General features: G+C 42.2%; 3 protein-coding genes and 2 pseudogenes across 4 annotated transcripts; 2 read left to right on the forward strand and 3 right to left on the reverse strand.

Annotated features, from left to right (window-relative positions):
* Nucleotides 1–651: 651 nt before the first annotated feature.
* On the forward strand, nt 652–93,668 carry LOC125353389 (agouti signaling protein). Of its 2 annotated transcripts, none has more exons than XM_048349029.1 (4): nt 652–868; nt 89,512–89,675; nt 90,984–91,048; nt 93,453–93,668. In XM_048349029.1, exons 1-4 carry the CDS (start codon nt 774–776, stop codon nt 93,627–93,629), a joined length of 501 nt encoding a protein of 166 aa, XP_048204986.1. In that variant the 5' UTR covers nt 652–773; the 3' UTR covers nt 93,630–93,668. The 2 variants fall into 2 exon arrangements, with proteins under 2 accessions (XP_048204986.1, XP_048204987.1); XM_048349030.1 differs by lacking the exon at nt 652–868 and adding an exon at nt 70,066–70,194.
* LOC125352413 (protein cornichon homolog 4-like) lies at nt 24,791–25,655 on the reverse strand. The gene is made up of 2 exons (XM_048347503.1): nt 25,641–25,655; nt 24,791–25,334 (listed from the first exon to the last, which is right to left on the reverse strand). Exons 1-2 carry the CDS (start codon nt 25,653–25,655, stop codon nt 24,888–24,890), a joined length of 462 nt encoding a protein of 153 aa, XP_048203460.1. The 3' UTR covers nt 24,791–24,887.
* Nucleotides 25,765–31,854, forward strand: LOC125352414 (annotated as a pseudogene).
* Nucleotides 80,490–80,609, reverse strand: LOC125354021 (annotated as a pseudogene).
* Nucleotides 93,669–101,305: 7,637 nt separating the features above from the next.
* On the reverse strand, nt 101,306–115,618 carry Ahcy (adenosylhomocysteinase). The gene is made up of 10 exons (XM_048349031.1): nt 115,490–115,618; nt 109,225–109,415; nt 108,024–108,099; nt 106,314–106,463; nt 105,517–105,629; nt 104,721–104,928; nt 104,546–104,633; nt 104,336–104,453; nt 103,124–103,318; nt 101,306–102,150 (listed from the first exon to the last, which is right to left on the reverse strand). Exons 1-10 carry the CDS (start codon nt 115,515–115,517, stop codon nt 102,019–102,021), a joined length of 1,299 nt encoding a protein of 432 aa, XP_048204988.1. The 5' UTR covers nt 115,518–115,618; the 3' UTR covers nt 101,306–102,018.
* Between the last annotated feature and the right edge of the window lie 28,561 nt (nt 115,619–144,179).

Raw genomic sequence — 144,179 nt, forward strand, 5'->3', positions numbered from 1 at the left:
GAAGGTATGTAATAAATTCCATCCAGATGTTGGGATTGCTTTTCCTTTTTCTTCATTTTTTATCCCCCTAATCATATTCAAAGAGTGGACAAGTTGTTTTCACCTTACCAAGCAAAATAGGAAGAACATGGATTCCTTTTTTCCTGGACCAAAAGATTGGGAGACTAACAGTGTCTGGGTAATACAGGTTGACATCTGGTTTCTCAGGCAGCACTTTGTACGAATGGCAGAATTACAAGGTAGGTTAATGGTATTGCAAATAAACTTAACAAAAAAACAATTAGAGCTTTATATGCAAATATTTTCTACTTTGTAGATTCTGAACTTTCTAATCTGCTTTGAAATCTTTCTAGGAAATGATTTCTGTGCAAATGTGGTCCAGCGACTAGCCAAATGTGTACATTTCTTTATTAGAATTCGTGGGATATTCTCTGTCACACATCTGAGCAGCCTGAGTGTATGGCCGGCTTCATTGTGCTATGTGGGTAACAACCCAGAGGGTCATTAGATAACTCTCAAAAATTTTCAGCATCCCAGCTCTCTTGGGGTTAACTCTTGTGTGGGGCTAGGATGAGGAAAACCAGATCTTCCTGAGCTGCAGCCCCACTTGACATTCCCTTCATCCCACACCTGAGCTCCTGCTCCCTGGAATAGAAACCTGAGGAAAGAGCTGTGATAGCACAGAGCGGTTCTTCTTGCCAGTGGCTGCTTTGGAGTCTGAGCTGTGGGCATGGAGCTAGAGAGCAGTGCTGAGAGACGGGGACCTGGAATAAATGATACCCGGCGAATGGGAAACTCAGAGCAAAGGGATCTTATTTCTTTCCCTTCACAAGGTGGGATTTGCAGGCTTTCCTTTTCATCTGCATTGGTGAGTTTCAAAATGTTTAGTCCTTAGACTATGAGCAAAACCAGAATCTTGCCTATTTACTACGCTACGTTAACTAAACAAGGGAAAAAAAATAACCTTTGAGGTGTTTTACTGCATCCCTTCTAATTATTTGTAACTCTCTTCCAAAAATTGTTTTTGGTTTTTAATCTTTATTTAAATCTACAATGGAAAATATGCTTCAAAGAAAAAAAAAAAAACAGAACAAACCAGAGCCACCCAATACAGTTGTGTGCCTTTCGTTATGACCCAGCCCACGGAACAAATGGAAGACTGCAGATCATCAGAGATCCTTGATTTCATTTGGAGTATCACTGATCTCAAAACTTGATTTCAGAACCATTCTTTTAATCCGGAATATCTATCTGACCTCAGAAAGCAGCTACTGACGAATCCTGGGATAGGAACCTGTAGAGTAAGAGGTGAGCCCTACTAAGAGAAGAAGAAGCTTACTTTAGCGGATGTTTCAGTTAATGCCATCCCTGTGTTGTCGTAATATATTCTGAGTTCCGTTTTTTCCTTCTTCTTTTCTTTCTCTTCTTCCTTCTTCTCTATTCCTCCTTGTCCCTTCTCAGCATCTTACTTTATTCTTGTTTGTTTCCTTATAATAAAACGTTTCCTTAGCTGAGGTACTTAGGTGATTTTAGCCTAATACATTGTGCTTATTTATTGGAGATTCAGAATCTCAGTTTGTTATTCCAGTACAAAACTTTACTAGTGTTTAAGCATTTAAGTTATTGGAAAATCAATAGGCCACTACTCAGACCTTGTAGGCAGGTAGCTGAGATGGGCATAGGTCTGTACTCCACCACTGTGGTAGACTCAGAAACACATTGAGAAAAACGTAGGACGAAGATCCCGCTTGAGGAAGCAGCCATGTTGCACTGAGCTGACAATACAATCAGAAGAACAAACCTAGGCAATAGTGGAGCAAGGCATATAATGGTATGCCATTAGAAATTTCCAATTCTGTGGCGTCCCGGAAAGGAAGAAGGTGTTTGTTTGTTTGTTTGTTTGTTTTTGGCTCAAAGAGCTCTGTGAAATGAAGGAAGAGAGTTAAACTCACACCGAAGATACAAGCAGGTCTGCTTATCTTCTTAAGCTGAAAGAACCCCGTTAAAGATGGGCGCATCTACACTGATGGCTTCACTTTGAGCAGGAATGCCCCATGCAAAGGCAATTACCTGGAATGGGAGCCAATTATAGCCTTTTGATTTGCTTACTCCAATATCCTGTCAGGCAGATGAAGAAAGGAGACCTACCTTTACCACAAAAGAAGTAAATTGCAGGTGGAAGTATTTGGTTTCAGCCTCTGTCAAGTTGAGGCTTTGAAACACAGAACTTTGTGTGTCCAGGAAACTAACTACCAGATTCTATTGCTTTAGAGCGCTTGCAAATTCAAAGGAAATATGAAACCAAATTGAGACAATTCATTTTAATAGGCTGCTATCCTGTCAAGTGCAGTCTAGAAGAATCTAAAATTTTTAAGTAGCATAGACTTTCTGAATATGAGCAAGCATTCAAGCATCAGATCTTTCCAACTGTTACAGTGGGCTCAGGGAAGCAAAAGAATCATCTGTTCAGAGTTGGGAAGAGGTAAAAACCCAGAGCCAGTACTCTCATCAAAAAGGGAATAGAGGAAAGTAGGAAGAAAAAAAAAGGAGTATAGTTTTTAGTGTAGAAAATAGAAAATAAGAACAAAAAGATCAAGTGTCTGGCAGCAAGGTTGTGGGCAGGACAGCATCTTTGAATGAGGTAAGAAGGAATACAACTTGGAGAGAAATGTACCCAGAAAAATAGTTTGGGAGCTGAGAGTAAACTGATTTCAGTTGAGTTGGGAAGATTCATTTCATTTTAGGAAGGAAATCAGAACTGTAAGGCTTGAGTCTGTATCCAATTTAAATACCTGTGTTGCTAGTTCTAAGGATAAAGTTGTTCCTTGAGCCCGAAGGGTCTGCGTTTTGTTCATAGGTCAGCTATCTTGAGGAAAAAGAAGAGGGGATCTGAATGGGGGAGGTTTCATGAATCCCTGGGCTGGCCTCCTTTCCAAAGGTAGGATCCAGCCATAAATTGCCTTCTAGACAGCCGCCAGTTCAGTCTCCATCTGTTCCCCAAAAGTGTACTTAAAATTTTGCTCTTTGGCCAGGCTCGGGTGGCTCACGCCTGTAATCCTAGCTACCCAGGACACAGTTTCAAAGCAGCCGGAGCAGCAAAGTACCCGAGACTCTTATTCCAATTAAATCACAGAAAAGGCTGGAAGTGGTGCTGTGCTCAAGTGATAAGAGTTCTAGCTTTGAGCAAAAAGAGGACAGGGACAGCACCCAGGACCAGAGTTCGAGCCTCATGGGTGGCCAAAAAAAAAAAATGCTCTTTGCATTTGGGTGTTTTTAGGAAGAATCAGCTTTGGAGAGCCAAAGTACTAGATTTGAACCATTCTAAGGCATGATTTGAATCTTGTTGAAAAGTTAGGAGAATGTGAGTGTGAAATATTTAGAAATAGTCTTTGCAAACTGTCCTATAACTACCTCTACTACCTGAATGCTTTTAGCTAATTGATCTGTTCCAGCTTACATCATCCTTTATATCAACTGGAAGATGAAGACCAGTCTCTTCCAGTGGCAGGACTTGGGTGACTCTTGTGGACAGAGCCCATATATTTTTACTTTATTTCCTTTTAAAAAAAAATCATCATTTCCTTTTCTCTGAACTCCTTAATGTTGTAAACACACTTGCATTTTCTTTTTTTTTTCTCCTTATTTATTCAGATAGTATTTCACTATGTAGACAAGGCTGGTTTTAAACTTCCAATCTTCCTGATTCCCTCTTTGGAGTGTGGGGTTTACAGGCATATAGCACAACTCCTGGTCTTAAATAAAGTTTTTTGTTTGTTTAGGTTTTGTTTTAAAAGAAAACACAGAGGAAAGTGTTTAGCTTGATGAATCTTCACTCTGCAAATACACCTAGGATCCTAAAGCAGAATTTAGGTCTAGAAACAGGAACTGAGCAGCACCCAGAAGTAGCCCCTTCCCCCTTAAAGCCCCTTTGCTGCCCAAGGACAATCATTAACCCGATTTTTTTTTTTTTTTTTTTTTTTTGTTCAGGACTCAGGGCCCGAACACTGTCCCTGGCTTCTTTTTGCTCTAGCTCTTGAGCCACAGAGCAACTTCTGGCTTTTTCTGTTTATATGGCACTGAGGAATCGAACCCAGGGCTTCATGCATGCAAGGCAAGCACTCTACCACTAGGCCATCTTCCCAGGCTGATCTGATTTTTAAAACAGTAAATTAAGTTTTGCCTGCTTGAAGACTTTCCCTATGCATATATACACAAGTATATGTTTGTGGGACTTTGTTTGCACTTTGTAATGTATTAAGTCATTTTATTTTATGCTTTCTATCTTGTAAAGTTTAATTCATGTCTTACATACTACTGAATATTGGCAGCCCATTTTTTCTTTTGGGTAGGATTTAGATGCATCCATTTAGGACTTTTGGCTTGTTAATCAGATGACTAAGAGAATCAAGAGTTTGATACACATATAAGATATTCCTGCCCATTTATAATACCTGGCTTCTTCAGAGGACTTCTTGGTCCCTTGATGATTGTGTCAGGAGAAAGGTGACATTTTGTAATTTCCCATGAGATTCACATTTTCAGCTTGAGCTCAGTGTTAATATATGCTAGTGTATTTTATTTTTGTATTTTAAATTTCCACAAAATCATCTCTGAATTTCGTTGTAATTATAAAATTTATTCAAATTTTAGCTTATTTGATAAATAATTAATTTATACATTGGTGCTAAGAATTGAAGTCAGATCCTTCAGCATGCTAAGCATGGCAATCCCCAACCCTCAGTATGTGTGTAGATGTGTGTGTGCGGTGTATATATGAGTGTGCATGCATAAGTGCCAGTCCTGAGGCTTGACTCAGGGCCTGGATGCTATCTCTGGACTTTTTTGTTCAAGGCTAGCACTCTACCACTTGAACCACAGTTCTATTTCTAGATCTTTGGTGGTTAATTGGAGATAAAAGTCCCATGAGCTTTTCTACCCAGGCTGGCTTTGAACTACAAACCTCAGACCTCAGACTCCTGAGTAACTAGGATTACAGGTGTAAACCACCATCACCAGGCTCCCTCAGTACTTTTAAAGTATGTTTTTTCCCTTGATAATTTTTCCCCACTGTATGTACCAGGTTCTTCCAAGAAATTCTGGGCTCCTTTGGCAGATAAGTGGCTTGAAGGAATATGTTCCTCAGTTGTTTTCTATATTTACTGAGGAGTTATGTTCACCCTTATGTCTCTTGGATAGTTCATTCATGCAACTGACAAATTTATTTTATGGCAGGTTCTAATCTAGGTAGTGGTAATACAATACTGAAAAAAGGTAACACTGGAAATGGATTTAGATATAAACTAAACAACAAAGATAAAGTTATAACGGATAATGAGAGGACTGAAAAAGAAATCGATAGGATAATATACAGAGTAATGGAAAAGAGTTTGCTTTTAACTGGTGGTCAGAGAAGAGCTCTGTGAGGAAGTGACAGTAGAGATAGTCTTAAAAAAAAGAAAATGAGCCTCATATGCCAAGATCTGGGGAAAGAGTATTCTAAACCACGGAAACAGAACATGCAAGGTGGGAAAAGGTTTGGCTTATTGGCAACAGAAGGAAACCACTGTGGCTAATACACAGTAAACAAGGGGGAAGAGAATGAGATGTATTGGGAAAGGCAGGCCTCCCTTGTAAGCCGTGTAGGCCATGTAAGACCTGATCTTAGCTTTAGGAAGCTAAGAGTTCTAAACCGGGTGTAGCTTTTTTTTTTTTTTTCTTAATGTTACATTTTTTGTGCCTAGTTTTTCCTTTTGTAAAAACTAAAGATTTAAATTTTACATAGCAAAACAGGGAAACATACAGATTCTATGTGTATTGTGTGATGAATGTTGATAATTGTACTGCTAGATAGGTTTCTAAAGTGGTAAAGAATATTTTAAAATTTAAATTTGTGTGTTTGCCATTCCTCGGGCTTAACATTAGGGCCTGGACACTGTCTTTGAGTTTTCTTGCTCAAGGCTAGTGCTCGATCACTGGAGCAACTCACTTCTGGCTATTTGGAGACAAATTGGAGATTAGAATCTCATGGGCTTTTCTGCCCAGGCTGTCTTTGAACTGCAGTCCTCAGACATCAGCCTTCCTGAGTAGCTAGGATTACAGGCCTATGCCTGGCACCTGGCTCTTTTAGCTCCTTTTTTTTTTTTTTCCCGGTTCTGGGGCTTGAACTCAGGGACTGAGCACTGTCCCTGAGCTTCTTCTTTTACTCAAGCCTAGCGCGCTACCACTTGAGCCACAACTCAAATCTCTTTCCAGATTTTTTTTTTTGCAATTTTTCTGGAGATCAGAGTCTCACGAACTATCCTGCCGGGGCTGGCTTAGAATTATTAACCTCAGATTTCAGCCTCCTGAGTAGCTAGGATTACAGATATTAGTCACTATCCAGCTTTTTAGCTCATTTTAACATTGAGTTTGTCTTTCATCTTGAGTGAAAGTTTTTACATCCAAGTTCTTTTACAGATATGCATACTGTGAGTATTTTCTCCTAGGCAAAAGCTTATTTTACTAACAGTGCCCTTTGAAGATCAAAACCAAAAATAAGCAAGCAAACAATACACTTATGTATACTTGGATCATTTTAAATTAATAGAAAAATAAATTTTCAAATCTTGTTGAATTGACCCTTTTTTCATTTGCAATACCTCTATCTCTGTTATTTTTCTTTGCTCTAAAATCTACTTTGATATTAATGTATCTATTCAGGATTTCCTTTTAACTAATATTTTCTTGTCTTTTCCTACCATTTTGCTTTTAGAAAATTTTACTTATAATTCAAATATATTATATTTTTAATTTCTTTGTAGGTTGTATGCACTCAGTTCATTAAAAAAAAATCCATTCTGGCAATCTATGTTTAAATGGGTTTGAATGATCTACATTTAATTTAATAATTTATATGCTAGAATTTAGGTCTATGATTTTGTTTTTCTTCTTTTGTTGCCTTGTTTCCCTTTTCCTGAGTTCTTTGAATTATTTGAAAAATCTTTTAGTCTTCTAGGTGATAAGGTTTTTAAAATGAAATTGTTTTATATGGTTTCTTTTTTAAAAGAATACTAAAAAGATTACAGTATAGATGCATACAACTGCAGTTTCCTATTAATTACTGTTTTGCTGCTTCAGGTGGAGTGTAGAAATGCTAGTACTGTGTTAGTCCCTTCACCTTTCCACTGTATGAGGTAGTTCTCCTGTATTTCACATCTGCATGTATAGAAAGCACTTAGGACAATACTACACTGTTTACTCTTAAGCATCAAACATTGGAAAGACCTCAGAGAAGAGTCTGTTGTGTTTACTTAGGTAGCTTCTGTTTCTGTTCTTCCTCCTGATGTTTTCCAGTTTCTTCCTGAGAGCATTCCCCTTCTATCTGACCTCTTTTTGTTTTTATAAAGTCATTTTTACTGAGCAGATCTAAATTCTTAGTTTCCCTTCATCGGAGAGTACCTCTATTTCGTGCTCACTTATCGTGGGTATTTTCAATGGATATAGAACTCTGAATTAACACTCAGTTAGCATGCTAAAAATGTTGTTTTTCTTGGTTTTTGTATCTGATTTCTGATGAGAAACCATAGCTATTAAATCATGGTTTCCAAAAAGTAATATATCATTTTAACTCAACCTGCTTTCAATATTTTTTCTTTGTCTTCCATTTTTAACAGTCTGATTGTGAAGTGTTATCTCATGGATTTCTTTGGTTTATTTTATTTGAGACTGGCTGAACATTTTGTCTTGATAGAAGACAAGTCTCATGAAAGCTTGTGCTTTGTCACACTTGTGAAGAACTGAGCTGTTATTTCTCCAAACAAGCTTTCTGTTCTGTACTCTTTCTCTTTTCCTTCTGAAACTCTAGTGACACTACAGTTAGACCTTTTATATTGTCCAGAGGTTCCATTTATTTAAAAAATCATTGTCATTCCATTTGAAAAATTTCTTCTTTATTTTAGCTGATACGTAAAATGGAAAAATTCTACATATTAATGGACTACCACATAATGTTTTGATACAAGTATAAATTGTATAATGTTTAAATCTGGCTAAACATATGTATCTCCTCTATCATCTATCACTTCCTTATGGCAAAAACTTCAGATCAGATCATTTCTATTGCTCTGTCTAAAAATTCAACATTTTCCTCTATTATTTTCATTTTATTATTGAACCTAAAAAAGTTTTAAGTTCTGATGACTATACTTCTCATTCCTTGTACTAGCAATTTCTTTTCTGTTTTAAAAACATTCTAAGCAAAGCTTCTCAGTTTCCTTCAGGTTTCCAGAGAATGAACCAATTTTTTACTCTTAGTATAATTGTTTCCATATTATATTTTACTAGTTTCCTTTTGTGTGTGTGTGCGTGCACACCAGTCTTGGGGCTTGAACTCAGAGCCTGGGCGCTGTCCCTGAGCTTTTTTACTCAAGGCTAGTACTCCACCTCTGTGATCTCAGCCTCCTGGGTAGCGAGGATTACAGACATGAGCCACCAGCCTGATTTCCATTTTTACATTTCTTCTTTTCCTTTACTCCAGGTTTAATTAATATATTCTCTCTGTCTTGGTCTCTGTCTCTCTCACTCTCTGGCTCTCTCGTCTCTCTCAGTGAAGGAAAGAGGACCATGGTCAGGTGAGCTGGGGCAAAGGTAGCACAAGACTCTATTAGAAAAACAAAAAGCAAATGGACTGGCGACATTACTGAAGTGGGTAGTGAACTTGCTACCATGCATGGGCCCCTGAGTTCAAGCTTCAGTACTGCATACATACGCAAAATAGTACCAGCTTCCCTGTAAGTAATGCTATAAATGCAGTCCACAAATGTTACTATGTGGTTTTAATTACTATTTCTTTCAAAATATTTTCTAATTTCTTTTGTTATTTCTCCTTTGGATCTGAGGATATATTAGAGACAAGTATGTGTATTAAAAATATTTGGAGAATTTTCCACATAACTTTTCATTGAGGTTCCTAATTTAATTCTGTTGTGGCTATATAATAGGTAACACTATTTTATTTCAGTCCTTTAAAATATATTAAGACCTTTTTATAGTTAAGCATATGTTTTATATTAGTAACATTCCAGATATACTTGAAAAGAATACATACTCTTCAGTTTGGGTAGAGAGTTCAGTAAATGGCAGCTAGGTCCATTTGGTTTACATTGTGTTATTCACAACTTGCTTGCTGATTTTGTGACCACTTGTTCTATCAATTACCAAGAGAAAGGTGCTGAGATCTCCAACTGTGATTACATGTTTCCTGCTTTTTTCCTAACATCTGCCAGCTTTTATTTATGTTTTCTAACTCTATCATTACATGCAAACACATTTAGAAATGTGTATCATTTTGATTAATAGAACTTTGTATTAAGAAATATTCCTCTTTACCACTAGTAATGCTTCTTTATCCTGAAGTATATTTTATCAGGTGTTAGTCAAGGTGCTTCAGCTTTCTTGTAGGTACTGTCAGTATTTACCAGTATGTCTTTTTCACTCTACGTCCTGTTACTTGTGCATCTCTTATAAGCAATATCCAGTTTGGTTTTGAGTTTTCATCCACACTGATCTTGGTGAATACCAATATTAGGATTCTATTGGATAACAAATTACTCTCAGCTTAGTAGCCTCTTAACTCACAATTCTGCATGTTAAAAAGTCTCCTATCTTTCCTAGTGTAGTTGGGTTCCCTCCTAAAAGTCTTTATGGGCTGCTGAAGAAAAAGTCTACTTGTAAGCTTTTTCAGTTGTCAGAATTCAGCGCCTATGATCACAGGACTGGCTTTCTCATTTTCTTGCTTGCTGTTAGCAGATGGTGCCTCACCCCTGAGAGGTTGGATGCATGTATCTTCATGTGACGCCTTTATGATGTGGTAGCAACAAAAATCTTCTTCCCATTCAATCTTTCTTTCTCTGAATCTCTGACTTCTGCCACAAGAGGGAGAAAATTCTCTTCTTTTAAATGATCCATCTATTCTGTTACTTTTCCTATTTTAAGGTCAATCTGCAAAACTGTTAAAAGGAAAAAGTCATTGATCCCATTTTTGAATTCTACTAGTTGAATCACTGCTATAGTTAAACTTTTTTTTTTTTTTTTCCAATCCTGGGGCTTGAACTCACAGCCTGGGGCCTGTCCCTGAGCCTCTTTGTGTTCAAGGTTTAGGGCTCTACCACTTGAGCCACAGCTCCACTTCTGCCTTTTTCTGAGAAGTTTATTGAAGATAAGAGTTTCACAGGCTTTCCTGCCTGGTCTAGCTTTGAACCATGATCCTCAAATCTCAGCCTCCTGAGTAGCTAGGAATACAGGTGTGAAACACCAGCGTCCAGCTTACTTACACTTTTTAAATTTTGAAATCATTTAGAATTCCTCAAAAAGGCAGTAAAAATCATTTCTTTTTTTTCTTGGCCAGTCCTGGGCCTTGGACTCAGGGCCTGAGCACTGTCCCTGGCTTCTTTTTGTTCAAGGCTAGCACTCTGCCACTTGAGCCACAGCGCCACTTCTGGCCATTTTCTGTATATGTGGTGCTGAGGAATCGAACCCAGGGCCTCATGTATATGAGGCAGGCACTCTTGCCACTAGGCCATATCCCCAGCCCAGTAAAAAAAATCACTTCTGGGGCTGGGGATATAGCCTAGTGGCAAGAGTGCCTGCCTCGGATACACGAGGCCCTAGGTTCGATTCCCCAGCACCACATATACAGAAAACGGCCAGAAGCGGCGCTGTGGCTCAAGTGGCAGAGTGCTAGCCTTGAGCGGGAAGAAGCCAGGGACAGTGCTCAGGCCCTGAGTTCAAGGCCCAGGACTGGCCAAAAAATAAAAAAAAAATCACTTCTATATATTATCCACTTCACTTTTTGTTTTCTTTTTAATTTTTGGTGGTACTAAGGCTAGAATGCAGTCACTCTATCACAAGAGCCATGCTCCCAGTCCTGTTTTTTGTTTATTTCATGGTCTCAGTATGTAGTTCAGACTGGCTGCAAACTCAAGGCTTTCTTGCCTCAGTCTCCCCACTGCTAGTATTATAGATGTGTCATCTCCTAATTTTAGCATTCTTCATTTCTTCCATATTTATTTTCTAGAATCCCACCCCAACAATGAGCTATGTACTTAAATAATTTTGTGTCAATATAAGCTCATAGGATCTTGGCTGGAGATGGCTCAGCAGTAGAGAGCTCAAATGTTTTTGTTTTTTGCCAGTCCTGGGCCTTGAACTCAGGGCCTGAGCACTGCCCCTGGCTTCCTTTTGCTCAAGGTTAGCACTCTACCTCTTGAGCCACAGCGTCACTTCTGGCCTTTTTCTATATATGTGGTGCTGGGGACTCAAACCCAGGGCTTCATGTATACAAGACGAGCACTTTACCACTAGGCCATATTCCCAGCACCACTTGAACTGCCTTGTAACAAGTACTTAAACTGCTTTTTAGAAAAGCATTGACTTCTTATTTGAACCAATACATTTTGAAATGTATTGGGGTTTGAACTTAGAGCCTTGTGCTTGCTCATCAGCTGTTCTGCTGAGCTATGGAAATGGAGCTGTGGCTCAAGAGGTAGAGTGCTAGCCTTGAGCAAAAAGAAGCTAGGAACAGTGCTCAGGCCCTGAGTCCACGCCCCAGGACTGACAACAAAAACAAAACAAATAAACAAAGCAGTTCAAATGTCTATTACAATTTAAGTAGTTTCTTTTTATGCTTCTAGAATTTAGAAATGATATTATAATGGTATTTAAATTTTTGGTATCCATTCCAGCCAGAAAATAAAAGTAGATTTTTTTAATGTCTTGTATCTTGTAAAATATATGAACTCACTTAATAGTCCTATGAGTTTTTATATGATAATTGGAATATTATTGCTATTTCAAGTGAATGAATAAACAAGTGAGTATATAAACATTTTTTTCTCACCACATTTCAAAAGAAAAAAAAGAAGAAACAGATATAAATTAATTTTTTCTATGGCTTATAATGCAATAGTTCCATCATTTATTTTGTTGCTCAAATTATTCCATCTTTGGTTCCTAGGAAATCCTTCAGGTTGGTCCATCTGTCCTTTCAAAATACCTCCATCAGATTTTGAGCACTTCCTTAAACTTCATTACAAAATGCTCAGGTTCATCTTGTATTTTGCCTGCCCTAGGATGAGAGACACCTGTGATGGTTTCTTGGCTCCTTTAATAGAGAATGGCAGTTAGAACCAAGATTTAGGAAATAGGAGTACTTGTTACTATTAAGTACTACTAGGTAGGGGCTGGGAGTATGGCCTAGTGGCAAGAGTGCTTGCCTCCTACACATGAAGCTCTCAGTTCAATTCCCCAGCACCACATATATGGAAAACAGCCAGAGGGGGCGCTGTGGCCCAAGTGGCAGAGTGCTGGCCTTGAGCAAGAAGAGGCCAGGGACAGTGCTCAGGCCCTGAGTCCAAGGCCTAGGACTGGCAAAAAAAAAAAGAAAAGAAAAGGAAAAAAAAAGTACTACTAAGTACTCATTACTTCTATGTATGTAAATTATAAATAAATCCTTCATTCCTTAAAGAACTCTTTATATTAGCCCTTTGTATGTGGCATCTTTTGCATATTTTTTACCCTTGCCTTATGATATGTCTCTGGTTTTGCTTTTGTTTTGCCATGAACACTATTTTTTTTCTTTTTGGCATGATACAGGGTTTGAACTCAGGGCTTCACACCAGCTAGGCAAGCACTCGACAGCTTAAGCCACATCCTCAATTCTTTTTGCTTTAGATTTTTGTTTCTATATAGAGTCTTTACTGTTGCCTGAGCTGGCCTTGGACCACAATACTTTTATCTCCTTCTCCTTAGTTGGATTACAAATGTATTTCACCATACTTGGCTCTATTTTTATTTATTTGTTTTTTTAATGAGGTTCTTTTTTTGTTTATTGAAGTTTTAACAAAGATTTATTTTAGTATAACAGGATAAAGTTGGGAGGAATAGAAAAAAAAAACATATCTTGTTCCCCACAGAGAATATGGATTACAACTCAAAATGGAGGTATAGTCTTTGTACTTTCTGAGTTGAGAGAATGAACATGATCATATTGGCTAGAAATTTCTAATCCTTAGACAGTGTTTCTGGATAAAATGTGTAAGACATGTCCCAAACACAAATAACCTTCAGTACCTTCTTTTCCCAGACATGCCTTTCATTCCTTCCATATTTTTACTCCTTCAAGCAGCCTTGCAACTCCTTAATATTTCAAAGGAGAAGATATGTGCAGATTACCTTATGTCTCCCTATCCCTGTAATTCAATATCTAAAAGGAGATGGTAGAAAAAGATAGCTGGGTGGTTTTTTTCCTTTGTATTTTTTTAAACTTTCTGGTTCTAATTTCAGAGTAACACTTTTGCTGTTGTTGTTGGTCGTGGGGCTTGAACTCTGGGCCTGGGTGCTGTCTGTCCCTGAGCTCTTCAGTTCAAGGCTAGCACTCTACCTCTTGAGCCACAGCACCACTTCCAGTTTTCTGGTGGTTAATTGAAGATAAAAGTCTTGAGGACTTTTCTTCCTGGACTGGCTTTGAACCATGATCCTCAGATCTCAGCTTCCTGATTAGCTGCATTATAGGCGTGAGTCACGCGCCCAGCTATATTTATTAACATTAACATTATTTCCCTGTCTCCTCATCTATCTACCCTGCCTCATTTCCTAAATGATTTTGGTGCCTTTTTATTGTTAAATGTTCAGAAGGTCTGAAGTCCATCTCTAGTAGCTGACTCTGACCTGAAGATTGACTGTACCTAGAAAGGCAACAAAAAAATCACATTTGGAGGCGATAAGGGAAATGTACTTGGCAGGAAATTCGGTTGACAGGCTGCTGTGACCAGGACTGGAATACATCAAGTTATTCTGGCATCCATTTTTCAAGGTTAAGTTTTGTCTACTCGGAGGTGATGTCCTGGCATCTCCAAGGAATGCTGCTCAGGCTGCTATGTCAGAGGCCTTACTTCTTGTGAAATTTTAATTCCCAGCTCAAACTCACCTACCTGTCATTGGGTGATAGATGAGGGGTATCCTCAGCTTCCCAGTTCCCACACAAAAATCATAGTCTCTGAGACACACTAATGAAAGCATTTCAAGGAGTCTCACAACAAAGAGAGCTTCACAAGGCAAGGTGTTATTTTAGTATAACAAGATGAAGTAGGGAAGTATTTTCTTAAAAAGTTATGTACAGTGGCTCAGGCTTGTAATTCTAGCTACTTGGGAGGTAAAGAATAGAGAATCACATTTCAAGGTAAAGAATAGAAAAATCACATTTCAAGACCAGCTCAGGCAGAAAAATGTTCATGAGATTCTATTTCAGTGGGTAGGCCTGGTGACATATGACTATTATCCCAACTATGGGGGAAGCACAATGGCTGGATGCAATAGTATCACCTGTCAAACCCAGTGACACAGAGAAAATTATTTCTGCTTTTTCTTATTCAGTAAGATGTAGGCTATCAGTTTCTCATATATAGCTCTTCCTGTGTTGAGGTATACAACTTCTAAATCTATTTTTTGAGGACTTGTTGGGGGGGGGAGAGAAGTTATCATTGCTCTTGGGGGAAGGGGGCTCTAACATTCTTTTTTGTTTTTGTTTTTGTTTTTGTTTTTGTTTTGATTTTGCTAGCCCTGAGCTTTGCTGTCCCCAAGCTTCTTTTCCACAAGTCTAACACTTTACCACTTGAGCCACAGCACCACTTCCGGCTTTTTCTGTGTATGTGGTACTGAGGAATCAAACCCAGGGCTTCATGCATGCTAGGCAGGCACTCTACCACTAAGCTACATTCCCAGCCCTGACGCTCCTTTGTTTTGAGACAGTTTCCTCCATCCCTCTTGTGAACATATTATTAATAAGTCCTGTTCTAGATCCCAAGGTGAATGAATTAGACAAAAATCGGATTGAAAATGGAGACAGAGATACTGTCTAAAAGCAGGATTTTTACTGTTTTTAAGTTAATGTGTGGTTCAAGTAAGAAATCAGTGCTTTTCTCAAAAGCAATTTAAGTACCTGTTACAAAGCAGTTCAAGTGCCTGTTACAATTTAAGTAGTCCTTTTTATGCTTTGAGAATTTATAAATGATATTGTAATTGTACTTAAATCTTGGGTGTCCATTCAGACCAGGAAATAAAAATATAATGATTTTTCAATGTCTCGCATCTTGCAAAATTTATGAACTCACTTAATAGTTCTGTGAGTTTTTAACATGACAGTAGAACATTATTGCTAGTAAACATTTCTTATTTTTAAGTTTAATAAGATAAGCTTCAATAGGTAAAACTCAAATAAACAGAATTCATCAGGATCCTCAAATTTTACAGAGTAGAAAGAGGGTCTGAATCCAAAAAGTTTAAAAAAAATACCTACTCTGGGCTGGGGATATGGCCTAGTGGCAAGAGTGCTTGCCTTGTATACATGAGGCCCTGGGTTCGATTCCTCAGCACCACATATACAGAAAATGGCCAGAAGTGGCGCTGTGGCTCAAGTGGCAGAGTGCTAGCCTTGAGCGGGAAGAAGCCAGGGACAGTGCTCAGGCCCTGAGTCCAAGCCCCAGGACTGGCCAAAAAAACAAAAACAAAAACCTACTCTAAATTATAAGAATTGAAGAAACAGGTCTTACACTTCTGTATCTCTAGTGAATGATAACTGATTAGGAAGATGTATAAATTGGTGCCACAAATCACTAAGAAGTGAAAGTAATTTTTTAAGGAAAAGTATTTGTCATAATTTAAAATGTTACATTCTTCCTAATCTTGCCTGTTTCTTCTGCTATATGCTCATGGCTCAAAGAAAGAATAAGTATAAAACAATACTTTATTGAACCTGAGCATATTTTCAGGTTCTGCTCAGAAAAATTGAAACCTGTAACATGTTTTCTGGGAATGCTAACTTGCAAGTGACCGAAACATAGAGAGGTTTATTAAGGAAAATTATGTCCTATAAAATGCTCAAATTTAAGAAAAAACAGCTGCATTACAGCACTACTTGACACAAACTATTTGATTTTAATTGTATGAAAAATAATTGGCTCCACTGGTTTGAGAAAGATTTGGAAACAAAAGAACTCCAGGGAAAAACAAATAATGACTCAAGAATTGGTGAAGCAAGACAATAAAATGCATTTCACCAAAATTATCCCTTAAAAACTTAAGACATATTCTTTGCAAAATAAACACACACACACACACACACACACACACACACACACACACATTTCAGAAGAGATTGGATCTGTTCAGGGTGGTATAGCCTTAGACTAGGAAAATATTCCAATTAACATTGGCCAAATATGCCTTGGAGCTTTATTGGAGAAGCTATAAATATATCAGTTTTTTCAAAATGAACTCCAACTTACAGTTTTCTTCTTTAAAGGAATTATATACTCCCTGTTCTCATCACTGTATTTGCATTCTGGAGATGTAAACCGTAAATTAATTATAGTTTATTTAGTCTTAGCTGTTAGTTTTTCTATGAAAATCCACCTTCTTCAAGTCTTGGCTTCCATCTTCGAAATCTATGAGGGCTCTGTAGGCCATAGGTCGTTCTCACAACTTCTCAACTGTGCTAGAAGGACAATTTTAGATTAAGCATCTTCCCATAAAATGTCACTTTCATTAAGTCTTCCTTGTTCCCCTTACTTTCAGTGCTGGGGATTAAACCATGGCATTGTACCTGTTAGGAAGAACTATACCACTGAACTATATCCACATTACTTGCCTTTTTTTTTTGGCCAGTCCTGGGCCTTGGACTCAGGGCCTGAGCACTGTCCCTGGCTTCTTCCCGCTCAAGGCTAGCACTCTGCCACTTGAGCCACAGCGCCGCTTCTGGCCGTTTTCTGTATATGTGGTGCTGGGGAATCAAACCTAGGGCCTCGTGTATCCGAGGCAGGCACTCTTGCCACTAGGCTATATCCCCAGCCCCCACATTACTTGCCTTTTTGAAACAGGATTTAGCTTTGTAGCCAAGGCGGACATTGTACTCTCAGTCCACCTACCTTCATGCATGAGTACATGCATCAACCCCTGTGCTTGATGATGTTCCTAAAGGCATAACTCCCTGAGACATCTATAAAGACTGTGGGTCACAAGGTCTCTCTGTAAAAACTTCTCAATTCTGCTTGTAGCAAAGTAGGAACCACTCTATGTAACAAATGGGTATAGCTGCGCTCCAATAATATATTGTTCACACAACAGAAAATGGACCAAATTTGGCCACCTTACTGAGGCAGTTTGCTGACCCCTAGTCTATCTGATCATCCCCAAAGTGTCATGGTGTCCTCTCATCAGGTTATTTCATCATTTTCCTTTTTCTAATTTTCCATTGTTTTCCAGACTTTAGACTACTTACAGACTAAGAGTCCTCCGATTCCCAAATATTGTGCTCATTCCTGCTTTCAAGTCTTGGCCTACACAGATTCCTCATCAGAGTGGCCTCTTCCCTTCAATCTGCCTTTCCAAGTCCTTCATTAGAAAGCATTTATGGATTAACTCCTAAAACATTCCTCTTTCCCTTTTCTCAATCCTTCATGGAAATCCAGAACCCTTAGTGTACTGAATTATTTTGAGTCATTTCAGACCATTTAGTCAATTACAGTATGACAAAACATGAGCTTATGTAAATTTTTGTTTCTGGAAAATCTTTGAATTTCTAGATAATTCTTGCTGGGAAGCAGAAATCCAATCAGAGTTAGATTTTCTGCAAAGCTGAGTAAATTTTTGTTTTAGTAACCTTGGTTTATTCAGGTTATTGTACATAAGTAGTTATAGCTTTACATCCTTTATTAAAGAAGACCTCCATATTTGTCTAAATTTCAGGATTAAAATTTCCAGATATTCTGGACTCACCATGAAGCCTGGTACAAAGTTGGTACAGCAGAGGGGGCTTCATCATCAGTCTCTCAATATCCATTTTTCTTGTTGGAATGGCTGCACCCACTCCCAGGTCATTGCAGGAGGAAGGAATACACACCTATCTTGTTTCTGTCACTGTGCTGTGGTTCCCTGTCGTAACAGCTTAGACCTTGCACTACAAGCTTATCATAGTGACCGATATTTATAGAACTACATGTGGCCATTAACTAAAAAAGAGGTTGGTGTAGACTGGCTTTTGGAATCATTCACCATCTCAAAGAATTTCTTACTATATTTGCATTTTATAAAATAAAGAGAGAACCATAGAATTTATTTCTGTCATAAAAGTATATATGGTTATAGCATTTTAGAAGAGGCAATTCACCTTTGGAGCAGCTCTATAAACAAATTAGATAGCTTACATAAGTGGCCTTAATAAAATACTATTCACTTCACATGGGCACTAGTCAATACATTTTCCCTACCATCTCCCACATAACTGGCCAGCTAACTGGCCATTTCCCACCTAACTGGCCTCCAGTTGTGTGGTAGGCTCAATAGGATTCATTCTACTATTCGCTCTAATTTTGTATAGTACTGAAATTTTTCATAGTACAAATGTATAAAATACTTTGATTTCCAGGCCTCTTTCCTATTCAAAAATCCTAATTTGGGGGCTGGGAATATGGCCTAGTGGCAAGAGTGCTTGCCTCCTACACTTGAAGCTCTAGGTTCAATTCCCCAGCACCACATATATGGAAAACGGCCAGAAGGGGCGCTGTGGCTCAGGTGGCAGAGTGCTACCCTTGAGCGGGAAGAAGCCAGGGACAGTGCTCAGGCCCTGAGTCCAAGACCCAGGACTGGCCCCCCCCCCCCAAAAAAAAAATCCTAATTTGGAAAGTCTGACATGCAATCCAAGAAACAAGTCTTTATTTCCCCAACTCATACTTATTCTTTCATTCTCACCACTAGAGAGGAGTCTTTTTCCAGGTTTACTGCACATCCTTCTGCCAGATCTCTCACTATCACCTCCTTGTCCATCTTGTCTCTTTTCTACCTGACTTCTCGTGGAAATACTTAGATTGAGCTCTTTAGTCTTGTTCTCTATTTTTCTTATCTATTTGTCATTTTCTTTCATATTCCACTCTGGTTATTTGCTTTGGTTTTGTGTCTTATCTGGTTTTACTGCCCAGTTTTTCCTGTTTCCTTTCTCTGCTCATTCCATCTTTTTTTCAACCCTTTGAAATATGTCTCTCACCCTTTCTTACCAGTCTTTTGAAAATGTTTTCCATTTGGTTTCTAAAACTATTACTCCCCCTTATTCTTCTCTTTCCCTGTGGCAGTATTTCTTCTGCTTCTGGAGAGAGATTGTTCACTTGCAGCTTCCTAAGTGCCAAAGGTCTCATAGCTTGTGACCTTGTAGGTGGTTCCTGGCGGTTAGAAGTAACATTACACATAATGTACCTCATAGTGTGTTTGGCACAGAGGTAAAATCATTGAGTAAATCGCTCAGAGTATGATGATTATGATGACAATAGTGATGAGGAGGAGAGGGCGGGGAGGAAGACCATTATTTTCTAACAGCTTCACATAGTCCTTTTGGGTGACCTCACTTAGTCTTAGGGTTTCAGTCAATCCCTACATATAAATTGATGAGCCTTAAATGACACCTCTTTCCAGTTTATGTCTTCACCTATGCACAGGCATTTCCTGATTGCTGTGAGGTAAAATTGTTTATACATACAATACTCTTTATATGTCTTTAATTTGGGGTGAATATATTGAACTCTTTTATCACCTCTCATCTATGTGTGCATCATATCCTATCAAAAGTAGGTAAAGTGGCACTTTATATGCAACAAAAATTGTAGTGTGTCTTCAAGAGGCATATGACTTACAGTCTCTTTTCAGAATCTCTGCTTGACAAGCAGTTTCCTACTAGCAAAGATTGCTTTGTGTCTCTCTTCTGGCATGGTGGCTAGTATATAGTGGGTATTTGGTGATTGTTTCTGAATACATTTTAAAATGGAATTAGTACTAGATTATATGGGCTCCCAGACTCTCTGTTATATACAGAAAAAATACTTTGGTTTTATTTATTTATTTGTTTATTTACTTTCTGCAAACTCAAAGCCTTGAACATGCTAGGCATATGCTCTACTCATTAAGCTACATTCTCAGTTCCTTGGATTTGAGGGTTTCTTAAAAATTAATAGAATTAGCTGGTATCTATGACTCACACTTATTTATTTATTTATTTTGACCAGTCCTGGGCTTGGACTCAGGGCCTGAGCACTGTTCCTGGCTTCTTTTTGCTCAAGGCTAGCACTCTGCCACTTGAGCCACAGCACCACTTTTCTGTATATGTGGTGCTGGGGAATTGAACCCAGGGCCTCGTGTATATGAGGCAAGCACTCTAGCCACTAGGCCATATCCCCAGCCCTATGACTCACACTTGTAAGCCTAGATACTCAGGAAACTGAGACCTAGAGGAAGATTTTTTTTTTTTTTTTGCCAGTCCTGGGGCTTGAACTCAGGGCTTGAGCACTGTCCCTGGCTTCCTTTTGCTCTAGGCTAGCACTCTATTACTTGAGCTACAGCACCACTTCCGGCTTTTTCTGTTTATGTGGTGCTGAGGAATTGAACCCAGAGCTTCATGCATGCTAGGCAAGCACTGTACTGCTAAGCCACATTCCCAGCCCCGAGGAAGATGGTTTGAAGCCAGCCTGAGCAGCAATATTTGTGAGTCTCCATTTCTAGCTAGTCAGCAATAAACTGAGCTGGAATTGTGGCTCAGATGGTAGAGTACCAGCATAAGCAAGCAAGCTAAGCAAGTGTGAGATCCTGAGTTCAAGTTCTGGTATTGGCAAAAAGAAAATAGAATATATTTTTATTATTGCTTATCCGTGTAGTGTCAATGTAAATTGAGTGACATTCCATTGCTACTTTCACAGTTCTAAATATAAACTCTTAATCTGTGCCCTCCCTTCACCTGGGCATGTTCCACAAGCCCATTGACAGTGAGTGAACCACCAGTTTCTGTATACAGACTGTGATATCCATGTGGATAGTCCTGTGTGTACGTAAAAAAAGTATTTCTAATTGTTTGCAGGCAGCATATGTACTCTGAGTGATTTTCCTTTCTGGCAGTGATCAAAAGAGTTTTGATCTTCTCTGTAGAAATGGGCCATGTTGAATGCTTATTCATTAAGAAAATAAAGTGCCACGTGTTTGTGACATCCAGAAAAACAGCATTTCCCAGGTATATTAGTGAGGAGTACTGGTGAGAAATGATACTGCATAGACTATAACAGTCATCAACTAAACATTTTCAGGACACTTAGTGAGCTAAAAATTAAGTCCAACCAATGATAAAAGTATCAACAACCAGTGACACTTGGTATTGAGAAAACATTTTTCTGCCTTCTGAAAAAAAATCTGGTATGCATGAGTGTAAAACAACAAATTTCCGTTTGGACGATTAGTTAAATTATTTTAACACAATGTTTTTTACTTACTGGAAATGAATGAAATATGTATTGAGCTATGTAGCCAGCACATTAAAGAAAGGCCTAGTTCCTGCCTTTCAGGAACTTAGTGAAGAGTGTCAGCCACAGTGTAATAGACCAAGGAAGGGAAGGGTTTCCCAGACAGAGGCAACAGTACAGGTGAAAGCACAGTGGCCAGAGAGCTCTTTCCAAGTGGTTCCCTGTGGCTAGAAGACAGGACAAAGGGTACTGAGTTTAGAGAAAAGAAAAGGTCAGTCATGCCATGTGCTAAGGCTAAGAAGGCCTTATTTAGCAGGCACTTAGAGTTGGATTTTATTCAAAGGGCAGTGAAGATTCTCTGATAGTGGTAAAGAGGAAAAAACAAATGGCAATCAAACCAGTAGTGGGAGAGTAGTTGGTGGTTTCTGTAAAAGCGTGACTAAAACAGAAGAGGACCTAAGTAGTGGAAATGAAGATGTTCTCTGTATCATTATCTTTAAGAAGTCTGATCACTCTGGTGGGGCGGGGGGTAGAGGTTGTATGTGGTTTCTTTATGCCACATATGTTTTGGATTTGTCGGAATTTTGGATCTATAGATTTAATTTTCATCAAAGTTGAAAACTTTTTTGATCATTATTTGTTCAATTTTTTTCTCTTTCCCATCCCTTAGCTTCCAGAAACTCCACGAATGCACATATTATGGCATTTCTGGATGTCCCACAGATCACTGGTATTCTCTTTTTAATTTTCTCAGTAGCATCAGTGTACCTTGATCAGGCCCACCCCCACCACTGCTCTCCCTCATTCCCTCTTCCTACTTAACAAACAAATCTCAACAAGTTTCACTGTTCCCTTTCCACACTTATATGTAAAAATACTTTGACCATATTTATTCTCCTTCACCTTCTCACTAGTACTAACACCAAATAAGACATGTTTCACCTTCTTAATATTCATTTTTATTGTAGTGCCTGTTAATTGTTGAAAGGGATTTCACCATGGTATTTCACACATGCACACATACCATACTTTAACCAGATTGATTATATATGTATGTGTATGATCCTGTATGTATATATTTTCTATTTAGACCTAGCATCTATGTCAGAGAGAAAACATAGGGCCTTTATCTTTTTCTACTTGGCTCACTTCACTAATATGATCATCTGCAGATCTATCTATACATTTCTCAGCAGACAATGTAATTTCACTCTTCTTTATGGTTGAATAATACTCCATTGTGTGTATATATCACCTTTTCTTGATGATACATTCATCAGTCGTAAAGTATCTGCACTAATCTTATTGCTTGGCTATTACGAATAGTACTCAGGGAATATGGGTGTGCAAGTTCCTTTATTATATCCTAACTTACATTCCTTCAGATAAATTCCCAAGAGTAGTCTCGTAAGATCATATGGTAGTTCTATTTTTTTCAGTCTTCAGTCTTTTTTTTCCTCTATGTGTTTAATTTTGGAGTCTTCCTTCTTATTAAATCTTGTGGGTAGGGAGGTGTTTTGCTGGGAATCAAGTCCAGGTTCTCAGGCATATATATATATATATATATATATATATATATATATATATATATATATATATATATATATGTATATATATAATTTTATTTGCCAATCCTGGGGCTTGAACTCAGGGCCTGATCACTATCCCTAGCTTCTTTTTTGCTTAAGGCTAGCACTCTACCACTTGAGCCACAGTGCCATTTCTGGCTTTTTCTGTTTATGTGGTGCTGAGGAATAGAATCCAGGGCTTTATGCATGCTAGGCAAGCACTCTACCACTAGGCCACATTCCCAGCCCCTCAGGCATAATTCTTTAGTCTTCTCTTTGGCTATGTGTAACTTGCTTTTAATCTATTACAGTAGATGTTTCATATGCAATATGGTAGTTTTTATCTGTAGAGAAGTTAGATTTAGGCTGTATTTTAAAATACCTTCCATATCTGTTTGTTTTTAATCTTTCATCTGGAATTGTGAATGTACAGAGTACAGTATTATTCTAGTGTCTTTTCTACTATCTTTTGTGTAATTGATTATCTCTTTCCATTTGTTGATTTTTCTTTTATCATGGCTCCTATTTTCCTATTTCTTTGCATGCCTAGTAACTTTTTGTTAGTTGTTTTGAGATAGGGTCTCTCTGTGTAGCCTAGGCTGGCTTCAAATGCATTCTTCCTGATTCCACTTCCTGAAGACTTGGATTTGATATGAATCATCATGTCCAGCTGCCTCATAGCTTTTACTGAATGCCAGACATCATGAAATTTACCTTGTTAGGGCTGGTATCTGAGGGTTGTTCTTTTTTTTCTGGACAACATATTTAGCCTCAAGTAGTTTCTTCAAACTTCTATTCTGATCCAGTGTTCCGCTAAAGACTCAAGAGAGACCCTCTGCTGATTTTTGCTCTCTCTCTCTCTCTTTGCTGCCTTCCCTCCCTCCTTCATTTTTATTCTTTATTTTATTTTCCTTTCTATAGGCAGGAATTACATTGTATCTGGGGCAAATGGCTTATAAAGTTTCACAAATATGGCAATGAAGTGTGTGTGTGTGTGTGTGTGTGTGTGTGTGTGTGTGTGTGTGTGTGTGTGTATGGGTCATTTTTTGTTAACATTCTTGTGTTAAGACTTAGTAACAGTCCCATAAATCCTTAAGCCACAGTAGTACAATGTTGCCACAACATAGGCAAATGGTAATTTTCTTTCTTTTGTGTACATTGACAGTATTGTTCTGTGGTCTGACTTTTTGGCAGAATGGAAGACAGCCTGTTTCATCTACTAAGTGTCCCTTTCAGATGCATTCTTTATTTCTTTGGCATGCAAGGTTGTTGGGGTTTTTTGCCCCTCCCGGCTCAGACTCTTCCTTCTTTCTTTCCACCCTCCTTTCGTCCTCTCCCCTAACCCCCGGCCTGCAGGTAAGTTAGAGTGGAACGTGGGGGTCGCTCTGACCTGACGCGCACGGGACCTGCCGTAGATGTGTGACCGCCTGCAACGTACACATGCAACGGGGCTGGCTTCTTAGAGCGAACTGACTTTATTGAGATAAGGACAAGGGGAGATGATTCCGAGGGAGGGGTTTGGCCAGGATGTCGATAGGCTGAAAGGTATCACCTGACCCCCAAGGGCTAACGTCACTCAAGCGCGCTGGGCTGGCTAGAAGGTTGGGGGGCTGTTTGCCCAACTGGTTCCTCTGGATTCCAATCCAGAGGGGGTAGAAGGGCTGCATTCCCCAGGGCTGGGGGAGGTGCATCAAGCCCCTTCCATCAAGGGGGAAGATGGACCTCAACACAAGGTTGGCATCCATACCTACTACTACACACACCCTACCATTTTCAATATACAGATGATATAAAGACACACCTTCATATGCTGGAGCTTAGATTAAAATTGAGAACCAGAAATTTATAAAAACTCAATTCGTGTTTTTCAAATACTTTATATGGTAAAAATGCAGCAAAAATAGTGTTGTTTTTTTGTTGTTGTTCAAAGACGAAAATATATACTGCTATGGTTACGGTTCTAAAGATGGTTTAAGTAGTGTAGCTCCTCAAATGTGCAGTACACTGTAATGTGGGCTCAGTCATTTATCAAAGCTAAAATCATACTATAAAGATACATGAAGAAACATAGCAAGTGGAAACCAAGCTTGATCATTGCCTCTTTCATATGTGACTTTAGCTGTCCTCGGTTGTGTATTTCTGTTGGGTCAAACACTCCCATGTTACCACTTGACACCATAATGAACCGATATATATTCCAAGTGGCAGCAGGTAAATTGAGAAGGAAGATGAACCAGTGCAATGAAATAAGCATTAGCACAGTGACAATGGTATGACCAATCAGTTCTGGAGTTACCCAATTGTTTAATTTTGAGCAACATGATCTAGCATTAATGTAATCACATTCTAAATCGGACAATGTAATTATGAAGTAGACGGAGAGAAAGATGAGCGCGCAACAATCAAGGAGCGAGAAGACACACAACCACTTCCATTTTCCGCTGCTGCTCCTCCCGTCAAACCTCTATTTATATTTTTATATGTGTGTACCCCTTACTCCTCTTATTCCTCCTAGACTCTTTGGCCTTTCTGGATTTTCTACTCCATTTTAGTAGTTCAGGGAGACTTCTGGACTCCATCTGGGCAATAGGACTTAGGATTAAAATACATCATGGGAATAAAGGCAATATAAATTAAGAAACAATTAGATTGGGAGGAGTGTTGGTTGCTGACACAGAGACAAGATAAATGGTGACATAATTCCCTCAGATAGGAAGTTCGTGGAGACAAACATAGACTGGGTGCTGGGTATGACAAGGGAGATAAGTACCTTGGTTTCAGGCATGGCAAGGTTGTGGTCCTTGTGGACAGAGTCAGTTGTCCATTAAGCAGCTGAATCCATCTTTCTAGTGCTCAGAAGGAATGTGTGAATTTGAGGTGGAGCTTCCAGAGGCATGTATGTGGAGTGTAAAGCCATTGATCAAGTTATCAGAGAGCATGTACTGAAAAAGAAGAGGTTGGAAAACAGAAATTTGGAATATGCTAACATCAAAGGTGCGGCAGAGGAGAGAAAGCCAGCAACAAAAACTGAGGTAGGCTCAGAGAAGGGGAGTCAAGGGAGATGATTATCATTAAAACCGTGAGATACATGGAACTTGAAAATGGAAAAAGAAATTTCCAGGACTCCAGAATGTCAGGCATGATTTAAAAAAAAAATTTCACTGATATAGAGGTCATTGTGAACTTAGGGAAAGTTTTGTTTTGCTTTATTTTTCACTTTTGTTTTAGCAGAATGACCTCCATTCACCTATTCATTTATTTGTACACTAAACATTCAACAGAAATTAAGTCCCAGTGTCTAGGGATATAAAAATGAATGTGAGCCTCTACCCTGAGGAAATTTCTTAATAAACAACTTACTGTAATATAGCTCATTAAGCATTAAAATAAATAATAGTCTACAGGGCTGGGGGCATAGCTCAAGTAGTAGAGCACTTGCCTAAAATAAATAATATTCTGAAAGACTGGGTAGTAAGACAAAGAGAATCAGAGAGCCTTCCCTGGAGGAAAAACTAGCTATGAGATGAAGGATGAAAAAAGGTTTTGTTTTGTGTTTTTTGTTTTTTTTTATCATTTCAAGATCGGGAATGGGGGCTGGGAATATGGCCTAGTGGCAAGAGTGCTTGCCTCTTATACATGAAGCCCTAGGTTTGATTCCTCAGCACCACATATATAGAAAATGGCCAGAAGTGGTGCTGTGGCTCAAGTGGCAGAATGCTAGCCTTGAGCAAAAGGAAGCCAGGGACAGTGCTCAGGCCCTGAGTTCAAGGCCCAGGACTGGCAAAAAGAAAAAGAGAGAGAGGGAATGGAGGACACAAAAGCAGGATGTACATATAAGGAATAAGTAAGCTCAGCCTTGAATTTCTTGTTAGTCTAACAGAATTGAGTCTGATTAGGATTTTGATAGATCTTCTGAAAATAAGATTATGTTTTTAAAAAATTGAAAAGAGGGAGAAAATGAAGGAGGGAGTAAACAGTGTTTAAAAAGAAATGTACTGGGCTGGGAATATGGCCTAGTGGCAAGAGTGCTTGCCTTGTATACATGAAGCCCTAGGTTCGATTCCTCAGCACCACATATATAGAAAACAGCCAGAAGTGGCACGTGGCTCAAGTGGCAGAGTGCTAGCCTTGAGCAAAAGGAAGCCAGGGACAGTGCTCAGGCCCTGAGTTCAAGGCCCAGGACTGGCCAAAAAACAAAAATGAAATGTACTCATTACCTTACTTGTGTAATTACAAGCCCCCTTTTCATCATCTTTACAATAAAATTTTAAAATATAAAAATAAAAAGATTGAAAAGAAAGGTTCCTTTCTAAGGGCAGGTAACAACCAATGAGACAGGTGAAAATTCAACTCCTAAAAAGTATAAAACAGGAAGACCCTGAAGTTGTTCTCTGTACTCCGAAGGCTTAAGTTTATTTCTTTAAAGAGCTGCAGCTTTTCTCTAAGGGAGAAAACTGCTGCCGGTTTCCTGAGAGGAGCAAGTTGACGTCTTTAGAATCCAACATCAGGAGAAAGGAAGATGGACTGTACTTTGAAGTGCTCTGTTTCTAGGCCCTCACCACTTGCTTATTAGAAACTTTACTTCACCCACATCTCCCCTCCAAAGCACATGTGTGTGAGAAAGAAGGGACAGCACAGAGACATGCTGCCAATGGGAATTGCCAGTTGTGAGCGCCTGCAGTGATGAAGTGCAGACAACCGTGTCTTGTGTTCTCTTGACATGTGCTTTTGTGTATTTCAGGCCAGAGAAGCCTAAGTTGGGAATAGGTGAGGAAGTGCTATCCTGTCTTCCACTGCCTTTCTTCTTGTGCTAAAACCACCTTATTTCCCCAAGTCATCATTTGTGTATGGGTGGCGAGTAAGTGTAGTCTAGACTAAGGATAGTTACAACATAGCTGGGGTTTTTTGTTGTTCTGATATATTTATCCAAATACTGTAAAGGTAAGAAAACATACGTAGCTCAGTACTTCCTATGAAGTCATCTTTAGGCAAAGTTGTAAGAAGATCTGAAAAGGGATTGATTGTGGTGTGAGCAGATAGGAAGAGTTTTAGAATAGCCAGGGAAGAGCCAGTGTGGACATCTTTTTTCCTGGGAAGATTTCAAGGCAGTACTACAGTACCTTAGTAGCTGGTGTTCAAAAGATTGAAGTGGGCATTTTAAACCCAAAAGTAAAGAGTGACCATGAAACATGGTTGCATCTACCTTAACTAGAATAGTTGTGTGAGAGTTCTAGTAATACTGGGATTGGACCAGGAAGTTGTCTGGAAATAGCTTTGTATTTACTTTTCTAGTCTCTTTTCTGATTTTGCTCCTCTGTTTTCCTGTGTCCGTTTGTTCCCATCCTTACTGATTAAACATGGCCTCTAAATTCTAGCAGTATTGAAATCATACATCATTATTTTCTTTTCTAATAATTTGATTCTAACGGCTCAGAGAAGTCTTTACTTTTCTCAGATAACTAATATTCAACTCCCATGATCTAGGGATCCCATTCCAGAAATAAGTACTCATAGCCAGGGCTTCTGGTTAGCAACTTGATATATCAGTTATTAATGTGTCCTGTACAGAACAACAGCCTCTCATTCCCATATACAAATACCTCTTGGGCCTTCAGGGTGCCAACTGTAATAAATAACAAGCATACCAGTTTTTTTTTTGTTTTTTTTTTTTAAATACTCTTCATTCTTTTGGTTTTTCCTGGTGTCACTTGGTTTGAACTCAGGGCCTTGAGCTTGCTAGATAGGCATGCTACCATGCAATATCTTTTATTCTTTTTTTCTTAACTTCAATGGTTATGCAAAGGAGTTACCATTTAACATGTCCATTTATGTATCTTGTGCTTCTTGATCAAAATCACCCATTCCATCATTCTCCTCATTCCTCTCTGGCCCTCCCTCTGACTCATTTCACTTTTCCTATTTTCTGTTTCTTTTTGTTTTCTTTTGGGTTGGTTTGGTTTGTTTGCCAGTCCTGGGGCTTGGACTCAGGGCCTAAGCACTGTCCCTGGCTTCTTTTTGCTCAAGGTCTAACACTTGAGCCACAGGGCTACTTCCAGCCTTTTCTGTTTATGTGGTGCTGAGAAATCCATCTCAGGGCTTTGTGCATGCTAGGCAAGCACTCTTCTGGTAAGCCACATTCCCAGCCCATTTGTTTTTTTTAACTGTATTTTTTTTGTCCTTTCTTTTTTGGTACTGGGGATCAAACCCAGGATGTTACACTTACTAGACAAATGCCTTGCCAATGAGCTACATCGCAACCCCTTATTTTCTTTATCATACATGTACATTGAGTATTCTGACTATATTTGTCCCCTGTCCCATTTTTCATTCATCCACTACCCTCTCACCACTCATTCTTCATCTCATTTCATTCTTTCAACAAGCTTGTGTGATATATATTATTGGTACCTTCACTTTACATATCAGGAAAAGATAGCATGACTTTCTCAGGATCACTCAGTAATTACCAGAACTCCATATTGTATGATCATTCTCCCACATCAAATATAAGTCTTGAACCAGGTACCAGTGGCGCATACCTATAATCTTATGCTGAGGAGACTGAGAACTGAAGTTTGGAGCCAGCCCAGGCAGACAAATCCATGAAACTATTATTTCCAATTAGCCAGAAAAATTTCAGAAGTGGTGTGACTGAAGCAGTAGAGCACCAGTTGTCAGCAAAACAAAAATGCTGAGCATGAGGCCCTGAGTTCAAGCCTCAGTACTAGTGCACGCGTGCGCACACACACACACACACACACATATCATGCTTGGTGCCAGCAGCCCACATCTCTAATCCTAGCTACTTGGAAAACTGAGAATGGGAGGATTGTAGTCCAAGACCAGCCTGGGCAGAAAAATCCATAATATCCCTTCTGATCCCCTAGCTGAATACTGTGGCACCCAGATGTCAGCCTAAACTATATGAAAGGATTAGATAGGGAAGATCATGGCACTAGGAGAGGTTGTCTATGAAGAGGGCAGCTGTACACAGTGCTGTGTTCTTGTGATCTCACAGACAATGGGAAGGCAAAAAGTGGGCAGACCATGGCTCAGGCCAGTCCTGAAAGAAGGAAAGGAGACCCTGTGCTAAAAATAACCAGAGAAAAACAGGTTCAGGGGCATGGCTTAGTGGTATCACCTCAATCTAGCATGTGTGAGTCTCTGAGTTCAAACTCCAGCAGCAATAAGAAAATAAGACTGAAGAGGCAGGAGCCAGTGCTGAGATCTGAGGACTGAGGTTCAAAGCCAGCCTGTGCAGGAAAGTCTGTGAGACTCTTAGTTCCAATTAACTACCAGAAAACCAGAATTGGTGCTGTGGCTCCAATGGTAGAGCACTAGCTTTATGCTAAAGAGCTCATGGACAGTCCTCTGACTCCAGTTGGCCCAGGTGCGCGCGGCGGAGGCGGCGGTCGCGCGGGGCCGGATGTGATGCACCTCGTAGTACGGGGCCTGGCCTGCGGCTTCTGCTCGCTCCTTTACGCTTTCAGCTAGCAGGAACGGTCGGCGGTAGCGGGAAGCCGCAGGCTGCAGCGTCTTCCTGGTTCTCGGGTGGTGCACTGGTATAGCATGAAAACACAGCCTATGGAGAAGATGCACCTTGCTGTTGTGGCCTGTGGAGAAAGACTGGAAGAAACAATGACCATGTTGAAGTCTGCTATTATTTTCAGCATCAACCCTACAGTTCCACATTTTTGCTGAAGATCAACTACGTGATAGCTTTAAAGAGAGACTCAATAGCTGGTCATTTCTACGAAGATTTCATTACACGTTGTATCCCGTTACCTTTCCAAGTGAGAATGCAGCAGAGTGGAAGAAAACTCTTCAAGCTGTGCGCTTCCCAGAGGTTATTCTTGCCTTTAATCCTGAAAGAAGTTGACTCCCTATTGTATGTTGACACTGGTATCCTCTTCTTACGACCTGTTGATGATATTTGGTCTTTACTGAAGAAATTTAATTCCACACAAATTGCTGCAATGGCACCAGAGCACGAGGACCCTCGAATGGGATGGTGCAACCGCTTTGCTAGACACCCATACTATGGCAAAACTGGAGTGAACTCAGGGGTCATGTTGATGAACATGACTCGAATGAAAAGGAAGTATTTCAAGAATGATATGACAACTGTGCAGCTACAATGGGGAGACATACCTATGCCGTTGCTTAAGAAATACAAGCTAAACATCACCTGGGGTGATCAAGACCTATTGAATATCATGTTTTTTCATACTCCAGAAAGCCTTTATGTTTTCCGTGTCACTGGAATTATCGACCAGATCACTGTATATATGGAAGCAATTGCCTAGAAGCTGAGAAAGGCGGAATCTCCATTCTTCATGGGAACAGGGGTGTCTACCATGATGAGAAACAGCCAGTGTTCAGAGCTGTTTATGAAGCCCTAAGAAATTGTTCCTTTGAAGATGATGATGTTCGTTCCTTATTAAAGCCTTTAGAACTGGAACTACAGAAGACAGTGCATACATACTGTGGGAAAATTTACAGAGTGTTCATCAAACAACTAGCGAAGAGCATAAGAGAACGCTATGACAGACCACAAGAGGAAAGATGACTCTGGTGGCTGCTAAGTTCAGAGGCTAAAACAGCAAAGTGTCAGAGGACAAATGGGAAGGAGTACTCTTGGATGAAGTAGTTAGCACGACATGAGTAATCTTATTTTCCTTGAAGAAGTCAACAGAGCAGTCTATTCATCTAGTGAAGAATAAGTTAAAATCTGGGACTCCAACCAGAAGACATTTTGATTGCTGATATTTGTAGCATGACTTCCTGTCATTCCAGTGTTGAAAACATTATTGAGTGGTTGCAACCTATAATTATATGAATGCCTATTCTCGAGTGAGTAAGAGCAGTGTTGTGTGTATGGATGGAGATTTTGTACCTCATACACAGTGGAGACATTCAAACTGTGAGTATAGCAATAATTATGTCAGCACTAACCTCACTTTACATGTATGGGAAAAAGTTGTTTACAGAAGCAGAAAAGTTCTGTTTTCAAGAAATGTGATATAATCAATGTAACCATTGACAATCTATGTGTACCCTTATCCATTTCATCTCTCTTCTACAATATAAATAAATAAATAAATAAATAAATAAATAAATAAATAAAAATAAAGAGCTCATGGACAGCAACCAGGCTCAGAATTCAAGCCCCCCTGCCCCCAAAATAGAAAAGACTGAAAAGTACTTTTTTTTTTTTTTTTGGCCAGTCCTGGGGCTTGGACTCAGGGCCTGAGCACTGTCCCTGGCTTCTTCTTGCTCAAGGCTAGCACTCTGCCACTTGAGCCACAGCACCACTTCTGGCCATTTTCTGTATATGTGGTGCTGGGGAACCGAACCCAGGGCCTCATGTATACGAGGCAAGCACTCTTGCCACTAGGCCATATCCCCAGGCTGAAAAGTACTTTAAAAGAGTAATAGACTTGTTATTTGTTACAGTTAGCACCCCAAGCCCCCAAGAGATACTTTCACGTGGCAGTAAGAATAGATGCACAGGCCTCAGAAGTAACCAAACCTGATAACTATTTGATCTTAGAATCCCAGCTTTCACATTTGTGAGAAAATACATTTTGTTGTTAAAGCCACCTGGTCGGATACTTTGTTATGGCAGTCCTAGCTGACTAATGCAAGTTGCCAATGTGTACACATAAAATATTGATGTTGTAAACGTCTTTCATGACCTAACCTTTGCTTCCTAAGCAGGATCTTTGGCTTTTCCCCTTCTTTCATCTCATATTCAGGAACAGGACTGGAATGTAACTTAGTAGTAATGCCTTGCCTAGCAAGTACAACACCCTGTATTTGAACCCCACTACCAAAAAACCCTATATATAATATATGTAATACTACATTACATATTATATGTAATATATACCCAGAACAATAATCCATTTCCATAACTGTTCTATTGTGTGTATTTTTACTGTTTAATAGTGTTTCATGTATTTCACTATAATATACTTCATCTTTCATCGCTAGGTATTTTGGTTGTTTCTAGCTTTTTGCTTCATTTTTTTTTCAATTTTTTTTCTTCCACATGACTTCGTTAGACCAATTAATTTTGCCAGCAGAGTGAGCATCTATGATTATTCAGGCCTGAAGCAAATTCTTCATGCTGCTCTCCTCCAGTTCCCTGCCACACATACATCTACTTTGACAAGTGGGTTTAGGGGAGGATCTTTCCATATCTCTTATCTACAACATACATTGCATTGAGAGCTGAGAAAAATCATATACACAAATATTCAGAACAGCTTAATGAAAGCTAAAATCTGGAAATGGCACAAATGTCCATTGATAGGTGTCACCAATATGTGACTAGGTAAACAGTCTGTAACATAAAGGCCATAAAACCTCAGTAATAAAAAAGAAAGAGCTTTTCAACAACCTGAGTGAACCTCAAAAACATTGAGCTGCACAAAAGAAAGCAGATACAAAAATATGTATTATATGATTCCACTTAATCGAAACTTTAGGAAAGATCTGGGTAAGTGTAGGAAGTAGATAAAAGTAGTTTAGGTAATGATAATGGCAGTGGTTATACAGGTTCATACATTTATCAAAAGTAACCAAGATATACACTTGAAATGGATACAATATATTGTATAAATTATGAGTCACTAGAGGTTAGTTGACAATATATCTATATAGTGAATACTAAGTGCTATGATGGTCATTAGAATACTGAGCTTTCGGGATAGAAGGTGAGATTCTTGGAATACTCTGCCTCTTTACTCAGAATTCTCTCAGAAAACTACTCTCTTTACTCTATTTTGGCTCCCAAATTAATTGCAATCCTTAAAATTTCCAAACTTGCTAGCTGGGCATCATAATACATGTTTTAAATCCTAGATGGAGTCAGAAGGATTACAAGTTCCATGCCAGTTTGGGCTACATAGCTAAACCTTATCTGGAAAAAAATTCATGATGTCTTTCTTGTGTCTGAGTCACTTGCCTAGTCTACTAGGCTAGAAGCTCTTCTTTTAGGACTCAGCCCAAAGGTCATCTGTGCTGCCTTTCTCTATTCTTCTAGGCAGATTATCCTGCCCTTCCCTTCTCTGCACCAGATCCTAAATATTCTGTTATATATTCTTTGTTTTGCTTTTATTTTATTTTGTTTTATTTTATATTACCTCCTTTACTAGACTGAAAACTCTTTAGGACAAATCAAAAAAGTTTCTTTGATAGAAATATGTTTGGCAGTTTTTTTAAATGCTCACAAAACAGAGATAAGGAGAAAAAATAACCTCCTGAACTGTTTACTATGTGCCACATACTGTGCTGCACTTTCCTACCTCCTGGCTGGACTGTTTGTTCTCTGGCAGTGACATTGGAGTTTCGGAGGAAAGCTATAATCAAGGAAACTACAATCCAGAACCATTCTCCCTTCCTCAAGCATTTTGAACATTATCCCTAAACATTTTTTTCTAATTATGAAGATCTTTCCTGCTAATTATTAAGTCCATATGTATTTCAAGGGAAATTTAATCCCTGTTTGCTTCATTCACACTCAATCCATCACAGTTTTACTTTCAAGAGCTATTTGATGTTCAAGAAGTCATTAGAACCCCCCCTCCCACCCTGCATAATGCCCATTTCTGAGAAAAAGAATATGGATAAAATTAAGCAAAACCAAATGGTCACAAAATCTTTTAAGATTAAGCAGAATCTTAATGAGAATAGCTATGCTGTTTTGGCTTTCAGACTCCAGTGAGTCTATGTGACTCCAGAGACCCTAACATCTTTATTACACATTTACTCACAAAGGACTTGGAGGAGAAGAGAAAATGAATATTTTGACGAGTGCAGATATATTTGACATTCTGTTTATAGTAGTATTATAGTTTAGATATTATGAAAACTCTCTACTGCAAAGCATCCAAAATTGCTTACTGAGATATCCTAAACATTATCTTAAGTATACACTGAGCTCTTAATAAATTAAAAATCTAGGGCCGGGAATATGGCCTAGTGGCAAGAGTGCTTGCCTCGTATACATAAAGCCCTGGGTTTGATTCCCTAGCACCACATATATAGAAAACGGCTAGAAGTGGTGCTGTGGCTCAAGTAGTAGAGTGCTAGCCTTGAGCAAAAAGAAGCCAGGGACAGTGCTCAGGCCCTGAGTCCAAGGCCCAGGACTGGCACCCCCCCCCAAAAAAAAAAGAAATTAAAAATCTAGCTCTGAGAATGTGGCTTAGTGGTAGAGTGCTTGCCTAATATGCATGAAGCCCTTCGTTTGATAAACAGAAAAGGTTGGAAGTGGCTGGGGATATGGCCTAGTGGCAAGAGTGCTTGCCTCGTATACATGAGGCCCTGGGTTCAATTCCCCAGCACCACATATACAGAAAATGGCCAGAAGTGGCGCTGTGGCTCAAGTGGCAGAATGCTAGCCTTGAGCAAAAAGAAGCCAGGGACAGTGCTCAGGCCCTGAGTTGAAGCCCCAGGACTGGCCCCCCCCCCCAAAAAAAAAAGCTTGTAAGTGGTGCTATAGCTCAAGTGGTAGAATGCTAGCCTTGAGCTAGGTAGGGAGAGGCTCAGGAACAGAGCCCAGGCCCTGAGTTCAAGCCTCAGGACTAGCCAAAAAAAAGAAAAAATAAAGAAAGAAAAATTAAAAATCTAGGATCTACGTTTCCATCCCTCTGAATCTCTCTCTCTTGGTTGTGGGCTCTCTCTCTCTCTCTCTCTCTCTTTCTCTCTCTCTCTATCTCCCTCCCTCCCTTCCTCCCTCCCTCCCTCCCTCTCTCTCTCTCTCTCTCCTTCCCCCCCCTTCCTGGGTGGCCCTTTATCACTCATACAGGAGTGATGGCCATGGGTAGCCTCGGTGGTGTGTGGTCGCAGGGTGCCCCAAAGCCGCCAAGAACAACACGGATGCGTGGGCCCCTGGAGAAAAGCCTCTAGGGCTTCTGTTTATTCAAATGAGGAGCCTCCCAGATATACCCTAATGGCGGGCACAAGAGAGGGGCCCCTGATTGGTCCCAAGGGGCTGTCCCTCAAGTGATGTCAGACTTCCTTCTCTTCCTGTTAAAGACAGGAAGGGGAGGGACAGGCTGAGGTCAGCTGTGGCCCATTAAAGGTGCAGCTGACCCCAACACTTGGTCTGTGGACTAAAAATACAGAAGAATATAAAATGAGAGTAAAAACAGGAATTGATCTTATGAATGGGATAGTAGAAGTGTTGCTTTTCCCTTGTTTGGTCATTTTACTGTGCAGTATCTAGGTATGGATTTAGCTTTACATATATACTCAGAACCCACCACATTTCCTAAATCTGTAGGCTTTCTTTCTTATACCATTTTTAAGAAAATATTTAGTTTCATTGGGCCTTGTCTAAAGTGGTCATATAATTATATACTCTCGTCTATAACTCATGAGCATTCCAGTTACTCATCAACACTTGGTGTTGTTAATCTTTATAGGTCAATCTGGTGGGTGCTCACTGGTGTCTGATTTGGGTTCTAACTTGTGTTTCCTTGGTGAGTTATGGTATTAGTTTTCCAATGTTTTTTTTGCCATTCCTGGGGCTTGGACTCAGGGCCTGAGCACTATCCCTGGCTTATTTTGCTCAAGGCTAGCACTCTACCTCTTGAGCCACAGCACCACTTCCAGCTTTTTCTGTTTACATGGTGCTGGAAATCGAACCCAGGGCTTCTTGCATGCTAGTCAAGCACTCTACCACTAAGCCACATTCCTAGCCCTAGATATATTTTATGAATATTTTCTCCTAGTTTGTAAATTATCTTTTTTTACTTTCTTAATGGTATCAGTTGAAAGCTGATGAGTTGGTTCTTGCTTATTGTGGTATTTTTGTTGTATATTTTGTCACTTTTAAGTTACATTTTATAGTGTTGCTTTGTTCAATAAAATCAGTGGTGTATGATTTCTGGGCAGAAACTTTAAAAGCTTGTTAGAAACACTAATTAATTACCTATTACCATTAGGGTAGCTCATTCCATTTCTAACTATTCAGGTTATGAGGAAATAATTCCACATATTTAGTTTTGCTCTCATTCCCCTGTGAAGTTTGCCTAGGGGATACAGAATAAGTCTTAATCATTTCTACCTGATTGGCTTTCAGATAATTTGAAACAATTCCAAAGCTACATACTACCATCATTTGATTCTCTCTTTTTCTAAGAAAATGAGCTTAGTTCAACTTTTCCTGATATTTCTTATAGGATTCCCTTTGTCCATTCTATTTTTGTAATCAAAAGCACTTTTTACTTCCTAAAAAATATTTAATAGTTATTATCTGTCTACCCTTCCAAAACTGTAAGTTCTGCAAGGTCAGCATGTTTGTTGTTCACTGGTAGATTCCAGTATCATGAATAGTGTTGGCCCTTAATGAGGGTTCAGTATGGTATTTATTGAATGTTGACTTCTAGTCTCTACCTATTGCCTTGAAAGCATTCTAGTTTGTCTACCAAGTTTCTAAAGATAATCCAAGCAAGGTCTGGTAAGAACTAGGTTATTTCTACTTGTTCTACTTTCAGAAATTAACCATAGTCATAAAATATATCTCAAGTCTTCAATAAATCCACTGATTATGACCAATATTCTCATATTCTGGTTGTCACTGGCTCCAAGTGTAACAGTTTATGGGAGATATGCTTGCTTCACCTACCTTCTCATATACCCTTCTAAAAATTTCACATTCCACTTGGTTTTTTGTTTTTTGTTTTTTTGGCCAGTCCTGGGCCTTGGACTCAGGGCCTGAGCACTGTCCCTGGCTTCTTCCCGCTCAAGGCTAGCACTCTGCCACTTGAGCCACAGCGCCCCTTTTGGCCGTTTTACATATATGTGGTGCTGGGGAATCGAACCAAGAGCTTCATGTGTAGGAGGCAAGCACTCTTGCCACTAGGCCATATTCCCAGCCCTTCACATTCCACTTGGATATCTCTTTATTGCCTTTATTCCTTCAGAATCAAGATATATCTGTCCTACTTTTATTCTGTGATATTATTGTATATTTTTTCCTGGATAAAATTTTTGCATTTTAACAAGTATGATCCCAGATGGATCAAATGATGAGAATTTTAGGATGCAGAGCAGGTCATTAAGAAAGATATACCTGGGCAAACTATTTCATCTTGGAAGAAACAATGTTGTCTCTGCCTGACTTACAGTGAATGACAATCACTTTTGCAGAGCATGCAACAATTGTTACAAACCTCCTCCAAAACTTCATATAAGGCATTTTTAAAAATACTTCTCTTTTTAGTAAAATAAGATACATATTTTTAATGAACTAATAGAGAAACATGAAACATAAGCTGCAACACTCAGGAAAAGGATCTGCTTTTTCTCCAGCAACAACTGTTCATTTAAATCCATTTACAAAGGGAACAAAAGGCTAGAGAAGCTGTGTTGTGTTCACTGACACCCTTAGCAGTTATTCTGATTGAAACAATATTTATGGCCTTCTTTGGGGCTACGCCAAGGAACAGAGCAAGGGTTAAGCAATATATAATGAAGTCAGTGTGTCGGCATGAAAAATAGAAGTGATTAGATAACTGAAGAGCTGCCAGGCACTGGTGACTTAGGCCTGCAATTCTAACTACTCAGGAGGCTGAGATCTGAGGATCGCAGTTTGAAGCCAGCCTGGTCAGGAAAGTCCATGAGACTATTAGCTCCAATTAATTACAGAAAAAGCAGGAAGTAGTACTGTAGCTCATGTGGTAGAACACTGCCTTGAGTAAAAGTAGCTTAGGGACAGTGCCTAGGTCTAGAGTTCAAGGCCCATGTAAGAAAGGAAAGAAAGGAGGAAGAGAGGGAAGGAGGGAGAAAGGGAAGAAAGAAAGAAAAGAAAGGAAAAAAGAAAAGAAAACTACTAAAGAACTGGCATGTAGTCCCTGTTTTACTGTGACCAACATGCATGACATGCAAACTGCCTCAGTACTTTACCTACAAAATGTTAAATTTAGACAGGTGATTTAGAAACTATTTCCAACTCTATTTTTTTATTTTTTTTAATTTTTATTATCAAACTGATGTACAGAGAGGTTATAGTTTCATATATTAGGCATTGGATACATTTCTTGTACTGTTTAGCACAGGTTTAGGCAAGTCACAGCAGAGGATTACAAGAGCCCAATAGCTACACCCTTATGAACACATAAGATGATGCTAAGTGAAATGAACTCCATGTTATGGAAACGATTGTTATATCACTGTTGTAACTACTTTCAACGTGCTATGTGTAACTGTAGCTTCTATTATTAATGATCGTCTTGTATCCCCTTCCTGTGGTTGTACCTACACTATCTCTGTATCTTATCTGAGTATATTAGAAACCGTGTATACTGGTATTAGAACTAGGAAATTGAAAGGGAATACCAAAATCGAGAGACACAGGGTAAAAAATGACAAACAACTACAAAAGCAATACTTGCAAAACTGTTTGGTGTAAATAAGGGACGAGGCAATTCTTTTTTTTTTAAAGCTGGTCCTGGAGCTTGAACTCAGGGCCTGTGTATTGTCCTTGAGCTTCTTTTGCTCAAGGCTAGCACTCTATCACTTGAGCCACAGCACCACTTCTGACTTTTTCTATTTGTGAGGTGCTGAAGAATTGAACCCAGGGCTTCATTCATGCTAGGCAAGCACTCTACCACTAAGCCACATTCCTAATCCATCTTTCCAACTTTTTAATATTAGATTTCTTTCTTTTTTTTTTTTTGCAGCACTGGGGAGTGTATGCTAGGCAAGTACTCTACCACTAATCTACATTTCCAGCCCCTAAGTTAAACAATTTTCCATTTCCTAGAATTCATTTCAATAAATATTATTTTATATGGTTAGAGTTAAGTTTAATTTTAACACAAAGGGCTATATAATTTTCTAGTATGTGAATGGTTTGCTAGAGGGCTGAAGGCATGGCACAAATGGTAGAGCACCTAGCAAGTACATGGTCCTGCATTCAAATCCCAGAACTACAAAAGAAAAAAAAAAACACTTTAGAATGATATGCTGGGATTCCATTTAGATGTTTAATAATAACTGAATCTCTGTAGAAAAACTTATGCAAAATAAAATGGTATTAAATGTTTCCAATATGGCCAGTTTTAAAACAATAGTCTACTGGGAAAAAAAATCCTGAAATTTTATCATCTGCATTGAAGAGCCAATAAGAACAGGCTTCAGCAAATCACTAGATAGAATATCATCTATTTATTTCACCATTTATTCATTTACTCATGACACATCCATTGAGCATTTCCCATGAGCAGCTCACCAAACTAAATGGAATATACTATGCATATGACCTTGCCCTTGTTCCCAAGAGGCTTAGACTCCAGGAAACAGAGAATAAATTCAGGATAGTATAATACTAAAGAGAATATGACAAATAATATAAAGAAAGCATAAGCAAATTAGCACAAAACTTCAGAGGAGAAAAAGACTATTTCCTGCTGAGGTAATATGAGACTAAGACTCCTTGGGGAAGGGAAAAAAGGAATTTTTTCAAAAAGCAATAAGGCTATTGAGTTATCTAATACAATAATGTAGCATCGTATTTCAGGAAACCAGGAAGCTGAGGAAAAATACTTTGAGGAAAGTAAAGATAATGAGGCCAAAAAGTGATTTTATATATGTGGAAGAACAGTAAAAGCCAGGAAGTCAGAAGCCTCTGTTGAAGGGATTTGAGCATTATTAAAAGGATATTGAAGTACAATTTAGAAAAGAAGATGGTAAGAGAGCCCTTAATCATTTCAAAGAAGCTCAATTTGGGGGTTTAGAATTCCATCTTGTGTTCTTAAGATTTCACCAGTGAAGAAGGTAAAAGAGGAAGTAAAGGACGGAGACCATTTCCTAAGTTATTACTATATCTTGAGAATGGAGATGTGCTTTATATACATTACCTATGTTTTCCTTTCCCTTTTCCTTTTCTTTTGTTTTTGTGCCAGTCCTGGGGCTTGAACTCAAGGCCTGGGCTCTATCCTTGAGCTTCTTTTGATCAAGGCTAGCAGTCTACTAGTAGAGGCACAGACCCACTTCTGGCTTTTTAGTGGTTTATTGGAGATAAGCACCTCATGGACTTTCTTGCTTGGGCTTATTTTGAACTGTGATTCTCAGACTCAGACTCCTGAATAGCTAGGATGACATGTGTGAGCCACAGGCTTCAGAACATTAACCATTTTTTAAAGTTTATATTAATGATTTAAAAATCTAATAGTTATCAAATGCTTTCATTTTTGAATGTTAAACAAATATTTATAAATACAGATTTATTTGACCCTTACTATAAAAAAAAATTTCACCAGTGAGTCTTTGGATTTGCAGCCAGTAATCTCTAGGAAATGAAAACAATAAAGAATCTAGATAAAGGTAAAGATAGCCCGTGTGTGTGTGTGTGTGTGTGTGTGTGTGTGTGTGTGTGTGTGTGCGTGTGTTATGTGTGTTAGTACTAGGGCTTAAACTCAGGGTGTGTTACTGTTTCTTAGCTTTATTTTTTTGCTCACGGCTGGAACATAGAGCCATACCTCCACTTCTAGCTTTTTGCTAGTTAACTGGAGATAAGAGTCTCATGGTATATTGTGCCTGGGCTGGTTTTGAACTATGATCCTCAGATCTCAGCTTCCTGAGCAACTAGGATTACAGGTATGACCACTGGAGCCTAGCTCCAGATTTTTCCATTAAGGAAAATAGTGACTTTCAGAAACAGCCCATTCAGAGACCTACATTCTGCATGATATTCTAAAAAATCAAATGATGGTTGATGAACACTCAAAGATGAACCAGATAAGTAAGTAGATTAAACAAGTCATGCCAAATGACTAACATTTCCTTAAAGAATATGACTGATGAACAGTAAATGAAGTATATCTTCCCTTCCACAGGATGTAACTCAATTTCAAATATATATTTGGCAAAGTTGTTCATTGCAATAGTATGATACCAAGGAGAAATGAGTGAGAAGTCAAATAAATGTGTAGTTGCCTGCATGATTGTTGATAGAATTACCAGTGTGAACCTGGGCTAAGGTTTGTATTAATGGCACCTTGCTATGTCAACATTTTTTTTTTGCCAGTCCTGGGGCTTGAACTCAGGGCCTGAGCACTGTCCCTGGCTTCTTTTTGCTCAAGGCTAGCACTCTACCACTTTAGCCACAGCGCCCCTTCTGGCCATTTTCCATATATGTGGTGCTGGGGAATCAAACCCAGAGCTTCATGTGTAGGAGGCAAGCACTCTTGCCACTAGGCCATATTCCCAGCCCTCTATGTCAACATTTTTATGAACAAATTTTAGAAAGCTTTTCCTACAGAATTTATGACACAAAGATAGATATATATAGCTAAAATGCAGGGTAACAGAGCAACAACTACAAAAAAACTTCAGAAAATATAGCAGTACTATAATAAAACTACTATGAAAAGAAAAATAAAGTTGGGCTGGGGATATGGCCTAGTGGCAAGAGCGCTTGCCTCATATACTTGAAGCCCTGGGTTCGATTCCCCAGCACCACATATACAGAAAATGGCCAGAAGTGGCGCAGTGACTCAAGTGGCAGAGTGCTAGCCTTGAGCATCAAGAAGCCAGGGACAGTGCTCAGGCCCTGAGTCCAAGGCCCAGGACTGGCAAAAAAAAAAAAAAAAGAAAAAGAAAGTTATGTTTAGATGAGGTACAATGTATAATAATACTTAGCATCTTTGAGTATTTTTTCTTATTTGTAATGCAAAGATAATTATGGTACCCATTTTGAGGGACACTTAAGGAAGGAAATTAAGAATGTGTTAAAATAAGGGTTTACCATTATGTTCAAAAAAATAATCAGGCTAGGTGCTAGTGGCTCACGCCTGTAATCCTAGCTACTAAGGAAGCTGAGATCTGAGGATCTCAATTTGAAGCCAGTCTGGGCAGAAAAGTCCATGAGACACTTATCTCTAGTAAACTACTTATAAAAAGCCAGAAGTGGTGCTGTGGCTCAAGTGTGCTAGCGTTGAGCACAAAGAGGCTCAGGGACAGTGCCCAGGCCCTGAGCTCAAGCCTCAGGACCAGCAAACAAACAAAAAAGATCAATATATATTAACTATTAGCTATGATACCATAGCTTTTTGAGGGTTTTGTTTGTTTTGCCAGTTCTTAAGCTTGAACTCAGGGACTGAGCTTCCTGGCTTCTTTTGCTCAAGGTTAACACTCTACCACTTGAGCCACAGTGCCACTTCTTGCTCTGTTTATGTGGTGCTAAGGAATCAAACCCAGAGCTTCATGCATGTGAGGCAAGCACTTTGCCGCTAAGCCATATTCCCAGCCCAATAGCATAGACTTAATGGGCAAATTATACTGCTCTAAAACATATGAAATGATTGATAAAAAAAAAAGTTTCATAAATTTAAGATTCCTTTTATGGAGGGCTTTTTATTATAGTAAAGTACACTTTAAATTTCCAAAGGTGATCTTTAGTTCTGGCAGTCTTATTGGTCTCATTGTTTGTACTTAAGAAGATCATAAGAACTCTTGCTTTTATCTTCCACATCTGTTTTCATATTTCTACGCCATAGTTTTATTTGTTTAAATCAGCCACAAATTCTATTGTCAATTCTCATAAGAACATGAAAAGAAGTAAGAGCAGGAGTTAAATTTTCCAAATCTATTTATACTTTGAACAATTTTTCCTTTTTATGAAACTATAAATCATTAAGAAACATTTTCTTTGAGAAGAAAACAGACTGCTTTGTCTTTATTGTTTAGCTTCAACTGTAATCGTAAACCTAGCAATGAAAATATAATTTTCCTGGAGCACATAGAACTTTGTTATTTCTAAACAGGAATGGGATTACAGGAACGTTTAATGACAAACATTCTCCTGACAATACCAATCAATAAACCTCTGGAAACATTTATTCAGTGCCCAGTTATAAGCAGAGGACAATAGTAATAGGATATATAGGAAACTTCAGAAACTTTTGAAGTTCTTTAATAAAGGAAACTGAATCGTCCCTAATAAGTAATTGAGAGATTTAGTATGCAGCAGTTTTTTTCTGAACATTATTCTCTACAATTTGGCTTCTGGGATAAACAAGAAATAGGAGGGCCAGAAACAATATAGCTAAAGTCACAGGAATAATAAGTAATAGAAAGGAGGCTTGAATCTAGATGTCCTGACTCTGTATATGAGAGTGATCGTCTTATGATATTTCTTTGAGGAAAATGGTAGCTAGCTAGCTAGCTAGCTAGATAGATAGATAGATAGATGGATAGATAGATAATCGGCCAGTGAGAGTGATAAAAACTCAGCAAATAGTAATGAAGGCTCTAGCATTCTACCTTTATTCTCACATTTGGGGATATGGTAGCACCTACCTAGGAAACACCAAGCTAAATATGATATCTCAAAGAAAATGGCCTAGTTAGCACTTTATTGGTTTATATCTAAATTCCCTATGAACTTCTCTGTTAAGAAAATTCACATGTCATTTTACACCATAAGTATAAATAAAGATTTTGTCCCTACCTCCTCTCTCCTCTCTCTTTTTCTCTCTCCTAATATTTTAAATGGTTATCAAGATAATACTTGTAAATAATTCTTAAAGCTGTCTGGTTAAAATACTTATTTTTTTAAGCTGTAACAAAATATGCACACAAAAATCCACAAAACTACACACACAAACATGCACAACTTAAAAGGGAAAGAGAAAGCAGAGGGATCCCCAAAGATGATCTTCTGAAAATGTTTTACTTGCTTCCTTTCCTACATTTTTCCAAATACAACCTTTTTTCGCTATATTGATCTAGATGTTCAAGCCCCAGGCACTATCCTTGAGCCTCTCTAGGCTAGCACCACTTCCAGCTTTTTCTGTTTATGTGGTACTGAGCAATCCAAACAAGGGCTTCATGAATGCTAGGCAAGCACTCTACCACTAAGCCACATTCTCAGCTCAGATTTTTTTTTTTTTTTGCCCACCCTGGGGCTTGAACTCAGGGCCTAGGCATTATCCCTCTGCCTCTTTGTGCTCAAGGCGAGGGCTCTACCACTTGAGCCACAGTGCCACTTCTGCTGGGTTTTTTGTTTTGTTTTGTTTTTGAGTAATTTATTGGAGATAAAAGTCTCATGGGGACTTTTCTACCCAGGTTGGCTTTGAACTGCAATCCTCACATCTCAGGCCTCCTGAGTAGCTGGGATTCTAGGCATGAGCTATCTGTTCCCAGCTGACATAGAAACTTTAAACATCTAGATCTGCAGAAATATAAATTAGGGAAGATGAGGTATGAGAATTCAGAGATAAACATTTTATTAATGAAAAATTAAAAATGGTATGTTCATGAATAACTTGATTAAAAGCACACAGGAGGGGTTGGGAATGGTCTAGTGGTAGAGTTCTTACCTTGTATACATGAAGCCCTGGGTTCGATTCCTCAGCACCATATAAACAGAAAAAGCAGGAAGTGGCACTGTGGCTCAAGAGGTTGAATGCTAGCCTTGAGCAAAAAGAAGCCAGGGACAGTGCTCAGGCCCTGAGTTCAAGCCGCAGGACTGGCAAAAAAAAAAAAAAGCACACAGGTCCTGCATTCTTTGCTTTACATTTCACATGCCCTCATTAAGCCAAATGTTAACAGGCTAATCATTAAAGCAAGGAGGCACAGCACTCCCAAGTTCCCACCAAATTATGTCTTGCTTTAACTGTTTGGATGATGAATAGACTGGAGACTCCTTCACTTTCAACCTCCTCTAACTGCCTTTGAATCTACTCTCCAGTCAACACCTCTGAAATATCTTTTGTAAGGATATGGTTCAATTCCCCAGCACTAAAAAATAAGAAGAAGAATTTGTTCAACTTTTCTAATTTTCTCAGCCCCAAATTTGTCTGAAACAGCCTAATTAGTCAAGCTTTGCTGGAAGTGGGGTAATCTTCAAGCAGCATATGAGACTCTATGACATCGATTTTTAAATTTAAGTTCATTAACTTTGTTTTGGAAAAACTGTTTAGGTTTTCCTAATGATTTTAGAGATAATTGGTAATTCCCTATAGCTAGCATGGAGGTTTGGCTTCCAGCACTACTAGGAAGAAAAACTACCACAGACCCTCAAATTGGAATAAGACAGACCACAAACAAAATGTGACGTTGGGAGCTGCTCACCAAGGCTACTTGGTGCCTTATAAATTTACTACCCACTCACCACTACCATCCCCAAAAAGAGAGGCTGGGGAAAATACCCCCTTGCTCATTTTCTTCCCTCAGCCCCACTGAGGCACTGTGGTGTAATCCATTCTTCACTTTTTGTTTCTGAGGCCTGTCAAGGATGGCTGGGTTATAGCGGTGCCTCTTAGTATTGCCTTTAAGGATCAATAGTGGAATCTGCTCTCAAACCTTAATCCCAGGAATTTCGCAGGACACTGACATTTCATGAAGAAATCAAGTTAGTAGAAGTGGCAGCAGCAAAATAAAAGGAACTTAATCTCTGAAGTTTCTCAATACAACGGTGAGGGTAGCTGGAAGCCTGTGACTCTTCTAATCAGATGTTCCCATAGAAGCAGCCATATAGATATCCAGACACTTACACATCACCTGTCTAAATGTATATAGCTATAGACTCAAAGATCCTGGAGAATACATTTGAAAGCAGAAAGCTTAACTTAGGTTCAAAGAGACAATGTCATCTACCAAATACTGTAAAGAAAGAAGTGAGTCAGATGACCCTCTTGAGAAAGAGTAAGACAGCTTTTGTTGGTGCTTATGATGAGCTAAGCATGATGTGACATCTTTTATACAGTCACATGTTCAATCCCTATAATGATCCTACAGATCAGGCATTATTATCCTCACTTTAGTTTCTCTCTCTCTCTCTCTCTCTCTCTCTCTCTCTCTCTCTCTCTCTCTCTCTCTCTCTCTCTCTCTCTCTTTCCCCTTGCTTGGGGGGGGGGGGGGAAGGGGCTTGTCCGCCCCTTCCTGGGTGGTCCATTATCGCTCACGCGGGAGCGATGGCCACCGTGTGGTCGCAGGGTGCCCCAAAACCGCCAAGAACAACACGGACGCGTGGGTCCCTGGAGAAAACCTCTAGGGCTTCTGTTTATTCAAATGAGGAGCCACCCAGATATACCCCAAAGGCAGGCACAAGAGAGGGGCCTCTGATTGGTCCCAAGGGGCTGTCCCTCAAGTGATGTCAGACTTCCTTCTCTTCCTGTTAAAGACAGGAAGGGGAGGGACAGGCTGAGGTCAGCTGTGGCCCCTTAAAGGTGCAGCTGACCCCAACACTTTAGTTGTTTGTTGGTTGGTTGGTTAGTTTTGAGACAGGGTCTTAATATGTATTCCAGGCTGACCTTCTTCAAGTCACAATTCTCCTGCCACTATGTATGATGTTTTTATTTTTAAAGACAGCCTCTACCTCTAAAACAACAATAAAGTAATTATACATATATAAAAAAGGACGGTCCCACTTTGTGTAGTCTAAGGTGACTTTTTTTTTTTTTTTTTTTTTTGGCCAGTCCTGGGCTTTGGACTCAGGGCCTGAGCACTGTCCCTGGCTTCTTCCCACTCAAGGCTAGCACTCTGCCACTTGAGCCACAGCGCCGCTTCTGGCCATTTTCTGTATATGTGGTGCTGGGGAATCGAACCTAGGGCCTCGTGTATCTGAGGCAGGCACTCTTGCCACTAGGCTATATCCCCAGCCCCCTAAGGTGACTTTTAATTCATGATCCACCCACCCTAGCCTCCCAAGTGCCCATTTTTAATTTAGCATTCTGAAAGGCCATAACCAAAGTTAGATACCTAGTACATTTGCAGAACCAAAATTCAAATCTAATTCGGATTGGTTCCCAGGCTATTCTCTTGAAATATGAAAGAGTGACAAAAATCTCATTTAGCTCATAGGTAGGCAGAATCAATATAGTGAAAATGGCCATATTGCCCAAATTGTTATACAAATTCAATGCAATCCCTATCAAAATCCGAGTCACATTCTTCACTGAAATAGAGAAAGCAATCCATAAATTCAAATGGAACAGCAAAAGACCTAGAATAGCCAAAGCAATTCTAGGCAAAAAAAAAAAAAAAAAAAACCAGCTCAGGAGGTATCACAATACCAGACTTCAAGCTCTACTATACAGCCATCATAACAAAAACAGCCTGGTATTGGTATAAAAACAGACCGGAAGACCAATGGATTAGAATTGAAGATCCAGAAATAAAACCGCACTCTTACAGTCAGCTGATATTCAACAAAGGAGCTAAAGACATACAATGGAATAAACATAGCCTCTTCAACTACTGGTGCTGGGAGAACTGGGCAGCCATATGCAGAAAACTCAAAGTAGACCCAATCCTATCACCATGCACCAAGATCAACTTAAAATGGATCAAGGACCTCAACATCAGACCTGAATCCTTGAAACTACTGAAGGACAGAGTAGGAAAGATGCTAAAACTTATAGGCACAGGAAGGAACTTCCTGAATAGAGTCCCAGGGGCACAACAAATAGGGGAGAGACTCGACAAATGGGACTACTACAAATTAAAAAGTTTCTGCACAGCTAAGGACATAGCCACCAAAACAGAAAGACAGCCAACCATATGGGAAAGGATCTTTACCAGCACAGCAGCAGACAAAGGCCTACTATCTGTCATCTACAGAGAACTCAAAAAACTAAGCCCCTCCAAGCCCAATAAACCAATTAGGAAATGGGCAAAGGAGCTAAAGAGAGACTTCACAAGAGTAGAGATAAAAATGGCAAAGAAACATGTGAGGAAATGTTCAACATCCCTGGTAGTAAAGGAAATGCAAATAAAAACAACCCTGAGATACCACCTTACTCCAGTTAGAATGGCCTATACTCTGAACTCAGGCAACAACAAATACTGGAGGGAGTGCGGGGAAAGAGGAACCCTTCTCCATTGTTGGTGGGAGTGCAAATTAGTACAACCACTTTGGAGAACAGAATGGAGGTTTCTCAAAAAGCTCAATATAGACCTACCCTATGACCCAGCCATACCACTCCTAGGCATCTATCCTGAACAACAGGTCCCAAGATATCAAAAAGACATTTGTACTTCCATGTTTATCGTGGCACAATTCACAATAGCCAAAATATGGAAACAACCCAGATGCCCCTCCACAGATGAATGGATCCAAAAAATATGGTACCTATACACAATGGAATACTACATAGCAATTAGGAATGGTGAAATATTGTTATTCGCAGGGAAATGGTAAGAACGTGAACAAATAATGTTGAGCGAGACAAGCCTAGAACACAGAAAACAAAGGGGCATAATCTCCCTGATATATGACTGCTAAGAAAGGGTGACAGAGAGACAGTAGAGACCAGGTCTGTGAAACCAAAAACTGCTTGTCAAATGGTATTTCCCACAGGATTGGGGCAGTGACCCAACAGTATGTAACTAAAACCAAACAACTACTCAACATATAAAGGTCAAAAATTGACCTCTCAGTGGAATACAATAGCTCAAAAGCTATGTATGTATGTTCATATGAGACTACTGTCGACATATTGTCTAATATCGACATTACATTTAAAGCCCTAGGCGAATTTTCTTGGGCGTGTCCACGTGGCTACTGTATATGTTCTTGGTACATTGTGTATTGTATATATGTCTACCTGACCTAGGGAAGGGAAAGAAAAACAGGGTGTAAGATATCACAAGAAATGTACACACTGCCCTACTATGTAACTGTACCCTTTTTGCACAACACCTTGTCAAAAAAATTGTGTTCAATTATAAATTAAATTTTTAAAAAGGATTAATGAAAAAAATCTCATTTAAACAACTTAAATATACAATGGATTTATAAATAGAAGTATGAATTTGTTTATTATTTCACTAGCAAACTTATCATCAGCATTAAGAAGCAGCATCCAGGCTGGGAATATGGCCTAGTGGCAAGAGTGCTTGCCTCCTATACATGAAGCTCTAGGTTCGATTCCCCAGCACCACATATATGGAAGGGGCGCTGTGGCTCAGGTGGCAGAGTGCTAGCCTTGAGCGGGAAGAAGCCCGGGACAGTGCTCAGGCCCTGAGTCCAAGGCCCAGGACTGGCCAAAAAAAAAAAAGAAGCAGCATCCAGTCCCTGAGTTCAGGCCACAGTACTGGCACACACACACAAAACAAAAAGCCTCTAAAGGAATTTAGGTTTATAGTAATAGGTTTAAAAACTAACTGCAGCCAGGCACCCATGGCTTACTCCTGTAATCCTAGCTACTCTGGAGGCTGAGATCTGAGGATCACGGTTCAAAGCCAGCCCAGGTAGGAAAGTACTTGAGACTCTTATCTCCAGTTAACCACCAGAAAACTGGAAGTGGTGCTGTGGCTCAAAGTGGAGGAGTGCTAGCCTTGACCAAAAAAGCTCAGAAACAGTCAGTGCCCAGACCCTAAGTCCAAGCCTAAGGACCTAACAAAAAAATAAAGAAAGAAATAACAGGGTTCAAAGTGTTAAAAAATCTATAGCTAACAAGTAGTCAAGACCTGAAATGTCTTCTAGTGAAGTTTAGGGCTTAGAATCTGTAAGACATCTTTTTAAGAAAGGTTCATTGCTTGGATAGCAGTATTTGAGAGCTGTATTTACCAAACAGAGCAACTCCAGAACTCGACAAACTAAGAAGCATGTTAGGAGGCCTAGCATACAAAGATGCTCATGAAATATGTTTTCAGAACCTCAGTCCTGATCTTGGTGTGCAGATTTCAAGTGAGACCCAGGAACTTTTGACCAGCACTTATGCTAATGATAATGCGAAGTGTTCAAGACACCCCAGAGAATCATCCAGGGAAAAATGAGCTTCCTCTTCTGGCTGGTTGCATTGGGGCTGCTGTCTGGTTCACATCATCTGGCCTCATGACTACCAGACTATTCTATCCTATCAAAGCCATTTTGCTCTGCTGGCCATGGAGGAGAAGGAGATATTCATGTTGTGAGAGACTGGCTTCCCCAAACCTATTGAGTGGCTCTCTTAAGGCTTTTAGATGTCAAAAGGGCTTGAAAAATGATCGCCATAACAATGATGAGTCAGAAACAAGCATACTTTTTTTTCCCCTTAAATGTCACTGTGGGGAGTGGAGAGGAAAAGGAAAGGGCTGTCTAGGATCAGGGGTCCAGAAAAATGGACTTTCATGAGAAAAACAACCAAAGGCTCCTAGGATTGTCCCCCCAGAACTTGGGAGGGCAATCTAATGAAATGATTTAACTGTGGGAGAGTAGCCTCTGTGCTTCCTGCACCGCTATAACGCCAGTCAACACCACAGGATCTCTGGGACACAAAGCAGGGCAAGCTTGAATAAAACATTTTTTTCTCTTTCCTTTGAATGTTTATAGTTACTTGGCTTTACCTTCTATAGACCACCTAACCTTCTTTTACGTATTTTCTTTAAAAGTTTTAGCAAAGATTTTAGTATAGCAGAGCCAAAGTAGAGAGAAACAGAAAATGAGAGAGAAGCAGTTCCTGTTCCCCAAGAAGATATGGGAGTTTATTTCATATGAAAAATTATATCATTAATTCAACCTTCCTTCTAGATTACATTCTGCACCTCTCATCTTTATGCCATTACAGCCTATCACTAAAGTGCACAAAATAGTTATTTTTGTTATATAAAAGATCTTATCAATATTGAAGCCGGGGTAGTGTCTCATCATACCTGTAATCCCAGAAGGCAGCAATTGAGAGGACCTCCATTTGAAGCAAGCATAGACGAAAATCTAGTGAGACACCCCCATACCATCCCAACCAACAAGCTGGGTAGTTTGACATGCTCCTGTAATCCCAGCTACCTGGGAGGCCATGTAGGAGGAGGCTATACAGGAGGACTACATTCTAAGACTAGCCTACAGCACAAATGTAAGACCCTATCTGAAAAAATACCTAAGGCAAAAATGGGCTGGGGAACATGGCTCAAATGGAAAAATGACTGCCTAGCAAGTACTAAGTAGAGATATATACCATATCCATGGATCTGAAGATTCAAAAGCCAGTTCTTGTCATGCTAGTATATAGATTCAGCACCAATCTAATCACACAAAAAAAGATTTGCATGGAAGTTAAGAGATAATGCTCAGGCCCCAAGTTTAAGCTCCAGTATTGGCATGAAAGTAAAGGAAAAATACATATAGTCTCTGCCTACATTCTTGTTAGACTCAGTAGAATGAGGAGGAGGCCAAAGGACCTATGGCAGAATGTCAGTTCCCTCTCCTGGCTTCTTGCATCTTTTCCATGTGTCAGTCCTATTGTAGGCCACTCTAACTAATCTGATAATTACTGCACCCAACTCCATTCCATTTATATCATATAGCACAGGCGACTGTCAACAGGTCTCCAAGCAGCAGGATGAGACCATCCTGCAGTGTGATCTCAGAGTCCCAGATTTAACTAGCTGTAAATAAGTCCCAAAGAGGATCAGTAAGTTGTATTTGAGACATCTAAGATGTAATCTAAGACTAAGGCCAGTTGTCTCTCTCACCATACATAGCATAGCCAAGGCCACAGAGGCTTTAAGAGAAGCATTCTATTTTTTATATCTGCCAGACTGAAACGTGTATGCCCGTCAATGTATTTGTTCTTTAGTTTTGTCTTTTGAGACAAAACCTCACAATGTGAGCCCATATTGATCTCAAATTTGGGATCCTCCTGCCTTTGTATCCCAAGTGCTGGGATCACAGACATGAGCCACAGCGCAGCTCAGTCTGTATATTAGCACAGGTACTAGGAGGTGGGAGTTGACATTGTCAAGAGTCAAGCATGGAAGAGAAAGTGTCAGGCCATGTCTTGATGAGTTTCTCTGCTTTCATGGCACATGGAAAGGTATGGAAAACCCAGAGTACAAGAAATTGCCAGCTTGATGTCATTCTCACACAAACCATGATTGCTTCACTACTTAATGGGTCTGGCTCTAAAGGACAGAAGGCACATTAATTGTTCTTCACTTTCTCCTACTTCCTGGGGTTTAAAGAATTCCTTTTCCAGGTCCTTGGGTAGTTGCTTATTTTCTACAGTAATAAAATAAGTGTTCCCCAACCCAATAGATATAGTTTCAACTTTTCTCCAATTTTTTTTCTAACGTCAACACTTTTCATCTATATAAATGTGGGGGCTGGGAATATGGCCTAGTGGCAAGAGGGCTTACCTCGTATATAAATGTGAAAAGAACAAAAGCATTTGGGAAAAAATTCAGAGACTCGTATTCCTCAGCTTAGTCAGCTTGGAAAACTATCAGTCAAGTAGTCACTGTCTTCATAATCTAGGACTATGTGATTCTTTCATTTAAAATTTTTTTGTGTGTGTGTATGTGATAAGATCTTGCTGTATAGCTCAGCCTGGCCTCCAGCTTGCTGTCTTCCTTACTCCATTTCTGTGTTATAACAAGAGAATCCATGTGGCTAAACAAGAATCAAGTTTTAATCTCCCATTCTCTCTTTTTGGCTGTCACCTAGAAAACATAGTCCCCAGAATAGTCTGGAATTGCTATTAGGGGATTAGAGCCAGGAATGGTTATGCAGAATCCTGAGTTTTTTTTAAAAATCCTGATAATTCTCTACCATATTCATCCTGATCGTTAGCCAGTAAGCAGTTAAGAAGAGATGATTTAGCCAGGAAAAGAAATAAAGAGGGCTGGGAATATGGCCTAGTGGCAAGTGTGCTTGCCTCGCATACATGATGCCCTGGGTTCGATTCCTCAGCACCACATATATAGAAAACGGCCAGAAGTGGCAATGTGGCTCAAGTGGCAGAGTGCTAGCCTTAAGCAGAAAGAAGCCAGGACAGTGCTCAGGCCCTGAGTGCAAGGCCCAGGACTGGCAAAAAAAAAAAAAGAAAGAAATGAAGAACTGGGGGCAAGGGAGAATAATGGAAGGGATGACCCTGGTCAAGATGCATTATACATATCCATTGACATGTTGAACTGAAACTGCTTTGTACAATTATTTGAAGATAATTTAAAAATAAGAGAAAAGCAACTGCTAAAGGGAGAAGAAGAAGAGGAGGAGGGGGAGGAGAAGGAGGAGGAGGAGGAGGAGGAGGAGGAGGAAGAGGAGGAGGAGGAAGGTACCAGTGGCTCACAACTGTAATCCTAGCTACTCAGAGGCTGAGACATGAGAATCATGGTTCAAAGCCAGCCCAGGAAGGAAAGTTTATAAGACTCTTATCTCTACTTAACCACCAAAGATCCAGAAGTGGTGCTGTGGCTCAAGTGAGGGAGTGCTAGTTTTGAGCAAAAATGCAGGAGAAGAAGAAGAAGAAGAAGAAGAAGAAGAAGAAGAAGAAGAAGAAGAAGAAGAAGAAGAAGAAGAAGAAGAAGAAGAAGAAGAAGAAGAAGAAGAAGAAGAAGAAGAAGAGAGGAGGAGGAGGAGGAGGAGGAGGAGGAGGAAGAAGAAGAAGAAGAAGAAGAAGGCGGCTAATACAGTTTACAATTTTTTTATTTTTTGCTAGTCTTGGAGCGAGGAGGAGGAGGAGGAGGAGGAGGAGGGGGAGGGGGAGGGGGAGGGGAGGGGGGAGGAGGAGGAGGAGGGAGGAGGAGGAGGGAGGAGGAGGAGGAGGGGAGGAGGAGGAGGAGGAGGAGGAGGAGGAGGAGGAGGAGGAGGAGGAGGAGGAGGAGGAGGAGGAGATACACTTCACAATTTTTTTTGCTAGTCTTGGAGCTCAAACTCAGAGCCTGAGCACTGCCCCTGGCTTCTTTTTGCTCAAGGCTAGCACTCTACCACTTGAGCCACATTGCCACTTCTGGCCTTTTCTGTATATGTGGTTATGTGGTGCTGAGGAATCGAACCCAGGGCTTCATGTATACGAAGCAAGCACTCTTGCCACTAGGCCATATTCCCAGCCCCCTTTACAAAATCTTTGAAAATAGTATTGTATGTGAAAAAAATAGTCATAGAGACTACAAATTGTGATTGTTGCACACTTCTGTGAATACACTAAAAACCTCCGAATCATACACTTCCAAATGGCAAGATTTATGGTATGCAAATTGTATCTCAATAAGGCTAGTACTTAGATGTTTATTTCAGGTCTTAGTGATGCCAGCAGTCTGAGGATGATAAGAGGAACAAAATGTCTACTGAACTCTTTGACTACCAGTCCATTGCTGTAGGAGCTTTTGCACTAAAATATGCACTATTATGGTTCACAAAGCCAAAACTATGACAGTTTCAAGGGCCACAGTGTGGTCAGTTTCTGATCAGACTAGAACACAAAAACCATAACCTGAAAAATTCAAAAACAATGAGATGAGATATGAATGATGCCCCTCATAAGGGGTCAATCTGCCAGAAGCCTCTAAAGTAAATAATCTATACCATAGGCTTCTTTTATCATGAGACAAATAGCAAGCTTTCAGAAAAAGTCTTAAGCCTGAAATGCAGTGGCAACTTTGGCATCAGAAACTTTGCTTTGTGCCCAACCCATTATGGTGGATATGTTGCTATGTCTAAGGTGATGGTGGATCTAGTAGCATTTGTGACAAGCTGAGTGACAGGCTTGATCAGCAGCTATATTCTAGTTAGTTTCATAAAAGAATGAGGCCTCCTTACCAAGTACATCACAAACATGACTCAGATTGTTTGACTGAATCTCATTTGCTTCCAGAGTCCATAGCCCAAGAAGGGTGCCTTTAATATGCTTTCCAGTAGTCTTGTAAGTAGCAGATCAGACAGCTGGGCCAATGGCCCGAGTCAGTAAAAAGCATAGCCTGAATAGTCCTGCAGGAAAGTCCTGCTTGTTACTGGCTCTTGCTGCAGCTGCATTGTCACTGAGGCCAGCTGTCCAGTGGACACAATCATCTGCTTTCATTTTAGCATCAGGGAACCAGTCTTAGGCATTTAGGAGACCCTCTGTGAGCCACCTGAGTCAGCAGCTTTGTTTCATATGGTGAAGGAAGAGAAAAGGTTCTCTCTAGAAGAGGCTACTTTTTAAAAGAGAGCCAGTATGTCACTCAGGGCAGCCCAGCTGTGCTCTTATGTATACTCTTTCCATCTGAATAGTGAGACCTATTGGGCCCTTCCTGGGTTAGCTGTCCGATTGTCATTTGACTTACCCAAAATGGGTCTATGAGGATAAAGAGTAACACCGACTCCCTCTGTCAGGAGTTCAGTTTCAGTGAGAGCTTAGTAGCAAGGTTTTTTTTTTTTTTTGTTTTGTTTTTTTGGTGAGTCCTGGGCCTTGGACTCAGGGCCTGAGCACTGTCCCTGGCTTCTTCCCACTCAAGGCTAGCACTCTGCCACCTGAGCCACAGCGCCCCTTCTGGCCGTTTTCCATATATGTGGTGCTGGGGAATTGAACCGAGAACTTCATGTGTAGGAGGCAAGCACTCTTGCCCATATTCCCAGCCCTAGTAGCAAGGTTTTGTTTTGCTTTGTTTGGTTTTGTATTTTGTTTTCTAGCAGTGCATTTGGAGACTATGTCAGGCAGGTGGTGCTGCTATACTAGGAAAAGGGATCTACCTTTAACTCCATGACTGGATTGTTTCTGTTGGATTACTCTCTTAACAATTCACCTAAATTTTCTATTGCTTTACTCCCTGCCTTCTCTCCTCCCCCAACCACCACCAAAACCGAAGAGCCTTATAATTGGCACCATTTATTTCCACTTTGGAGACTCCTGGCTCACTAACAATCCCACTGCCTTTTGGCTTAGGAGTATCAGTCTTGCTATCCCATTGTCATGATAGTATTCTTTCCTCCTCCAACCCTGGATAGAGTAGCAGCTATTCAGGCACCATTTCAGTGTCTTGTTTCAGTGCATGCATGTACACGTACACACACACACACACACACACACACACACACACATACACATAGCACCCCAGCCCTCATTAATTGAAATGATAAATTACTATCTGTACACTTACCCACCACGTGGGCAAGAGCATTCACTGTCACATTCCTAGGAGTATCCTCTAGCCCTGCCCTGAGGACCTATGTCCTTCACCTTCTAAATATGAGGTTTCAGCCAGGCACTGATGGCTCATGCCTGTAATCCTAGCTGCTGAGGAGGCTCAGACATGAGGATCAGGATTCAAAGCCAGCTGGGACAGGAAAGTCCATGAGACTATTTTCTCCAATTAACCACTAAAAAGCAGGAAGTAGAGCTGTGGCTCAAGTGGTAGAGCACTATCCTTTAGCACAAAAAGCTAAGAGACAGCATCAGGCCTGAGTTCAAGTCCCAGTATCAGCATGTGCTCTCTCTCTCTCTCTCACACACACACACTCACACACACACACACACACGCACACACAATCATGTCCTTCGTGTCTCATCATCAAAATTCTTGAATCCAAATAGAAAAGAACAGACCCATGATATATACATTCATAAAAGACAGTCTCCACATGTAGAAGACTGACTCCTACATTTCCTCATGAACAAAATCAATTCAAAATAGGTCAAATACCTTGATGGAAAAACTGAAACTTTGAGATTACTAGAAGAAAGAGCAAAGAAAACACTTCAAGATGTCGGCATAATAACTTAGCCTCTGAATAGCTCGGGAATAAGAGTAAGAAATGACATATGATAAAAAAAAATTGGCAACTGAGATTGCATCTGATTAAAAAGTGTCTGCACAGCAAAGAATATACTTAATAAAGTGACAACCTGCAGAATGGGAGATCTGATTGAGAATTCATGCCAAAATATATAAAGAACTCAAAAACTTAACAAAGATCTGTACATGCCTGTAATCCCAGCTACTTAGGAGGTGGAGATTCAAGAACAGATGTGGCGGGGCTGGGGATATAGCCTAGTGGCAAGAGTGCCTGCCTCGGATACACGAGGCCCTAGGTTCGATTCCCCAGCACCACATATACAGAAAACGGCCAGAAGCGGCGCTGTGGCTCATGTGGCAGAGTATGCTAGCCTTGAGCGGGAAGAAGCCAGGGACAGTGCTCGGGCCCTGAGTCCAAGGCCCAGGACTGGCCAAAAAAAAAAAAAAAAAAAAAAGAACAGATGTGGCAAAAAAAAAGAAAGATAGAGGCTATCTCAACACAAAAAGCATGAGCGGGAAGAAGCCAGGGACAGTGCTCGGGCCCTGAGTCCAAGGCCCAGGACTGGCCAAAAAAAAAAAAAAAAAAAAGAACAGATGTGGCAAAAAAAAGAAAGATAGAGGCTATCTCAACACAAAAAGCTAGGCATGGTGGTAAAAACTATCCTGTATCCCTAGCTTTGTGGGAAGGGTTGGCAAGAGGATTGCCGTCTGAAGCCCACGCTAGGCAAAAAAAAAGAAGACCCTACCTGAAAGACTAAGACTAAAAGGGGCTGAGGTGTGGCTCAAGTGGCAGAACACCTACCTATCAACCACAAAGCCTTGAGTTTAAACTCAAGACCACAAATATAAAAACCAGAAATGCAAATAATGCAGCCAACAAATGGGAAATGATCTGAATGAATGACAGTTCTCAAGAAAAAAAAAAGCACAAATAACAAGTACATAAGTAAATCTCCACTTGGAAATCAGAAGGGAGGTTTCTTAAGAGCCTAAAAATGTGCCAGGCACCAGTGGCTCATACCAGTAATCCTAGCTACTATTCAGGCAGCCAAAATCTGAGGATTATGGTTCAAAGCTGGCCCAGGCAGGAAAATTCAAAATACTCTTATCTTCAATTAACCACCAATAAAAGCCAATAGTAGAGCTGTGGCTCAAGTGGTAGAGCACTGTCGTTGAGCAAAAAACCTAAGTGTTAGTGCCCAGTGCCCAAGGCCTAGGACTGGCTTTGAAGCTTGATTTTAGTCTTCCTTATGAACTAATAAATTAGCTACTGTTTGAGGGATGCTGGTGGAAGATACAAGACTATTGGAGCAAAGGCAGAGTACTTATTACTCAGTACCCAGCAGCAGTAGTAGCAGCAATGTGGTAAAAGATACTTGCCTCTCCAATGTCACAGGGACCAGATACATTTGAATACATGTGGTGAATTGCTTTAAGAGACAAGACCCTTGAGCTTGGGAACCTGACGTGTGTGTGTGTGTGTGTGTGTGTGTCAGTCCTGGGGCTTGGACTCAGGGCCTGAGCACTGTCCCTGGCTTCTTTTTGTTCAAGGCTAGCACTCTACCTCTTGAGCCACAGCACCACTTCTGCCTTTTTCTGTTTATGTGGTGCTGAGGAATTGAACCCAGGGCTTCATACATGTTAGGCAAGCACTCTACCACTAAACCACATTCCCAGCCCCAGAACCTGACTTTTTATAGGTAGCAATAAAACGAACCTGGTTTTTGTCCCAGTGACATTTGCCACAAGGTTGCTTGCTGCAAATGCAATCTTGGGCAAAGGGTAGAAATTGCCTAGGTAAAGGGTAGTTAAAGCCTTGTACTCACCAGGTGCTGGTGGCTCACACCTGTAATCCTAGCTACTCAGGAAGCTGAGATCTGAGGATCATAGTTTGAAGCCAGTCTAGGCAGGGAAAATCCATGAGACTTGTAACTTCAATAAACTACTCAGAAAAATCCAGAGGTGGCAATGTAGCTCAAGTGGTAGAGCACTAGCCTTGAACACAATGAGGCTCAGAGACAGCACCCAATCACTGAGTTCAAGCACCAGAACCAGCCTCCTGCCCCAAGAAAAAGGCTTGTACTCTTGGCTATCCAGCAATATATAGGTAGGAGTGCCTTCCAGAAACACTACTAGAAGGGATGTAAAAAGGTGTGAAAGGTGTGAAAAATTATTTGGAAATTCCCTGATATACTAGGTATACAGTATATTTATTATATGACTCAGCCATTCCACTCCTATGTATTTACCCAAGAGAAATGAAAATATATGTCCATACAATGTCTTTTACATGAATGTTCATATAAGCAAGTGGAGGGAAAGGAAGCAAATTTCACTTAAGGAAAATAAAAGGAATATCATAGAACTTCTCTTTCTGTTAAGAGAAACTTTCTTTAAAAAAAATACTACCTAGGTTTGGACTCCAGCTTAGTCAACTTTATAGCTCAAAGACACCGGGTAAGTTCTTTTACCTCTCTAAATTCTAAGATTCTCATCCATTGTTATGCCCAAGTCGCGAGATGACCACCAAGAAGACCACCGAGAGCCAGAAGTTCTGAAATGCAAAAGCAAGGCTTTATTCAGGCAAGCTGCAGATCGGGCCTCGTTCTACCCACCGACACAGCGGAGGTTAGGAGGAAGGCCCCGAGCTGAGATTTCACAGGGCTTATAAAGGCAAAAAAACCAAAGTTACAGCAATCAGGTGTTCTCAGGGCTAGAGACATTCCAGGGTGATTAGAGTTAAGCATTCCCAGGCGGTTAGAGTTAAGCAAGGAGTTTCCTGACTAGCTGGGCCCTAATAAGCTCGTTCTGCTAGCCAGGATAATTGGTGGCCTGGGTTTGCTCACAGGGCCTGCTTATCTCAGGTTCACGTAGTAAAGTGGGGCCTGACTTCAAAATGGCTTTAGTCTGGCTCTTCACCATAAATAAGACTGACATAGAGGAAGCTGTGGATCAGTGTTAATTATTACTACATTATTACTATCTTGAGTTCAACAAACAAGTTGCCTGCCATCTACTTTTTTGTTGTTTTGATACCAGTCCTGAGGAATGAACTGAGGGCCTAAGTGCTATCGCTGAGCTCAAGCCCCATGACTGACAAAAACATAAACAACAACAAAAACCACCATTCTATACACAGGCTATACTTACATATGGACAAAATATTGTGTTTACAGTGAATCAAAAGAAAATAATAAGGAATAGTTAAGAAAAAATAAGCTCATATTTGCAGGTCCCAAATGGACATGAACTCAGTACATCTGAATGTCTGGTCAGTACAATTGTAATCAAATTAAGTTAAAGTAATTTTTAAATGACATTAAAATTGCTGGTCTAAAACTTCTAATTAACCACAAGTACAATAATTTTAAAAGAAAAGGGAATTAAGAGGATCTATTTGACTTTGGCTCTGCCACAAAACCTTATGTAACAATGGAAACATCCCTTTGCTGTCCTAGAACTCTGTTTCCTATTCTAGATAAACTAAATGGACCAGGGCTGGAGATATGGCCTAGTGGCAAGAGTGCTTGCCTCGTATACATGAGGCCCTGGATTCGATTCCCCAGCACCACATATGCAGAAAATGGCCAGAAGTGGCGCTGTGGTTCAAGTGGCAGAGTGCTAGCCTTGAGCAAGAAGAAGCCAGGGACAGTGCTCAGGCCCTGAGTCCAAGCCCCAGGACTGGCCAAAAAACAAAAACAAAAAAACCTAAGTGGACCAGACCAAGCAGGCCCTGAAGTCCTTCTCAGTTCTTCAGCTCAATCATTTTCAGATCATCCATACATATTTCTCTGTAGCTGGACACTAATTTAATATCTCTTCAGCTAAACCCACACTAAGGCTTGGGAAACAAAGGCATTCAAATTTTAAATCTTCCTTCAATGGAGCTTACACTCTAGAATGGAAATACAAATCACACAAATAATTATAATTTTTCAACTCTAAGGAAGAAAAGTACAGACTGTCACGAGAGTGCTAAGATGTATAAGAAGGCAATAGCCAGGCAAAAAAAACCACAAAAACTTGAGGCTTATTCTGTCCTAACTTGCAACTGTAAACATTGAAGTAATAAACAGTAGCATTGAACCATGGCAGCCTCTGACATCTCCAGAAAGCTCACAAATTCAGAATAACCATAGAACATACTAGCACTGTTTGTTCCTACTAATTACACACCATTAAATCTTTCAGCAATTTATGAGCCAGTTCTATAAAAATTAGAAAATGACTGTGGTAAAATAGTCTGTCACATGATGCCTCAAATAGATGGCCCTTTACTCAAATTGTCTCATTAAGATGGCATGCAAGTTTTCCCCAGAGATTTTCTTTGCATCATTGGAAATCAAATTTTCCTCACTTTCAGATCCAAACTAAATTTGCTAAATTGTCAGATTGTAAATTCTTAAGGCAGATTCATTCCCCAAATTCTCTCCTGTTAGTTCCCAGACAAATTCAGATTGGGACCTCCACAGTACATATAGAGTTCATAGAATGATCAGAGGGCAGGGGGATCCAGGCAATGAGGAAGATGGGTTTCGGCAGCATTGGGACCTGAAAGGTTCAGCACTGGGAGATTTACATATCTCTTCTGACTTGTATTCTCACTCCTGGCCACACTGATCCCCTTTATTGATTGATTTTTTTTTTTTTTTGCCAGTCCTGGGGCTTGAACTCTGGGCCTGAGCTTCTTTTGCTCAAGGCTAGCACTGTACCACTTGAGCCACAGCACCACTCACAGCTTTTTCTGTTTATGTGGTACTGAGGAATCGAACCCAGGGCTTCATGCATGCTAGGCAAGCACTCTACCACTAAGCCACATTCCCAGCCCTACATTGATTTCTGTGTGCATTTTTCCCCTTCTCATTTGTCTACCCTTTTCCCCTTGACCCCACTCCACCCCTTTAGAGTACTTGCTTCCTGGTGTTTTATTGTACTGAACTTAGATTTAGTCTACTGCTGTGATTTTTATGTAATCTCTGAGCTGCTGGGAGTCAAGGAGGTAGTCTTTGAGGTTGAGGATTAGGTCAAACAACAAGAGGCAATGGTTTTACTTGGGAACCAATAATACATACACATACATACACATACACATACAGGCCAGAGTACGAAGAAAATATTAGGATTTGATTGAAGGGAAGATTCATTTAATTGAAAGAAAGCTCAGTGAAACTTGTAGCCTTTACTTGAGAGCTGATTGGCAGGTGTTCACAGTTTCCTAAGAAAACTAGTTTTAAAGCCATAGCAGGAATGAGCTTGCCAGGTAATTCCAGAAGCATGTGTTTGACTTGAGTACTATTTTTCCCTCTTGCCTCAAGATTGTTTAGGTGAGTGTGACTCAGAGTCCTGTAATGAATTTTCACAACTGTAATGGCTTTTATTGTTTTATTGTAGGGAATTTTTTTCTTAAAGTTTTATTGTAGGGAAGCTTTTCTTAAAGCTTACCATTCATGGAGATTACCTGAGGGCTGGGAATATGGTCTACTGGAAAGAGTGCTTGCCTTGCATACATGAAGCCTTGGGTTCAATTCCCCAGCACCACATATATAGAAAACGGCCAGAAGTGGCACTGTGGCTCAAGTGGTAGAGTGCTAGCCTTGAGCAAAAAGAAGCCAGGGACAGTGCTCAGGCCCTGAGTCCAAGGCCCAGGACTGGCAAAACAAAAAACAAAAAACAAAAAAAAGAAAGAAATTACCTGAAGTCTATGTTTCAACTGCAAAGTTCATAGGTTCACCCTCTAAGATTTCTATTTGGAAGCTGGCACCAGTGGCTCATACTTGTAATCCTAGCTAGTCTGGACACTGAGATCTGGACTGCAGTTCAAGCCTGGGGCAGGAAAGTCCATGAGATTCTTACCTCCAATTAACTACTAAAAAGTAGGAAGTGGAGCTGTGGCTAACGTGCTACAGTGCTAGCCATGAGCAAAAAAGTTCAGTGACCGTGTTCAGGCCCTGAGTTCAAGCCCCAGTAATCTCTCTCTCTCTCTCTCTCTCTCTCTCTCTCATATTCTCTCTCTCATTCTCTCTCTCTCTCTCTCTCTCTCTCACACACACACACACACACACACACACACACACACACACACACACACAGAGAGATTAATTTGAGAACTGCTGAAGCCCAGGAAACTTTATACTCAAATAGCAACTCTCCCCATCAGGATTCTGAGGCAAATGTATATGGCTCAAAATGAAGAAACACTGCTTTGCTAATGTTTTCAAGTTTAAGCTGTAGTTCAATGGTATTCACATCTTATCTTGAAGTATCTTAAATTTCACATCATGAAGTTCAGATATTTTCAAATCTGATAAACACTAGGAATACCAAGTTTCAAAGAAGCATAAGTTAATTTGAAATTGTCCTAGCCTAACTGCAGATCCTACCTGTGAGGTCTGCCGGGGAGAACAGCCCTCTTCCCCCACTTCCTCTTCATGAAGGACAGCATTGTAGCCTTACCAGAAGTCAGCTGCCCAAAATGGGTCATCACCTGTAACTGCTAATCACCTGACTGTCAATCAGCTGATTGGGAGAAAATGACCCAAAGCTCTGAGGTCACTTCTATACTACTGTGGCCACACCTCCTCCTCATCTTTCCCTATACAACCTCCCTCCACCATTAGTGGAGCTGCTTCACACTACTCTCTGCACACCTATATCTGGTGCAGGCCGGTAGTTTGGTTCTCCGAGTAAACTCTCTTCTGCCTAAACCATGCGGTGGTCTCTTTCAGCAACCCTTACATCTGGTGTGGGAACTCGAGAAGGGATAATATCAGGAGTTGCTAGATCCCTTCCACTGCTCTTTCTGAAGGTCATTCTGCCTTCTGGCTGCCCCTCCTCAAAGAGAGCTGTTCTGCTGGACAGACCTAACACTACCTAGATTTTCTAGATCTTACTAGATCTTCCCAGATATTACTAGATTAAAAATATTTTTGAATGCAGAAAGCAGTATGTTCATCTATCTGTGATAGCTAACATAATGCCTGGCATACAGTAGCAATTCTATAAATTAATTACTCAGATTTTATACCATGTGGAATATTTTCTAATCCTACTATGACCATTAGATTTGCTTTAGTATCCCTAAAAATGGCTTGGGGTAAGGGTACTCTGTTTCCTTAACCTCCAATGCCTTGACTCTTGGAAAAGCAAAAGCTCATGACTTCACTGCTACTCTGCATAAACACTAAGTAATCAAATTCATTTTAAAATATGAGGAAAGAAAAAAAGCACAAAGAAAGAGACCTATGTTCACACGCTTTTTCTATTTGAAATTCAGCCAAATTATGAAGTAAAATGAGTGTGTCATTGGTATTCTACGATTTACAGCAATTTTACAATCCTTCCCCAAGCTCATGTACCCTGTCTCTGCTCCAAGCTGTTCTATAATTTATGTTTGTCACCTTTCCATCATTTCACTTCCACCATAAACAAAGATTCTCTAAAATGAGAAAAGAAAGAATGTGTGGGTTCCATTATTTCAAAACTATTGAAACTTTTTTAAAATTCAGAGTTGACTTTAAAGGCTCTAGGATTTAGCCCACTTCTGTGAGGTAAATACGTCTAGTCTTTTCAAGCAATAATTCAGCCTATGCTTTAAAACCTTCAGTAATGGAGAACACATGACTATGCATGCATAGCCCATTCCATCTTGTGCTGGCTTCAATTATAAAATCTTTCCTCATATTTTAAAGTGAATTCCATTTCCTTTATGTTTAATCAGCAAACAAAAATTAACCCAGAATTTACCCTGTGCCCTATTCTAAGCATTAGAGACATGATGAATAAGATATAGTCCCTCCACATCTGATTGGGGAAAAACTTTGAAGTCTTACCTATTAACTATTGGCCAAGAATGTAAGGAAGTGGACATTCTGAAGAGTCCAGTGGGAAACACTGAAATTTTGAAAAATCTAATAAAGTTTAAAGGATGGAGATGTGGTCCATGTGGTAGAGTGTGTGCTTAAAAAGTGTAAAGCCCTGGGCTCAAACCCCAGTATCACCAAAAAATTCTAATAAAGTGTAAAATGTATATACTTTCTTTCCATTTCTGAAAGTATTCCAGGTAAATAGGGTAAGCATTCAGTTTATAAAGAAAAAAACTACCAGAATAAGCCCAAAGAAAGCAAAAGAAAAATTATAATAAAAATCAGAAGGGCTGGGAATATGGCCTAGTGGCAAGAGTGCTTGCCTCATATACATGAAGCCCTGGGTTCGATTCCTCAGCACCACATATATAGAAAAGGCCAGAAGTGGCGCTGTGGCTCAAGTGGCAGAGTGCTAGCCTTGAGCAAAAAGAAGCCAGGGACAGTGCTCAGGCCCTGAGTTCAAGCCCCAGGAAAGGAAGGAAAGAAGGAAGGAAGGAAGGAAGGAAGGAAGGAAGGAAGGAAGGAAGGAAGGAAGGAAGGAAGGAAGGAAGGAAGGAAGGAAGGAAAGAAGGAAGGAAGGAAGAAGGAAGGAAGGAAGGAAGGGTAGAACATAAAATCTCACATCCTGTATGATGAAAACCATGCAAAAAAAAATCAGAAGAGAAATCAATGGAAAAGAAATTCAAACATACAGTAAAGAATATTGACAAAGTAAAGAAAATTAGTGCTTTCAAAATACCTGTGGTATAATTAATTAAGATAATGCAAAACTAAATGGTATTACAAATGATAGAAGATGACTTGCTTCTACTCTGCACAAATAAGCTACAAGATAATCAAAACACTAGAAAAAGCCTCTGTTCTCCCAGTGCTCCCTTGAGGCTCCACAGTCTATGACAAGTGATAATGAGATTCAATAGATGAGAATAGTATGAACAATTTAGGCCAATAAATTGAAAAAATAAAACAGATAGATTCTAGTTGATTCAAGAAGCAGAAAAAAATATCAAATGGCTAGTAATAAAGTTAGGTCATAGGTTTTTAATCTAAGACTATTCTAAATTATGCACTTGGAAATGCCTAATAGTAAATTCTACCAAAATTTCAAGAAACAGGAAGCCTTTCTAGATCTTTTCTTCCTTCCTCCCTCCCCTCCCCTCTCCTCCCCTTCCCTTTATTTCTTTATGACAGTACTAGGGTTTGAACTCAAGACCTCCCATTTGCTATGTAAGTACTCTGCCACTGAGCCACATCTGCAGCCTTCAAACAAACAATCTTATACTACATTTTCAGAAAAAAAAAAATCAGAGAACATAGTTCTGGGTTTGGAAGATTGGGGAGAATAATGGAAGGAATAACAGTAATCAACATGGGTTGTACTCATCATCTGACTTGTTAAATTGAAACTGCACAACTACTTTAAATTATATATGATATAGATATATTAAATGATATCATTTATAGTATATATTTTATTTATAATATATATGTGAAAAAGAGCATAATTCAGTATATGAAGGTAGTATAACCTGGATGTCAAAATCAAAAAAAGGAAAATTATGTTAATTTCATTTATGAATGAAATAATTTTAAATAAGAATTAGCTAAATCTAGTATTGTTTAGCAAAAGCAAGTTGTGTTTATACTTGGAATGTAAAATGGGTTTAATAATGTAAAACAAATTAATCTAATTTTTACCACATTAACAAATTAAAAAGAAAAACGATGATTGTACCAACTAACAAGAAAAGTATAGTCTGGCTGCGTCGACTCTATGTTATGTCATGCTGTGTGTTTCCAGGATTTGGCCTTTTGTGTGGCTATGTAATATTCCATTGTGTGAATGTGTCCCAAAGCATTTGGCTGTTCTGCTGATAGAAATGGCAATAGGAAAAAAATAAATATATGGAGTTCAGAAATTTAAAAAAAGAAAAGTATAACATCCAATTATGACTTAAAAAAAAAAGACAGAAAGAAACCCTACTCTAATTAAGGATATCTATGAAACAATATATTGGGCTGGATATATGACCTAGTGGTAGAGTGCTTGCCTCACATACAGTGAAGCCCTGAGTTCAATTCCTCAGCACCACATATATAGAAAAAGCCAGAAGTGGTGCTGTGGCTCAAGTGGTAGAGTGCTAGCCTTGAGTTCTGGAAAATCCCCCTTCCCAACAGTTTACTACACCCTTCCCTAGCAAACATAGTCACTTTCTAACTTTAATCATACACACACACACACACACACACACACACACACACACACACTTCAGCATGTCTCAATCAGGATAGTCTCCCAAGGTAGAAGTTTTAACAAGGATTTATTTTAATTTAGCGGTATAAAGTAGAGAGAAATGAGGAGGTGGGGCACGTTTTCTGCTCTCCAAGCAGGAAAAGGGAGTTAAAGTCTCAAAATGGTGATTCCTATACATATTCACGTAGTCTAACAACTCCCAACCCATGGACAGTGGCTCTGGATGGGCACACTATGTGATGTTTACTATTGTAATTCATGGAGGTGTGATCTAGGCCTACCCAGAATATAAACATAATAGGTGATTTGAGGACTTCTTCTTGCCAGTCACGCCTTCCAATTCTGTCTCTTTAACTGTTGTAAAAAGTTTACAGTTGTTTTTAACATCTCAGAGGAGAAGGCAGATTTAGGTGGCCCCTTTATGTCTTCTTTTAAAAAAAAAAGAAAAGGTTTTATTTTTTATCAGCTTTTCTTACAGGTTTTAATGTCTAAGTCTGACCCTTCTGTTTAATTTTAATTTCCCTGTCTCCTCATCTATCCTACTTCAGATCCTTTTTGCCACATCAGCTCTGGCGAGCTTTATACCAGCTGCTCCAGGAATTCACTATGCAGTGTGGCCTGCCACAGAACTGAGTTAGGAGATGTCATAGTTTGAATATGAAATGTCCTCCCATGACCTGTTTAATCCTCAGCCTGTAGTGCTATGTTGGAAGGTTCTGGAACTGTAGGAATTGGGGCCTTCTTGGAGGAAGTAGGTCACTGGGGGTGTGCCTTTGACTGTTATACCTGGTCTCCACTCTCTTCCTCAGTCTCTGCTTCCTGACCACCAGGAGGCAAAGAATCTTCTTCACTACATAGTTCTGGTACTGTGATTTTCTGCCCAATGGCATGGAGCCAAGCGACCATGGACTGATTAAACCAAAACATATTTTTCTTCTGCTTGTATCATGATTTTGTGGCAATGACCAGAAAACTGACTAGCACAGAAAATGCTAAGAATTGAAGCAACAGATCCTCAAATCAACCAATTTACCTCCCAACCCTTCTTCCAGAAGTTACAGGCCTTCAACAGATTCTGCCAGTGTAGGTCTAGGTATGGAGGTAGATTCCTGGTGCTTTATGTTCTGTCATCTTCCCAGAATTCTCTCCTGGTTAACTAGTTTTAAGAAAATAATTTCTTATTGTAGACTTACATTCCTTATAGTATTATATTTTACATTCTTATATTTTAAGATTATAATCAGCACCCTAGATAAGACTTTCTCTAGGAATTTGCTTCTTATTCTTGTTTTTCCTTCTTTTCCACTTAACTCTACTTCTTTCATCCCTTCATCAGATTATCTAATATCCATTTGACTTAAGATGTTGCTTCCTCTTCTCCCAACCCCACTTAAATTGCTGGGCCAAATGATTTGCTTATTGAGTCATATAATGAGTTAAAATTTAGCAAACAAAACCAGGCACTGGTGGCCTATAATCTCAGCTACTCAAGAGGCTGAGATCTGCGGGTCATGGTTCAAAGCTAGCGCAGGCAGAAAAGTCCCCATGAGACTCTTATCTCCAATTAACTACTCAAAACCCAGAAATGGAGCTATGGCTCAAAGTGGTAGAGTACTAGCCTTATGCAAAAGAACTCAGGGGCAGCGCATAGGCCCTGAGTTCAAGCCCCATATTTGACACAAAAACTAATGCATAAAAATAAAAATTTAGAAAACATCCACAGTTGTGGAGGCTTCAGTTTTTTAAGGTATCTACATGATTCCACTTGATCCTCTTTTCCTGGTGTGATAAGTAAATAAGATTGTGGCTTTCAGACAGTTGTAACTTGCCCAAGATCACAAAGAAAAAAAGTGACTTCAAATCCAGGTCTCTCTACTCACTTTGCCTTCAAGTTGTTCTTGTCCCTACAAGCCCCAAAAAGAATTTGGTCCCTAGACCAGGATAAATTAATACAGGATTGTGTCACCCCATCCCACCATTTCACCCCTATTTCCACAAAACAGACAATGCTTTCCATAGTACCCTGCATTAAACTGTGTCTGTCTTCCTGCAAGGCCTCTAAGATTCATATCACCCTGGGGTCTTATAAATTCTAGCTGATTCAAGTAAAAACCAAGTGATTAAGGAAGAGAGCCACAGCCTAATCGTTTACAGAGTCAGTGGGAAAGAAGCTCCTTGAAATTGGTGAAAAATTACACTGAAACTTGAAAATTATGAGACCCATATTGGAAGTCCCCAAAGAGATTTTACTAGCAAGGCTGGCCAGGCCACAGCAATCTACCTATTAGGTGCAACTTCTCTACCAGCTCTCCCTTAGCCCTTCCAGAATTTCTAAAAGAAGTTGAATTAAGCCCTTCTTAACAGGTTGGGGTTTTTTTTGTTGTTGTTTTGCAGGCTAGGCGGGATTTGTTTTTCCAGGTTAACTCACTAGGCCTGAGTTTCATTCTGTCTCCTGGGGTTGATTCTGAATTAAATTCTCATTAAAGTCTGCTTTTGGAGTACAACCACTTTGCTTCCACCCCTTCCAACCTCAGTGTCAACACTAATTTCAAGTCCAAAGACTGGGAGAAATATGGAGAGACCAGACCACAAAACTTGTAGCCACTGGAATGAGTGTGAATAGTCAATTTTTGCTTGGCTGTAAACAAAGGGATAAGGTGGGGTTCCTGGGTCTTTAAAGTATCCCACAGCAGCACACCCTGCCTCTGCTACCCAAGAACAGAGAGGACGCTCTGCTCTGACTTCCCTTAGGCTGATTAAGGCATAGTCACTTCACTGTAAGTAGGAGGAAACAATTTTCTTTTCTTCTGCTGCCTTTAGAGATTCTATATTGTTCTTGAAGGTTATGCTTCAGACAACCTGGGCTGTAAAGGTTATCTTTTACTAACTTTTGTTGGGGGGCGGGGGTGGTAAAAACCTGCTCTATTGGTCTGCTTAGTACTGCTCTTCAGCTGATGAAACACTTGGTGTTTTCAAGGGAGATCTGCAAGACTCTTCCTGCCTGTGAGATGGAGTGGAAGTTTGAAATTAGGTTTGTAGTATGACTGATTGTTTTCTTGTTCTTGTGTGAGATTCCAAACAAACAAACAAAAAAAGCCTCCTCTGTTGCAAAGTGGGGAAAAAAAAGAGTTCCTTGTTCTTCACTTCGACCAGCAACAGATGAATTCAGTTGAAAACTTGAATGTATCTGCTTTCAGAATGAGAAAAGAATTTCTTGATTATTCCTCACTTCTTGGAAAGCTAGCCACATTTGATTCACCTTTGAAAGTCAGAGTAGTTAAGAGTTTAGCAAAAAGGAAGTGAAAAAATCAAACATGTTGCTTTTCATTCTTTACCCTGCTCTTCCTATTTCCTAGCGTTCAAAAGAAAAAAAAATTATTCTCAGAAAGAAATATTCAGCTTCAGCCCGGCCACATTTTAGTGCTTTTATTTTAGTGTCTTCAAGAAGTTTCTTGTAGCATTGCGAGTGAGTTCTGATGACTGTTATGGAGCAGAATTTAACATTTAGGGGAGTAATCTGCATGTATAGCATTAACTTCATCTCATATTTATTAGCACCCAAATAGATAACCAAAATTCTGTTTATTACAAACCCTCCTTTTCCTTTAAAAGTGTTTGATTTGGGGCTAGGAATATGGCCTAGTGATAAAGTGTTTGCCTCCTATACATGAAGCCCTGGGTTTGATTCCTCAGCACCACGTATATAGAAAAAGGTCAGAAATGGCGCTGTGGCTCAAGAGGTAGAGTGCTAGCCTTGAGCAAAAAGAAGCCAGGACAGTGCTCAGGTCCTGAGTTCAAGGCCCAGGACTGGCAACAAAACGAAACAAAAATTTTTTTTTTTTGGGGGGGGGGCCAGTCCTGGGCCTTGGACTCAGGGCCTGAGCACTGTCCCTGGCTTCTTCCCGCTCAAGGCTAGCACTCTGCCACTTGAGCCACAGCGCCACTTCTGGCCATTTTCTGTATATGTGGTGCTGGGGAATCGAACCCAGGGCCTCATGTATACGAGGCAAGCTCTCTTGCCACTAGGCCATATCCCCAGCCCCAAAACAAATTTTTTAAAAATGTTTGATTTGCCTGGTGCCAGTGGCTCACACCTATAATCCTAGCTACCCAGAAAGCTGAGATCTTAGGATCATAGTTCAAAGCCAACCCAGGGCAGGAAAGTCTATGAGATACTTATGGCCACTAAAAACTACCCAAAAAAATCTAGACGTGGTGCTGTGGCTCAAGTGGTAGAGTACTATCCTTGAGCAAAAGGAGCTTAGGGACAGGACCTAGGCTCTGAGTTCAAGCCCCAGGACTGGCACCGATTTTTTTTTTTAATTTTTAAGACTGGATACCCATTTGTATTAAGGTTAATGCCTTAAATTGTGGATGAGTTTGCACTGCTTCAGTGATATTGGACATTTGTTCTGATGTTTCCCTTGGAGAGGCTTGAGAAGGCTAAACCAAAGACATACTGAAGTCACTTTTGCTTTTCTTTGCTTTAGAAATCTGCAGAAAATCAACTCAGGATCTCTAGTCAAAGAATAAAGTGGGAAAGACATGGATGGAAAATTACTAAGAGGAGACACCAAGGTTAGGGGGATTCATGTTAAACTGACCTAATGATTTTTATTCAGTGCCTGATTTGTGCCAGACATTGCTTAGTATTCAGAATAGCAAAATAAATATAGCAACAAGGCACTTGTCTTCATGGAATTTCCATCCTACAGGGGAATGAAAAGCAAATGCAAAGATAAACAGAGAGAATTATGAAGTATGATCAGTGCCATGAAAGAAACAGGAGGGATAGGATAGAGCTGGTTTGTATAGAGTGGTTGAAGGAGGTAATATTTGTGCTAAAATTTGTCAACAACCCAGCCAAATGAAGAGCTGAGAGAATCAAGCTCAAGACCAGAAGGGGAAAAATCCATTTAAAACAAAGGGAATGGCAAATGTAAAGGTCTTAAGGTAGGAAAGAGCTCGGCATGTTCTGCAGACAGAAGGAGCACAAGCTGTCAAGAAGGCAGTAATTTAGAAGGAGAATCTATCAGATGAAGTCACAGACAGTAGCAAGATCTTATAGGAAAATTGAATTTTATTTCAAGAACAACAGAAAGCTATTAAAGGTTTTAAGCAGGGAGGAATGGGATTTGAATTGTGTTTCAGGGAGGAAAAAAGATAACTATGTGGATAAAACGTGACAGAATGGAGACAAGGATGTCAATTAATGTGACACTCATTTGTCCATGCAGTAGTGATGGTGGCTCAGCCTAAGGTAGTTAAAAGTTTTTGGTTAGTGGGTCAATAGGGAGTTTGAACCTCTGGGACTTGGCTAACCAAAGACAGAAAGCAAGAGCTAATAACCTCAGATGTTGATGAATTCCTCATGCTGTTGGCCTTGCCTTTTTAATGTTTTCCCCACTAGTCATGGCTGAGGCTGATTAAAAGATCCCTCAGAATGTTGGGCTCAGTCCCTGAAGTGCCTTTTAGACCTACCCATAAAGGAAGCATCTTGAGAAGTGAGCCAAAATTATAACCAGTGCTTCTCAGGGCTCTTTTCATCAGTCCCTTCTCTTTTATATTCTCGGTCCAGTCTTCCTAACCCCATGCCTCAGGTTCTTAACTAGCTTAATCATGCTAAGATCATTTACACTGTTTAGTGGCCCATTAGATACACTGTGGAATTCGTAATTTATGGGAAGATATTTGGAAGCCAAGTGTGGCTTAAATTTCATTTTGTAGCTTATTTCCGTTTACCACAGAACTCAGACCATCAGAGAGATTCTCTGAAGAAAAGCATTAACTGAAGACATTATTGATCGTGGATTTCTGTGGCTTAAATCATTAAATACAAGGATTTGGAACAACATGAAGTAGAACTGGCTTTCCATAGAAATGTCAAAGCACTTACTCCTATTCTTTATAGCCACCAAGGAAAGGGCTCCTTCTTGTCTGGCAGAAGACAAGAGCCCAAGCCTGGGGCTGGGGGCTTGCACCTGTAATCCTAGCTATTCAGGAACCTGAGACCTGAGGATCACCATTCAAAGTCAGCCCCATCAGGAAGGTCTGTGAGAAAGAAAATCTCAGGAAAGAAAGAATCAGAGCTTCCACCTTAGCTAGCTTGTAAATAGTTACTCTACTCTTGGGAAGCCTAAAGGCCTAAGAGTTCTGAATCCCTAACTAACATTTCAAGAAGTCTTGATCTGCCAAAATCAGATGCCAGATCAGAGTACAGTCTATCTCTTTTTCTTTTCTTTGTTTCATATTGTGATAATGTTTAAATATAGAAAATTGGGCTAAGAATGTGGCTTAGCGGTAGAGTGCTCGCCTAGCATGCATGAAGCCCTGGGTTCGATTTCTCAGCACCATATAAACTGAAAAAGCCAGAAGTGGCGCTATGGCTCAAGAGGTAGAGTGCGCTGGGAATATGGCCTAGTGGCAAGAGCGCTTGCCTCGTATACATGAAGCCCTGGGTTCGATCCCCAAGCACCACATATATAGAAAATGGCCAGAGGTGGCGCTGTGGCTCAACTGGTAGAGTGCTAGCCTTGAGCAAAAAGAAGCCAGGGACAGTGCTCAGGCCCTGAGTCCAAGGCCCAGGACTGGACAAAAAAAAGAAAGAAAGAAAAGAGGAAAGAGGTAGAGTGCTAGCCTTGAGCAAAAATAAAGAACCCAGGGACAGTGCTCAGGCCCTGCGTCCCAAGCCCCCAGGACTGGCCAACAAAACAAAAACAAAATAAGGGAAGGAAGGCAGGAAGGAAGGAAGAAGGAAGGAAAGGAAAGGAAAGAAGTCTCCTGGAACTGTGGCCAGGCATTGTCCCTATTATAATATTTGCCTCAACTTTTTTTATTTGAAAAAAAAAAATTACAGCTGGGCACTGGTTAGCCAGCCCGGGCAAACAAGTCTGTGAGACTCTTATCTCCAGTTAGCCACCAGAAAAATGGAAGTAGCGCTATAGCCAAGTGGTAGAGCACTAGCCTTGAGCTGAAGAGCTCAGGGACAGTGTCCAGGCCCAGAGTTCAAGCCCTATGTTTAACAACAACAACAAAAAATTTACAAATACATTTAAAGTTCTCTTTACCACCCAACTCCAATCCCTTCATTTTTCTAATTCATTGTCTTTTGTGCTTAGCTTTGTCCTTTCTCCTTGCTTTATTCTCTGCTCTTTAGTTCTAAAGTCCATTGACTTTAACATTTTATATACTTCTCTCCTAAATACTTTGGGTTTTTTTCTTTTGTGTGGTCCTTGGGGCTTGAAATTAAGGCCTCAAGCTCTCTCATACTTGGCTCTCTTCATTCATGGCTAGCTGGTACTCTACCACTTGAGCCACACCTTCACTTCTGGCATTACTGTTTCTGGTTAAATGGAGATAAAAGACACAGATTTTTCTACCTGGGCTGGTTTCAACCCATGGTTCTCAGAACTCAGCCTCCTGAGTTGCTAGGATTATAGGCCTGACCACCAGGGCATTCCTTTTTGGTTTGTTTGTTTCCTTTTGAGTATTCCTTTTTGTTGTTTTTTTTAGAAAAGAATAAATTATATTTACTTTGGGGATTGATGTTTGATTACTTCTTGATTGGGAAGGGTACTTATCTGGCCCTCAAAACAAGTTTTCATCTCAATATAAAAGTTGTGATTTTTTCTTTTCCAGTCCTGGGGCTTGAACTCAGGGCCTGGGCACTGCCCCTAATCTTCTTTTGCTCAAGGCCAGCGCTCTACCACTTGAGCCACAGCGCCACTTCCAGCTTTTTCTGTGTATGTGGTGCTTAGGAATCGAACCCAGGGCTTCATGCATGCTAGGCAAGCACTCTACCACCAAACCACATTCTCGGCCCTAATAGTTGTGATTCTTATATGATACACTTTCTTTTTTTTTTTTGGCCAGTCCTGGGCCTTGGACTCAGGGCCTGAGCACCATCCCTGGCTTCTTCCCGCTCAAGGCTAGCACTCTGCCACTTGAGCCACAGCGCCGCTTCTGGCCGTTTTCTGTATATGTGGTGCTGGGGAATCGAACCTAGGGCCTCGTGTATCCGAGGCAGGCACTCTTGCCACTAGGCTATATCCCCAGCCCACGGTACACTTTCTTGTACACATTTTAAATTGCTTCTGAAGTCATGTTGGAAATTCAGAAGTTTTTCTTTTTTTAAAATAGTAGGGATTGAATTCAGGTCCTTGCCCTCATTGGCCAGACATGGTACTATTTGAGCCATGTCCTCAGTCCTTTTTTGCTTCACTCTTCCCAAGTGGCTTGTGCTTCAATCTTCCTATGTGTGCTTTTCCATGCCTCTGAGGATGACAGGGCAGTGCCCAATATCAAAGCCATTGGTTGAGATGGAATGTCTTGATTTTTTTTTTTTTTGTCTTTTCTTTTTTGGTACTGGGGATCAAACCCAGGACATTGCACTTACTAAGCAAGCGCTTTGTCACTGAGCTACATCCCAGCCCAATGTCTTGACTTTTTTTTTCTCTAGGCTAACCTCAAACTGCAATCCCTCCATCTCTGCCTCTCAAGTAGCGAGGATTACATTGAGCCACTCAATGATATTTTAAGCAACTTGCAGCATTAGAATGAATTTATGGCCTTTCAAGCTTACAACTTCATGTGACAATACTCAGCTGACTGTCACAATGTGTCAACTCACACAAATTAAAGTCATTTTTATAACTATAACATCTCATGATTCAGGCCACATCTAATTTTTTTTTTTTTTTTTTTTGGCCAGTCGTGGGCCTTGGACTCAGGGCCTGAGCACTGTCCCTGGCTTCTTCCCGCTCAAGGCTAGCACTCTGCCACTTGAGCCACAGCGCCGCTTCTGGCCGTTTTCTGTATATGTGGTGCTGGGGAATCGAACCTAGGGCCTCGTGTATCCGAGGCAGGCACTCTTGCCACTAGGCTATATCCCCAGCCCGACATCTAATTTTTTGTTACCAAAAACATTACTAATCTCACCAGAGTTGTCTAAATAATTATTGTTTATTTGCAGACTTATTCTCAAAGAGCAATGTCATACCATCAAAAGGAATATTTAACAGTATGTGGCACTGCTGGTCTTTTAGAACACAGCAAGTCAGTGTTAGAAGTGAATTTTAAAATCCAATAGCAATGTAAGATATGACAAGAAATGTACACACTGCCCTACTATGTAACTGTACTTTTTTTTTTTTTTTTTTTTTTTTTTGGCCAGTCCTGGGCCTTGGACTCAGGGCCTGAGCACTGTCCCTGGCTTCTTCCCGCTCAAGGCTAGCACTCTGCCACTTGAGCCACAGCGCCGCTTCTGGCCGTTTTTCTGTATATGTGGTGCTGGGGAATCGAACCTAGGGCCTCGTGTATCCGAGGCAGGCACTCTTGCCACTAGGCTATATCCCCAGCCCCTTTTTTTTTTTTTTAATATGGCCAGTCCTGGGCCTTGGACTCAGGGCCTGAGCACCGTCCCTAGCTTCTTCCTGCTCAAGGCTAGCACTCTGCCACCTGAGCCACAGCGCCACTTCTGGCCATTTTCCATATATGTGGTGCTGGAGAATCGAACTGAGAGCTTCATGTGTAGGAGGCAAGCACTCTTGCCACTAGGCCATATTCCCAGCCCAACTGTACCCTTTTTGCACAACACCTTGTCAAAAAAATTTGTGTTCAATTAATAAATAAATTTTTAAAAATCCAATAAGCAAAAAAAACCTCACAGAGGGAAATCAATGTGCCAGAAGTTGCAGAGTATGGCAGGGCTGGATCTAGAGTTAGATTTCCAGGTGCTAGTCCATTCTTTGTCCCTTGTTCCAGAGATGTCTGATACCAGTTAGTTGGTTATAGTTTAAACTTTCCTGAGTGTAATTTAATGCTTCACCAATCCATAAACTTCCTCACCATGCAGACACATTATCAATGTTGGCTTTCTCAGTCTTGTAAACAAGTCTAATAACTTCATCGGTGTGTAACTTGTACAGTCATGTGAGGCCTTTAAGCCACAATGAAAGGGTCTCGGCCTTCAATGATATCCTATCACTGTCTTGAAGTTCTTAGCTTTATAAGATAGTTTTGGTCAGGCACTAGTAGCTCATACCTGTAATCTTAGCTATTCAGGAGGCTGAAATCTGAGGATTGAGATTTGAGCCAGAGAAAAGTCAGTGAGACTCTTATCTCCAGTTAATGCACAAGAAGCCAGAAGTAGAAGTATGGCTCAAGTGGGAAAGCACTATCCTTGAGAGCAAGAAGTCCTGAGTTCAAGCCCACCAAAAAAAAAAAAAAAAAAAGACATACACACACACACACACACACACACACACACACACACACACACACACACATTGGCAATGCTAGGTGTTAAATCCAGTACCTTAAGCATACTAGGCAAGTGTTCTACTGCAGAGCTACATGTCCAGCCCCAAATTCTTCATTTTTCATAGAGCCCAGATTAGTAGGTAGCTTACCTATCATTTTGGCCTGGGAGATAGGAATGAGGAGGTTCCTTCCATTACTCTTCCCTGGTCTGGAGATAAGGTTGATGAAGTTTTCTTGTGGAAGCCAACTTTGTTTGCATACTCATTCATATTTTCTTTAAATTACCCTCATGTGTGGTTCGTAGTTGAAGGAATGAGACAAATGCTCTAAGATCAAATGTTGGCTTCTTATTGGAGATTGGAATTTGTGCTGCTGCAGTTGTCAATATATATATATTTTTGTCAATTGTGGGGCTTGAACTTGGGGCCTGGGTGCTGTCTCTCTGAGCTCTTTTTTTTTTTTTTTTTTTTTTGCCAGTCCTGGGGCTTGGGACTCAGGGCCTGAGCACTGGCTTCTTTTTGCTCAAGGCTAGCACTCTGCCACTTGAGCCACAGTGCCACTTCTGGCCCTTTTCTGTATATATGGTGCTGGGGAATCGAACCCAGGGCCTCATGTATACAAGGCAAGCACTCTTGCCACTAGGCCATATCCCCAGCCCTCTGAGCTCTTTTTGCTGAAGGCTAGTGATCTATCACTTACACCACAGTACCACTCCTGGGTTCCTGGTGGTTAATTGAAGATAAGAGTCTCAGGGTCTTTCCTTCCTAGGCTGCCTTCAAACCACAATCCTCAGATCTCACAGCCTCCTGGGTAGCTAGGATTACAGACATGAGCCATCTGCACCCAGCTAACTTCTGTTTTTTTATGAAAAGGACAAATAGTTACTTAGCATCATAGGCTCCTTGATCTAGTTACTTAAATAGAACTTGTGAGTTCTGTACTGCTCAAGATTTTCATAAATAATTTTTTCACTGTGAAAAAGAGTCCCATAAATTCTTAGCCTCATTGTCACAAACCAAATATGACTATAAATCAGCTTTTTATGTCCTTCAAATATATGTCAAATTACATCTAGTATTTTATTTCTATAATTCTTTGATTTCTATTATAAAGTAGTGTCATGCATATTTTAAACAAAAATCAGATGTCACAGATATAATATGAAAAGTGCATGTTTCCATTTCATTCCCCTCAATTCCATTCTTTAAGAGACAATCACTATTAAAATGTTCATAGATCTCCTCCCAGCATAAGTAAGCTAATATGTATTTGAGGATATTTTGAGATTTGTTCACAAAATGGGATCATGATGTTTATATTCTTTAATTTGCTTCAGTGTTATATTTGCTTATTATATCCTAAACAGCACTGGTCTAGAATGTTGTGGCCCTCCTAACAAGACCTTTCCCATTGTAGAACTGAACTATTGCTTACACAAAAGAAAACCAACAATACTCCTGCCCTCACATGTCTGTAATTCTGAATGGGACACACTTGGGCTATTGAAACATAATATACAAGCAGATGTTTTCATTTTAGCTCTGATTGTCTGGAAGGTGAAAGGCACTAAGTGCTTTAGCAGCCAGAGACACCCTTAAGGATCCAGAGAAAGCTCAAGACCTCCCCTGAAAAAGCATGTATTCACTAAGTTTTGTGATGTCAAGGTTAAGAATGCTCTCTTGCTCGCTCTCTCTCTCTCTCCCTCTCTCCTTCTCTCCCTCTTTCTCTCTTTCTTCCCAATTATATGCTTTGTTCCAAAAGACTAACAAAAAGTGAGCCTGCTTCTTCCTTGTTTGGCCCCAACTAAACATTTCTTGGCTTCCATCTACTCTTCTCTACAGAGATAGATGAGTAAGCTTCACCACATCCTTGGATCCCTGCTTGTTGGGGTTAATGAAAGCAACTGTTACAAGCTAAGCTCCATTGCCTCCAAAGCCAGCTTGCTTACTGGCCCAAACCCCTTCTGTCCTCACTGGTGGCACTAGAAAAGCCCAGGGTGGCCTGTCAGGACTGCACCTCATTAGCACAAAACATAGTCAGCACTTGACCCTGATGACTAACTTCAAAAATATTATGCTGCTGTCAACTATTCTTTACTTCTCAACACTTGCCTTACCTTCTCTAAGATAGTTAGCTGTCCTCCAGGGGCTCATGCCTATAATCCTAGCCACTGAGGAGGCTGAAATCTGAGAATCATGGTTCCTAGCCAGCCCAGGCAGGAAAGTCTGTGAGACTCTTATCTCCAATTAACCACCAGAAAACCGGAAGTGGCACTGTGGCTCAAAGTGGTAGAGCACCAGCCGTGAGCAAAAAAGCTCAGGGACAGTGCCCAGAACCTGAGTTCAAGCCCTAGGACCAGCACAAAAAAAGATACTGGATACTGGTGTCTTCCATTCCCTCAGTTAAAGCCTTATACATTAGCATGGATACATGCATTTATACACCCACATCTTGACACATATTAACAAAACTCCTGGGGTACATAAACCAATTGCACTCAGCCATGACTCCCCATGCCTTCATGTTCAGAGCTTAGTCAGATTCAGTCACACTCATGCATTTTAAATTCCTCAGTTTAATTTTGTACACAGAAGTGTGTTTGGTTTTTTTTAGTACTGAGGCACTGGAGTTTGAACTAGGGCTTTGCGCTTGCAAGCCCTCTACTACTTGAACTTTACCCCCAAGTGCCCCACTCCATTTTCCTTTATTTTTCATTTTAGTGTTGGTTTGCATGAATGAACCCTTTGCACACATCTTCTAGTCAGAGTTACTCTCTGTACCATCTTCTCTTTTTTTTTTTTTTAATTCCACCCCATATCTCCACATTTATAATACAGACCAGGCACAGGGCTTCAGCTGAGGTGTTTTATGGGGTAGTTTTACTCTGCCTCCTCTTTCTACTCAGTATGAAAACACAGCCTGTGGTGATTTTTTTTTTTTTTTTTTTTGCCAGTGCTGGGGTTTGGGACTCAGGGGCTGAGCACTGTCCCTGGCTTCTTTTTGCTCAAGGCTAGCACTCTACCACTTGAGCCACAGTGCCCCTTCTGGCTTTTTCTATATATGTGGTGCTGAGGAATCAAACCCAGGGCTTCATGTATACGAGGCAAGCACTTTACCACTAAGCTACATTCCCAACTAGATAATTTTTATTTTTTAAATAAATTGCTTTTTGTCTGGGACTGACATCACACTTCTATCGTCCTATCTCCTCTTTCTAAGTAAGTCAAGAAGTTTTGGATTATAGACATGTACCATCACTCAGCCAAAAAAAAAAAATCTTTGTATAACTGTTTAACCTATCCCAAAGGAATAGTAACAGGGCTGGGATGTAGCTCAGTTAGGTGCAACGTCCTGGGTTCGATCCCCAGAAGAAAGAAAGAAAGAAAGAAAGAAAGAAAGAAAGAAAGAAAGAAAGAAAGAAAGAAAGAAAGAAAGAAAGAAAGAAAGAAAGAAAGAAAGAAAGAAAGAAAGAGAGAGAGAGAAAGAGAGAGAGAAAGGAAGAGAGAGAGAGAAAGAAAGAAAGAAAGAAAGAAAGAAAGAAAGAAAGAAAGAAAGAAAGAAAGAAAGAAAGAAGAAGGAAGGAAGGAAGGAAGGAAGGAAGGAAGGAAGGAAGGAAGGAAGGAAGGAAGGAAGGGAGGAAATAGTAACGGACACACCAGAATCAGAAATCAGGGATTTGCTATAGCCTGAATGTTTATTAGCCTCCCAAATTCATATCACCCCAAAGTGATGGTATTAGGATGGAGATCCTTGAGAAGTGGCAAGGTCCTGGGGCAGAGTCCTTTTGATGAAGTTATATGGGACTGCCCTTATTAAAGAAACCCAAAGGAGAACCCTACTACCTTGTGGGGTTAGAATGATAAAACATCTGTCATTGTGGAACTGGGCCCTGGCTAGACATTGAATGTCCTTGCGCTCTGACCATGGATTTCCTAGACTGAGAAATAAAGTTCTGTTGCTCAATCACTAAGCAATAGAAATCTAAGACTACAGCCACCCGTTCTATAGTCTTGTTAGAGCAGCCTGTGTGGACTAAAATAGGATTCAAGAACTTTAGTCTAGAAGAGTCCTTCAGTTCTTTCATTAAATAAATCTTGGGCTATGCGATTCAAGTGGTATAGTGCCTAAATACCAAGTGAAGCCCTGAGTTCAAAACCTTAATACTACCAGAAAAAAAAATTCTTAAGTTTCTATTCTATGCCTCCTACTCTGCACTCCTAGCCCTTAATTTGACAAATGAGAAAGCTGCAGGTCACAAAGCTATTTAAATGTTGTCATCCAGGTGATCTAAACCCACTTTCTGGATTATTTATATCCAGCATGCTGAAAAGAAATTCATCTTCATTCCTAAGTGGTAACTTAAAGCAGATGAGTTTAAAAGGAAGAATTGTCAACGGGAATATAATAGATCAAAGAACAGTCTTCACTACTACAGAGTGGAAGAACAAATTACCCCTGAGAAACATGGTTGCATAGGTAGTCATGGCTTTCAGTGTTTTTGTCCTGTGTTAATAGCAGTGAGAGTGTATCTCTGTTGAGTTCTACCAGCAATATGAGCTTCTACAGGTCACTAAACTTTTACTTGTAATAGAAAAATCCCCAAACACTGAAAACTGTAAGCCCTCATCTTTCCCCAACACACCTTTGGTAACTCATTTGACAGCACAATCTGACATTATCTTAAGTCATTTGGTGACACAGTCAGTCCTAAATTGATGGGAATAAATTCAGTCTTTATCCTGTTTATTATGACTAGTTTAAAAATTAAACTCTGGGGGCTGGGGATATGGCCTAGTGGCAAGAGTGCCTGCCTCATATACATGAGGCCCTGGGTTCGATTCCCCAGCACCACATATACAGAAAATGGCCAGAAGTGGCGCTGTGGCTCAAGTGGCAGAGTGCTAGCCTTGAGCGGGAAGAAGCCAGGGACAGTCAGTGCTCAGGCCCTGAGTCCAAGGCCCAGGACTGGCCAAAAATAAATAAATAAATAAATAAATAAATAAATAAATAAATAAATAAATAAATAAATAAATAAATAAATATTAAACTCTCAGAGCAGGACATGGTAGTACCTGTTATCCCAGCTTCTCAGGAAGTGGAGCCAAAATGATCCTAAGTTTGAGGGAGCTCAGGTAAAATTAGTATAACCCTATTTCAAATACAAAACAAAAAGAGGGCTAGAATATGGCTCAAATGGTACAGCACTTGCCTAGCACATGTGAGGTCTTGCGTTCCATCCCCAGTACTATTCAGAGTTAGTTGGGAATTTGACCTGGTGAGGTCACCTCCTTGCCCATTGTGCAGTGGTCAGTGTTTATACTAGGCCTGTGGCTGATCTGATGGCACAGTAACTTTCCTGTATTATTAGGTGTCCATATCAAGTGATCTATGTGGATTTTGGTGACCCATAGATGTCCAATTCTGGGGTTGGAGGCATGGCTCCAGGTGTAGAGCACAGGCCAATAAGCAAAAGCAAGCATCCAACTCTATACATATTGTCCGTGTATCTTGCTTTAACAAGAGTTTCTCCCCAACCCATTCTACCATATATCTACCAACTTATTTCTAATTCACCTTCTAACACCTATTAATATTAGAGCTTTACTATTTGGTAAAATGGTCTCTTTAGCAATAGTTAGTGAAATCAAAGTATAAATTTTCTGGATAATTTATATTCACCATGCTAAAAAGGAATTAAGATCTACTGAACTAATATTTAAATATACAATTAATTTTATGTGATAAAATATTGTAATTTCAAATAACTCTATTTATTCCAGATCATTTTGTAAATATTATAAATATGTTTATAAATTCTTGAAAGAATAATAGGAAGTTTTAAAACATTGTGATATGCCAGGAACTGTTGGCTCACCCCTGTAATCCTAGCTACTCAGGAGGCTGATATCCGAGGAGTGTGGTCCAAGGCCAGTCCAGGCAGGAAAGTCCGTGAAAGTCTTATCTCCAATTAATCACCAGAAAACAGGAAGTGGCACTGTGGTTTAAAGAGGTAGAGTGCTAGCCTTGAGTAAAAGAGCTCAGGGACAGTGCCCATGACCAACCAAAAAACAAAAACAAAAGCAAAAAAACTAAAACCCATCCCTCTATTAATGTGGACCTGAAAATTGGTAAATTAATGAGAAATATTATTGTTAGATAATGGAACATGTAACTTTTCCCAGATAACATCAGCCTTTTATTAAATTAGAGTCATCAGTATCTTTACTCAAAGAAACAATTATTCTATCAGTTAATACATGATACAGCAAATATGTGCCTTCCCTTATTCCTCACAAGTCTTACAATCAAGAGATTGGCAAATGTTTAAAATATTTGATGCTTTGTGGATTTGTTTTTATGTCATGTATTATATGTATATAATACACTATGCCTATATTATTTTTAAAAAGAACACTTTAAAAATGTAAAAACTAGCCAGGCACCAGTAGCTAACAGCTATAGAGGAGGCTGTAGTCCTAGCTACTCATAAGACTGAGATCTGAAGATCAGAGTTCAAAACCATCCTGGGCAAGAAAATTCATGAAGCTCTTCTCTCCAATTAACCACCAAAAAAAGGCAGAAGTGTAGTTTTGTGCTGGTGGCTCACTCCTGTAATCCTAGGTACACAGGAGGTTGAGATCTGTGGATCCCCATTCAAAGCCAGCCCAGGCAGGTAAGTCTGTGAGACTCTTATCTCCAATTAACAACCAGAAAACGGGAAGTGGGGCTGTGGCTAGCCTTGAGCACAAAAGCTGAAAGACAGCATCCAAGCCCTGAGTTCAAGGCTCATGAACAACACACAAACACAAAAAGCCAAATGGAGATATGGCTCAAGTGATAAACACCAGCTTTGAGTAAAAAAAGTTCAGGGACAGTTCCCAGACCCTGAGTTCAAGCCCCAGGACTGGCACAAAATAATAATAAACAACTAAAAAGGTTTGGGAGACATAACTCAAGTGATAAATGTGTTTGTCTAGCAAGTGCAAAGCTCTAAGCTTAAACTTTAGTACTGCCAAACCAAAAACAAAACAATAACAACAAAATACTTAAGAGGGCTTGGAGTGTGGCTTAGTGGTACGGTGCCTGTCTAGCATGCATGAAGCCCTGGATTTGATTCCTCAGTACCACATAAACAAGAAAGGCCAGAAGTGCCACTGTGGCTCAAGTGGCAGAATGCTAGCCTTGAACAAAAGAAGCTCAGGAACAGTTCCCAGGCCCTGAATTCAAGCCCCAAGACTGGCCAAAAACAAAAACAAACAAAACCTTAAGAGTTTAAGAAAAACCAAAATCATATGTACATTATAATCAATACAAGTAACATATTTACATCACACACTTCCCTGAGTCTTAGACCTGTTTTAATCCACAGAATACCCTATACAATGAATATTATGTCCCTGTTCATGGAGGAAGAAACTAAGGGTCAAAATGGCTAAATTATTTGCTCTTGAAAGGCGTGAACGTGTTTTATCTCAAAATAGGCAAATTGGCTCATTGATTATTTCTAGTTGACATCGCATGAGGAACTGTAAAGGGCCATTTGCCCCTATGAAAGGCAAAATCTGTCTTCTTCTATATGCATGAAGCCATAAAGATTATTTGGGAAGGAAGATCCTTCATATACCAAGACCAGAAAATAACCTGGTCACCAGTGAACCTGAACAAGCCGACCATGAAGTAACCTTTATCGTTCACTCCTCTCTACATCCTTCATTCATATATCTCTTACTAACATTCCTAAAATGTATTTCCTAATTCAGATAGTTATCTATCCTTTCATTACTTCACAGATTTACTGTTCTTTGCCTAAGAAATGTAAAAGCATCATTATTGGGGCATTTCTTTGGACTTTAATCTCTTGAGTAAATGATTTAATGAAATTGTTATGCTTTTCTCTTACTGATTCTTACATTAATTGGGTCTCTAGATTTGAGCCAAAGAGCCCACAGCAGAACTAAGATGGGGAGAGGGATGCTTTTTCCCTTTACCTCATGTGACTTGTAAATAACGAAGTTACATACATCTAACCACAGAGCCTGTGTTCTTTCAGCTGCACTGTTCTACCTCCTTTTCTACAAAGAACTGTCTAGCTGGTAAGATTAACCCACATGAACAACTGAGGAACAATGAAGCTCTAAACAATATGGTATTGAGTTTAAAAGCTGGGGGGAGTTCGGAAAACTTTGTAGAGGGTCATTCTTTGGGCTTGTCTGGTGCTAAAACAGAAACTATACTAAAGCTGGCATTTGAATGGGGCCCTGAGGAAGGGTGAGATGTGACCAAAGGCAGCTGAGAGAACAAATGATGTTGGTGAAGCAAGAGCAAAAGCAGGGAGATGGAGACAGTGTGGAACTTGTTCCATAGAGACTGAGAAATGGGCCAGATGAAGAAGAGGAGATGGGAAATAGATTATTTGAAGGAAATAAAAAGTTATGGAAGATATAATGGGCTGGGGATATAGCCTAGTGGCAAGAGTGCCTGCCTCGGATACATGAGGCCCTAGGTTCGATTCCCCAGCACCACATATACAGAAAACGGCCAGAAGCGGCGCTGTGGCTCAAGTGGCAGAGTGCTAGCCTTGAGCGGGAAGAAGCCAGGGACAGTGCTCAGGCCCTGAGTCCAAGGCCCAGGACTGGCCAAAAAAAAAAAAAAGTAAAAAAAAAGTTATGGAAGATATAAAGATTAAGAAACAAAGTCGGTCTGGGAATATGGCCTAGTGGCAAGAGCACTTGCCTCGTATACTTGAAGCCCTGGGTTCGATTCCCCAGCACCACATATACAGAAAATGGCCAGAAGTGGCGCTGTGACTCAAGTGGCAGAGTGCTAGCCTTGAGCAAAAAGAAGCCAGGGACAGTGCTCACGCCCTGAGTCCAAGGCCCAGGACTGGCAAAAAATAAAAATAAAAAAAATAAAAAAATAAAAAAAATATAAAAAAAAAAAGAAACAAAGTCAAAGATGGAGACCAAGTTTTTGTTTTTGTTTTTAAATTGGGGAAGATGGTCACTGAACAGGCTACTGGAAATGGTGAGAAGGAGGAGAAGGAAGGGGGCAGGGAAGGAGATAAAGAGGGAGAAGGAAGGAGCGAGAGAGGAGGAAAAGATCAGCTATCATCTGCCATGCTTCAGAAAACTGATACTCTGAATTTTTTTCCTTAATATCTGACATTAGATCTAAATTGCCTGCAACTCTACTGCAGTTGACAAGTGAAAGTGTCCTTCAGAAGGCCTTGGGTTAAGAGTAAAAGAAAATTCAAGTCATACTAGTTTAAAACAATAAAGGAAAAATTATAACTCAACTGATAATTTGGGATATAGAATAATTGAGGGGCTGGGAATGTGGCCTAGTGGCAATAGTGCTTGCCTCCTATACATGAAGCCCTGGGTTCGATTCCCCAGCACCACATATATAGAAAACATCCAGAAGTGGCACTGTGGCTCAAGTGGCAGAGTGCTAGCCTTGAGTAAAAAGAAGCCAGGGACAGTGCTCAGGCCCTGAGTTCAAGGCCCAGGACTGGCAAAAATATAAAATAATGGACTTGAGGCAAGCAGCTGATCTAGTGGCTTGTGTGGTCATGGTTCTCTTGTTGTCTACTCTGCCTTCCACTATGTCATCTTCAACCAAGCTAGCTCCTCAGTCCTGTCTCTGTTCAGATCCTATAAATCTTTTGCTTTTTACTAGAGTTGCTCAGGTTATAAAATGACTGCCAGGTCTAATCAGAACTGCTGGCTTTATATTAAGTATCCAGGGAAAGAGCATTTCCTCTACACCATCAAGAGGTCTAAGTTGAGGCTGTGAATATGGCCTAGTGACAAGAGTGCTTGCCTCGTATACATGAAGCCCTGGGTTTGATTCCTCAGTACCACATATGTAGAAAAGGGCAGAAGAGGCTCTGTGGCTCAAGTGCTATCCTTGAGTAAAAAGAAGCCAGGGACAGTGCTCAGGCCCTGAGTCCAAGCACCAGGACTGGCAAAAAAAAAAAAAAAAAAAGAGGTCTAAGTTTCCTCTGGCTAAACTATCTTTAGTCAGATGACATGTCTGAAGTAAGACTGGGGAGGATGGGATGGAGAAATCAAAGCTCCCTACTCAAAATTTACATCTAAAAACAGTGTTTTGTTCAAAAAGGCAGATCATATCTAGGGATAAAAATATAACTAAGAGCATTTGCTTTTTGTTTTCAGAAAACCACTAATCAGAAAAGATGAGTTAAATTTATTCAGTCAGCATTTCTGGAATTAGTTACTGCTCTGTGCTGGTCACTGTACTAATCAAGGCCTTACAAATGAAATAGACCCTCTTATTTTTATATCAGTTAGGAGAGATAAACAATGTAATAAGGGCTTTGGTAAAGGACAGCATAAATCTGAAAAGCAGAAGATAGAGCAAAAGAACTATGTTTCCGTTCCCATATTTTCTGATATGTCTGTGTGGATTAAGTATTAATAGAAACAATGAGATTATAGAAGGCTGGAAACTTTAGAGCTACAGGAGCTGTTGTAAACCTTAGGATACAAGGAGATGGGTTGTCCTTATATAAAACAAAGATACAAACAGCTAGGGGCATGACTCAAGTGATAGGGCTCTTGCCCACAAGCATAGTTCCCTTAGTTCAAACTCTAGTACTGCCAGAAAAGAAAAAGGAAAGCTGGAAATCTCCCCCTTTATTTTGTTTCTCAAAGAAATAGTTCCCCTGCTAAATCAATACAAACCTCCAATCTAGCTCACTCTTCTCATTTTACCTTTTAGAAAGAAATTAGAGCCAAACAGAGTGAGTTGCCCAGTCATGCATCTTCTTAATGCGGAGCCAAGATAAAAACCTGACTCCTGGGCCATTGCCCCTCCCACCAACTCACAAGGCTGCTTTATGATAGACAAGTGCCCAATGATGAGAGGATGTAAAGAAATCACATCTGGCATTAGGGCTAGTAGGAGTAGACCATGGAGTTCTAAAGTCAGGACTGCCCCCTCCAACTTCACGTAGTTTGAAATGAGAGTAGAGGCTGGTTGGGTCTCTTGCAATGTAACAGACATGCAGAAAACCAAGCTGAAGGACGACAGGGGGCTAGAAATTGGCCAGCCTGCTGTATGTCGAGATCACGCATGGGCAAAACAAGCATCAAACACCAGAGAGAATATGAAAAAGTAGCATGGAGAAGGGTAGGAATCTCACACTCAGAGAAAGCAATGATGCCGCTGAATCTCTGAGCCATAATGGAGCCAAACCCATGGGAAGAAATTCACTCTGAGATTTATTTGTGTCTTTCAAATTCCAACTAGTAAATCAGCCAATCCAGTTGGCACATGTCAAGAGGTCCATCTTCCTGACACAAAGGGCACCATTTTAGTTCCCTCAGGATGCAGAATCTGCAAATGAGATGACATTTACACTTGTCTAAAGGAGTCATTTATCCCTGCATTCCTCTCACTGTGTCATTAGCCTAATTCTCTGCACCTTAGTAAAAACATCTGCCACTAAGAGGCACTACTGAGGGCCTTTCAACAACTCTGCCCAGATCTAGCGGCTCCTGGGACTTAAGGGAAAAAAATATAAAAGAAACAGTACTCTGCCCTCTGGACAGCAGAGACCAACACAATGCATTCTTTTTCTCCTTGTTTCAATCTTCCTCTCTTCCTTGTCTTTTTCTGCCCATCTCTCATTTTCTCTCTTTTTCCTTCACCAGTTCCCCTTTCCTTATTTTAAGCCTTGCTTATGGTCCTCTGGCTCAAAGGGGGTCACTTCTGGAACGCAATCTGAACACCTAGAAAGCAGGAAAATCCATCCTGTTGCCACTACCTCTGGCTCACTCACCGCTGATCACCTTCTCTGTCCCACTCAGGCCTCTCAGGATGGATGCCACCCGCCTGCTCCTGGCCACCCTACTGGTCTTCCTATGCTTCCTCACTGCCTACAGCCACCTGGCACTTGAGAAGCCCGAGGATGACAAGAGCCTGAGGAACAACCCCGAGAAACCATCGAATATCTCTTCAGTCTCTATTGTGGGTAAGTAGCCTAGCCTCTGAACTTTGGGCCATGAGAGGGAGCTACAGATGTCAAATCTGTTCCTCAGACTCTTACCAGAATCCACTGCCAATAGTCCTGGCTCCTTCTTGCTCATTGTGTGAAACAGTCCTGTGGAAGAAAGTGTCCCCTGAATTCACTAGCTTTGGGGAAACTCTGCCAGCCATCAACCTAATATGCAGAACAGCATATTAGAGACTGAGAAAGCCTAAAGTCAAGATACTTGGTGAACTTGATTTTAGTATTTCTGAAACTTAATGGATCATAGAACTCTTGTCAACAACAACAAACTTTAGGAAATGATGCAGAATATAATAAAGTCTAAGATAAGCCAATCTTTCCATGCAAAGGAAGACTACAAAGGGCTTGAGAGATCTGGTTTGACTTTGATAATAAGACATGGACTAGGTTGGTAGTTTGGTGGAAGAGAGTATCTTAGCATATATGAAGCGCTGGATTCAATCCCCATAACCAAAATAATAATAAATATGCTGTCTACTGGGCATTGTGAAGTAGGCCCTGCTTTTATTTATATTTCATAATGGAACAAATTGAGGTTTAGGAAAGTTTAGTAACTAGCATAAAATCACATAGTTCTTGTTTAGCAGCACCATACAGGTGAATTTGGCATTTAAGCTCAAAACTAGTAGTCTCTTTCTGTCTCACTTTTCACTTGTGGGAAAAAAAAAAGATATCCTAGACATATCAGGAAAGTTATGGCAAGTAAAGGGGGAACATTAATAATCATTGATCATTTTCATGTCAGATCTCTTTATAAACATGTCTTTTTTATTGCTGCAAGATAGGTATTACAGAACCTTTTTCTGCAAATGAAAAAAACTGAATATAGAGATCAAGCAGGTAAGTCCACATGACAGTCAGGAGAAATGAAAATTAAGTCACACAGGAGCATCCAGGTACAAAACATTAAGTCCATTTTTAGAATATCACAATGTTTTTGCACCTGTTAGGTTAAAGACTAAAAAAGGGGTAATGTGGAATGACTGAGTGACCCATGGCTAACAAGCTCAAGAGGCCAGTAGGTAGGTCCCAGGATGTCCCTGGATTTCCTGTCTGCCTTCCCTCATAGAACACTGCTCTCAGCCCATGGCTCCATATTGGCAGCCAGGCTAACAAGAACCTGCTGGCTGGAGTTCCACAATATGATTCATGAGGCCAGCTCCTCCTTTCCTCCCAGCTGAGACTTCCCAGAGCCCCCTCTGCTCCTCCCACTTCATTGCAGCCCAAGGCCCCCAGAAACATCTGGCTTTGCTTTTTCTCTCTTTGAAGCATTGAACAAGAAATCCAAAAAGATCAGCAGAAATGAAGCAGAAGAGAGGAAGATGTCTTCCAAGGTAGGCCTGGGAATTCTCTTTGTAGAGGTGGGATCAAACTTAAAGGGGAGGATCTGAAAACTAAATGAAAGGTTTTTTTCTCAGACCTACTACATTAACCTAAAGAACTGAAAACTACTTAAAGGCTTCTTGGCCTAGAGTCCAGAGTCAGACCCTCCCCACCCCCCACAGAAGCGTAGGGTGCAAAAAAGTTTATTGGACAAAACAACCTATCTGCTGAAAAGCAATTTCCAATAGTAGTTAAGTCCCCTGCCGGAAAGTTCCCTGTCACTCATTTTCTTTTGATGAATGCAGTTGTCAAAAACCTCAGAAACTTTTAGAGCCACTTCAATAACTTTTGCCATATCTAAGATTTGCCTATTTAAGGCCAAACCCTAGAAAAGAAATAGAACTATTATACAAACCAGTATCATTTATGGTACATACACACACATTTTTATATTATAAAAATAAGTGAAAAGAAATAAGTGAAGTCTAGCTGGATCTCATTGCCTGTCAAGGGTTGTAAATCCAAGGCCTGCTCTGTGTTAAAAGGCAGACAGAAAAGTGTTGGAGGAGCATCAAGGATATGTCAGCTCCAAACTAGGCCTTTCAAGTTTGAAAGAGATAGAAAAGAACCCTTTCTGCTATGTACTGCAGGGCCATTTAAGGTCCTAAATCATACCCCCATAATTCAGGTTTCTACGCTTTGGATATACTGGATTGAAATGTAGAAATGTGTACAGTGTTACTGTCTTAATGTGCCTCCATTTAGCAGATCAACTCTAATGAGAGAAGGAAGCAATAGATTCCGTATTAGCTAGAATCCAACCTGAAGGATCTTGAGAAAGTCCTGCTCTTCTTCCCACCTGTTTCCAGCTGTAAAGCGAAGAGGCAAACCAGATAATTCACAGATGAGAAAACATAATGGACAAATGGTAGACACTGAGAGTATAGCTGTGAACAAAGAGATATCCCTGTTTTTGTGGGGTTTACATTTTTTTTTTTTTTTTTGCTGGTCCTGGGGCTTGAACTCAGGGCCTAAGCACTGTCCCTGGCTTCTTTTTGCTCAAGGCTAGCACTCTGCCACTTGAGCCACAGCACCACTTCCGGCTTTTTCTATATATATGGTGCTGAGGAATCAAACCCAGGGCTTCATGCATGCTAGACAAGCACTCTACTTCTAGGCCACATTCCCAGCCAGAGTTTACTTTTTTTTTTTTTACTGTATTTTTTTGGTCTTTTCTTTTTTGGTACTGGGGAATCGAACCCAGGACGTTGCACTTGCTAGGCAAGTGCTTTGCCACTGAGCTACATCCTGGCCCTGGAGTGTACATTTTTAAGTAAACTGTTAAGTAGCAAATAAGTCAATAAACAGATTTTTTTAAAAGATGATAAAGACAATAATAAAGATTGGTAATGAAAGAGAATAGAGAAAAGAAGTCAGAGAAAACCTCCTTAAGGAAGTGGCATTTAAAGAAAAACTTAGTAACCTACAGCAGCAATGTCTAATAGAAACACAATGTGGGTCATCTATGTTACTTAAAATTTTCCAGTAGTAACGTTAAAAAAATAAACTTGCAATAGCTTTAATACTTCACTTAACACAGTATGTTTAAAATATTAACATTTCAGCATGTACCCAATTTTTAAAGTTGAGACATTTTAATGCTCTCTTTGAAATTGATTATAGCTGACACAGTACATCTCAGTACCAATGCTAAAGCTTTAACAAAATGAAATGTGTCAATAAAACAAACTACTTAATGGGAGAACTTTACACACATTTTAATAAAAATTCCTCAGTTGTACTGGACACACTAAGTCGCCACTTAAGGCTGTGGCTACCTAAATCCGAAAGCAAAGAATGTCCCTGGACCAAGATGTAGCTTGTCCAAAGGTTCTACAACTGGAGAAAAGGTGGGCAGGGAGCAAGGAGAAACCACAGGAAGCTGTAAGGAGGGGAGGCAACCACAGGACTTCCACGAGGTCCTTTACACACTAAAGGATGGCCCCTGAGACCGGTACTAAAGGGGGAAGTCAGTGACCTGGCCGGAGCAGTAGCCATAGAGGTGAAGTGGTGGGACTGGGGATCTACCATAAAATAAAATAAAAACAAAACAAAACAAAACAGAATTGACAGAAAGCAAATGGGAAGGCTTGGAGACGGAGGTTTAAAACCGTTGGGACCCCGAGGAAGACCAAAGGGCCAGGCAGGAGCCAGGAAAGACTGGGAGATGGTGGAGGCAGAAGGGGGTGAGAGGGCTCTTTGGGGATCGGGCTGGGGACCCGCTGGGGTGTCCTATAGGCTGAGTCCAGTGGTGGCACCCGGCCCAGACTTCAACGGCCGGAGCAAGCCAGGCAGAGGTGAGGATGGGTGGGGCGGCCGTGGCCGGCTCCAGCAGTCCCGGCGTTTCCCCCACAGAAAAAGGATTCGACCAAGAAGGTTCCGCCGCCCCGGCCGCGACTGCCGGAGCCCTGCGTGGACACTCGCGACAGCTGCAAGCCGCCGGCGCCCGCCTGCTGCGACCCGTGCGCCGCCTGCGTGTGCCGCTTCTTCGGCAGCTTCTGCACCTGCCGCGTGTTCAACCGCAACTGCTAAGCGCGCGCCCGCCGGGATGGGGCGGGGCTTCCGGGGCGGGGGCGGGGCTTTTTCCGAGTGGGGGCGGGGCTTCCTCGTGAGGTGGGGCTTGCTGCTGGGCGGGGCTTCCGGGGCGGGACGGAACTTCTGGGGCCTGGGAGGGTCTCCCTCCCGGCATGGCTTGAGGGGCGGGGTGGGGCGGGGTGGGGCGTGGGGGCGGGGCAGGAATAGCTACGGGAGTGGCTACTGGGGTTCGCTAGGAGCTTACAGGGGGCGGGTCTTCAAGGAGCCTGGCTTAAGCTAAAAATCCGAATACAGTGCACGTAGGCTGCTTCTAGGTCTATGGCTGGTTTTGTTTTGTTTTGTTTTTTGGTCGGTCGTGGGGCTTGACTCTGGGCCTGGGCGTTGTCTCTGAACTCTTCAGCTCAAGGCTAGCACTCTACCACTTGAACCACTGCGCCACTTCCTGTATGGCTGCAGTTTAAGGGCCCCGGAAGCTGCGCCTGCGCGGAGCCCTAGTTCAGCGAGATTGTAGGAACTGCGCAAGCGCCCCCACTCTGGGGCGGGGCGGAAACCTCGCTTAATTACACGAAACTGGTGTCGGTTGTAGTCATTTGCCGGGATCTGGCAGCTGCTGCGGGTTCTGCCCCTGAGGGCCCTAGAGCTGACTCCCACACCAGGGAATGCAGGCCCGGCAGGAAGGAGCCGTTAAGGAGCTTCCAGTCTTTCACCCTTTGCAGTTCCCTTCACGACACCCAAGGGAGGGAGGGGTTTGCGGATAAAGGGCAGCTGTCTAGGATTTGCATCGGGGTTTCTATAGCCCAGTGTCTGGGCTAAGAACCCTAGAGTCTTGGGAGTCTCAAACGAAAGAGCCACTCAGGGCCGGGCTGCTGGTGGCTCAAGCCTGTCATCCTAGCACCCAGGAGTCTGAGATCTGAGGATGAAGGTTCAAAGCCAGCCGGGGCAGGAAAGCCCGTGAGACTCTTATCTCCAATTAACCACAGGAAAAGCTGGAAGTAGCGCTGTGCCTCAAGTGGTAGAAGGCTAGCCTTGAGCACAAAGAGACTCAGGGACAGCGTCCAGGCCCTGACTGAGTTCACAAGCTCAGGACCTGCCAAAAATAAAAATAAAAAGAAGAGAGCACCACTCAGGCCCACCCCTCCCTTTCTTCCAGAGGTTCACATAGGTGTGGAGACTCCGGGAGGAATTAAACATGGTTTCCAGGGTGGGTTTTTTTTGTTGTTTTTGTTTTGTTTTCAACTGATAGCTTAGAGTTTGGAATCCCAAGTAAGTGAGTATTCAGGGATTCTTCCTCCTCTCCTCAGCAGTCATCGCACAAGGAAGCAGCCAGGCTTGGGCTAGGATAGTACACTCGGTTTTTTCTAGAAGGGGGAGCACGGTAGACACTGCTCTGGAGAAGTGCCATCAGAGAGGGTGGTAGCAGGTTCCGTGGGGAAAGTCGAGCCAAGGTGAGTGGCCACACGGAGACTATTAGAAAAAGAACTCCACAGGCTGGGGATATGGCCTAGTGGCGAGAGTGCCTGCCTCATATACATGAGGCCCTGGGTTCGATTCCCCAGCACCACATATACAGAAAATGGCCAGAAGTGGTGCTGTGGCTCAAGTGGCAGAGTGCTAGCCTTGAGCAAAAAAAGCCAGGGACAGTGCTCAGGCCCTGAGTCCAGTCCCCAGGACTGGCAAAAAGAAAAGAAAAAGAGCTCCAGATAATATCCTCTACTTGTTCTTTGCTGCAGGCACACCAGCCTAGGCAGAAAAGTTGAGATGGTAGCACTTATCAATGCCCCTCCCCTGCATCCTGAGCAGTTTCCCAAGAGACCACTACAATGATTCCACTGTAGAAGATAATAAAGGATGCAGGAGGGACTGGGAATATGGCCTAGTGGCAAGAGTGCACCACATATAGAGGGGAAAAAAATGGAAGTGGTGCTGTGGCTCAAGTGGTAGTGCTAGCCTTGAGCAAAAGAAGCCAGGGACAGTGCTCAGGCCCTGAGTTCAAGGCCCAGAACTGGCAAAAAAACAAAACAAGGATGCAGGATTATTGCCAGAAATTCAGGAGGCTATGAAACAGTTAAATGTGGAACCCTTACTTCAGCCCTGGAAGACACTGGGTCTTAGGTTCCAGCGCAGGTAAAGCCACCTCCTCTGGCCCTCCTTACAACCTTTAAAACTTATTTTTTGTCAATTACATTTTCCCATCTAGAGACCCTCGTAACATAGTTGGCTAGACAGAAACCAGGAGGCACACAGCTCTACCTAGCCAGACCCTGGACCGGATAGTTACCACTTGGTCAGAACACATGAAGAAAAGATGGGGGCTCCAGGTTAGGCTGTCTGCCCAATTCTGCACACTGGGCAAGATTTCATGTCTCTGGGCTTCTGTTTGTAAAATGGGCAATAATCATTCCTGCTGTTCCTGTTATAAATACAAGGTAGTGTTGCTTCCCTGTGCCTTAGCACACATCACCAACACACATCCATACACCCACACAGAAAAGCTGCCAGTTGTTTGTTTTGTTTTCTGTCATTTAGGCTGTAAGCCCACAGGGCAAGAACCTTTTGTTCCTTGTACCACAGCTGCTGCTGAGTAAATGTCATCAGTAATGAGAATATTGGGAACATATTGCAACAACTGCTCCTTGTGTTTCCCAGACTATTCACCAGCCAGGCACTATTTGGTTTCCTGGGGTGAAGCTGGGGATGCAAAGCTAAAGACTCAGCCATTTGTAACGAAACCACTTAGCTGCTAGGTCTAAACAACCATGAGGGAGAATCATTCATTCATCCAGAAAACGTGTATTGACAACCTACTATGTGCTATAAAACTCTGGTGAATAAATCCAACATGAATGCTTCCCCTACACAGCTTATGGTCAGTGACCCATAACCACTGGCTCTTGTTAGAGGATAAAACCATTGTTAACATCCAGGGCCTCTTCCTTCTGATTCAGTTCTTGCTGTTGTTGAGACAGATCCCTAGTTAGGTATTTACCTGTCCAAGTTCCTCTTCAGCTTCAGATTCCAAGATCCTTTCACTTTTTCAGAATTCTTCCTCAAACCTTGGAGTCTTAAGAGCATGGTTCTAGGCCTGTGCAACTCTTCCTGGTTTGATGACCAGAACTAAAACATTTATGATTTGGAGTTATGGCTCCACTGTTAGGAGACTCTGGGTTTAGCACTCCATCTCCTACCATTACTGGGTATTAAATCCATGGCTTTGTGCAGTTAGGAAGGCATTCTGCCATTGAGCCCTACCTACAGCCCTCTCACACACACAAGTTAAGATCTGCTGTAGGTTTGTGGCTATTGACTCAGCATTTCTTCCCATGAGCATAGCCTTAAACTTAAAGTTCTCATAGTGTAGCCTTGAACAAGTCACTTTTGACACTACTATTTCCCCATTAATAAAGTAAGCAATGAATCACTCCATATTTGGCTAGCCTAAGGGAAAGAAAAGGTTAGGGAAGTGTTTGTTTATTGAACATGTTTGGTTACTTCAAAGGAAAGGCTACACAACAGAAAGGACAAGTCCCTGCAGGGCTAAAGAAGTCAAGTAGCAGAAACCAATGGGCAATGTGTTCAGGGTAAGGCCACAAGATAAGTTAACCTTTCCAGTTCTTGCACTGGCCCATTCACAGTTTGTTTCCAGCAACCTGATTGGTCTGACATGATGCTTGGAACAGGCATGTCATGATTGACAGTGCCATAAAGTCCCTTTGTAATATAGTAGTGATAGTTCTTCAAGACATAGTTAGTGGGGGCTGGGGATATGGCCTAGTGGCAAGAGTGCTTGCCTCCTATACATGAGGCCATGGGTTCAATTCCCCAGCACCACATATACAGAAAACGGACAGAGGGGGCGCTGTGGCTCAAGTGGCAGAATGCTAGCTTTGAGCAAAAAGAAGCCAGGGACAGTCAGTGCTCAGGCCCTGAGTCCAAGCCCCAGGACTGGCCAAAAAAAAAAAAGACATAGTGGGGAGCAAAATCTATACTGATGAGTATGAAAGAGCTGGAATCTGAACCAATTGAGGTTATCTTGTTTTGTTTTTTGCCACTCTACCACTTAAGCCACAGCACCACTTCCGGCTTTTTCTATATATGTGGTGCTGAGGGACTAGGCCATATTCCCAGCCCCTAATTCAGGTAATCTTAAGCAATCAAATCCAGGGCCTCAAGCATGCTAGGGAAACATTGTACCACTGAGCTGTATCCTCAGCCACTAACTGCAATCTTAAAGGGGAGCCTCATCATATAATATACATGAAAGCATTTTAAATTAGTAGTACTGTTTAGTGGTTCACACAAAAATTTGAAATTGAGTATTAGATATTAACAATTATCCTCCTATATCAGCCTCAACAACTAGTCTTATTTTGCTTTGTGTTTTTGGTTATACAGTACAGTTTAAGTCACACAAAGATATGCAAAACCAGAAGGTTCCAATGGTTCCCCCTGTGACCTCAGAACAATATTACATTAAACAAAAACAGCAGTGGCTTAGTTCAGAATTTGGTCCAGGTGTTTTCCAATGTGTTAAGTATTGGTGAATGGCACACTTAAACACGCATGTCTTTATTATCTCTTTTAAAAAGCTTCAGTTTTATAAAGTAGAAATTGAAGCTTATGATTTCACGGAAGCAATATACTTCAAAAACCACTATCCTGAGGGATAGATCTCAGGGCCTTAGACGCCTTCTTAAATGAGGTCAACCTAATCATCAATCATTGGATCCTTATAGTAAGTTCTTTCATCTGTTTGAACAACCACAGATCTAGCATTGCTTCATACTGTCAGGAAATTACTCACAGTGAATATAACAGCAATTTTATAAAGGAACTTAAAACTCCAAGGGCCAATTCCCATGTGTGAAGGAAACAGGCTAAGTGAAGAAAAGAATGTGATTTGAACTGAACTGAATTAACAGACATCTGTAGCATACATAGTTCAGATCAATCTAGATTTGTTATACCCTTCTTCCATGGGCCAATGTGTATGTATGCGTTGAGAGAAGGAGTTGGGAAAGAAATGGTTTTTTAGTAAAATCCTTCAATTTTTCAGATGCTATGTTCATATGGGTAGCTAATTACTACCTCTCCCAGCTGGATGTGATAGTTGCAGTTTGGGAGGTGGTAGTGATAGTGATGATTTAGAAGGTGATGATGATGGTGATATTACGGTGCCTTCATGTTGCCTGGGGAGCCCAGCAAAAAGCCTCATTGGTGTGAGCTTTAGAAATTCACTGGCTGGGGCTGGGAATATGACCTAGTGGTAGAGTGCTTGCCTCGCATACATGAAGCCCTGGGTTCAATTCCTCAGCACCACATACATAGAAAAGGCCAGAAGTGGCGCTGTGGCTCAAGCAAAAAGAAGCCAGGGACAATGCTCAAGCCCAGAGTTTAAGCCCCAGGACTGGCGAAAAGATAAGAAATTCACTGGAACTGAGTCCAAACACAGCTTTCAAGTGCAGCAATATTGGCTCAGAGTGAGCTTCTAGCAAAAGCACTCAAGTCCTGTGCTTGAGTCTGCACCAACTTGAACTTCCCCTTTGAGCCCAGTTTGGGCAGTTGACTGATGAAGTAGTTGAAGCTGATAGAGCAGGCCTAGATCTCAAGAGCATTTCTGGCTGCCTCCACCTCAAGCAGGTTTATCTGTCCCCAGGGGGATACACCACAATGAATACTATGTATAAGAATCTAGATTCCTGGGCTTTCTTGTAACTTCAGACCTCCAAAGCAGACATGACCACTGCCTGCTGTCTCTTGCAGTTGTTGTCAGTGGATCCCCATGAACTTTCCTGGGTTTTAGTCCATCCCTCAGGACTTGAAAAGAGATCAAAGTGCTTCTAGCCTAGCAGGACCCCTTACCCCTCCCTGCCTGCCATACACAGGATAAGTAATCTCTTTTTTTCTGGCCAGTCCTGGGCCTTGGACTCAGGGCCTGAGCACTGTCCCTGGCTTCTTTTTTGCTCAAGGCTAGCACTCTCCCACTTGAGCCACAGCACCACTTCTGGCCTTTTCTACATATGTAGTCCTGAGGAATCGAACCCAGGGCTTCATGTATAGAAGGCAAGCACTCTTGCCACTAGGCCTTATTCCCAGCCCTGTACACACAGGAAGAATTAGACTTGGTGTCCAGGGATTTCTGGCATAGAAGCAATCAAGTCACCAGACCTCAGGGTAATTTGGTAAGTCACTTAAGTCCTCTGGGCTCTTCTCCAAACTCTGGCTTCTCTATTGTAGATGTGTGATTTTAAGCTCCTTTCTTGTTCTAGAACCTATGATTTCTCTAAACTAAGTATTTTAAATTCTGTACTCTTTGAAATAGCTTCTTTTGTCCTCCTGGTGCCTGACACAGTCTTTAAAACAGAAAATACTTTATAATATTTTACCATGTTGACATCAAGACAACCATTTGAGACATTTATGTCCCTAGTCCCAAGTAACAAGATCCAGGTTTCCTCCTTATAAACCCTAGACCACTGCTCTACAAGCCTTCTCTTTCCTAGAAAAGAACCTAGCAAGGGCTAAGCTAAATAATGCACATGCTCAACCGATTTTTTCTTCTCCCATGAGTCTTGGATAGGAATCCCAGACACTAGGAACAGGGGTACGGAATTGGTAAGACTCATCATCTTTCATTGCATATACCTGGGTTGGTGTCAGAGTTGACAGATTCACACATCTGGGATCAGAGATACATCTGAGACCAGATGTGATTTCAAATAAAGATTGAAAGAACTGAAGGATATTTCAAAAGACAAAAGGAAAAGGGATAACAGAAACCAGAATCCACTTGAGGACTGAAGGTGGATGACTACATGGGACCTCAGAGGAAACATCTGGAAAGGCACTTCCTGTGCCTGGGAAGAGACAGGGCCCCTTCAGGGTGGGGAGCACATCTGCTGTGAAGTATAACCTATGGCTCAGATGAGCAGCAGCTTCCTCTCCCTTCTTTCCATGTGATTTTAGGAAAGTCACTTCTATTAGGTCTTCTCTTCCATATAACTAGATATTACTAGGATTATTGGAAGGCTAATCATGTAAAGAACCCCTGGCACTCAGTGCTGCTCAATAAACAAATCTCCTCAAGGTATACTAGATTGATCCAAAGTAAAAATGGAGAGGAAAAAAATATAATCAGGAACACACACACACACACACACACACACACACACACAATAAGGCAGAGAAAATAAATACAAATGGGAATTACAATATCATAGATAGGCTAAATTCACTCACTGAGTGAGTCTGAGTTAAAACAAGTTATTTGTAAGACACACCCGAGATGATAAAAGTTCCCTGAAGAGTTCCCTCTTTAAAACATCCCTCCTGGGGCTGGGAATGTGGCTTAATGGTAGAGTGTTTGCCTAGCATGCATATAGCCCTGGGTTTGATTCCTCAGGACCACATATACAGAAAAAAAACAGGAAGTGGTGCTGTGCCTCAAGTGGTAGAGAGCCTTGAGCACAGAGAGGCTCGGGGCAGAGCCTAGGCCCTGAGACTTAAGCCCCAGGATTGGCAAAAATAAATAAATAAATCCCTCCAAGCCTAAGGGGTTACCTGTATCCCACATCGCTTTACACTCCAGACAACACCTTATCTTTTCAATGCTTTAGGACTGTAACCATGTCATGTCACATGGCTGACAGTAGATCGTACAATGAAAGTTTCAAAAATTACTTTTGGCACCAAAAATTTTTATTTACCTAGCTTCCTGCTTTCTTTTCACATTCTAATTATTATACAAACATTATAACCAGAGTTCATTTTGACCCAAACAATAAGTCAATCACAATACAAACTAATGACATCTAATTCATCCTTTGCTTTTCCTAGCCCCTTGCAACTTCCATCACTTCTTTTGTCCTTTTCTATACCTTCAAAGTCTACTTTAACTCCTGTGAAATAGAAACTAACAGTGTCAAACTCATAATCCTCAGGAATATTTAAATTCCAATAGTTTGTTGCCCTTTGAGATTATATATATATCCTCATCTGTCAAAAACTGAAAACCCAGTAAGCCTGAAAATGAAACACATGGGTCTAAATCCACAGGCCAGATGAAGGCCTGGATGGTAAAGTTCATGGGTTTTGTAACCACCACTGCCAACCTCAGCCTCAGGAAGGACTGACTGGGTGAGCAGTTCCAAGCCTGTGAGCTCATGGTTCCTGTGGATGCCTCCCTTGTACCTCCATCGTGACCAGAGCCTCTCCATTCCCCTTGCCGCACTTCAACAGTATGAGAATACAGCAGGACTGAGTGACTAGCCCTAGGGAGTCAATGGGCAATAACAACAAAGCAATTACAAAATTGGTGCCATTTGCTTGGGAAGGAGAGGTGGAGTCTGGAAAGGAGGGCAGCTGAAAGATGTAAAGGCAGTCCTGGCTCTCAGTAGCGGTAGTGATCAGGCTTGAAGGGGCCATCATGGGACATGCCCAGGTACTGGGCCTGCTTCTCAGTCAGCTTGGTCAGTTTCACATTCAGCTTACCCAGATGGGCTTCGGCCACAGCCTCATCCAGCTGGGAAGAAACAGAGGAAAACCTGGAATTAGTGCTATGCTCTGGAAACTCTTACTGCATCCAGATAGCAAAAGATATACACTGCTCTTTCAGTTGCTGGGAATGGGTTACCCACATTATACCTCATCCTATCACAGCCAGCCTCAGTAGGCCTGTTTTGGCTACCTAGCTCTCTACCAAGAGAGAACCAGATAACCTACTTCTCTCCAAATAGCCCTGGTGAAATCATCAATGACATTTCCTGCCTCATCCTCCACCAACTAGGAGCAAATGGAAGTGCTTTCTGGAACTTGCTTTCTCATGGGAGGTACAGAGGATTCCTACACAGGGAAGAGGAGCTGTCTCAGCTTACTCGTACCAAGTCTATTTGCCAAGTAAAATGAGGTAGTGGGAAAAAGCCAAGAAATAAAGAGAAGCAGAACTATGAAGTTCAGGGTGAATTGCAGTGGTAAAATATATACTTACCACATACAAGACCCTGGGTTCAATACCCCAGAGTTATGATGCCACCAAATTGTGGACCCAGTGTCTGCATCTAAGATTTCCCCATTATACAGCCAATTGCAATTGCTAAGAGTTGAGTCCAGGGCCTGTGCATGCTGTATATGTACTCTTATCGCTAGCCACACCTCTGACTCCTTTTTTATGGAGCCCATAAATAGCCCATATATAGCCCAGGCTGGCTTCTACCTTGTGATTTTCAGCCTCCACCTCCTCTTAAGTAACAATGATTACAGGAATGTACCACTGCACCTGGCCAATGGTCTGATTTGAAAAGGACTCTATCACTGGCTAGCAAAAGAACCCTAATAAAAACTATCATCCTCTTTTTACAAAGAAAGAAATCAAAGTTCAGAAAAGTAAAATGGCTTAAACAAGGTCACAGAGTTAGGAAATGACACAGGTTTTGGCTCCAAAGCCCCTGAATGCCTCAAGCATCAGAGCTAGGGACTCCAGAACAGCAAGAACCCACCTTCTTAGGTAGGAAGTGAACCCCAACAGAGTATTTGTCTGGGTGGGTCCAGAGTTCAATCTGTGCCAGCACTTGGTTGGTGAAGGAGTTGCTCATCACAAAACTGGGGTGGCCCATGGCACAGCCTAGGTTAACCAGCCGGCCCTCTGCCAGCAGGATAATGCGGTGCCCATTCTTCAGTTTGTAGCGATCCACCTGCGCAAGTTACCAGAGCAACAGTGAGGCCTGGCATGGCAATTCCTCAGTCTACCCCAGCCTCCCACCCTGCCCAGAGGGCCTCAAATAAGCCCTGTATAACCCCCACAGCTCTGGCATACACAATTAATGATAGCCAATTAATTCACAGATCCGCTGTAAGCATTTAATGAACTGACACAAAGCATTTGGCACATCTAGATCCTCAACAAGTAGCAGCTAGCATTTTTATTGTTATTGCTAGGTACTAGGTCCTTTACATAAAATTATCACATGTAATCCTAAATATCATATAGTTTAAGTACTACCATCTACATTCCACTGGAGTCATTTGTCTAGAGCCAAACGGAAGTGGCCATAAAGTGGTGCTGTGGCTCAAGTGGTAGAATACTAGCCTTGAACAGAGTGAGGCTCAGGGACAGCATCCAGCCCCTGAGTTCAAGCACTAGGATTAAAACAACAAAAAAAGAAGTAGCCATAATCTGAGCATTGATAGTCTGAACTGCCATCAGAAAGCTGAATGTGGAACCAAGGTACAGCTCAGCATGTGCAAGGCCCTCAGTCCCATCCCCAGCTCTACAAGATAAGAGCATGTTTAACATGGAGGGTCTTGTTAGGCAAAGCCACAATGTCTTCCAGAAGCATATTACTTCATAATCAGAGAAGAAAATGTAAGCCACATAAAATCTTATGAACCCCCAAGAAACCCATTTCTTAATGCCCTGCTGCAAAATTCTCCTTTCTGTAGCTCAGTAACTGGCCCTACCTTTCAAACATCTGTTCCACTCAGAAATCTAGCATCCTTTGCAGTTCTTCCCTGTCCTGTACTTACCCTGCAGGGCTGTAAGAGTAGCCTCTCAGGCCTCAGTCTGATACCCCAACGCTAGCTCTGAAACCAGACTCTCTTCCTCACACCCCACTGTTGGGGATGCAACAGCTTCCATAGTGGATAGCTCACAAGCAGGCCCTTCTTGGTTCCCCATTGTCCTTGATGCTGGTAGGACTGGGGTTTCTCACCTGAGGCTTGATGTTCACCTTCTCCACAGCATTCTCATTGAGCCACTTCACATCAATTTCCACATCAAAGTGCCCAATGTTGCACACGATGGCATCATCCTTCATCTGCTCAAAGTGCCTGTGGGAACCAAAGGAGACCATCAAGGACAAAGCACAGCCCCAGATCCACATCCCCCCTGGCCCTCAGGACCTCATCGTGGTGGCACCTACCTGCCCAGGATGATATCCACACAGCCTGTGGTAGTGACAAAGATGTTGCCCTCCTTACAGGCCTCGTCCATGGTGGTCACCTCATAGCCTGTGTAGATGGTGGCCAGGGGTTATCTGGGGTGGCCTTACTCTCTCTGGCCCCGCTAGCTGACAGCTAATTCTCACCCCATCATACCCTCCATGGAAGCCTGAAGTGCGTTGATGGGGTCGATCTCAGTGATGATGACACGAGCCCCGAAACCCCTCAGGGCCTGGGCACAGCCCTTGCCCACATCACCATATCCTGCTACCACGGCCACTTTGCCCGCAATCATCACATCGGTGGCCCGTTTGATGCCATCTATGAGGGATTCTCGGCAGCCGTAGAGGTTGTCAAACTTGCTCTGAAAGGAGATGGGGCAAAAGGACAATGGGGACAAGCAAAAGCCCTGGGGCCAGGCTCACTCAGCATCTTCGTGTAGCCTGATGGACTTCTGAACTTGCCTCCCATGTGCTCCTCATCCTTGTCAGCTCCAAGACCCTCTCACTACCCTTTCTCTGCTAGTCTAGTGGTCTATTACTAGGAGAGATTACTAGGGGGAAGAATCTGCTTAACTTTTAAGCGATAATGCTCATTGGGGGAGGAGGGGGTTTCCACTCTCATTTGTCTTCACTCAAGGCTGGCATTCTACCCCTTGACCCACACACTTCCACTTCTGGCTTTCTGCTGGGTAATTGGTGTCGAGAGTCTCACATACTTTTCTGCCCCAACTGGCTTCAAAATGTGACTCTTAGATTTCAACCTCCTGAGTAGCTAGAATTAAAGGTGTGAGACACTGGCATCTAACCTATAATGCCCAGCCCCAAGGCTCCCTTCAGACAAAAGCTACATGTCCCTTGCCTGCAGCCTTTCTGAACATCCTTCTTCAGAAACTTACTCCTCAAACGTACCAGTGACAACAGATGAAGATGTGACTGGCCCAAGGACTCACCTTGGTAACAGAGTCATTGACATTTATGGCAGGCACCTTCAGGATCCCGTTGGCCATCATCTTGTACAGATTGTGGACCCCAGTCGTGGTCTCCTCAGAGATGCCTCGGATGCCTGAACAAGATGGCAGCAGTCAGAGACCCACTTGAACTCACCAGAAGTCCTCATTTTGCTTCTCCATTCGTAACACCATGGTCTTAGTCCCTGCTGCCATCATTGTCACCCGGCTTCACTACAATAAGCAGCAGCCATTTTTAACATGCACATTTTCAAAAACACCTGTTCAAAAGTCTAATTAACTCCTCTCAGGACAAAGCCAAATTCTTTCCCCACACGACATTCAGGATACACCTGGCCTTCACTGAAGCTTCAACCATATCCTGTAATAGTCCCAAGGAAAGGCTGTTATCATTCATTATAATCATGCTGGCTTCTTTTTGGTTTCCTGAATAGTCAAACCTTTCCAGCCTCGGGGCCTTCGCACTCTCCATACCCCTCTTCCTGACTACTCTCCTTCCCTCTCTGCTTCTAACGAAGTTGGCTCCTTCCCAAATGATCCTAGCCCCTAGTCTTATGTGGGCCCTTGGGTTACCAACTCACACAGACACCTAGCTAACCCCTAGCCCCACATCATCCAAAGTCAGGAGGCCAGGCCCCAGCACACCTGCATGAGTCAGCTATCCCTCTTGACCCCTGCTTCCACAGAATCTGGAAATTCTGCCATGCCTGCTTCCTCGGTGAAGGAACAGAGCCCTTCTGGCCCACCAGCAACCAGACTACCTGCTCTGCCCTACTTACCTGACAGAAGCTGTGGGTACTTGGTGTGGATGAGGTTGGTAAGGTCACCTCCGTCATCCAGAATCATGTTGAGGGGCCCATCCTTGAAGTACAGAGTCTGTTCAATGCACCACAGGTACTCTTCATCTGTTTCACCCTTCCAGGCATACACTATGGGGAGCATGGGACATCAGATTAGGGCCTGGCTTTCTTCACCAGCACCCACTACAGAGAACACCTCTCCTTCCTAACTTCTAGCCCCTCTGAAAACATGGCAATGAAAAGAACACCACTTAGAGCCAGAAAGCTATGAGCTCAAATCCTGGTTCTGATATGTACCAGCTATGTAACTGCTTGAACTCAGGGCCTAGATGCTGTCTCTTGGGATTTCCTTGCTGAATGAAGTCTAGTGCTCTACTGCTTGAACCAAGGCTCTACTTCAGGTAGGTTTTTTTTTTTTGGTGGAGAGTAAGAATCTCATGGATTTTCTGAACCTCAATTCTCAGATCTCAGCCTCCTGAGAAGCTAGGTTTACAACTCTAGCTATGTGATTTTGAGCACACCATGTCACCTTTCTGAGCCTGTTTCCTCCTCTAAATTCACAGTAGCATGGATTAAATAAGACAAGAGGTCAAGTACAGCCTCAGATATATCTGGAAATAATGATTTCCTTTTACAGCTTCCTTTCTGCCTGGGCCCCACGGATTGGGACATCAACACACACACACCTGGGTTTCCACCCACAGTGAGACCCACAATGCAGGATCAGAGTTTGCTCTTCACTTATAATGTCTAACAGCAGCTACTATGTATGGAGCATGTCTCGATGCCAGATGTGCTAACTCCTGTGAGCCCCACATCTCATTTTCCTCAGAGAAACCTGTGAGGCACACATGACCATCACCAATACCTACACAGAGAAGGGCTACGATGTGCCTGTACACTCTAGACTAGTCACTAAAACCAAGAATACTATCAGCCAACATCTGTCCTCTCCTGTTATATGACTGGGAAAAAAGGCTGGGTTCCTAGGAGCTTCCTACGAACAAAGGACACAGGCCAAACAGCTACTCCCGCCCCCCGGTCAGAGAAGACAATGGCTCTGAAAATACCCAACAGTGGGCCACGCAGCCCAACCAAGGCTGAGAAGAGGGGGACAAGCCTATTCTTTCCTGGTCAGTCTTGGGAGCTGTCACTTCCCCTTCCTGCTGTGGCTGATTAGCGTCTTCAGTGTTCTATTTAATCACTGTGAGGGGCTTGAGGCATGGTTCAAGTGAGAGAGCACCTATCTAGCAAGCATAAGGCCCTGACTTCAAACATTAGTATTACCAAAAACGATATTACCACCATCAAACATAAAAACACCACTCCTTGGGCCCAGACATGTGCCCTTTTCTAGCAGTTTGTGAGAAAGTTCTTCCACATCAGTCCTGGTCCTCTCCTACCCCAACCCAGACTATTACCCCACCCTCCCCCCATAATGCAAGCACCTCTGGTGCTTTTCTTCTTCCCTATTTCTCCAGTTCTTTGGAAACATACTCACATCCTTCCTGTAAGGAACTTCTCCCCTACATCATGTGACTCCCTATCTTAAGATCCTGCCCTTGTTCACATGACATAAAACGGGTTCAGTTACAACTTCCATAGATTTTAAATGATGGTGGGACAAAACAGAAAGTCTACTTCTACAGGAGTCAGGAAAACAAATATGCCCCAGCAGCAAGGACTCACCTGGAATGCCGGCCTTGGCAATGGCAGCCGCTGCATGATCCTGAGTAGAGAAGATGTTGCAGCTGGACCATCGCACCTACAAGGGCCAGTGAAACAAGGCTGATGGTCATTGATCAAGATGCACTGCACACATCGACTGACACATTGAACTGAAACCTTTTCATAACTAAAGATAGGTGGGTTTTTTTTAAATAAAAACAAAACCAGTAAAAGCAATTGCCAAAATAATTGAGGGGAAAAAAAAGAATGAGGATAACTGTAACAAAGTTTGAGAAAGGGTGCTCAGCCAGCACCAGGGTCAAGGGAGGTAAAAAAGGAATGTCCTGAAGCCAAAGATGAGAAACTAGAGATTCAATCAGCCTCAAATCAAAGGCAGGGACTCTACTAGGTAAGGGGATGGGAGGCAGAGAAGTGACAAGAGCTAGTGAAGGCTTCAATATATTCTAATACTGTATGGAACAAGAAGAGCAGAAGTGAAAGAAAAGTGAAGAAATTACTGAGGGCCAAAGAGTTCAAGCTGAGGATGTAGTTAGTTCAGGTAGAACCCTTGCCTCGCACGCAAAAGGCCCTGGGTTCCACCTCCAGCAACACACACACAAAGAAAAGCCTGGTTCTAAGTCAGCCAAGGCAAAAAATAAAAAATAAAAAATTGAGATTCCATCTAAACAGGAAAATCTGGGCACAATGTTACATACGTCAGCCCCGCTATGGCAGAAAGTATAAATAAATAGGAAAATCAATCAAATAGGCTGGCCCCATCAGAAAGCAAAACCCTATCTCAAAAATAACAAGAGCAAAAAGGGCTACAGCGTGTTCTCTCCTAGAGAGAGAATGTATGTTGAAAACAAAGAGGTATGAGCCCTGGAGTACTCCATTGATTTTTGTTGCCCTGCCCTGCCCCTTGGTAAGAGATCTTGATACACATGGTTCAGGCTAAAGCCATCAGAACAGTTCATCCTGGCAAGTGTAATTAGTTGAGGACAGGCACAAGCTCCTAGGAGGGGCCAGTGAGAGCCAGTCAAGAGGATTTATCAAGTGCAGTCTGGGAGAAAAATCTGTAGAACATTCACCACAAAAGCATAGCAACACTTGGAGATGGAGAGAAAACCCAAGTGACAAGGAGAAGAGCCCCTGCTGGCCACAGGTATTCCCACCCTCCAGTCTTCTTCCCTAGCCGAGCCCACACAGCTATAGGCCTCACCTCAGCACCCAGGGCGACCAGAGTCTCAATGAGGACAGCTGTCTCCACAGTCATGTGCAGACAGCCAGCAATCCGAGCACCCTTCAGCGGCTTGGAGGCAGAGTACATCTCTCTCATGCGCATCAGGCCTGGCATCTCGTTCTCTGCAATGTCCAGGGCCTTGCGTCCCCAGGCAGCCAGGCTGATGTCCGCTGCAGGGGCAAGATGAATTAGAGACCCAAGAGCCGCCTCCTTCCACCAACCATGAACCACCAGTCACTAAGGACCTGATTCACACGTGGACACATAACACTTGGGTTTGAAAACTTGTCATTTTCCCACGGATTCAATAAGCATGTAGGGAACTAAGATAGTCTAAAAAAAAGACCTACTCATGCCTATAATCTTAGTTACTCAGAAGGCTCAGATCTGAGGATTACAGTTTGAAGCCAGCCTACACAAGCTACTCCATGAGACTCTTTTACCTCCAATTAACCACAAAAAAGCCAGAAGTGGAGCTGTGGCTCAAATGGTAGAACTCTAGCCTTGAGCAAAAACAAAGCTTAGGGACAGCACCCAGGCCCCAAGTTCAAGTCCCGGAAATACCACACATGTATACACCTGCGCATGTGTGCATGCATGTCCCTCCCTCCCACACACACACGAGGAAAAAACCTGGTTTCTGCCTAACTTTACCATCTTGGGGAAAACAAATTTAATCAAAGAGTATACAAATGCATAAAAATCAAAACAAAGACAAACGTCTCTTTGAAAACTAGCTAACGGTATAGTCTTCCCGTTCTCCCTTTCTTCCTCTGACACCTGCCTAACAACCTCCATGTCATTCCTCATACCCTAAAGATTCTAGATTCTGGCTTCTATCTCCTTTTCCAAGTGGTCACTCTTAGTGATTCAATACTCAAATACAATTCAACAGCTTGGGCTTGACACAGTTCTGGATCTCCTTGGCGTTTTGGACATCATCCTTCCCCACTCCTGACGATCCTTCTCATGGAAAGTGAACTCACAAGTGGCCATTCTGCCCCGGAGAGGATAGAACGTCTTGTCTGGTTAGTAAATTTGAGAGGAAAAGTTTAGATTCTGCCCATCAACCAAAGAGGTATAAGTAGGGTGAGAATGGAGAGGGAAAGAACTATGTAAAAATTTTAATATAACCATAGCAAATAAAACTATTTTTAGCTGGAAATGTGGCTTAGTGGTACAGTGCTTGCCTAGCATGCATGAAGCCCTGGACCACATAAACAGAAAAATCCAGAAGTGTTGCTGTGGCTCAAGAGGTAGAGTGCTAGCCTTGAGCAAAAAGAAACCAGGGACAGTGCTCAGGCCCTGAGTTCAAGCCCCAGGACTGGCAAAAAAAAAAACACAAAAAAAAACTATGCCAGTATGCTTGCTTGCTACAGTGCATGTAAATAATTTCAGAGTGTAAAAGGAATAATCAGTGGTCGGGCATAAGCAAGGCCCTCTGTTCAATCTCTAGCACCAAAAAAGTGAACAGTTTCAATGGTGAAATACTCTACTCATGCTGCATCTCTACACAGCTGTTTCTTCCTACCATCGTACTGTTCCCTGGTAGCCCATCAGCCATGACAGCTCTCGCTGAGAAAGTTGGATTTCAAGCAACCAGCTCCAACTCTATGTCTCATCTTCCTAATTTTCTGCCTGTAGAAACCCAAACCCAACCAAGCCAGAGTTTCTCACCATTAATCTTCTACTGCCCCTCACCACAATCACTTCATAATCTCATCTTCCTTCCAGTCTGAGCACATACTTGGCACAGCTCCCACCCCAGTTAACACAACTGCTCTACCGCACCTAAGCCAATGGACCTCGCAGGAGGATCAGGTCTGACACCCCCATCTGACTGTCAATCACTAAGGCTCCTGTTTCTCCCAGCAGCAGCCACCCCACTAATTACTCCCTTGCTCCTGAAACTCTTTCCTTGGCTTCAGACTTAGTCCTCCTACCTTTCTGACTCCTCAGCATCCAACTGACTCTTAATAATTGGAAGCCCTCAGGGCTCCATCTCTCTCTTCTCCAACTCCTGCCAAATGAGTTAATCCATTCTTCTGGCTTTAAATACCTTTTCTATATGACTCCCACGAATTGATTTCCATAACCTAACTGCAGACTCGGTATCTGTACAAGGATGTCCAACTGCACCTACTAAGTATCAAGCATGAGCCCCCATGACTACTTGGCCAAACAATCAATCTCTCCATCTTAGAAAATGAAACCATTATTCAACCACCTACTCCGGCCAAAAACTTGTACAATTTCTTGATTTCTCATGTCCAGTTTCACCTTCGTCAGCATGTTTTTAGTCGACCATCCTAAATACATAAGCAATCCAACCACAATTTACCAGTCCCATCTAAACTGGCATCTCTCAACTGGACCACTGAGGCAGTCTTTGTGTTCCTTTTTTTTTTTTTTTTGGCCAGTCCTGGGCCTTGAACTCAGGGCCTGAGCACTGTCCCTGGCTTCCTTTTGCTCAAAGCTAGCACTCTACCACTTGAGCCACAGCGCCACTTCTGGCCATTTTCTGTATATGTGGTGCTGGGAAATTGAACCCAGGGCCTCATGTATACCAGGCAAGCTCTCTTGCCACTAGGCCATATCCCCAGCCCCTTTGTGTTCCTCTTGTTCCCTCATACCATGTTCCCCAACAACAGCTGAGAGGGAAGGGAAGCCTTTAATAATGTGCTATACAACCTCTACTGCTCTTCTTCCCCCCACTGGCTGCTCAGCCATATATACCTCCTAATTGTCTTCAGACAAGATAAACTCATTCTCACTCCAGGGCCTTAATACAAGTCTGGAAGACTCCTTGAGACAATGATCAAAATTATCCAGAATGGACAGGTTTTATAAGCTCACCCCATATAAAAAGTTAATTCAGGGGCTGGGAATATAGCCTAGTGGCAAGAATGCTTGCCTCCTATACATGAAGCCCTAGGTTCAATTCCTCAGCACCACATATACAGAAAACGGCCAGAAGGGGCACTGTGAATATGAAGCAGGCACTCTTGCCACTAGGCCATATTCCCAGCCCAAGTTCATGAGATTCTTATCTCTAATTAGCCACAAAAAAAGTCAAAGTGGAGCTGTGGCTCAAGTGGTAGACGTTAGCCATGAGCATAAAAAGCTCAGGGCTAGGGCTGGGGATATGGCTAGCCTAGTGGCTAGAGTGCCTGCCTCATATTCATGAGGCCCTGGGTTCAATTCCCCAGCACCACATATACAGAAAATGGCCAGAAGTGGCACTGTGGCTCAAGTGGCAGAGTGCTAGCCTTGAGCAAAAAGAAGCCAGGGACAGTGCTCAAGCCCTGAGTCCAACCCCCAGGACTGGCCAAAAAAAAAAAAAAAACTCAGGGCTAGTGTTCAGGCCCTGAGTTCAATCCCCAAGATTACAACAAAAATAAATTCAGGCGGGCTGGGGATATAGCCTAGTGGCAAGAGTGCCTGCCTCGGATACACGAGGCCCTAGGTTCGATTCCCCAGCACCACATATACAGAAAACGGCCAGAAGCGGGGCTGTGGCTCAAGTGGCAGAGTGCTAGCCTTGAGCGGGAAGAAGCCAGGGACAGTGCTCAGGCCCTGAGTTCAAGGCCCAGGACTGGCCAAAAAAAAAAAAATAAATAAAAAAAATAAATAAATTCAGGGCTGGGGATATGGCCTAGTGGCAAGAGAGCTTGCCTTGTATACATGAGGCCCTGGGTTCAATTCCCCAGCACCACATATACAGAAAACGGCCAGAAGTGGCGCTGTGGCTCAAGTGGCAGAGTGCTAGCCTTGAGCAAAAGGAAGCCAGGGACAGTGCTCAGGCCCTGAGTCCAAGGCCCAGGACTGGCCAAAAAACAAAACAAACAAAATAGAGACTATATTATATTATCAGGATGAATGTCTATCTCATGCTTCTCATGGGTCACCTTTCTGTCTCCACTGGCCAGTAGGACTTGGCACAGCAAGAGGTCAGCAAATGTTTGCTTACCACATGTGTTGTAGAACTACATGAGAAAAGACTCATGAAAAGGGCAGGCATGGGACAACGGTGACAAAAAGAAATCCAAACCACCAAAGTCACAGCACTGGTCAACAGGATAGAATGCTGAGAGGGGTTTGCCCAGGTTCCATGACCAGTCAGTAGAAGAGGCAGGACAGGTGACTGAGGAGAACTAGAAGGCCTTTTCAAGGCCTTCCTTAGGGACATTGTGTTCTGTGATAGCCTGAGCTCCCACCACTCCACTACCACCTGTCTCTCCAGCTAAAAGTAACTCAATACCAACATGGCAGCTGTGTCAGTCCCAAAGTTCTCCATGGAACCCTCAACAAGAGTTGCTGGTGTTCCAGAAGTCAAAGGAACACCTGTCAAGAGGGCCAACAAGACTCTTTCTAGACCTTAGTTTCTTGTCTATAGAGTGAACCTAACTATTCCTACCCTTGCCATGTGTCCCAAGGATTACAGCAGATGCCAAATGGGCAAAGTGTGGCATGAAGCAGTTCCTCCCTGATGGAAATGTACTGAGTTGATCCTTTCATCACCAAGATTCCCACTCCAAATCCAGCTTTTTCTCCAACCTCAATCCTGACCCACTAATCTCTCCACAGTGATAATTCCTATTCTAGTTCTTTTACATGTTACCTTGTTGTTGTTTTTTGGTTTTTTTTTTTTTTTGGCCAGTCCCGGGCCTTGGACTCAGGGCCTGAGCACTGTCCCTGGCTTCTTTTTGCTCAAGGCTAGCACTCTGCCACTTGAGCCACAGCGCCACTTCTGGCCGTTTTCTGTATATGTGGTGCTGGGGAATTGAACCCAGGGCCTCATGTATATGAGGCAAGCTCTCTTGCCACTAGGCCATATCCCCAGCCCTACATGTCACCTTGATTTAACCTTTATGGGCTTCAACACCCACACTGAAGACAATAATCTACTCTGGTGGCTACTTCATAAGCTACTATTTTAACAGAATCTTTGCAAGTCACTTTTTCAGTTTCTTCCTTTAGTGAGATGTCACCTCTATTAGGATTATTCCATGAACACACACAAATCACCATATACACAATGCTCAATAAATGTTGATGTCTTTTTCTGTTTAATGGTGTCTTGAGTTTATTTCAAAAGCTTTTAGCTGGCCTGAGCTAACTTGTTTTCAGATAGGGTCTAGCTCTGTAGCCCAGGCTGGTCTCAAAAACAATCCTCTTGGCTCAGCCACCAGTGTTGAGATTACAGGCACTGACTCACCACTACACCTGACCCAAACTGTTTTTTTGTTGAAATTACATTAGGGTTGTTCCAAGTGTGTTCACGTGCATACTGGGTTAAAAGGGCGCACTCACAAGTCTAGATGCCCAGAGTTTAAATCCTGCTCCACCATTCCCCAGCAATAAGAATTTGGGCAGGGGTCGGGGATGTGGCCTAGTAGAGTGCTTGTCGTGTACGTGAAGCCTTGGGTTCGATTCCTCAGTACCACTGGAAATGGTGCTGTGGCTCAAGTAGTAGAGCACTAGCCTTGAGGAAAAGAAGCTCAAGAACAGTGCCCAGACTCTGGGCTCAAGCCCCAGGAATGGCAAAGAAAATAAAAAAGGATTTCGGCAAATGATCTCTGTGCCTCAATAAATGTGTTCATCTAGGCTAACATGTGCCCATCCCACAGTAAATGCTCAATGAACTTTCACCGTCAGCTTTTCATCGGCAGGATAACGAGATGAATTTTTTCAAACTCCAAAATTTGGGGGTGAGGGGGGTTGCCTGCACAACTGTCCCTGCTGGCCAGGTGCATAATCCCACGACTGAGGCACCAGCCCCAACTCTCCGGTGCACGCGGACAAGTCCCGCTCGCTTCCAGGCCTCTCCTCCCTAGCACTTGCAGGGCCAGTGCCCTCGCCCGCCCTGCAGGAGGCCAAGGATCACCCCCGCTGACCAAGGGGCAAACCCTGGTCCCCAGGGCTGGTCCCCGCGGTCTAGACAGTGGCCGACTGTGCCTCCCCTACCCGTCCCTGCCGCCTCCTAGAGGGATTCGCCGCTAGACCCAGGCTGCCAGCCCGCGCAACGAGAAGGGGCGCGCGCCGCACGGCACTTTGGGACTTGTAGTCCGCCGCGGCCTCCTAGAATGCGCTGGCTGAGGCGCGAGGACTACAATCCCCACGCGACCCCGCGCGGGCAGGAACACGCCAAACCTGTGATTCTAGGAGTCCTCAGCGGCCGCCTTCTGAGACAAGCCTGGCCGGCGCCGAGTAGCGGCGACTGGATGCACGTCCTGGCACTCACCGACTTTGTAGGGCAGTTTTTCAGACATGCCGGCGGCGCTTCCGCACACAATGATGCACACGAGAGAAAGAGTTCGGGCCTGAGAAGCGGCACTGGACGGGCGGCGTGGGCAGGGAATTGCGCGCCGCGCCGGCGTCTTTAAATATTCTCTCTATATTTGCATATTCATGAGTCGAGCTGAGGCTGAGCCGTTTGGGGCGGAACCCAACGCACAGGGGCGGGGCCAAAGCAGACTTTGAACTCAGCGGGGAAGAGCGCAGATTTTACTCGGTTGCTGCCCTTGGACTTGTGGCACCTGTCCCAAAGAAAGCGAGAACCAGAGGCATTGCTGTTCTTTCTCTCTTTGATTCAGTTAGTGAATCTGATGTCAACCAAGCAGAGTTTTGAAATGCCGGCCAGTGTACCCATCCAATCCTCAGTTTCCTCAGGTGTGAAATGGGCTGAATGATACCCACCACGCAGATAAGGTTGCAATAGGTCAGTTACCTAGTACACACTAGACCTTTCAACATCCCTAAGTTGTTATCAGGGCTCTAAGTTTGGATAAACAGGCATGTACTTCTTTATACTTTTTCTACGTAGAAGTCATTATACAATCTGTAGGATAGTTTGTGTTTAAAAAAAAAAAAACCTTTTATAAACTGGGCGCCTGTGGCTCATGCCTGTAATCCTAGCTACTCAGGAGGCTGAGACTTGAGGATCACGGTTCAAAGCCAGCCGGAGCAGAAAAGTATAAACCACTCAAAAGCCGGAAGGGGAGCTTTGGTTCAAGTGGTGGTAGAGCTCTAGCCTTGAGCACAGAAGCTCAGGGACAGTGCCCAGGCTCTGAGTTCAAGCTCCACCACACACACACACACACACACACACACACACACACACACACACACCTTTTATAGCTGGGTGCCAGTGGCTCATGCCTGTTATCCTAGTCAGGAGGCTGAGATCTGAGTATTGCAGCCCGGGCAGAAAACTCCCCTTGAGACTCTTATCTCCAATTAGCCCCTCAAAAGCCAGAAGAAGAGCTGTGGCTCCAAGCGGTAGAGCACTAGCCTTGAGCGAAAGAGCTTAGGGAAAGCGCCCAGGCCCTGAGTTCAAGCCCCTTCTCCAAGTTGGGTCCAACCGTGTTCCCCACCCGCCTCAGTATACTTGTAAGAATAATACAGAGTTTTGAGTGTCCTCATTTTGGCTGCCTATGGTATTTCGTTACATGTTTAGCATGATTTGTTTAACTGTTCCATTTTATTTTTTCATATTATATTACACAAATGAAACAATGAACATTTCTATTCTTGTCTTCTGGGGATCTACCACTTTAGCCACAGATTCTACCCCTGCTTTTTTATGTTTATTTTGAAGACAGAGTCTCACAGACTTTTCTGCCCAGGCTGACCTCAAACCGTGATCATCCAGAACTTAGTCTCCTGAGTAGCCAGATTTCCAGGTATGGTCACAGTCACTCGGTACATCTTTTACTATCCTAGATAGTACCAATTTTTGTTGGACTAGTGGGTGTGAAAATGTATCTGCATAATTTTATCCATCAAGGGATTTCTCACACCCTTTCAGGCCCCTCTTTTTTTGTTATTTAAATATTTTTTATTTATTGTAAAGGTGATGCACAAAGGGGTGACAGTTTCATAGGTAAGGCAGTGAGTACATTTCTTATCAAACTATTTGCCTCCTCCCTCATTTTTCTCCCGCCTTCCCTCCTCCTCAATTCCCTTCCCCCTCCAGTTGTACAGTAGGTTTACAGCATATTGCCTTGCATTGCACCTTTATTTCTCCATTTTGATGTTCCCTATCCTTTCCCTAGTTCCAATAAACATGTATACAATAGCCAGGGTACCTAACTCAGTTACAGTGACCGGGGTAAAACCACAGGGAAGAACAACAAAGAAAAAGGCATAATTTCACATAATACGTTGAAAATAACAACAGCAATGAGATGCCACTTATTTCCATAACTTGGAGTTTATTTCACTTAGCATTATCTTATATGTTCATAGGTACATACCTATTGAACTATTGTGATCTTTAGCTAGGACTATCCTAGACATATACTAATTATTCCCACTGAGAAAAACCATAGAGTCTGTGTTTCTTTGGGTCTGGCTCACTTCACTTAGTATGGTTTTTTTTCCAAGTCTTTCCATTTCCTTACAAATGGAGCAATGTCATTCTTTCTGATAGAAGCATAGAATTCCATTGTGTATATGTACCATATTTTTCTTGATCCATCCCTCTATTGAGAGGCATCTGGGTTGGTTCCATATTTCAGCAATGGTAAATTGTACTGCGATGAACATGGTTGTGCTGGTACCTTTAGTGTGGTCTTGCTTGTGATCTTTTGGGTAAATGCACAAAAGTGGGGTTGCTGCATCATAGGGAAGCTCTATGTTTAGCCTTTTGAGGAACCTCCATACCGCTTTCCAGAGTGGTTGAACAAGTTTACATTCCCAACAGTATAGTAGGGTTCCCTTTTGGCCACATCCCCTCCACCATTTGTTATTATTCATTTTCTTTTTTTTTTCAGAATTGTAAAGAGTTTATTAAGAGAAAGAAAAATATGTCCCCACAGAGGAGAGCAGGTCATCTCATAGAGATCTACGATCGATTTCTTTGGGTTTTTTGTTTTATTGGCATTTAAGGGGAAGTTTCTAAGATTCCAGTCCAAGCACTGCCTTCTTGCTGTAAATTGACAGTTGGTTTGTGCTAGGTCTTTACTTCACTGATGTTTCAGAAGCAACCATGAGAAGCTTACTGGGGGTTAAGTCCTGAGGAAGAATCATGGTTCACAGCTAGGCCAAGTAGGAAAGTCAGAGAGACTTTTATCTCCAATTACCCACCAAGAAGCCAGAAGTGCATCTGTGGCTCAAGTGACAGAGCTTTATCCTTGAGTGGAAAAAGCTAAGGGATATAGTGCCCAGGCCCTGAGTTCAATCCACAGTACAGGCACCCTCCCTGCCCCTCCTCCCAGTACAGTGTGGTGATAATTACATTTATCAATGAAAGGGCAATTTGATGTCAGAGTGACTGATTTTGACTAGAACTTGTTTTGCTGATTATAGTGGTTGGTTGGGTTCCTGTTCCTTTTTTTTAATTTAATTTATTTATTAATTGAACACAAATTTTTTGACAAGGTGTTGTGCAAAAAGGGTACAGTTACATAGTAGGGCAGTGTGTACATTTCTTGTGATATCTTACACCCTGTTTTTCTTTCCCTTCCCTAGGTCCAGTAGACATATATACAATACACAATGTATCAAGAACATATACAGTAGCCATGTGGCCAAGCCCAAGAAAATTCGCCTAGGGCTTTAAATGTAATGTCGATATTAGACAATATGTCAACAGTAGTCTTATATGAACATACATACATAGCTTTTGGGCTATTGTATTCCACTGAGAGGTCAATTTTTGACCTTTATATGTTGAGTAGTTGTTTGGTTTTAGTTACATACTGTTGGGTCGCTCCCCCAATCCTGTGGGAAATACCATTTGACAAGCAGTTTTTGGTTTCACAGACCTGGTCTCTACTGTCTCTCTGTCACCCTTTCTTAACAGTCATATATCAGGGAGATCATGCCCCTTTGTTTTCTGTGTTCTAGGCTTGTCTCGCTCAACATTATTTGTTCAAGTTCTGACCATTTCCCTGCGAATAACAATATTTCACCATTCCTAATCGCTATGTAGTATTCCATTGTGTATAGGTACCATATTTTTTGGATCCATTCATCTGTGGAGGGGCATCTGGGTTGTTTCCATATTTTGGCTATTGTGAATTGTGCCACGATAAACATGGAAGTACAAATGTCTTTTTGATATCTTGGGACCTGCTGTTCAGGATAGATGCCTAGGAGTGGTATGGCTGGGTCATAGGGTAGGTCTATATTGAGCTTTTTGAGAAACCTCCATACTGTTCTCCAAAGTGGTTGTACTAATTTGCACTCCCACCAACAATGGAGAAGGGTTCCTCTTTCCCCGCGCCCCCTCCAGCATTTGTTGTTGCCTGAGTTCAGAGTATAGGCCATTCTAACTGGAGTGAGGTGGTATCTCAGGGTTGTTTTTATTTGCATTTCCTTTACTACCAGGGATGTTGAACATTTCCTCATATGTTTCTTTGCCATTTTTATTTCTTCTCTTGTGAAGTCTCTCTTTAGCTTCTTTGCCCATTTCCTAATTGGTTTGCTTGTTTGTTTGTTTGTTTGTTTTGGCCAGTCCTGGGCCTTGGACTCAGGGCCTGAGCACTGTCCCTGGCTTCCTTTTGCTCAAGGCTAGCACTCTGCCACTTGAGCCACAGCGCCACTTCTGGCCGTTTTCTGTATATGTGGTGCTGGGGAATCGAACCCAGGGCCTCATGTATACGAGGCAAGCTCTCTTGCCACTAGGCCATATCCCCAGCCCTCCTAATTGGTTTATTGGGCTTGGAGGGGCTTAGTTTTTTGAGTTCTCTGTAGATGACAGATAGTAGGCCTTTGTCTGTTGCTGTGCTGGTAAAGATCCTTTCCCATATGGTTGGCTGTCTTTCTGTTTTGGTGGCTATGTCCTTAGCTGTGCAGAAACTTTTTAATTTGTAGTAGTCCCATTTGTCGAGTCTCTCCCCTATTTGTTGTGCCCCTGGGACTCTATTCAGGAAGTTCCTTCCTGTGCCTATAAGTTCTAGCGTCTTTCCTACTCTGTCCTTCAGTAGTTTCAAGGATTCAGGTCTGATGTTGAGGTCCTTGATCCATTTTGAGTTGATCTTGGTTCATGGTGATAGGCTTGGGTCTACTTTGAGTTTTCTGCATATGGCTGCCCAGTTCTCCCAGCACCAGTAGTTGAAGAGGCTATGTTTATTCCATTGTATGTCTTTAGCTCCTTTGTCGAATATCAGCTGACTGTAAGAGTGCGATTTTATTTCTGGATCTTCTATTCTAATCCATTGGTCTTCAGGTCTGTTTTTATACCAATACCAGGCTGTTTTTGTTATGATAGCCCTGTAGTAGAGCTTGAAGTCTGGTATTGTGATACCTCCTGCGCTGCTTTTTTTGCCTAGAATTGCTTTGGCTATTCTAGGTCTTTTGCTGTTCCATATGAATTTATGGATTGCTTTCTCTATTTCAGTGAAGAATGTGACTGGGATTTTTATAAGGATTGCATTGAATTTATATAACAATTTGGGCAATATGGCCATTTTCACTATATTGATTCTGCCTACCCATGAGCATGGGAGGTCTTTCCATCTCCTTGTGTCTTCTTTGATTTCCCTTATTAGATTTTTATAGTTCTCGTTAAATAGGTCCGTCACGTCCTTGTTTAAGTTGATCTCTAGGTACTTTATTATTTTTTTGGCTACTGTAAATGGAATTGTTTCCATAATTTCCTTTTCTGTTTGTACATTGCTGGTGTACAGAAAAGCTGCTGACTTTTGTGGACTGATTTTGTATCCTGCTACTTTGCCAAAATGGTTTATTAGGTGTAGGAGTTTGGGGACTGAGTTTTTTGGGTCCTTCAGATATAAGATCATGTCGTCTGCGAATAGGGATAGCTTGATTTCTTCCTTGCCGATGTTGATCCCTTTGATGTCCTCTTCTTGCCTTATTGCTATGGCTAGGGATTCCAGCACTATGTTGAAAAGAAGTGGGGAGAGTGGGCATCCTTGTCTTGTTCCTGAGTTTAGGGGGAATGATTTAAGTTTCTCTCCATTTAATATGATGTTAGCAGTTGGTCTGTTGTATATGGCTTTTTTTTATTCATTTTCTTGATAATGGGCATTCTTACTGGGGTGAGCTGGGGTGAGGTGGAATCGCAATGTTGTTTTGATTTGCATTTCTTTTATGTCCAGGAATATGGAGCACTTCTTCATGTGCCTCTTGGCCATTCTCATTTGTCTTTGGAGAAGTCTCTCTTTAAGTCTTTAGCCCATTTATTAAGGGGGAAGTTGTTTCTTTGAGGATTTGTTGTGGGGAAATTTCAGGCCACTCTTCACACAACCCCAGACTTCCCACTTCCATTTCCCACCTTCCCACCTCTGTCCACTCTTTCTGAGATTTTTTTCACAGTTATTCATATCCTTCTCTCTTTTCATTGTTCTACAGTTGCTGGTATGTAAAATTTCATTATCTTTAAATAGTTGTACAAACAGATTTTGTTTCACCATGTTGATTTCTGTGTACAACGTATCTTGATCATTATTACTCCCATTCTGAACCAACACTTTTCCATTTAGAGGCTTCAGCCAATGTTATCAGGTAAATCTGTCCAAATCTGACTGATGTGCTTCAGCCTGTATTCCACCTCACTTCTTGGCTTCCACTTCAGTCTCTTCTTGCTATTCTTTCTTTGGCCTTAGCAACCACCTCCTCCTCCAGCACATTCAAGAGTCGATGTTCTGTGGAGCACTGGTGGCTCACACCTGTAGCCCTAGTTACTTGGTGGTTGCATTGCTCGGTTCACAGGTATAGGCCAGCCTAGGCAAAATCGTTTATGAGATTCCCTCCCTCCCCCCCAACTAATAGTTGGGCACAGTGGCATGTACTTGTCATTCTAAGGCATGTGGGAGATGGTGATTGGGAAGATCATGGTTCTAGGCTAGAAAGATCCAGAATATTCTATCTCAACTGAGGAAAGCTGGATGCACACAACTGTTGTCTCAGCAACTACTGGAAAGCCTAAACTAAGTGGATCTGCCCAGGCAAGGGCCAGGACAGAAAGCAAGAATCTATCTCAAAAATAACCACAGAAAAACAGGAGTGGTAGCCTGGTTCTGTGGTGGGATGCTATCTTAGCAAGCACAAAGCCTCAGTTCAAACCCTTGTACTAGCAAAAGAAAAAAGGTGACGTTTCTTTCTTTCTTTCTTTCCTTCTTTCTTTCTTTCTTTCTCTCTTCCTTCCTTTCTTTCTTCCTTCCTTCCTTCCTTCCTTCCTTCCTTCCTTCCTTTCTTTCTTTCTTTCTTTCTTTCTTTCTTTCTTTTTTCCAGTCCTTGGGCTTGGACTCAGGACCTGAGCACTGTCCCTGGCTCCTTTTTGCTCAAGGCTAGCACTCTGCCACTTGAGCCACAGCACCACTTCTGGCCATTTTCTATATATGTGGTGCTGAGGAATCGAACCCAAAACTTCATGCATATGAGGCAAGCACTCTTGCCAGTAGGCCGTATTCCCAGCCCAAGGTGAAGTTTCTTTTTGCCCCCAACACTGACTCAGTTGATTCTCCTTGCCTCCGCTTCCCAAGTAACTGGGACTACAGATTTACACTGACTTATTCTAGAATTCACCTGTTTTTCCTTCTCAATCACATATTTCTTCTCCCTTTCTCTGGAGTTACCACTACTGTGAGTTTTGTCTTAATCATTCCTTTTCTTTTATTTTTCTTAATGAGTTTTACTCACTTTCACCTATGCCTATCCTTAATCTATACACAGTTTCATTTTGATGGGTTTTGGTCTTTGGCTAAATAAAAATATACTCCATCTATTCTGTAACTTGCTTTTCCTGTGACATTGTTTCTTTTCTTTTCTTTTTTTTTTTTGCCAGTCCTGGGCCTTGGACTCAGAGCCTGAGCACTGTCCCTGGCTTCTTTTTGCTCAAGGCTAGCACTCTGACACTTGAGCCACAGCGCCACTTCTGGCCATTTTCTGCATATGTGGTGCTGGGGAGTTGAACCCAGGGCCTCATGTATAAGAGACAAGCACTCTTGCCACTAGGCCATATCCCCAGCCCTGTGACATTGTTTCTAAGCATAAATTATATAGACGATGTAGCTACAGTTTATCATCTATGAATATAGATTTTGGTTTGTCTCAGTTCTTCACTACTACAATGACATTCTTGTGAGAATTATATCTAAAATCAGATTGCTTGATCATGCTCATGTCCAATTTTCTAGGAAATATGAACCTACTTCCAAATGTGGTTGCATTAGTCTACATTCTGACCAACAGTGTGTAAAAATTCTCATTCTATGTTCTTACTAGCACTTTCAATTACCAAATTTTTATTTTAAGCCCATCTGGCAGGTAGGGAATTGTATCTTACTGTGGTTTTAATTTGCATTTTTTGGTGCTTAATAAGGTCAAGCATATATTCATGTTATAACCCATCTCTAAGAGTTCCACTCCATTCTTTGCCCCTTAAAAGTGAATTGTTTTTCTTTCTAATTGATAGGAAGTTTTTCACAGTCCATACACTAGTATCTTACTAATTATATTTGTTACAAATATCTTTGACAGGTTTGTTGTTGGTTTTAGATGAACAAAAATTTTTAGCTTTGACATAGTCAAATTTCTCCAGCTTTTCCTTTAGAGTAAGTGGGTGTTTTATCTTCTTTTAGGAAGCTTATATGAATCTTAGCACCAATGACTCATGACTGCAATCTTTGCCACTCGGGAGGCTGACATCTGAAGACTTTGATTCAAAACCAGACCATGAGACCTCTCTCTCTCTCTCTCTCTCTCTCTCTCTCTCTCTCTCTCTCTCTCTCTCTCCTCTCTGCCAGTCTGGAACTCAGGACCTGGGCACTGTCCCTGAACAACAACAACTCCTTCTCCTTCTCCTCCTTCTTTTTCTTGCCAGTCCTGGGGCTTGAACTCAGGGCCTGGGATCTGTCTCTGAGCCTCTCTGTGCTCAAGGCTAGCACTCTACCTGGAGCCACAGTGCTGCTTACTGCTTTTTCTGTTTATATGGTACTAAGGAATCGAACCCAGAGCCTCGTCCATGGTAAGCAAACACTCTACCACAAACCCACAGTCCTACCCCCATGAGACTCTTATCTCCAATTCACCAGCAAAATGTTGGAAATGGAGCTGTGTCTCAAGTGCCAACCTTGAGTGAAAAGCTAAGAGACAAATTTATATCGATTTTTATAGATTTATGTTGTTAAAATATATGATTAGATTTATTTACCAAAACTGGCTTGAATTTTATTTTTAAGCCAAGGAGTAAGTTCAAGATCAGTGTAGGCAACAAACAAGATCTTATATGAAAAAAAAATTATAGAGGGCTGGGGATATGGCCTAGTGGTAAAGTGCTCGCCTCGTATACATGAAGCCCTGGGTTCGATTCCTCAGCACCACATATATAGAAAACCGCCAGAGTGGCGCTGTGGCTCAAGTGGCAGAGTGCTAGCCTTGAGCAAAAAAGAAGCCAGGGACAGGGACAGTGTTCAGGCCCTGAGTCCAAGGCCCAGGACTGGCAAAACAAAACAAAACAAAATTGTAGAGACAAAGGACAAAAAGAGGGCTAGGAATATGGCCTAGAGACAAGAGTGCTCGCCTCGTATACATGAAGCCCTGGGTTCAATTCCTCAGCACCACATATATAGAAAACGGCCAGAAGTGGCGCTGTGGCTCAAGTGGCAGAGTGCTAGCCTTGAGCAAAAAGAAGCCAGGGACAGTGCTCAGGCCCTGAGTCCCAAGCCCCAGGACTGGCAAAAAACAAAACCAGAGATAATCATAAAGAAAAGGGGAAGTGGGGGGCTGGGAATATGGCCTAGTGGCAAGAGTGCTTGCCTCGTATACATGAGGCCCTGGGTTCGATTCCTCATCTCCACATATACAGAAAACGGCCAGGAGTGGCGCTGTGGCTCAAGTGGCAGAGTGCTAGCCTTGAGCAAGGGAAGCCAGGGACAGTGCTCAGGCCCTGAGTCCAAGGCCCAGGACTGGCCAAAAAAAAAAAAAAAAAAAAAGAAAGAAAAGGGGAAGTCTGCTGGGTGTCCGTGGCTCTCGCCTATAATCCTAGCTACTCAGGAGGCTGACATCTGAAGATTGAAGTTCAAAGTCAGGCCAGGAAGAAAAGTCCTTGACATTCTTATCTCCAATTAACCACTAGAAAACCAAGAAACAGAGCTGTGGCTCAAAGTAGTAGAGCACTAGTTGAGCAAAAAAGCTCAGGGACAGTGAGTTCAAGCCCCATAACCAAAAAAAAAAAAAAAAAAAAAAAGCTCAAAAAGTTGAATAAGAAAGCACAGTTGATAGCTTCATCAATAGAGAAAGTACAAAAGAGAATATCACTGGGCACCGATGGCTCATACTGTAATTAATCCTAGCCACTCAGGAGGCTGAGATCAGAAGGTTGTGGGCAGGAAAGTTCATGAGACTCATTGCCAATAAACTACTCAGAAAAAAAAAAAAACCCACAAAAAAAACACAAGTAGTACTTTGTCTCAAGTTGTAGAGCACTGACCTTGAGCACAAAGAGGCTGAGAGACAGCACCCAGGCCCTGAGTTCAAGCCCCAGGACCAGCAAACAAAGAAAGAAGGAGAGAGAGAGAGAGAGAGAGAGAGAGAGAGAGAGAGAGAGAGAGAGAGAGAGAGAGAGAGAGAGAGAGATATGGGGGGAGGAAGGGAGGGAGGGAGGGGAAAAACAGTATAAAAGGCTCAAAGACAAATTAGATGAATTAGAATGCTCTGGCAATAACAAAGTGTGGGAAATAAATATATGCTGAACATATAAAAACCCTGGGACACCATTAAAAGGCCAAACACAAGTGGCTCACATTTGTAATTGTAGATATTTGAGATATTGTGGTAGGATGGTTTGAAGCAAGCCCAGGCAAAAAAGTTTATGGGTTCCCATCTCAACCAACAGCTAGACACAATGAGTGTGCCTGTTATCCCCAGCTACCTAGGCAGCTGAGATCAAGATGAGCGTTGTTTCAAGCTAGCCTGAGCATCTCAACAGAAAAAGTTGGGCATGGTAGCATGTGCTTATCATCTCAACTATGGTAGGCAGCATATGTAGGAGGATCACAGTACAGGCTGGCCCAGGAAAAAAGTGAGACCCTATCTGGTGGCCTGTAATCCTAGCTACTCAGGAGCCTGAGCTCTGAGGATCAAGGTTCAAAACCAGCCCAGACAGGAAAGTCTGTGAGACTCTCTTCTCCACTAAACAACTCAGAAAAAGCTGGAAGTGGCTCTGTGGCTCAAGTGGTTGAGCGCTAACCTTGAGCAAAAGAAGCTCAAGGACAAAGCCTAGGCCCTGAGTTCAAGACCCAGGACTGGCACCAAAAATTAATTAATTAATTAATTAACCAGAGCAAAAAGGGCTAGAGGTGTGGTTCAAGCAAGTAAAAAATTTCCCAGTAAGTACAAAGCATAGAGTTCAAACTTCAATACTGACAAAAGACCAAAACTATGCATTACAGATATAGACGAGGTATAAGCTAAAAGCATAGAAACTAAATAATAACTGAAAATTTCCTAAATCTTAGAACAGAGATGGTCATTCAAGTACAGGAGGCTTGCCTGCTTGCCTGCCTGTCTGTCTTTCTTTCTTTTCTTTTCTTTCTTTCTCTCTTTCTTTTTCTTTCTTTCTTTCCTTCCTTCCTTCTTTCTCCTTCTCTTCTTTATTTCTTTTCCTTTCTTTCATCCTTTCCCAGACTGCCCTCAAACCAATAAACATATCCTGCCTTGGACTCCTAAGTGCTAGAACTACAGGTGTGTGCCATTGTGCCCAACTGAATATTTTTTTTAATTTTTTTGGTGCCAATACTGGGGCTTGAACTCAAAGCCTGGGTGTTGTCTCTTTGCTCTTTCACTCAAGAATGGCTCTCTACCACTTGGGCCAGAACTCCACTTTGGGCTTTTTGGTAGTTCATTGGAGATAAGACTCTCATAGACTTTCCTCCCTTCAAACCACAATCCTCAGATCTCAACCTCCTGAGTAGCTAGGATTACAGGTGTGAGCCACCAATACCTGGCTGACTTTTCGTTTTGTAAAGTGATTGTCCCTAGTATTTTGTTACAGTGATATATCTCTCCTGTTTTATTTTCAGGAAGATATTGTACATAACTTGTATTAATTATTCTTTCAATCTTTAGTAGAATTCAGTGAAACTATCTGAACTATCCTGGTGTTTCTTTTGAGAATTTGTATTTATTTACTTTCTTATTATGGTACTGGAGATTTAACCCAGGGCCTTGTAGACACTCAGCAAAGTGCTTTACTACTTGATCCTTTTACCATACCCCCAGTCTTTTAGCTTGTACTTTGTTGATGAGATAGAGTCCTATTATCTTCACCTACCTGGTCTCAAATGTTTGTCCTCTGCCTCCAAATAGCTGAGATCACATGTGTGCCATGGGCCACCAAGCCCTGTTTTCTTTCTTGAGATTTTTAAGTGTGAAGTCAATGTCCTTAATGGTTAAAAGGCTACTTTAAGCCAGGCATTGGTGGCTCAAGCCTGTAGTCTTAGCTACTCAGGATGCTGAGATCTGGAGATTGCACTTCAAAACCAGCCCAGGAAGGAAAGTCTGACTCTCACCTCCAAGTAAATACCACAAAAGTCAGGGCTGGGGATATGGCCTAGTGGCAAGAGTGCTTGTCTCGTATACATGAGGCCCTGGGTTCAATTCCCCAGCACCGCATATATAGAAAATGGCCAGAAGTGGCGCTGTGGCTCAAGTGGCAGAGTGCTAGCCTTGAGCAAAAAGAAGCCAGGGACAGTGCTCAGGCCCTGAGTCCAAGCCCCAGGACTGGCCAAAAAAAAAACAAAAAAAAAACCACAAAAGTCAGAAATAGGGCTGTGTCTCAAGTGGTAGAGAACTAGCCTTGAGTGTAAAAGCTCCAGGACAGCGCCTAGGGCCTGAGTTCAAGTACTAGGTCCAGCACAAATTTTTTTTTAAATCTACTTAATCATCTACTTCACATTGGGTGAGTTGTGGTCATTCTTTTCTTTTTTAGTGAAGAATGATCCACTTTGTTGAAGTTGTCAAATTAACCTCTACAGAATTATTGTGGTGTTCCCTTATCATTTTTTTAAAAATTTCTGTAGCATCTGTATAATAGGTGTGTATGAGTGTGTATGTATGTGTGTGTGTGAGAGAGAGAGAGAGATTGTGTGTGGGGGGGGTTCTGGGGCTTGAACTCAGAGCCTGGTGCTCTTAGGTTTTTCTTTTCTTTCTTTTTTTTTTTTTTTTTTTTTTGGCCAGTCTTGGGGCTTGGACTCAGGGCCTGAGCACTGTCCCTGGCTTCTTTTTGCTCAAGGCTAGCACTCTGCCACTTGAGCCACAGCGCCACTTCTGGCCATTTTCTGTATATGTGGCTCTGGGGAATCAAACCCAGGGCTTCATGTATATGAGGCAAGCACTCTTTGCCACTAGGCTATATCCCCAGCCCGCTCTTAGGTTTTTTTCACTCAAGGCTGGCACTCTACCACTTAAGCCATACCTCCACTTACAGCTTATTGATGGCTAATTGAACACAAAATGGCTTCTCAGATTTGTCTGCCTTGTCTGTCTTTGATCCTCAGCCCTCAGATCTTATCCTCCTGAAGTAGCTAGGATTACAAGCAGGAGCCACCAGCACCAGCTTTTTCTGCATTGTTGAGATGAGTGTTTACCTGATGGATTTGAGACTTCTATTCTGATGTTTGTATTTAGTGTTATAAAATTCCTTTTCCACATTTGGTATGTATTTTAATATGCTGTACTTCCATTTTTCAATGTTTATTTTTCTATGTCTCATCTCAGCCTCCTGAGTAGCTAGGATTATAGGCATGTTCCACCAGTGTCATGCTCAATGTATTTTTTAATTTTGTTTTGAGAATTCCTATGTTGACCTGTGGACAGTTTTGAAGTGTGTGTATAGTTTCTAAGGGTTTAGAGATTTTCCCATTATCTTCTTTGATTGCTTTTTACTTTGATTCCATTCTGGTCTGAGAACACATTTCATATGATTTCAATTCCTTTTGATTTGTTGAGATTTCTTTTATGTATGGCTCAGTATGTGGTCATTTTGTGATGTTCAGTTTTCCAGTACTAGAAACAAATGTGGGGCTGGGGATATGGCCTAGTGGCAAGAGTGCTTGCCTTGGATACATGAAGCCCTGGGTTCAATTCCCCAGCACCACATATACAGAAAACGGCCAGAAGTGGCGATGTGGCTCAAGTGGCAGAGTGCTAGCCTTGAGAAAAAAAAAAAAGGAAGCCAGGGACAGTGCTCAGGCCCTGAGTCTAAGCCCCAGGACTGGCCAAAAGTAAAAGAAAAAAGAAAAAAAGAAAGAAATGTGTATTCTATTGTTGCATGATAAAATCAATTAGATGGGGCTGGGAATATGGCCTAGTGGCAAGAGTGCTTGACTCTTGTACATGAAGCCCTGGGTTCGATTCCCCAGCACCACATATATAGAAAATGGCCAGAAGTGGCACTGTGGCTCAAGTGGCAGAGTGCTAGCCTTGAGCAAAGAGAAGCCAGGGACAGTGCTCAGGCCCTGAGTCCATGGCCCAGGACTGGCAAAACAAAACAAAACAAAAAAATCAATTAGATGCCAATTAGATAGTGTTGGCTGATTATATAGCTGAGTTCTTCTAAATCCTTAACTGATTTTCTGTCTGGTTGTTCTATCAATGGGTATAAGGGGTGTTGTGGTCTCCAACTGTGATTGTGGGTTTATTTCTCTTTCCAACCTGCCAACTTTTGCATCACACATTTGTAGCTCCTTTTCCTGTATGTATTGATATTCAAGATTCCTGTGACTTTCTGGTGAATTGACTACTTTTTTATGTGTGTCCCAATTGTGGGGCTTGAACTCAGGGCCTGGATGCTGTCTCTGAGCTTCTTTTGCTCAAGGCTAGTGCTCTACCTGTTGAATCACAGCTCCACTTTTGGCTTTTTTTTTTTCTTAAAGTCAATTGGAGAAAATGAGTCTCATAGACTTTCTTGCCTGGGTTGACTTTGAATTTCTACTTGCAGGTCTCAGCCTCCTGAGTACCTGGGATTACAGGCGTGAGATACTAGCCCCTGGCAAATTGACTTTTATAGTTCTGTAATGGAAAGGAAACAAGAAGAGAAATATGCAGGGAGAAATATGCCTTATTAGTGCCTGGTGCAGATGGAAATTCAAATCCATGTGGCTTGTATAGAAGATAATAGTTGTCTCTGTAAGTTTGCTCTTAAGTGGGTAAACCTTTAAAATGGCACTGTATACACTGTTAATATACAGATCTCGTCAGATATTACACTTGGGAAATATCTATAAATGACACCCTGGTAATGCCTAACCAAGACTTCAATTCACACATTTTTTGATCAAGCAGTTCAAATTTTAGGACTTTATCCCAAAGATGTGGCCGCAAGTGAATGAAATGATGTTAAAGCCCAAAGATTGGAAATAGTCTGAATATTCTCCAGTCGACTTGCTCAATACTGGTACAGTCCACAAGCAGGAACCCTGAGGCATCCAAGTTTTTGAAGATGCTGATTAATATGGAAAAATCCTCATGCCTGTAATCCTGTAACACATTGTAACAGATGTGCTCTGGTCGGGATGGGGGAAGCACAAAGCACTGAAGAGTCTGCTATTGTTTATATAAAAGCCCCCCCCCCAAAAGCAAGTATTTATCTATGTGTAAAAAAAATAGACATCAATTTAGAAACTGTATAACCATAGCTCTGGGCAGACCGTCAAAGGACCTCCTCAGACGCAAGTCCCGGCTCTGTGGCCCAGGACACTGGTCCCTCCTCTCGGCCTTTGCACCTGCCCGGCCCATGTTTGCTTTTTCAGAAGCTAAAGTTCCTGCTGGAGGGGGGCGGGGAGGACAGGAGCCTGCCCCCACGCTGCCCCACCGGGCGGTCCACGTCGCCCTAGACTCAAAATCGGGACCCAGGCCTGGGGATATGGCCTAATGGCAAGAGTGCCTGCCTCGTATACATGAGGCCCTGGGTTCGATTCTTCAGCACCACATATACAGAAAACGGCCAGAAGTAGCGCTGTAGCTTAAGTGGCAGAGTGCTAGCTTTGAGCAAAAAGAAGCCAGGGACATTGCTCAAGCCCTGAGTCCAAGGCCCAGGAATAGCCAAAAAAAAAAAAAAAAAAAAAAATCGGGACCCAGCAGCGCTGGGGACGCTGGCTGCTGGACATCCGGCTGGATTAAGCAAAAATTTGGAAGGGCCCCCTCAAGAGCATTTCCTTTCCCTCGTCTCCCCCTCCCTCTCGGGCGCCTCTCTGCCCATACCCCTCCCTTGTGTAAAGGGGGTCCGCATCAGGCCTAGTGCAGGGGTGGGTCCCCGGTCCTGGGTGGACCTTGGATCCAAGGATCGCCCAACCCTAGCTCCTCCCAGCCCAGACAGCTCCACCGGGGGTGAGTTGAGGGGCTGTGGGAATCAGGGGAGCCCCAGCCTTTGCACCTGCTAGTGACCCTGGCATTGAACACGCCTGTATGGGACAGAGCATACCTATATCCAAATGACCTGATTATGTCTGTCCCTCTAATTCTTTTATTTTTTCTTCCAGTCCTGGGCCTGAGCACTGTCCCTGGCTTCTTTTTGCTCAAGGCTAGCACTCTGCCACTTGAGCCACAGAGCCACTTCTGGCTTTTCCCGTTTATGTGGTGCTGGGGAATCGAACCCAGAGCTTCATGCATGCTAGGCAAGCACTCTACCGCTAGGCCACCTTCCCAGCTCTATCCCTTTAATTCCAGGGAAGTGGGAAAGGTCGGTCCCTGTGTCCCCAGTGTCCACCCGCTCGGTACCCTTCGCGTAGCGCCCAGTACTGGTTCGCAGTCCGCCCAGCGCTTGGCCTCTCCCGCTGCCCTGGTTGCCCTTGGAGTCAGGGGACCGCATGTCCTCACACGTGCTCAGGGCCTGGTGCAGGGCGCCGAGGACTGGCAGGCTGGGCGGGGGTGGTGGTGGGGTGCTGCCCTCCCCTTCACCCCACTGAGGAATGCGAATGGACGCAGATGCTCTGAGGGCGTGGGGGGGGGGTGGGGGGGGGAGGCCTGGCGGGATCTGACCTGAACCTGGGGGAAGGGAGGGTGCCCGGAGCAAGCTGAGGGAGGGCAGGGCCAGAGGTGGGGGCAGCAGCTGCTGGCTGGGGAGCTGTAGGAGCCCTCGCTCCGCCCCACTGCCACGCCCCCCCATCCCCCTTCCCCCCCCCCCCCCCCCCCCCCCCCCCCGCACCCTTGGCCCCCAAGTCCTGATTGCACACTTGGATCTCCGAGGTCAGCCTTTGTCAGCCTCCCGTCGCCTTTACCCGACTCGGCCAGCAGAGGGCGCCCTGCCCACAGCCTCGGCTCCCGCCCGCGGCGGTCCAATCCCCTCCCTCCCTCCCTCCCGCGGGGCGGGGTCTGGACGGCTGCCACCGGGAATCCGCCCAGCTGCCCGGGGAGAAACGCGGTGTACGGCTCCCTCCCACGAAAGAAGAAACGGGGGCCCAGGGAAGTTTGGCCGGCCTTGCTAGTGAGAGGTCTTTTGTTTTCAAGGCCAGGGGAAGCATCTGCTCCGAGCGTCGCTGAAGACTGGAAAAGATGATACTTGCTGACATGATGACTGGTCTCCACAGTTCTCAACGCGTGTGTGTGTGTGTGTGTGTGTGTGTGTGTGTGTGTGTGTGTGTGTGTGTTGTTAAGGAGGCTTGAACTCAAGCCCAGCCACTGTCGCTAAGCTTTGGCTCAATGCCAGTATTCTGCAACTTGCTTTGTTCCTATTTTTTGGTGGTTAATCGGAGATAAGTCTCAAGGACTTTCTTGTACTGGGTTCAAACCATGATCCTCAGATCTCCTGGATAGGTAGGATTATAGGAGTGAGCCACCAGTGCCTGGCATTCTAAACAATTTAATCTCCCCCAAAGGAAGATGCTCCAGAATCACCCATCTTACCATACAAAACAGAGGCCCATAGTGGTGATTTGCCACTGTCAGGAAGCACCAGGCTGTAACTGTGTCTTCCCACCAGCCCTGAGAGTACAAGAAGGAAAGACATGAAAGGGAAGAGACAAAGCTTAGGGAGCTCCACTTAGTGAACACGCACACTCATACAAGCCCTCACACTTATTCACTCACAAACTCACTGCCACACAAAAATATACATGCTCAGATTCCTACAGACATACTCACACACTGCAAAAACACTCTTAACAAATCAGGTGTGGTGACACACACCTATAATCCCAGCACTTGGGAAACCCAAACAGGAAGATCTGAATTTGAGGCCAACCTAGGCTACCTAACAAGATCTTGTCTCAAATACCAAAACAAGGGCTGGGAATATGGCCTAGTGGCAAGAGTGCTCGCCTCGTATACATGAAGCCCTGGGTTTGATTCCCCAGGACCACATATATAGAAAATGGCCAGAAGAGGCACTGTGGCTCAAGTGGTAGAGTGCTAGCCTTGAGCAAAATAAAATAAAAATATTTAAAAACAACAACAACAACAAAAAAGTTGGGTGCCCATGGCTCATGCCTGTAATCCCATCTCTTCAGATGGTTGTGATCTGAAAAGCAAGGTTCAAAACCAGCCCCAAGAAGAAAAGTCTGTGAGACTCTAATTTCCAATTAACCACCAAACCGCTGAAAGTGCAGGTGTAGCTCAAGTGATAGAACATCAGCTTTGAGCAGAAAAAAAGTAAGCAAGAGCATGAGGCATTGAGTTCAAGCTCCGGGACCAGCACATAAACTAACCCTTCTCCAAATAAAAATTTATATCCACATGCATATTCACACTAACACATTAATACACACTGTCACACACATGCTTATATCAGGCTAGATGAGGATCTACCATTCAACTTCAACCTGTGCTTTATCTGCCACAGTCCTGAGGCCTGAGGTTCACCAAGGAACTGACTGACACTCCTTCTTCCCTTCCCTTCATCCCACACACACTTTACCACCCATTCAGGTGAACAACCAAGGAACTCAGATAACTCAGACCAGGCCCTGCCTTCAAGGAAGTTCCTAACTAGTCTAGAAAGAAAAAACTCACCAACCACCACCACACAGGTTACCAGTGTCAGGGCAGGTCTGAGCAAAGTATTCAGAGTGGAGGAGGGAATGATCCACCAGGCTTAGGGACATAGGAGCCTTGCAAGGGAAGAGCTGCCCACTCAGTTCTTTGGAATGACCCAGGTAGAGAAGGAAGATTGAACTGGTTAATTGTAATGTCCAGATCTGCAGATGGCCTTGCTGACTTTAAGTGGAAGCTCAGAGTGCCAGTGTCCTGCTTCATTCACTGTGGGTATTTTTTGCTTCACTCACACACCTCTTTACCCAACACTGAAAGAAATGTTGACTTGAACACCCAACATGTTGCCAGTCTCCTCCAAAACTCATGTGAGTGCCCTGGCGCCTCTTTTATACGTGTCTCCAGGGAATGAACAGGCTGCTCTGCTAAAGGAAAACTCCCAAGGAAGTGAGGCTTGCTCTTAAGGACCACACAGCTGGGCTGGGGTGTGAGCCAGACAGCTTGGCAGAAGGTATTATTTATGTCTCCAGATTCCTCACTGAGGACTGAGAAATTAGATGGTCATGCAGGCTGTGCAGTTGTGGCTCGTGCTTGTAATCCTAGCTACTCAGGAGCTGAGATCTGAGGATCATGGTTCAAAACCAGCCCAGGTAGGAAAGTCTGTAAGACTGTACGTGTGCACGCGTGTGCATATACACACGCGTGTGTATGTATGTGCCAGTCCTTGGGCTTGAACTCAGGGCCTGGGTGCTGTCCCTGAGCTTTTTTGCTCGAGGATAGTGCTCTACCACTTGAACCACAAACAGCTCCTCTTCTGGGTTATTTTGGGGTGTTTAACTGAAGATAAGAATATCACCAACTTTCCTGTCTGGGCTGGCTTCAAACTGAGATTCCAGAGTGGCTAGGGATTACAAGGTATGAGCCACTGGCAACCAAATTCAGTGAGGCTTGTAGCCCCAATTAACTACCCAAAAGAGCCAGAAGTGGTGATGTGGCTCAAGTGGAAGAGCACTAGACTTGAGGGGGAAAATAAAAAGCTTAGGGGCTGGGAATGCGGCTTAGCGGTAGAGTGCTTGCCTAGCATACACGAAGCTTTGGGCTCCATACCTCATCACCACATAAACAGAAAAAAAGCCAGAAGTGGCTCTGTGGCTCAAGTAGTAGAGTGCTAGCCTTGAGCAAAAAATAAGAAGCCAGGGACAGTGCTCAGGCTCTGAGGCTAAGCCCCAGGACTGACAAAAAAAAAAGCCTAGAGACAGCACCCAGACCCTGAGTTCAAGCTCCCAGTAGTGGAACAAAAAAAGTAGGCCATGCATTCCTCTAGGTCAGCCACCAAACCTTAGGCATCTCTGCATTGCTGCACCCACTTTAGGGCCTGGCCCAGGACAGCTATCTGGCCAAGCTTTGCAGAAAGGAATGGATGGCACATGGGTTTGAACATGTCATTACATGGAAGTGATTGGGATATTTGCTCCATAGCTTTTTCTGATGTTTTGACATCATTGCTAGCTCTTAAAGATTGGTGGAGTTTACACAGAAACTTATTTCTAGCTCCTCCTGGGAAAAAATGATCAGAAGAACTGAGAACTGAGACTACACTGTCATACAGTAAAGGTTGTGTAAGCTGTACATTGCCTTCTTTCCATGAGGTATGGAGCCCTCCAGGCTAGTATCTGTCCCCACTCATGGTCCGCTCCAGTTGTTACACCAACTTGAGCCTTAACAAACATTTTCTCAGTAGCCTAGGTTTCTCCCAGTGAACACTGGTCATTCTCATTTGCATATCTCTGATGTTTCCCTCCTAGCTAGATGTCTATGCTGCCAGAGCTTCCTGAATACTTGTGTAGGTTATGATTTACCTATTGTCCCCTTGTCAGCTACCATTTCCTGTTGATGTCTCTGGGGCCACTCTCATTTCCTGCTACCTCCCTATCAGTTAAACTTGCCCGGCCAAAGGCAAAGGTGGCTAGACTGGACAGGGCCACACAAGGAACCACTTCCATAACTAGTTTCTAGAAATCAAGATGGCTCCTAGACTCTGTCTTGGAAACATGGGCAAAGATGATGTTGTGAGTTAAATGGTGGTACTCCATCCAGAGGATATGTTTTCTTGGTAACTAGCTGTATGACCCTTATTTGGAAAAAGGGTCTTTGTGGATTAAAGAATTTGAGATTAAGTTCATTCTGGATGTCGGGTGCTGGTGGCTCATGCTTGTACTCTTAGCTACTCAGGAGGCTGAGATCTGAGGATTGTGGTTCAAAGCCAGCCTGGGCAGGGAAGTCTGTGAGACTCTGATTTCCAATTAATCACTCAAAAACCAGAAGTGGAGCTGTGGCTCAAAGTGGTAGAGCACTAGCCTTGAAGAGAAGAGCTCAGGGTCAGTGCCCAGGCCCTGAGTTTAAGCCCTACAACCACTAAAAAAAAAAAAAATCATTCTGGATTAGAGAGAGTCCTAAATCCAATGTTGAATGGTCTTATAAGAGAAGGGAAGGGACAGATACAGAAATGACCACCCAATGAAGACAGAGCCAGACGGAAGTTAAGAATCTACCATTAATAAATGCTAGGGATTGCCAGCATCAGAACCACTAGAACTATCCTACGTACTCAGGAAGATGACAACTGAAGATTGTGGTTTTAAATCAACCAGGGCAGAAAAGCCCGTGAGCCTCTTATCTTCAATTGACTAGCAAAAAGTCAGAAGTGGAGATGTGGCTCAAGTGGTAGAATACCAGCCCCAAATGGAAAAGTCACAACACACACACACACACACACACACACACACACACACACAGTATTGTCTAAGGGGCTGGGGATATGGCCTAGTGGCAAGAGCACTTGCCTCGTCTACATGAAGCCCTGGGTTCGATTTCCCAGCACCACATATATAGAAAACGGCCAGAAGTGGCGCTGTGGCTCAAGTGGCAGAGTGCTAGCCTTGAGCAAAAAGAAGCCAGGGACAGTGCTCAGGCCCTGAGTCCAAGGCCCAGGACTGGCAAAAAACAAAAGAACAAAACAAACAAACAGAAAAAATATAATAGAGTATTGTCTAAGAATGTCCTTGGCTGCAACTAACAGAAAATCTGTCTGACCAATAGTAGGCTAGGGAGTCTATTTGTCTCCTAGGAAATCTCCATACAGACCCGCTCACAAAGCTCCATTGGCTTGATGGTGTCATGGTCAATGGCTCGGTGACTTTCTTGGCCCTCTTTTTTTTTTCCTGTTTGCGGCCTCATGGAACATATTTCAAGGGCAATTTAAGTTGTCCTCTCAGGAATAATGTGCTGTGAGCATTCACGTTGAATGAATATTCATGCTTCATGAGTATTTGTGTTTAATGAGTATTCATGTTTATTCATAATTAAATCAGAGCTATTTACTGTACATCATTTACTGAGCAGTGTTTATTAGGCACTTTATGAGTGCCAGCCACATTCATGTACTTCCTACCTGCAACCCTCATAATTCCCTATTAGTCTGAGATTATTATCTTTTTCTTTTTTTGTTTTCCTCCAGTGCTGGGGATGGAACCTAAAACCTCCTGCATGTTATGCAGTGTCTTCTCTACACCTGAGCTATAGCCCCTATCTTACTATCTTTTTTTTTTTTTTTTCAGAACTGAGGACTGAATTTAGGGCCTTTGCTAGGCAAGTACTCTTCCACTGAGTTAAATCCCCAACTCCTCTTAGTATCCTTTTTCAATAAAAAAGGAAACCAGGCTCCAAGAAGAAATGACTTGTTCAAAGTCATGCTGCAAAGGCAGGACACAAAACCAGTTAAGTTCCAAATCTGTCCATCACAAAACCCCAGGGTCTCTAACTTGGTGAGAGAGCAAATTAGAACAGGCTTTTAGGACAGGTTAAACAGCATTCATATAAAAATAAAGGTAACTGGAAAAAAAAAAAAAAGAAAACTGGCCTTTGGCATACATCAAGATGTCTACTTCACACACATCATTTAAAAAAAAATTTTAATTAGTGTATGTTAAGCCGGGTGCTGGTGACTCATGCCTATAATCCCAGTGACTCAGGAGACTGAGATCTTTTATTTTCTTTTTCTTTTTTTGGTCTGAGACTGGAACTTGAACTCCATACTTGACACTTTTGCTCATTGACTAGCACTCTCCAACTCTAGAAGGCTGAGATCTGAGGATTACAGTTCCAAGCCAGCCTGGGCAGGAAAAGTCCCTGAGACTCTTCTCTCCAATTAGCTAGAAGTGGAGCTGTAGCTCAAGAGGTAGAATGCTAGCCTTGAGCAAAGGGACAGAGGCCAGGTTCTGCATTTAAGCCCCAGTACTGGCGCACACGCACACACACACACACACACACACACACACACAATTGCATACTAATTTTACAAAATAATGAGTTTCATTATATTTTCATTTATGTATATAATGTACTTTGATCATACTCATCCCTGTTATTCTCTCTTTTAAACCCTTCCCTCACAACGTTATTTATTTATTTATTTATTTTTTTGGCCAGTCCTGGAGCTTGGACTCAGGGCCTGAGCACTGTCCCTGGCTTCGCTTCTTTTTGCTCAAGGCTAGCACTCTGCCACTTGAGCCACAGCGCCACTTCTGGTCTTTTCTGTATATGTGGTGCTGGGGAATCGAACCCAGAGATTCATGTATATAAGGCAAGCACTCTTGCCACTAGGCCATATTCCCAGCCCCACAACATAATTTTTTGTTTGTTTGGTGCTTGAACTCAGGGCCTCCAAGTTGGTGCTTTACTGCTCTACCACTTGACCCACTGCTCCTTTTCTGGCTCTTTTCTGGTTAATAAGAGATAAGAACCTCAAGGATTTTCCTGCCCAGACTGGCTTCAAACCTTGATCCTCAGATCTCAGCCTCCCGAGTAGCTACAAATTATAAGCCACTGGTGCCAAGTTCCAACATACTTTTTGTTGTTGTTGTTTTGTTTTGTTTTGTCTATCATGAGGCTTGAACTCAGGGCTTGGGCACTGTCCCGGAGCTCTTATTGCTCAAGGCTAGTGCTCTACTACTTTGAGCCACAGCACTACTTCCAGTTTTCTGGTAGTTAATTGGCAATAGGAGACCTTCTTGCCTGGGCTGGCTTTGAACCAAGATCCTCAAATCTCAGCCTCCTGAGTAGCTAGGATTGAAGGCATGAGCCACCGGCACCTGGCTTCAATATACTTTCTTTAAAAAATTTTATTGGCAAAGTGATGTACAGAGGGGTTGCAGTTATATATGTAAGGTAGTGAGTACATTTCTTGTCAGCTTGTTAGCTTTTTCAATATGCTTTTTAGGGCTGGGGATATGGCCTAGTGGCAAGAGTGCTTGCCTCGTATACATGAGGCCCTGGGTTCAATTCCCCAGCACCACATATACAGAAAATGGCCAGAAGTGGTGCTGTGGCTCAAGTGGCAGAATGCTAGCCTTGAGCAAAAAAAAAAAAAAAAGAAGCCAGGGACAGTGCTCAGGCCCTGAGTCCAAGCCCCAGGACTGGCCAAAATATATATATATATATATATATATATATATATATATATGCTTTTTAATGGAGGGTGGCTGGCGGGCTGGGATGTAGCTCTGTGGCAAAGTGCTTGTCTAGCAAGTGCAATGTCCCCAGTTCAGCCCCCAGTACCAAAAAAGAAAAGCCCCCCACCCCCCACAAAAAAATACAGTTAAAATTTTTTTTTCAGGGGCTGGGAATGTGGCTTAGTGGTAGAGTGCTTGCCTAGCATGCATGAAGCCCTGGGTTCAATTCCTCATAACACATTAACAGAAAAACTTGGAAGTGGCGAGGTGGCTTAAGTGGTTGAGTGCTAGCCTTGGGCAAAAGCAGCTCAGGGACAGTGCCTGTAATATGGAGGTCAAATCTGGCCAGTGCTATCATTGGCTGTTGGGGAGTGTCAGATTGACTCCATCTCAGACTAGTTAAAGAGAGCAGAAGCTGACTCCATCTTTGCTAAGATCTCCCTTGCCCTATCCAGGGAAGTGACCCTTTGCTGTGATAAGATTGTATAAACTGCTTGACCACCTGAGTTGTGGAATATTCAAGGTTAAACCTGTGCCCACCCATGAGTAGGCATATCTGCCTGCATCATGTGAGCCCGCCAAATCCATGCACAATTCCAACTATAATGATAGGTTGGTTCAAACAGTTACTATGAGGCAGACTGTAACTCCATTGGCCACCTGTGGGTGACCTGGCATGCTCTGTAAGTGTTGTGACCTCATTGACCATGTGGTGTTTGCCCGACCCCGAGCGTGGCCTGGGGCGTGCAGTCCCAGCTCCTGAGTTTGGGCTGCAGCCCTGGCTGGTCAGTCTACTTTTTTACTTGCCCAGTAAATCCATCTTTTTACTTGAGACTGTCTCTGAGTGGTAGACTCTTGGAGGGATGGGGGATACCCCCTAAACTCCATTACATTGTGGTCTCATTCCTTGGAGGGACTCCATTACAGTGCCCAGGCCCTGAGTTTAAGCCCCAGAACCAGCAAAAAAAAAAAAAAAAAAAAAGCAAAAACAGCTTTTAGCCCTGTGCTGTTGTTGGCTCATGCCTGTAATCCTAGCTACTTGGGAGGTTGAAATATGAGGATCACAGTTTGAAGACAGTAGGAGCAGGAAAATCTGTGAGACTCTTATCTACAATGAACTACCAGAAAACCAGAAGTGGAGCTGTGGCTCAAAGTGGTAGAGAGATAGCCTTGAGAACAAAAGCTCAGGGACAGCTCCCAGGCCCTAAGTTCCAGCCTAAGGACCCGACAAAACAAACAACAAAACAGGCAACAATCTAAATATCTCCTTAAACTAACTAAATTAACTAAATTCTTCTGTTTAGCAAGGAACCTAGAAGGGTGTCAACAGAGTGAGCTCTGTTCAAATATGCTCCATTTGTTAAATTAATATACATAATTTAATCACATGGATGCATCCTGAGAAATGCATGGCATGCAATTTTATCATTATGCAGACATCAGAGTGTACTTGTGCAAGCCTAGATGGAATACATTAATCACTCAATGTAGCTGTGTGTGTGTATATGTGTGTGTGTGCACGCGCACACACACAAACCAGGACCTAAATTCTAGGCCTTGTGGTCTCACTAGGTTCTTTGTTTTGCTCACAGCTGGCACTCTACCACTGAAGCCACACCTCCAGTTCTGGACTTTGCTGGTTAATTAGAGATGAGCCTGATGGATTTGTCTGCCAGGACTGGCTTCAAAATGTGATTCTCAGATCTCAGCCTCCCGAATAGCTAGGATTACAGGCGTGAGCCACCTGAGAATAATTTTTTTAATGCTGCAATTAATTTCTGACTTGCCACCGACATTCATCTCAATTTCAAAAGTATTAAAAGGCCCACAAATGTACATCCGAGATACAGTAAGATGGTTGGAAACTCAAGCATATAATCCTAGCACTCAAGTTGCTGAGGTGGGTCAATGGAAAGTTCTAGGCCAGCATAAGTGGCATAGTGAGACCCTGTCTCAAAAATCACAAAAAACATGGGGCTGGGAATGTGGCTTAGTGGTAGAGTATTTGCCTATCATGCACAAAGCCCTGGGTTCGAGTCCTTAGTACCACATAAACAGAAAAGGCTGGAAGTGGTGCTGTGGCTCAAGAGGTAGAGTGCTAGCCTTGAGCAAAAAGAAACCAGGGACAGTGCTCAGGCCCTGAGTTCAAGCCCCAGGACTGGCAAAAATAATAATAATAAATAGATCCCCAAAACATTCAGCTTCTAAGTATTGAAATTTGAAATGATGTTGTCACTCGGTTGTTTTGTGTTTTAAACTGCCACCAAACTGTAGCAGAAGTATAAGGGGAATTTCCCCAAGAAGATTATTTTGAAGTTTTCTGGGGGAGGGAGAAGATAGCAAATGTCAAATTCTTTCCCTAAACTATCTCTCCTCTCCTTTGTTCCCTTTCAGGGGCTGAGTCAGCCAGTTGGGTGACCCAGGCCTACCCTGGGGGAGGGAGGAAGCCACACAAGTGAGTCCTTTGAGCTTCTCCCTTGCCCTGAGGGCAGTGGCAGCTGGAAAGGGGCCCAACTTCATGGGGGAACAATAGTGCCAGCCAGCTGCAATGAAGCCGGGCTGAGTGGCCTGGCCTGGTGTGCCGCCTGGGTGCTGATGAGTGCCCCTTGCACCTGAGGGGCTCTCTTTGAAAACAAATGTCCACCAGTCAGGGCTGTTACTCAGATCACTTTGGCCAAGGTCTGAGAGAGCCAGGGGATATGATGTGTAAACTCTTGTGCAGAATTCCTGGAAGAACAACAGCAAGCATGAAATTCTAGATTCTCCCCAGCCGGGGGACCTCGGAGTCACAGGATGGTACTATCCCAGTGTACAAACAGGAAGGCTCCCCAGGAGGAATTTGTCTGAGGTTCCACCTTAAATCAGTTGAAAAGCTGGAGGCCTAATCCAGGCTCCCTTTGACACAGAAAGTCTACCCTCAAGTGATGCCTTGTGTAACCTTTTATAAGCCTGTCCAATCTGCTGCTTTGATAAAGTCTGACACATTAGTTAGTCTCTGAGCAACTGATAACTGGACTCTGGAATAAAATCTTAAACCTGGATGCCTCCAGGACTGGATGACCTGTGGACAACACCTTGCCCCATTCCTTTAAGCCAGTATTTATGTGACATAGTAACTGCCTGAGTTCAAAGCCCACTGTTTTGAATCTTGTGACTTTGGGGAAGTGACTTATCTACTAGTATGCGTTTCCTTGGGTAGTCAGTTTGTCTCCTCCCACAAGACCCCGGGTTGACCTTTGTACCCACAGGGGAATGCAGAAGTGACAGTCTGGTTTCTGAGATTGTCAGGAAAGACTGTGTGGCCTCCACCTTGCTCTCTTAGATCACTTGCTGGGGGGTGAGGCGGGGGTCAGCTGACACGAGGTAAGGACACTCAGTCAGATGGAAAGATCCACATGGCAAGTGTCAGAGTCTGTTGCTGCTGTAATGATAAGAGATTGAGTAAGTTTAATCCGTAGCAGTCCTGGGGCTGGGAAGTCCAGAACGCAGAAGACCTCCTCATCTCTGGTAAGGGCCTTCCTACTACATCCAATCAGGCAGCTCGCCTCCAGCTCGCTTTTAGAAAACCCCAGAGGGTGGGACACAACTCGCTTTTAAGATTTTTTTTTTTTTGGCCAGTCCTGGGCCTTGGACTCAGGGCCTGAGCACTGTCCCTGGCTTCCTTTTGCTCAAGGCTAGCACTCTGCCACTTGAGCCACAGCGCCGCTTCTGGCCGTTTTCTGTATATGTGGTGCTGGGGAATCGAACCTAGGGCCTCGTGTATCCGAGGCAGGCACTCTTGCCACTAGGCTATATCCCCAGCCCACAACTCACTTTTAGAACAAACTCAGGCTTATTAACTGGTCATTTCCATGATGATATTAGCTGTCCTGACTCATTGCCTCTGAACAGTCCTACAGTTCAACACTACTGTAAGAGAAATTGTAATATCAACAGTAATTTTTTTCTTTTTCAAAAATTAATTTATTTACTGCCAAAGTGATGTGCAGTTTGATATGTAAGGCAGTGAGTACATTTCTTATCAAACTTGTTCCTTCCTCATTTTTCTCCCACCTTCCCCCTCCCCAGTTTCCTCTCCCCCCTCAACAGAGTTTTCAGGGACTATTCAAACCGTAACAGCAAGTAGCTGAGACCCTTCAGTAGCCAATGGTCTTTGTAATGGGGTCCGAGGGAAGAAATTCCTTGTCCCTCCAAGAATCCACCACTCAGAGACAGTCTCAAGCAAAAAGATGATAAAAAGATGGATTTATTAGGGGAAGTAAAAAGCAAACTGACGGTCAGGGTCACAGCCCAGACGTGGGAGCTGAAACTGCAACTGTAAAAAGCAGACTGACAGGTCAGGGCCGCACTGCTACACGGGCTGTCTGGTTATAAAGGCAAATACCATATGGTCAAGCCTGCCACACACAGGTGACCAATGAGGTTACAACACTTACAGAGCATGCCAGGTCACCCGCAGGTGGCCAATGGAGTTACAATCTGTTTCATAGTATCTGTTTGAACCAACCTATCATTGTAGTTAGAATT

Source organism: Perognathus longimembris, chromosome 6 (assembly GCF_023159225.1).
Source record: "Perognathus longimembris pacificus isolate PPM17 chromosome 6, ASM2315922v1, whole genome shotgun sequence".
Taxonomy (NCBI): domain Eukaryota; kingdom Metazoa; phylum Chordata; class Mammalia; order Rodentia; family Heteromyidae; genus Perognathus; species Perognathus longimembris.

Coding starts and splice junctions, on each gene's coding strand:
- LOC125353389 (XM_048349029.1), top strand. CDS start 774: ATGATACCCGGCGAATGGGAAACTCAGAGCAAAGGGATCTTATTTCTT. Junction 869..89,511: donor TTTCCTTTTCATCTGCATTG/GTGAGTTTCAAA, acceptor TGTCCCACTCAG/GCCTCTCAGGATGGATGCCA. Junction 89,676..90,983: donor CTCTTCAGTCTCTATTGTGG/GTAAGTAGCCTA, acceptor CTCTCTTTGAAG/CATTGAACAAGAAATCCAAA.
- Ahcy (XM_048349031.1), bottom strand. CDS start 115,517: ATGTCTGAAAAACTGCCCTACAAAGTCG. Junction 108,100..109,224: donor TGGTCGCCCTGGGTGCTGAG/GTGAGGCCTATA, acceptor TGGCCCTTGTAG/GTGCGATGGTCCAGCTGCAA. Junction 104,929..105,516: donor TCAATGACTCTGTTACCAAG/GTGAGTCCTTGG, acceptor ATCTCCTTTCAG/AGCAAGTTTGACAACCTCTA.